At 34.5% G+C, this 119,431-nt stretch overlaps 9 protein-coding genes across 16 annotated transcripts; 6 read left to right on the top strand and 3 right to left on the bottom strand.

The window, feature by feature from the left end:
- Window positions 1-3,325: 3,325 nt before the first annotated feature.
- On the top strand, window positions 3,326-7,280 carry LOC123896890 (pentatricopeptide repeat-containing protein At4g08210). Of its 2 annotated transcripts, XM_045947305.1 has the most exons (3): window positions 3,326-6,256; window positions 6,450-6,594; window positions 6,719-7,280. In XM_045947305.1, exon 1 carries the CDS (start codon window positions 3,467-3,469, stop codon window positions 5,534-5,536), a length of 2,070 nt encoding a protein of 689 aa, XP_045803261.1. In that variant the 5' UTR covers window positions 3,326-3,466; the 3' UTR covers window positions 5,537-6,256; window positions 6,450-6,594; window positions 6,719-7,280. The 2 variants fall into 2 exon arrangements, with proteins under 2 accessions (XP_045803261.1, XP_045803262.1); XM_045947306.1 differs by lacking the exons at window positions 6,450-6,594; window positions 6,719-7,280 and having other exon boundaries at window positions 3,326-5,669; window positions 5,935-6,105.
- A 2,848-nt stretch (window positions 7,281-10,128) lies between these two features.
- Window positions 10,129-12,835, bottom strand: LOC123896891. Its single transcript, XM_045947308.1, has 2 exons — window positions 11,821-12,835; window positions 10,129-11,062 (listed from the first exon to the last, which is right to left on the bottom strand). The coding sequence occupies exons 1-2, from the start codon at window positions 12,548-12,550 to the stop codon at window positions 10,428-10,430; spliced, it is 1,365 nt and encodes a 454-aa protein (XP_045803264.1). The 5' UTR covers window positions 12,551-12,835; the 3' UTR covers window positions 10,129-10,427.
- A 28,049-nt stretch (window positions 12,836-40,884) lies between these two features.
- On the top strand, window positions 40,885-44,904 carry LOC123896892 (serine/threonine-protein kinase MPS1-like). 4 transcript variants are annotated; one of them, XM_045947310.1, is made up of 6 exons: window positions 40,885-41,038; window positions 41,122-41,223; window positions 41,315-42,279; window positions 42,548-42,748; window positions 43,205-43,366; window positions 44,171-44,904. In XM_045947310.1, exons 1-6 carry the CDS (start codon window positions 40,942-40,944, stop codon window positions 44,744-44,746), a joined length of 2,103 nt encoding a protein of 700 aa, XP_045803266.1. In that variant the 5' UTR covers window positions 40,885-40,941; the 3' UTR covers window positions 44,747-44,904. The 4 variants fall into 4 exon arrangements, with proteins under 4 accessions (XP_045803266.1, XP_045803268.1, XP_045803265.1 ...); XM_045947312.1 differs by having other exon boundaries at window positions 41,384-42,279; XM_045947309.1 differs by having other exon boundaries at window positions 40,896-41,038; window positions 41,116-41,223.
- Window positions 44,905-45,808: 904 nt separating this feature from the next.
- Window positions 45,809-51,862, bottom strand: LOC123896893 (histone-lysine N-methyltransferase ASHR1). The gene is made up of 14 exons (XM_045947313.1): window positions 51,727-51,862; window positions 51,512-51,645; window positions 50,871-51,005; window positions 50,417-50,471; window positions 50,180-50,298; window positions 49,976-50,064; window positions 49,798-49,879; window positions 48,865-48,969; window positions 48,687-48,777; window positions 48,035-48,154; window positions 47,752-47,858; window positions 47,297-47,366; window positions 46,453-46,516; window positions 45,809-46,261 (listed from the first exon to the last, which is right to left on the bottom strand). The coding sequence occupies exons 1-14, from the start codon at window positions 51,824-51,826 to the stop codon at window positions 46,099-46,101; spliced, it is 1,434 nt and encodes a 477-aa protein (XP_045803269.1). The 5' UTR covers window positions 51,827-51,862; the 3' UTR covers window positions 45,809-46,098.
- Window positions 51,436-61,716, top strand: LOC123896894 (biotin--protein ligase 2-like). Of its 3 annotated transcripts, none has more exons than XM_045947314.1 (11): window positions 51,436-51,565; window positions 56,272-56,402; window positions 56,918-57,179; window positions 57,392-57,453; window positions 57,716-57,864; window positions 58,093-58,213; window positions 58,382-58,537; window positions 60,481-60,526; window positions 60,843-60,909; window positions 61,166-61,242; window positions 61,513-61,716. In XM_045947314.1, the coding sequence occupies exons 2-11, from the start codon at window positions 56,300-56,302 to the stop codon at window positions 61,553-61,555; spliced, it is 1,086 nt and encodes a 361-aa protein (XP_045803270.1). In that variant the 5' UTR covers window positions 51,436-51,565; window positions 56,272-56,299; the 3' UTR covers window positions 61,556-61,716. The 3 variants fall into 3 exon arrangements, with proteins under 3 accessions (XP_045803270.1, XP_045803271.1, XP_045803272.1); XM_045947315.1 differs by lacking the exon at window positions 51,436-51,565 and adding an exon at window positions 51,917-52,055; XM_045947316.1 differs by lacking the exon at window positions 51,436-51,565 and adding an exon at window positions 52,041-52,276.
- A 1,120-nt stretch (window positions 61,717-62,836) lies between these two features.
- On the bottom strand, window positions 62,837-67,326 carry LOC123896895 (4-hydroxy-tetrahydrodipicolinate synthase, chloroplastic-like). Its single transcript, XM_045947317.1, has 5 exons — window positions 67,041-67,326; window positions 66,805-66,874; window positions 65,411-65,537; window positions 64,364-64,444; window positions 62,837-63,954 (listed from the first exon to the last, which is right to left on the bottom strand). Exons 3-5 carry the CDS (start codon window positions 65,500-65,502, stop codon window positions 63,027-63,029), a joined length of 1,101 nt encoding a protein of 366 aa, XP_045803273.1. The 5' UTR covers window positions 65,503-65,537; window positions 66,805-66,874; window positions 67,041-67,326; the 3' UTR covers window positions 62,837-63,026.
- Window positions 67,327-69,064: 1,738 nt separating this feature from the next.
- LOC123895832 lies at window positions 69,065-70,872 on the top strand. Its single transcript, XM_045946311.1, has 2 exons — window positions 69,065-69,726; window positions 70,821-70,872. Exons 1-2 carry the CDS (start codon window positions 69,065-69,067, stop codon window positions 70,870-70,872), a joined length of 714 nt encoding a protein of 237 aa, XP_045802267.1.
- Window positions 70,873-86,205: 15,333 nt separating this feature from the next.
- On the top strand, window positions 86,206-92,653 carry LOC123896896 (oxysterol-binding protein-related protein 1C-like). Of its 2 annotated transcripts, none has more exons than XM_045947318.1 (10): window positions 86,206-87,280; window positions 87,593-87,949; window positions 88,788-88,887; window positions 89,253-89,692; window positions 89,882-90,037; window positions 90,523-90,690; window positions 90,770-90,910; window positions 91,201-91,431; window positions 91,776-91,889; window positions 92,303-92,653. In XM_045947318.1, exons 1-10 carry the CDS (start codon window positions 86,804-86,806, stop codon window positions 92,486-92,488), a joined length of 2,370 nt encoding a protein of 789 aa, XP_045803274.1. In that variant the 5' UTR covers window positions 86,206-86,803; the 3' UTR covers window positions 92,489-92,653. The 2 variants fall into 2 exon arrangements, with proteins under 2 accessions (XP_045803274.1, XP_045803275.1); XM_045947319.1 differs by having other exon boundaries at window positions 86,254-87,280; window positions 89,256-89,692.
- A 15,183-nt stretch (window positions 92,654-107,836) lies between these two features.
- On the top strand, window positions 107,837-112,234 carry LOC123896897 (phosphatidylinositol 4-phosphate 5-kinase 2-like). Its single transcript, XM_045947320.1, has 8 exons — window positions 107,837-109,213; window positions 109,308-109,472; window positions 109,725-109,890; window positions 110,011-110,121; window positions 110,208-110,401; window positions 110,506-110,636; window positions 110,733-110,826; window positions 111,451-112,234. The coding sequence occupies exons 1-8, from the start codon at window positions 108,222-108,224 to the stop codon at window positions 111,758-111,760; spliced, it is 2,163 nt and encodes a 720-aa protein (XP_045803276.1). The 5' UTR covers window positions 107,837-108,221; the 3' UTR covers window positions 111,761-112,234.
- The last annotated feature ends 7,197 nt before the right edge of the window (window positions 112,235-119,431 follow it).

The raw sequence follows: 119,431 nt of genomic DNA on the forward strand, positions 1-119,431 counted from the left end.
TTCTTATGTTTGGTTTGGATTTGTTCGTTTAATTTGTAACAAGCTTAAAGCTTAGTAAGCTTTAGCTTGAAGGGTAGTGTTTGAAGTTTATAGTATTTAGTATGTTTTTCGTATTTTATTTGAGAAACTCACAATGCTTCTTGTTGATGCATCGTAAGTTTGAGAGTATGTGTTAGATAATAAAATAATAGTCTATGTTATTGGGCCTGTTAGTTTAGAGTCCATTAGGTTTTATTATATATTCTCTAGTAACCTTTTTGTAATGTTAAGCTATTAGTATTCTATAAACTCTAGCCGTCTTTCTCTTTTCCTATTTGTGTTGTGATTCTAACAAACTTGACATGGAGAGTGTTGACATAGGTCTCTATGCTTAATAATTAAAATATGGAAAATGTTAAATAGTGCACCAGGTGCACTAGTTAAACACATAAATAAGAAAATTTTGTCTTGAAACTCGTGCATTCAATGCATCAAAAGTGTAAAAAGTTGTTTTTATCAACATTAACTTTATGTTTTATTTCTATTTTTGATATGTTTAACAAGTACAACTAGTACACTGTTTAACCTAACCCTTAAAATATTAATAAGTGAAGAGTGGTGACAGTCAAATGAGTCGAGAGATTATTGATAGTCCTAAGTATTTACTTTTATTAAATAGTGTTATAATTATACTCACACACAATGTAAATATGGAGAATCACGTATTTAAACTCTGATCTTTGCAATCTAGCGTTGTACTTACATGACAATACCTCTAGCTGCTTTAATTAATTATAAAAGAAATAAACAATGATTCATTTATATTGTATTTGTAACGATAATTACCATAAAACAATTGCAATACTATTTTTTTCTAAGTTTATGAAAGAAATCATCAAAGATTTGATGGTCACTTTATAGTGAAACTTGATTTTGATGGCGATGGCATTGATGATAGCATAATCTTTACTTTAAACAGAGGAAATATTTAGGTTCTTAATTCTTACCCTACCTTGCATATGGATGCATTACTTGCCTTCTTTGCTTTTATTTATGACTCGGATTACATCTATTTTGGGCCAATACAGAACCAAAAGATTATCATTAAAAAAGCTAGGAAAATACCCCACTTTGACTTTGGTGCTTGGAATACACATATCAACTTTTCTTCCATTAAAATGGATGTTATTGTTCTTCAATCCTAAATCAAGTTATTTTCACTTGAATGGATGCGGACTAAATGCCGTGTCAGCCCATGAGGCACTTGGTCAGTAGTGGTCACAAGATAGCTATATAGTATATATGAAGGGCTTTTTCTAACATCAACGAGTGGTTCATGTGGTGCATCATGCACAAGTCTCGAATTACATTATAACAAATACGAATTTTACAAAATCGACCGTTGGATTGAAAGATTATATCATATAGATCATCCATAGAAATTTTTAGAAAAATTGAAAATTATTTGATATGTTATTGAGATCCATCAAAATTAACGGTTTATGAGTTTCATTAAATACCGTTAATTTTGATAGGTCTCAATAACATATCAAATAATTTTCAATTTTTCAAAAAAATTTTACGGATGATCTATATGATATTTTGTAAATACGGTTTATGAGTTTCATTAAATACCGTTAATTGAAATTTTTTTGTAAAATTCGTATTCGTTATAATGTTATCCGAGACTTGTGCATGGTGCACCACATGAACCACTTGTTCATGTTAGACTTGGCCTATATGAAGATAGTAATAACGTTAGAGTGTTTGGATAAATCATTTTAACGAGGGAAAGTAATTTTTTGGGGTAATTAAATTTCACCCAAAATAAGAAAATTTTGATAATTCTTCGTTATTCTTCACACACTCTCTCACACGAAAACTTTATCGCTCTCTCTCTCAATCTCAACAACTCTATCGCTTTATCTCTCTAAATTCCATGGATCTCTCTAACTCCGAATCAATATCTCTCTTTGAAGATTGTTTTCTCTCTCTGTGAAGATCACTCATAAAATTAGTGTCAAAATATCAAAATGCAAGCATAAGGTACTTGCAAAAATTCTAACCCTTAATATGAGAACGTGAAACAAAGGTTTTTCAAATATATAAAAGTTGCATATCTCGAGGTGTTGGTAGGATCGATCCAATACTAAATGATGTCTACAGTGAATTTAAAACTGAACGTCAAAAATAGTTGTTTAATTTTTTTTTAAGAGTTGTAAAATTGTCTCATTCTTATAATTTATTTACTCAGAGACCTTTATGATTTTCTTTGAGGCATTTTCCTACCATAAACTAATGAATTTATTTACTTATAAAAGACTTTTTTTTAGTATTTTTTTTCCGAGAGGCCTAAAGTGCTTGTTTGGGTTGTCTTACCCTTGGGACGATCCTGAGTGTGGGAAGTAAATGCTTTATATAGATGGATGATATGGAGCCCTTGGACATCATTAAGGTTTGGCCGTTATGGACGATGCCTTCAATGTTGTGCTTCAAAGGCTCTCCGAGTCCGCCGTGGAGGCCTCACGGTTTCCCAAAATCCGAGACTATCTGTTTGCGGCTTTTGATGTAAAAATGTCTAAGAAGCCTTGTATATTCTTATAAGAATAAGGCGAACATGAATTTTAGTCAAGTCCAAAACAATAAATAACTACATGGAATAATTTAATGCTATGCTAAACGAGTATGAGCATTGAGATTTCAAAACGATAAACACGACATGATGGATTTTCAAGATTAACTATCAAGATCAAAGTACTCGTTAGGCGTTCTTTAAGACATGTACATCAATGCTTTGAGCTACGGATCCAATTAAACAACACTCGTTGCCTTTTTTGAAATTTGGAAATTAGAAAACCATTAGGTTTAGTCTAGTGGTGAAGGGTTCAAATAGTACGCTATAGGTTCTGGGTTCGATTCTGTCCAAAAGAAAACATGAACGGTGCATAGTGTTGATGCACCGGTAGATGTTGAAGAAAACTTGGAAAATCACTTTTAAACTGCGCAAAAATCATGATTGAAAACTTTATTCAACTATCAAATGTCTATAGGGTAACCTCGAAAAATATGCTATTGATAAAGTACCTATTTGAACCTAGGACCCCAAATTTACGGATTTGGATTTGGTGCTGTTGAAAAAGCACGCAGTTTCACGCTGTTATGTATTTCAGCCGTTCATTTTTTATTGGACGTCTCAGATTAAATACAAATAAAGTAATCGACAAATGATCTCATTCATCAATACTTGATCGGACAGCTGAGATGCTCAACAACGTGAAACTGTGTGCTTTTTCAACAGCACTAAATCCAAATCCCAAATTTACTTATGTCACGGTAAACTTGTTAACTAAAATTATTTCTGGTAAGTGGTAAATTTTACCGTCAACAATATTAATTTGGTTGAACTTGTTCTGATTAATCTTCTTTTTCTTCCTCAGTCTTAGCATTGCTCTCATAGTTTGCTAATCCAACTCATAATGAATCAACAATGGATTTTAACCAAATCCAATTAGCTTTGCGTTGTTGCATTCGCTTTCGATCAATTAAAAATGCCAAATCACTCCATTCTTACATAATTAAATCCGGTCATTTTAATCAAGTTTTTCTCTTAAACAACATGATCTCTGTTTATGCAAAGTGTTACAGTTTCAATGATGCACGTAACCTATTCGACGAAATGCCTCATAGGAACATAGTTTCTTGGACAACAATGGTCTCTGCATTCACCAATTCCGGCATGCCCCATGAAGCTCTTAAGCTCTACAACGAGATGCTGGAATCCAAAACTGAACAACCTAATCAGTTTTTGTATTCTGCGGTTCTCAAAGCGTGTGGTCTCGCGGGAAATGTTGAATTGGGCAAGTTGGTTCATGACCATATATGTCAATCTAAGTTAGATGTTGATATTGTTTTGATGAATGCCCTTTTGGATATGTACGTCAAATGTGGGAGCTTGATGGATGCTCAACGACTTTTCTACGAAATCCCGTTTAAAAATGCTACTTCATGGAACACCCTCATTTTGGGTCATGCTAAACAAGGCTTGATTGGTGATGCGATGAAACTGTTTGATAAAATGGCAGAACCGGATATTATATCTTGGAATAGCATCATTGCTGGCCTTGTAGATCATGCTAGTGCCCATGCGTTGCAATTTGTTTCTATGATGCATGTGAAGGGTCTTAAGTTGGATGAATTCACATTCCCGAATGCCCTCAAAGCTTGCGGTCTTGGTGATGAGTTAATGTTAGGGAGAGAGATTCATTGTTATATTATTAAGTCGGGTTTTGAGTCTAGCTGTTATTGTATATCAGCATTGATTGATATGTATTCGAATTGCAAGCTATTGGGTGAAGCAATTAAGATTTTTGATCAATTCTTCAGGAACTCTCCTGTTTCTGAAAGCTTGGCGCTTTGGAATTCTATGCTTTCTGGGTATCTTGCTAGTGGAGATTATGTTGAGGCTCTCAGTTTGATTGCTCATATGCATCATGCTGGTGTACATTTTGATTTTTATACCTTTAGTACTGTTTTAAAGATCTGCATCTACTTCCAAAACTCGTGTTTGGCATCTCAAGTGCACGGTTTGGTTATCACTAGTGGCTATGAGTTAGATTGTGTTATTGGGAGCATTCTTATTGATTTATATGCAAAACAGGGCAATATTAACAATGCATTAAGATTGTTTGAGAGGTTACCAGATAAAGATGTTGTGGCTTGGTCTAGTTTGATTGCTGGTTGTGCTAGATTCGGTTCAGATAAGTTAGCCTTTTCTCTTTTCATGGATATGATTCATTTGGGTCTTCAGATTGACCATTTTGTTATTTCAATTGTTCTAAAAGCTTGTTCAAGTTTGGCATCTCATCAACGTGGCAAGCAAGTTCATGCTTTGTGTCTTAAGAAGGGGTATGAAGCAGAGAGAGTAATTACAACTGCTCTAATTGATATGTATGCAAAGTGTGGTGACATCGACGATGCCTTAGCTTTGTTTGGTTGTCTTTCAGAAATTGATACCATGAGTTGGACAAGTATTATTGTGGGATGTGCACACAATGGAAGAGCAGATGAGGCCATTAGTCTTCTGCATAAGATGATAGAATCTGATACAAAGCCAAACAAAATCACCATTCTAGGTGTTCTTACTGCTTGTAGGCATGCTGGCCTAGTTGAAGAGGCATGGGCTGTGTTTAATTCTATTGAAACAAAACATGGATTGATACCATGCCCAGAACACTACAATTGTATGGTTGATATACTTGGTCAAGCAGGGCGTTTTGAAGAAGCAGGAAAATTGATTAGTGAAATGCCATTTAAGCCGGACAGAACTATATGGTCTTCATTGCTTGGTGCCTGTGGAACTTACAAGAACCGACATCTGGCAAATATTGTTGCTGAGCATCTCCTTGCTGCCTCGCCAGAAGATGTTTCTGTATACACAATGCTGTCAAATGTTTATGCAGCTCTTGGAATGTGGGACAGTTTAAGCAAAGTCAGAGAAGCTGTCAAAAAAGTAGGCAAAAAAGAAGCTGGAAAAAGCTGGATTGAGATCTCAAGTTGAGAATGCTGGTTTGGGGCATAATTAATCCTTATACATAAGATATTTCCAGATGGGTCGCTGATTATTCTAGCTTATAAGGAATGGCATATGATAATGATTGAACCCTGAGTTCTGAAGGGCAGAAGTATTTACGGTAAAAGTTCAATTACAAGTTTAAAGCACAGAAGTATCGAATTTAAACAACTTTTAGATGGAAGATACTACACTGAAGAACATACGATTAAGATTAATGTGCAATGAATGACTGCTATTGCCATGAGGTTTCACATATACGTTGATTGAAGCTGTTCTGACTTCTGATGAGTACTTTTCTAGTAGACATATACATCAAATGAGTTTTCAGTTTTCTATGATACTGTGTAAAGGTTCTGATATGAGAATGGTCTCGTCTGTATCAGGTTCTACTTCATGGAATACCTTCATTCTGGGACATGCTAAACAAGGCTTGAATGGTAGTGTGCTGAAACTGATTTATCAAATACTGGAACCAGATTTTGTATCTCGGAACAGCATGGTTGCTGGTCTTGCGGATAATGCTAGTCCACATGAATTACAATTTGTTTCATGATGCACATGAAAGGGCCTAAAACTTGCCTGATGAGCTTGTTCAATCTCAATGCAGCAGTTCAATCCGAAAAGCATGTGATACATACATGCTATTGCCATGAGGTTTCAATTTCACATATCAAATTTTTGCATCATCCTACAAAAGTTAAAGAGGTAAATTCAAGTGTACTTTCAATACTATTTATACCACTTATGATTTTAACCACTTCTCGTTTTAATTTGAACAGTTTCAGTTTCATACCAACCACATCACGATTACCCATATACCACATACTTGTTCGATTAACATCTTTTTGTGATACGCTTTTATTGAAAGTGGTTAAGACTAAGAACCTCTTTTTTGCAGCCACAAATTGTTAAGCGCACGTCAAGTCTGAAGCCACAATTTGTAGCTTCGAAGGAACCATGCAAAAAAGACACCGGGATGCAAGAATTTTGGCAGTCGATGCAATTCCAATCGCACGTGAACTCGAATTTGGTCAAAATCAGAGGTACCTTTACCACTTAATTGCAAAAGCACGTTAGAACTTGTATTTTCTTTTTGCTCACTAGTATTGCAACTAAACAAACGTACTCTTTCTGATATTTTGATATTGTACTCATTGCTGTTTGCAGAAATCATCAGGTCTCAGCTCATCTTTTAGCTTGGTTGAGCAGCTTGACATTCTCAGTGTTTCTTTGAAAAGTTTCATTCTGATGAGCATGTGGTGAGCAGCTTATTGTATTGATTGTCTCGCATTCTCACCTTTTGTTGATGAATTCTCTTAACAAATATATTTATAAAAGTGTTTCGAAATATGATTAAAGGACTCATCTACTATCTTTGTCACTCCTTATTTGTTTTATTCATATGAAAATAAGAGAGCATTTGTATACATGTTTACTCACAAGTGGAAAATTTCAAAAAAAGTTTGTAGTAGATCGGAAGACTGTAATCGGATAACTGGGATGTACTCGTTTTGGACAGATCCTCTGCAGCTCTCTCTACTACTCACTCTCTATCTCTCTCTTGGTTCTCTTCTGTCTCTTTCTCTTTTCCTCATTTTATTGGCCTCTGCACATGCAACAACCGCAGGGAATCCTTGTCCCATTTTATCTCAATTTTTGTTAGCTACCCTTAACCTTTTGCTTTAGTTGGTTAATCTGTTACCCGTTCTGCCTTTGCAAAAAAAAAAACCTGTTACCCATTCTGTTAGGCTATGTTTGGATTGATGGTATATAATGGAATGGAGCGGAATGGAACATAATGGAATGGAATGGAGCGGGACGGAATGGAACACAAAGTCCATTCCATTGTTTGGATATTCAACGATGGAATGAAACAAACTTACCACTCCATCGTTTGGGAAGTGAACGGAATGGAATAAATTATAACATTTTTATTCCATTTTTACCCTTATTTAACAAACATTATTTTATTTAAATAAATAAAAAAACACTATTATTATATAAATATATTACTCCATTGCTACTTTTATCTCATATATATATATATATATATATATATATATATATATATATATGATAATATACGAGGACTTCTTGCAAAATAAATATAGCAAAAAACAAACATTCATATACATAATATGAAAATATATAAAAACGATGATATGGTATCAATTAGAATAAGTTCTAACAAGTACAACAATATTGCACAGATTAAATAGAAGCATATATAATTAAATAATAACAAACAGAAAGTTAGTCTTATAAAACTATAGTTAAATAACAAAAAGAAAGATAATCTTATAAAACTATAGTCATATAGCAACAACAATACTGAGTATTATATTGAATTTGAAGAAAATATCAGAATCAACTCTGGATCAACGAAAGAAAAAAAATTGACGGGGAGGATGCCAAGAAAAAAACTGACGGGGAAGATGCCAAGCTGGTGCAAATTGGGTAAAATGGTAATATTTAAATTATGAAGTTCCATTCCATTGGATACACCCCAAATTGGGGGGAATGAAAAATTGAAGGATTGAGTGGTATTGGATGGAATTGATTCCATTGTGTTCCATTCCATTCCATTCATTTTTTATAAACCCAAACAATGGAATCATATTATATACCACTTCATTCCATTCCATCCCACCACATTCCATCAATCCAAACATAGCCTTAGTTTGTTAGGTTTAGTTAATCTGTAATAACCTACCATCGACTAACATTATCACCTTTTGTTCTTGTTTTTTCTGGTTCCATTCTAAAGGTTAATAACAGGTTGAGCCTCCACTAGGCAGCACATAATCATGGTGGGTCACAAATTCCTCCAGCTATGTCTACCACTTTTAATTTATATTATTATTATTATTATTTTATTTTTTTTATAAGAAAGGAAATTTGATTACACCTCAGATGAAAGCAGTGATAAAACACCGCTCCTCCTTTAGTATGCAACAATTTTTCAAAACCACAGATCTTTTGTTATGCTATCATCATTGTGTTTCTGTACTTGACAACCACTACATTTGTACTAAAAGTTAAAAAAGGGATCACTTTTGCAGGGATTTTGACGTTATGTATTAGGCTTGGCCTTGAATGGAACTAACTAACTGTATCAGTGTATTGGTCTTTCCAAGCTATGCTGTAGGCAACAAGTTAAATGACTACCTTATTATTTTAAAGTATGGTTGGGGGCACCTAAATTAGGAAGAACAAGCTAAGTGAGTCACTTACTGTCATAATATAGGAAACCAAACACACACCTAGTGTATATTTGGAATCTCATTCAATTTTACGAAAGAATAATGCGAAAAACATATTCTCTAACACGGTTGACGGTAGTATATCTTAACACTATTATTTTATTGGTTGAAATTCATGAGTTTCAACAAAATATGTGCGTCCCATATAAATTTGATGGAAATTTCAACCAACAAAAAAGAATGTGTTGGAATGTGTATGTTAAAAAATGTTTCTAATACTCATCTTTTACAAAAAATACCTGATATTGTGATTTTACTAAAGCTCTAAAATGTACTAGTTTTGATGTACATTGTGGTGACACATCATAATTCTACCCAAGGATTAGGTAAAGTAAGTGGTCCTAAGAATAAACTTCGTGCCCAAAAATCCAAACCATATCATGAAGGCTAGGCAAATATTAGGACATTGATAGGTCCCACTACCAGGAAGATTAACAGTGAACCCCACATTTACATTATCATCACTATTAGCTGCATGCCTGCATCATAAAGCCAAGTAGTCATTGTTCTGCAATGTCACCATCTCATTCGTGCTAGTAGTGCTAGTGAGTAGTGACACTTTCTTTCTTCCATTCCATAGAATTTTCACTCCATTTCTCATGCTTGGTTCGTCCATACTATATCCGTTTTAATCATTGCACCCACACTACCTTGCACTACGACTCATTCTTTATTCTGACTTCCTACTATAGTAGCTTTTCTTTTTGTTTCCATCTTCACAACCATGGCATGTTAACATGTGATTCCTTCACGCTTTCCAAAAATTTGCCGCGTAATTCCCACGCCAAAATAACTTTTTGGCGCCTTATTTAGTTATCTATGATGATTGATGAAGAGCTAAATAAATTTTGGTAACATTATACTAAAGTGGCTTCTTATTGATGCCAAAACATTTGTTTGTGTGTAAAAGAAAACAGTTATTAATGCTTTGTTTTCTTTTGTTAGTACTACTACTACTTTAGTATTATATGTGTGAAAACTCGTGTTTTGATATTATTCACCACAATTTTCTTGTTAAACTCATGCTTAGTTGCTCTCAACTTTGGGTTACAGTCTTACAGATATACAATGAGTACAAAACAAGAGTCAACTAGAGGTATGACTTGTTCCGGATTTGATGGAAATACACCACACAAATCTAGATCACATGCGATACCATGAGGTAGCTATAGCCTCCATGCACATAATACATCCGCTGTGTCATTTTATATTTATTAGTTAGTTGAACTGTTAGTTTTATTGAAACACTTCAAATTGAGTTCGTTGACTTATCTGTTATAAATTCAACCGCTATTAGGCAGTTTGTCGTTTATATGCTACTCTTACCAAAGGTTTCCATTATGTTTGATATTAGATCAAATAGTTCAATGTACTACACCATTTATCATCTATATATCCATAATATACAATCCTAGATTAAGTCTTTCCATTGAATGGAGAGGAATACCCAGCAATGCATACGAAAATGTAGTACTACTTCCCCCTAAAAACGCCAACCATCTAAGTTTTTGCCAGACGACACTACAAATTAAGAAAGAAAATAAAAAACACCAAAGAAGTGACATTGCAAAGAAAGTTCTTCCCTAAATCCAACAAAAAGCCTACATGCATCATCAAAAGCCTCTATAGATTACAACAAAGCAAGGCAAAATAGCTCTTGGATTGTACACATATAACTCATCCAAATTAGAATAAGCCCCAGCATCACCAGCACTAACCGAATCACACTCTTCCACACCACTACTACCACCTTCCATGTTCTTCTTCACTCTTCCTGCTATCACCCTACAAACCAACATTGCCCTCCTCTCATCACTCTCACAACCCGAAACCTCCAAAACACTACTAGCTTTGTCATGTGCTTTCCCGCTCGTTGCAGTCGTTAATATCCCATCTCCGCCACTTAATTTGAACCCATGCTTTATTATGCTGCACACATTGCATTGTGAGGTTGAGTTGCAGAGGTTTGAGGAACCGTTTAGTCCTAACGAACAAACAAAAGTGGTGCAATGAAACCTTAGTAGCTCGTTTCCATCTGCTATGCAGCGGGGGTGTTTTTTCGATAGATTTGTCGCTTTTGCTTTGATGGAGTCTCTGTACTCTTCAAATTTGGTGATGGTTTTCTGGGTGTTGTGAACTTTAAGGATCCGATCGATTTTGCAGACCGGAGATTGCTTCTTTAGCCAGCTTGAATGGAATATTATCTCAACTATGTTCTTGCTTGTATCTTCTGGACCCAGCTCAGAAACTAAAATGCACAAGGAAAAAATAATCATTCAATTATCTTGCATTCATATTATTGAAACTATAGACCAACATAATATAATACAAGTGACAGATAATCTGTCTAAGGATGTACAGAAGAACATCTGTTGAGAGAGAACCATATCAATATCTCAAGAAATTTACCATGTCGTGACTGAGTCTAGACTCTCAGTCGAGTAGATAATAAATCTCACTGTCTTCAGAGGTTTATTATCTCTCCAACTGAGAGTTAGGACGTAACTAATCTTTTAAGATATTATTGATATCAAGATATCACTATCTTAAGAAATTAGTTACCTTTTAGAGAGATAATGAATCTCGATATCTCGAGGAATTAGTCTCAACTCTGGGTCAGATACCTTGGCTAAGCCAATGTGAGAAATAATATAAAACCATTGATGTGGCTCTATCCTAACAGCTTAAGCTTTTGGGATAATCGGTTATTTGACATGGTATCAGAGCATATATGATTAAGTGGTCTAGAGTTCAATCCCCATTCCCCTCACTTTCTAATTAAAAAAGTGGAATTTAAGCATATGGTAGGTGGGCATATGCATTATCCACGCTTCAAGCCCAAGTGGCCTCTTGCGTGAGGGGGCGTGTGAGAAATAATATAAAACCATTGATGTGGCTCTATCCTAACAGCTTAAGCTTTTGGGATAATCGGTTATTTGACGGCCAAATTAAAATTATTGAAACTATAGCTTTTAAAATGACACAATAATAACAACAAATAGATACCTGCATGTTTGACAGCTTGGTGATGTTCAAGATTTTCAGATTTCATGATCTCACCACAATCAGGACAAGAACAAATGGAGCTTCTTAGAGAAGAGTCTCTGGTGAAACCAAGAACAGGGTCAACCACCATTCGACACTCGTAACAACCGGAGAGTCTCCTAAATGGCATTCCCTTAAAAGAACCAGCACCGGAAGAGTTAGAAGATGCTGCTGAAAGCGAAGAAGAAGACAAGGCTGACACGGTTCTTCCATTGAGTTCATTCAGAGGAGCTTTCAGGGATCTACTAGAACTAGAAGCCAAGTTGTTTTTACATCCACCAAGTGACACCTTTTTCTTGTGAATATCAGTAGTTGTTCTTGTTGCTGCTGCTGCGGCTGTTGTTATTGTTGTTTCTGGCTTTGCCATCATTCCAGTGTTGTTGCAGAGAGAACCTGAACATTTCATCTTCTTGCTTTTTTTGTTGTTATCTTCTGAGACTCTTTCTTCTTTCAGCTTCCTCTGTTGCTGTTTTTTCTTTGGTTGTTTTGCTTCTGGTACAGGTTGAGGTTGTGGTTGTTGCTTTGCTTCCCTCTGCTGTTGTTGTTGGATTTCAACATTCCTACAAGCTAAAAAGCCTCTTACCACTGACCAAGAGGGTTGTTTCTCAGTTTTCTGTGGCCTTTGGTTTTCTTTTTGGGTTATTATATGATTAGTGATTGTAGGCATTCTTTGAGTTTTGGATTTGCTCATTGTGAAGAAGAAAAAATTATGGAACTTGATTCACCCTTGCAAATGGTGTTTCTATGACATGGAGAGCATGTGCAGGGTGATTCTAGTTTTGCATTTTTTGGGAGTTGGGAATGTGAGTGGAGAGTCTTTATGGTTGTTACTTCCTAGCTCTTTGATTATTAATACTACAAGTAATATTTTAAGCTTTGAGAAACTTTTTTTTCTCTAGGGAAGATATAAGACTTTATGAGTAGTATCACCGTTAATATTTCTCTAGATTGAAGAGTTTGTATTGTTTTTTTCTTTTTGTAATTTTAGTGAGAAAAGTAAAGAGACATGACCTAAGGTCCCCCTCGTCTTTTTATGTTGTGTCCCCTTCTGTAATCTGTATTATTATAATAAAAAATATACATTTTTTGTGAATATTATACTGAGTACTGACAAACTCTATTAGCCCCCATGAGTTTCCTAATTCTCACACGATGTGTAAAAGTATACTTGAAATTGATGGTTAGTGAAAGTTTAATCTTTTGATGCATTTTTTTTTGTTTGCTAATTTGACTTTTTTTGTTTTGGAGGGAGTGGTATAGGCTTTGTCAAATTGAGTTTCAGGTTCTAAATGTTGCTTATGATTTTAGCTTGAGTGCAAAGAGGATGAAGCAAAAACCCTAAGGTATCGGACACTCTAACATGTGTGTTTGGAAAGTACTTTGTTTGCTGGTTTAGGTGTCTAACAATGGAAACTAACTAGAACTTTGACCCATGCGGTGCATGGGTCTAATTAGGTGTAATATGTAACAATAAAAAATAAAATACAAAAATTCTAAGAGCATTTTCAATAAGAGTAGTATAAGGAATTTCATGGACTAATTATTCTATATTTGTTTATGTGTTTATTTTATATTTTATATATTTTTTAAATAATTTTGGAACTCCATCGTTTTGTTTACTTATTAAAAAAAAATTGCTGATAACTAAAGGTTAAAAAATTGATGATAATTAAAGGTTAAAAAAAAACTAAAGACATAATCAATAACATAAACTTAAGTAGACATCCATAAATAAATAAAAATTGTGATTAATTCCGCCGTTCAAATTTATTGAAGACAGGGTTAACATATTAGGATTCCTAAATTCTTTCATAATTGAAGCACATGTTTTAGCGGTTGAAAGGTTTTATTGTAAGTAAGGGATGCAGGTTCGATGACAAATCTGTATTTTTTTAATATAAAGCTGCAATAAAAAGAAAGAGAAAATGAGAGGGGAAAAAATTTAGTTTAGGGTTAGCTTATGTTAGCAAGCTTATAATATAAGAGATTACCGGTTTTTAATTGTTTAAATTGTGCAATGAAAATTGATGGTGCTTAATTATCGTATGAAATCTTTCCTATGAAAGTTGATGGAGCTTAACACTTTGTGGACATAATTTAAATCACAATTGGTCTGCTAGTGCATATTGTATCAATTGATCATCGGTTAATATTAAATATGCAATGTTAAAATCAAAATAATGAATGTGATTAATGACATAACTATAGTTGTGTTTGGTTGTATTGCAAAAAAAAAATATTGATTTAGCAGAATTGAGTTTGATAATAACTTTCCAAATTACACGTGATAATAACTTTCCAAATTACACGTGATAATAACTTTCCAAATTTCACATAATAATTATTCTCTAAATTTATTACACGTGATAATAACTTTCCAAATTTCACATAATAATTATTCTCTAAATTTATGATCCGGTAGAAAAAAAATCATTGATCAGGAAAGACATACAAATATTTCGTGATGAATAATATAGTCAACAATAATTTTGATATGATATACTTTTAAAATTGATGGTGCTTATCAATTATTGCACATAATTTTAATCACCATTGATATACTTGCCATAGTGGTTGGAAATATTGTCTTGCATCGAAGGGTTGTGAGTTCGAATCATAGTCAAGACAAAATTGTATTATTTTTTAATAAAAATTGCAAGATAAAATGGAGGGAAAACAGGGAAAACAAATTAGGGTTTAGAGTTTGCTCGTGTATACAAGCTTATAATATAAAAGATAAGTGCTGCCAATGGAAACAAATTATTGTGTGAGAATGAGCATTGCGATAATATCATATGATTTTCGAACGACGTGGCACTAACTCGTGCATTTTATTTTTGTTTCTTATCTCTCATATTTCTCTCTCTTAAATCTGTCATTTAAATTATCTGTGTCATCTCATCCGATACCACTTTATCCTTCATGTCAGTTAGTTAGTGTTGTCGTTTCCGACTTCAGTATCCAAGTTGTTTTCTACAAAAAAAAAAAAAAGCTAGAGCGCTTGACTAAATGAAAATAGAGTTGCCTGTCTTTGTGCAAGAATTGTGTGGCCATTGGTCTCATTTGAAACAGTGTCTTAGCAAGAGATACCAACCTTTCTGGAAACAAGTGGTTAATATGTTAGGTTTTGATCCAATAGTACGGTAAACATCAATCACCATCGTATCACTTATTATTTTTTAGATAAGTTAAGAGTATATATACATCAAGTACATCAAGAAGACACGAGACATACCAACTAAGTTGACACCTCTAGACGTCTCCATCCTATGTCTATATTTCATAAACATATAAAAGAAGAAAAAGAACTTCTACTTTTTATTAGAAAAATTACATTATAATTTAGATTTATTTAAACCTCTCAATTTAATGATTAATTTTGTGAAATATATATCAAGTAAAACATTACTCCTTTCGTGACATATTATAAACAAATTTCACGTTTTTAAGATGAAATTTTCGTGTTACAGAAGGAGTAATGAGCAATCTAACAAACACTTTAACTTTAAGTGCTACAACAATTTATATGTATTTCATTTTCCAAATACTATATACTATATTCAAAACCCATACTTATTTGTTAGACTAAAGACAAATTCATTTTCTATATCTTTATGTATTCCCTAGGAAGTGGGTCTAAATGGCTTCCCATAAATCTTTACGAGACAAAAAACATTGACTAAATCAATAGGCCATGCATAAGGCTGGCGCCCCATATTACTAAGTGTCTTGTTAACTTCTGTGTAAACTTTAAAAAAAAATATTACAGTATACTAAGTTGTTTATTAGTATGTATTTTTAAGACACTCTCATGTATTTTTAGGGCACATATGTTACTCTTAGGACACTATCATGTGTTCTTACCAGACACATCCTAAAATTGGTCTATTACTAATACGTAATTGATTTAGTCCATACGGATTAGTTGCTTTTAATACGCCTCATAATTATATACGGAGAATAAAAAATCTTACTAAAGTATATCAATTAACTTTTCTCTATAAACTATAGCCTTAAATTTTATTTTTTTTTTCTTGTCAAATAGTAGTTTACTGGCTAAAAATTTCATCTTTTAAAGGTAATCAATAAGTGGAAGTAGCAGAGTTCGAACCCCCGTCCCTGCAATAATTTGCAATGTTCTTGTCAATTGAACTATATTCACTATATGACGGGTAATTTTCTTAATACTAAGATAAAAACTTGGTGTATCTTATTAAGATATATAAAAATTAAATTATATAAAATCGAAGAGAGTGATCTTCCACCATGCAAAAAAGTTTAATTTTAATCATTAAATCAATAACTTTAATTTCATCAAATACTCCTATAATAATAAAAATTTATTATTTCAATGATAAAAAATACTTCATCCGGTTATTATTATAAGTAAATTTAATTTTTTTGATATACTATTGAAAAAAAGTAATGTATGTGATCCATATTATGAACCAAATAGGACATCACTTTGTCTATGTAAAAAGATAGTAATCAAATTTACTTATAGTACTCCCTCCGTATCACAATATATGTCCCTTTGAGAAAATTTTTTGTACCACAATATATGTCGTTTTACAATACCAATAAAGCATTGAATGCTATTTTTTCTATTATACCCTTAATTATATATTACTCTATATTCTTTCAATTCTTTAATTTATCTTTCTCATACAATTAATGAAGGACAATTTTGTAAATTAACTCATAATTTCTTTTTGTCATACAACATTAATTACATTTCTTAATATGTGTAAAAGTGTCAAAGTGACATATATTATGGTATGGAGGAATATGAAATAGTGATCGAAAGAATAAAAATGTGCATGGTACAAGACATATTTTGTAGAAATGGTCAGTAAAAGAATCTTAATGTACTATAGGTGGGAGGAAGTGATTAATTTGATATCCTTGACCCTAACCCAGCATACACTTATGGGGAGATAGAGTTGTATACATTAATTAGGGTTGTCGTTATTCTAAGTTCAATGTAGACTTTTTGGGGCAAAACGCATATTGCACCATTTGCAAGGTAATCCATAATAATTACCCCATAATGGTGCCTCGTTCTTCCGGGAAAAAAGCTGATTTCTTGATTCCATTTTCCTCAAAATCATGCGACACCCGCATTGAAATAAATCCGTGCACTTTTAATTTACTCCAATTAACGTAAAAACAAAGATTCCCCCAAAGTTTTGAAAAATTTTGTTTTAAACTCGTTAAGCCATGCTATGCTACTATGCTTTTGTAACAAAAATGCCTTGTCTTGAATATTTGTATCGTAAAAGCATTGGCATAAAATATATCCGTTGCGGTAAAGTTTTTGTGAGATCTCGATCACATTGCATGCCATTGGAAGATGTGTAAAGGTTAATCCAATTAAGAACACTCAATTTTTTTAATGTAAAGACTTTTAGGTGTGATTATTACTCACTAAGTAAAAATGGTCCATCATATCGTATATATGGTGTCTTTGTTATCGAAAAAAATTGTCTGATGCCACTTTTGATTGCAATTGCAATCTTTACCGTTGATAAACTTTAAAGCGTCAAGATCAATTTGACAAATATATAATGTGTATCGTCCGATTTAGTATGAGCAATGTAAACTGTAAGAATTTTTTGAATGTAGACAATTCAAATCCGTTGTTAAAGGGTACATATATAGTTGCTTCACAATAGGATAATAATTTTTTATGGAAATGTGGCTGAGTGTGATAAATTTATTAGCTCAAATTAAAGTATCTTGACGTTGGTTAATGCTTAAGAAAGGAAGTAATTGTACTACACAATTTTTCGATTAATTGGTTCCCTAATCTATTGGGATGTTTATCACTGTTGTTGTAATGGATTTTGTGTACCTGTTGTACTCTTGTACAAGTACAATTTTGCTTAAAAAAACAAACTAAGTTTGTGATATGAGTATGGTCACGTTAAACTGTGTTTGCAAATGTTAACTGCAGAAACGAATACTGATAATAAAGTTCAACACAAGTTAATTAGTACTAGTATTTGTTGGGTTACGAGGAGTTTCGAGGATTATCACATTGAATTTTGAGCAACTACATAATTGAGTTGATAATGTATCTTAACCTAAAACTTTTAAGAGACATTAGTTTTATGAATACATCTTTAAAGTATATTTGAAATGAGTTAAAATTTATAGACTATAATTCATAGTGTTGATGTTCATTATATCTACCTAGAGTAAAGTTAAGATTAGTAGTCTATTTTGGTATGCCTTGTGCTAAACGAGATTACTTTGTTGGTGTTAATATATTTCATTTTTACTTATTAAAAAAAAGATTATTTATGATAATATGCTTGAAAACTTTTTTTCTATCATTTTAAAACGGATGAAGTAGTAATATGGATTCCTGTTACATGGAAGAAAAAAAAATGGATAAAGCGTAGATAGGTAAAATCAATGATATCTTGTCTTTTAAAGGTTCAATTTTTATTCATGTCTTGTATTTTGGTCATTGAAAAGAGTTGTACAATGTACATAACCCTCCTTCCGGAAATTCTCTAAAATCATCTGTATTTGATCTTAACTGTTGATCAGAACAGGTAGAAGGCCAGCTGGAAGTCCGTTGAGCAGGTGGTAGGCAGCAGGTCCGAGCAGATGGTCCACGGAGGGGGGGGTTGTACCTGCAGGTGCTCCGATGCCAAAGTCAGACAAGGAATATAGAGGGCAAAGAGGTACTTAGAGAGAAGTTAGAGAGAGAGAGTAATTGCAATAATGAATAGTGTCTACCTTGCTCTCCCATGAGGGAGAGTATTTATAGCCCCCAGCTCTGGGCCAAAGGTCCTCTTAGTGGGCTGGATTAGCCAAGGCCCATTAAGAGGGACTGCCAAGATATTACCCTTAGATAGTGGGTAGAGTAGTAATTTTACCCTATCTTGGTTGAGAGGTTGTGTCATGCTGACATGGAGGTGGTTGGGCAAGCCATGTGGACTTTGTGAGGGTCTAGGTGGACTAGCATTAGTCTAGTCCAGAACAGGAGCCCCCCAAGTCGTTGCTCCTAGGCATAGGAGTGATGACTTTAGATGTGTGCCCAAGTGCAGAAGGAAATCTCCTTGCAACCTCTCTTGAACAAATGTGGACGAGGAAGGTGCTCGTCAAAGCCTTGTTCGTAGCAAGCACTTTGCAATGTTTTGCTCCAATGTGTTGCTCGTATCTCCTGCGAGGAGATACTGCACAAGATGGAATAGTTGCTCGTATTTCCTGCGAGGAGATACTGCACAAGATGGAATAATTGCTCGTATCTCCTGCGAGGAGATACTACACAAAATGGAATAATTGCTCGTTGCCATGGCGAAGAGATAACAATGAGGAGTATGCCTGCTCGCGACTATGATGAGGAGATAATATCAATTGTTGCTCGTTGCTGCACCTAAGAAGTTAGCAACGAGGAGGTAAATATAGCCCTTTTGCTTGGGGGCTTGCTCGAGTGAAATTCAGGGAGCTTTACTCGTTGGGAATGTGAAAGGGTGTATTTACTGCTTTGATTTTTACGAAGGAGTGTAAGGACCATTGGATCAAAGCGTCTCTTCACTTTCCTGGCTTGATCTATAAATAGAGGGGAGAGTGAATTTCATTTTTACTTTTCACTCTCTCTCCTCAATTGAAGTTCTGGATACTCTCTCTGAAGTTTCAACTTACTAGTCAAATCGTTCTTCAGATTTTCTTCATATTCAAGGTAATTCTTTCAAATTTTGTTCTCTAGATCCATTTTTTGTCATTTCTGCCCAGTTTTGGGCGTTTTTTCATGAAGAATGTATGAATTTATGAACATTAGGATGAATATGCCGGGCACCATATGAACTTGGTACCGGGGAGATTTCCTCCCCTTTGAAACTCTAGGTTAGATAACTAGTGACGGGGAACCTATCTCCCCGTTTCAAACTTTAGATAGTTTATTTAAGAGCCGGGGAGCCTATCTCCCCGTTTGAAACTTTTAGATAGTTTGTTTAGGTGACGGGGAGCCTATCTCCCCGTTTGAAACTTTAGATAGTTTGTATTGCTGGGGAGCATGTTCTCCCTTTTTAACTTAGGAATTTTTTCATGAAATTCGTTGTTTGAAATTCAAACTGGGAGGCTTATCTCCCCGTCTTTCACCTGGGCTACCCTCCTCGGTTTGATTTTAATTGCCATTTGAAAAGGGCTTTGGTCGGGGACAGCGTCCTCGTCCTATCCTGCGCCCTTTCACTTGAATTGCGGTGAAAGGGTGAATTTGATCATCGAATTCACTTTGTTTTTGCTGCATTTCAGGTTGTAAAATGTCAGAAACCGAGGAGGTTGTGGAAACGCAGGGTGCGGAGAAGTATACATTGGTCGACTGCATAACCGATCCTGCGCTGGATTGGGTTGCTCCAGAACCCCGGGGAATAGCCTCGTCGCTTACTTCCCAGGATCCAAGATTATATATGACCGTCGAGCAGCAGAGAGCAGACGGGCTTCAAAATTGGTCGACCCGTATACCCGGGGAGGGTGAACGGGTGTGCTCGTCTTTTGACGGGCATGATTTCGCTATGTACGAATTTGTATTTAAGGAGATGGGGCTCAGGCTGCCGTTCAGCCCTTTTGCGGCCAGCGTGCTTAAAGCCTTGCAGGTGGCTCCGTCGCAGCTGCATCCAAACTCGTGGTCTTTTATTATGGGGTTCGAGCACCTCTGTACGTATAAAGGCGTTCTTCCCACTCTTCCCCTTTTCTTTAGAATCTTCAAGATTCAGCGTAAACCGACGAGGGAGGTTGGGCGAGCACCTCGTCAGAATTGGGTTTCATTAAAGCATCACGAGGATGTTAAATTATTCAAAATGTTTGTGGATTCCGTTAAGGATTTCAAAGAGAGGTATTATGTTGTCCGGCCAGAGTCTTCATCTGCCCGGGAGAGTTTAATGGAGCTGGAGGAAGATAGGGACGAGCAAGGTGTTGCCCGTAAGGATGCCAGCGGGCAAGTTATAGTTCGGGCAGTCCCTAAGTTCCCGTTAAGCTGGTCGTACACCCATTTCCTGAAGGAGCCTAAGGAATATACAACCGGGGACGCAGACTTGTCTCCCGAGGACATGGCTGCCTTCGAAAGTCTGAAGACCTTTGTGGCCGGTTTTACTCCCGGGGTCTGGACGACTCGTAAGGGAGTTACCATAAGAGATGAACACGGGGTGCCTAAGGCCTCTCCTCGTCTTATTAATACTAGGACCCTCCTCAAGTGCAGAAATGTCGGGGAGGTCAAACTGTGCTTGGGTATTGCTTCCTTTCTTTTTAACTTAGAAAAATTTATGTTATTGTTGTGTGTATTCCTCGTCTTTTACTAACTTGCTCGTCATTTGTTTGCAGACGAAATGGAAACTATTGCCGAGCGCATGCTGAAGGCCAAGCAGGATGAGAAGGCGAGCAGGTCTGGCCGAGGAAAAAAGAAGGTTGTTGCCAGAGCTTCCCAGGAAGTGAGACCGGGGACCCCCTCCGTGCAGGTCATTGGGACCTCGGCGGGCACCCCCTCCTCAGCTTCCCGGCCTCCTCCAGCAAAGAGGATAAGAGAAGAAGATTCCCCGGTTGAGGAGGCGGGCATGGGTGCATGCAGCAAGTTTCCAGTTCCTCGGTGCTTTACCGTGGACAAATTTTTTGAGAAGTATCCTCCGGAGGTCTTTGAATCTGAAAGGGCTGCCATTCTCAACCAAGAGCCTGAGGTCCGTAAGCAGCAGCATGCTCGTGATATGGCTGCTATGGTGCGGATGGTTTCGAGCTCCCTTGTCCTTGGTGACGAGCGAGAATCCTTAGTCGAGCAGCTGAACACCGCCCAGGCCAGGCACGAGCGGGCCAAAGGTCGGATCAACCAGCTCAAAATTGTTGTGGATGACCTCAAGGAGAAGCAACAACACTGGGGTGACCAGCTGGATGAGCACCGTAAAAGGGGAGAGGAGTTGGAAGCTGCTCGGGTGGAGATTGAAAGGCTTAATGCTGCCATGGCTCCGGGTGAGAATGAGCACAAGGCTGCTGAGGGGTTGACCACCCGAGCAGACTTGGTCAAGGTGATTGCTCAACTGTCCCATGATTTTGTAGAGGGCACTGAGTACGCCTTTGAGAATGCCGTGCAGCAAATTAAGTGTCTTAATCCTGACGTGGAGCTGGTGACCCGGGGAATGCATGTGAACGGGCAGGTTAAGGATGGCCAGATTGTTATCCCGGCTGGCCTGGCCGACTCTGATGAAGAGGAGGAAGATGTTGAGGTGGCGTTCGAGGAGGGTCATGAAGACGAGCATGGTGACGGGCACGAGCAGGAAGATAGGTGCGAGGAGTAGGTGTCCCCGGCCTTTCTATTGTAATTTCCTTTCTATTGTAATTTCCTTTCTATTGTAATTTATTTTGTCTCTTTGAATTTTTGGGGCCTATGAGCCATGGTTTGTAATTTTGGAACAAGTGGGCTTTTGTCCCCGTTTGATTTTTATGACAATTCCGGGCAGGTGCCCGTTTTATTTATCTGTGCTTGTTTATAACTGCTCGTCTATACCTGCTCGCATGTATGTTTACATTTTCTGCTCGCGTGTATGTTTCCTCCTTTTTTTAACTTAGAAAATTTTACCAAATTTTGTTGTCTAAAATTTCAACTGGGGAGCCTCCCCGTCTACTACTTGGAGAATTTTGTTGAAAATTTGTTGTTTAAAATTTCAACCGGGGAGCCTCCCCGTCTAATAACTTAGAAATTTTTTTTGATGAAATTTTGTTTAAAATTTCAACTGGGGAGCCTCCCCGTCTAATGACTTAGAAAATTTTTGATGAAATTTGTTGTTTAAAATTTCAACCGGGGAGGTCTGGTCCCTACTTTTAGTTTAGCCAAATTTTATGCTAATTTCTTGCTCAAAATCTGAGCCGGGGAGCTTGTCCCCATTTTTAACTTAACGAAATTTGTTGTTTAAACTTCGTGCCGGGGAGCTTACCTCCCTATTATTGAGGTGCTCGTTTGGGCATGCTGGTATGCTTATTCGAGCAAGTTGGTGTGCTAAGTTTTGCCTGTTTATTTTTATGCCTGTTTTGTATACTTATCATATTTTTGCATGTATGAATGCTGCGCTCGTTGTTATTTTTGCCGGGGAGGTTTCCCCTGCTTGATACTGAGCATGTTTTAATGAGGGTAGTCTCCTCTGTTTTGACTTAAACAGTTTAGGGAACTGTATAAGCACTTAGAGTTGTTTCTAAGTTACGCGAATACAAGCACGCTAGTGTACCCTTCTTCGCAACCTGAACCTCCCATCGCGAGCTGGGTGCTAGGTCGTGGCACGGGGACGATGGGCTCGTTTCGAGAGTTATCCTCGTCTAGCAGGAGTTCCATTTCCCTTATGGTGAATTAGTTCCCCTGCTATGGTTTTAGATGAGCACGTGTGCCATGGTGCCCTCCGTTGTTTAAGGTGCTCGATTCGTTGTGTTCTGAAGTGCGAGCAGCCTTTTAGTGTGGCAATAACTTAGCTATAATATTGTTTCAATTTCTGGGCATTCCAAGGTCGAGGAAGTTTCTTTCCTCGAAGGTCCTCGAGATAGTATGCACCATTTTCTGTTTTGTCAATGACGCGGTATGGTCCTTCCCAATTGGGTGCAAGTTTGCCGTCCTGGGAGTCTGCATTGCGTCTTAGGACGAGGCTGCCCACCTCGAACTCTCTTTTGATGACTTTGGTGTCATGACGGGCAGCTATTTTCTGCTTCAGGGTGGCCTCCTTTAAAGAAGCTCCTGTTCGAATTTCTTCGACGAGGTCAAGCTCCTCTCGAAGTGCTTCGTCATTTTGCTCCTCGTCAAGAGGCTGCTCAGTCCGACGAGATGGTTCCCCAATCTCTACGGGGATAACTGCCTCCGTTCCATATACCATTCGGAAGGGGGTCTCTCCGGTTGTGGAGTGTGGGGTTGTTCGATAGGCCCAGAGTACATTGTCAAGCTCTTCGACCCATTTCTTTTTGTTTTGGTCGAGTCTTCTTCGTAACCCTCTCAGGATTACTCTGTTGGCTGCTTCAGCTTGCCCGTTGGTTTGGGGGTGCTCGACCGATGTGAAGTGCTGCTTGGTGCCCAGGGCAACAAGGAATGCTTGAAATTCTTTGTCTGTAAACTGTGTTCCGTTGTCTGTGACTACCACCTGTGGTATTCCGAATCTAGCTAGCACATTTCTTTTGAAGAAGCGCAGGATTCTGAGCGACGTTATGTCGGAGAGGGGTTCGGCTTCCACCCACTTTGTGAAGTAGTCCACTGCTACTATTAAGTAACGATTTTGATAAAGTCCTTTGGTAAAAGGACCAAGTAAGTCCATGCCCCACCAGGCGAAGGGCCAGGGGGAAGACAAAGATTTTAGTTCTCGAGGGGGAGCTAAGTGCATATCCCCATGCCTTTGGCATTTGTCACATTTTTTTACGTGGTCTTTGGCGTCCTGTTGCATAGTAGGCCAATAGTACCCTGCTCGTAGAGCTTTCCTGGCAAGTGACCTTCCTCCCAGGTGTTGGGCGTTAATGCCCTCATGGACTTCGCGCAGGATGTAATCTGCTGTGTCCTCGTCCACACATTTTAGGAGAGGAATGGAAAATCCTCTCCTGTATAATTTTCCATCAAGGATGACATAGGAGCAGGCTCTTCGTCTGACTACAGTTGCTTGTTTCTGGTCGTCAGGGAGAGTTCCGTGCTCGAGGAAGTTGTATACTGGAGTCATCCAGCAGTCTTTGTCGCCAATGACGTTTATGTCCACAACCTTGCTTGGTTTTTCTATGCTTGGACGAGGGAGTATCTCTTGGATGACAGATTTGTTTCCGCCCTTCCTTTTTGTGCTTGCCAGCTTGGACAGGATATCTGCCCTTTTGTTATGCTCGCGGGGAACATGTAATATTTCAACAGAGTTGAACTTGGTGATCTTTTCCTTTACTAGCACTAGGTATTCAGAGAGGTTATCATTCTTGGTCTGATACTCTCCTAGCACCTGTGAGGCGACCAGTTGCGAATCTGTGTAGATTTTTATCTCCTTGGCTTGCAAGTCCTCGGCCAAACGTAGTCCAGCGAGGAATGCTTCATACTCTGCTTGGTTGTTTGAAGTTGGGAAGGATAGTGCTAGGGAGACCTCGATTAGTAAGCCATTCTCATTTTCAAGAATGATGCCTGCACCTGCTCCTGTAGCGCTTGATGCTCCGTCCACAAAGATTGTCCACTTATCTGCTCCGTCCACTGTAGGGGAGGAGCTCGTCATCTCTGCGACGAAGTCAGCTAGGACTTGGGCTTTTAGAGCTTTTCTGCTCTCGTAACGAATGTCGAATTCTGAGAGTTCGAGGGACCATTTGAGCATCCTGCCCGCCATATCTGGTCGACCAAGCAAAGACTTGATTGGTTGGTCTGTTCGGACCACAATTGTATGGGCCAAGAAATAATGTCTTAGTCTCCTCGCAGCATAAACTAGTGCAAGGGCTATTTTTTCAATTTGTTGGTACCTTAGTTCAGGACCCTGCAAGGCTTTACTCGTAAAGTATACTGGTTTCTGCCCTTCGTTTGTCTCACGAATAAGAGCTGCACTTACAGCCTCTGAGGCGACGGAAAGGTACAGGTATAATACCTCCTCGTCACTTGGTCGTGAGAGGACAGGTGGCTCTGATAAGGTCTTTTTCAGATGTTGGAGAGCTTGCTCGCATTCATCTGTCCATTCGAAGACTGCTTCTTTCTTTAGTAGTTTGAAAAAGGGGAGTGCATGTTGTGCTGATTTGGATACAAATCTGGAAAGCGATGTTAGCATTCCATTAAGAGTTTGTATGGACTTCTTATCACTCGGAGTGGGGAGCTCGGCAAAAGCTCTGCACTTGTCAGGGTTGGCTTCAATTCCTCGCTCGGTTAGGTAAAATGCCAGGAATTTACCTGCTCGGACCCCGAAGGTGCACTTCTCTGGGTTGAATCTCATGTTGTATTTCCTGGCCTGCTCGAACACCTTTCGAAGGTGCACGACATGGTCGAGTTCCTCGGGGGATTTTACGATCATGTCGTCCATGTATACCTCGAGCATGTCTCCTATTTGTCCTCGGAAGACTTTGTTCATCATTCGCTGGTATGTAGCTCCTGCATTTTTGAGACCGAAGGGCATTACGTTGTAGTAATAGTTGCCCGACTCGGTCATGAAAGCTGTTTTTTCTCTATCTGCTACTGCCATCGGAATTTGGTTATAACCTGAATAAGCATCCATAAAAGACAATAATTTAAAGCCAGAAGAATTATCAACAAGTCTATCAATGCAAGGTAAGGGATAAGAGTCTTTAGGGCAAGCCCTGTTAAGATCGGTATAGTCGCAACACATCCTCCACTTTCCATTAGATTTTTTGACGAGTACAACGTTGGACAGCCAGGTTGTATACCTGGCCTCCGAAATAAAATTTGCCTCTAGGAGGTCTTTTACACATTTTTCTGCAGCCTCCGATTTCTCAGGAGACTGCCTACGCCTACGTTGTACAATGGGAAGTGCAGTGAGATCAATGGTCAGCTGGTGACATGCTATGTTGGGGTCCAAGCCGGGCATCTCGGAAGCGTGCCAGGCAAACAGATCAGCATTTTCCTTCAAGCAGGCTTCAAGTTGCTTCCTAGCAAGTTCGGGGAGCCCGGTCCCAATCTTCACTGCCCTGCTCGGGTCTTCTCCGAAGGGCATCAGCTCGAACTCGCCGTCTGGAACTGGACGACGGTGCTCTTGTCTTGCCTCGTCGTCTTCCTTCTTCTCCTTGCGGAGCTTCTTCTCATCTTTGTTTTCCTGTTTGGAAAAGCGGCTGTCGAGGTCAATGGAGCTGATTTCTGGCAAGGGCAGGGAAGTTGTTGCCTTGGACTTCTTGGTCTCGGGGAGCTGCCCGATATATTCATTTCCTTTGGAGGATGCATTGAAGACTCTCCTTGCAGCTTCAATGTCTCCATGCAGTGTCGCAACTTGGCCTTTATGAGTATAATATTTCATCTTGAGGTGGGCGGTTGAAGGGACAGCCATTAAGTCAGCTATAGCTGTTCGGCCCAGGATGCACTGGTAGAGAGAGGGGCAGTCTACTACCAGGAATTTCACTTTGATAGTTTTTGCAGTTTCTTCAGAGCCGATGGTGACTAGCAGGTCTACATAGCCCCATGGCTTAGTTGTTGCTCCATTAAATCCGGAGAGATCAGATCCAAAATAAGGAGTGAGGTAGGTTTCATCTAGTTGCAGAGTCTTGAAAAGTTGGGAATACATGATATCACAGGAGCTTCCTTGGTCGACCAGTACCCTGCGGACATCCATATTTGCCATGTCCACTCTGATGAGCAGGGGTATCTGGGAGTTTGCAGTTCCACCGGGCAGCTCTTCCATATAGAAGGCTAAGGGCTTTGATTGCCCTTTCGGTTTATCCAAAGTTGCACTCAGGTTGGAAGAGCCATCTATCAATTCTTCAAATTTTCTCTTGATGGATCCCACAGTCTGTTTGTCAAAACCTCCACCAGAGATAACCATAGCTTGGGCAAGTGCGTCCCATTTGTTCAGTGTAGGAGCAACGTAGGTGTCGTCCAAGTAGTCAGGGACGAAGAAATCTTCAGGTCTGGAGATGGCAAGGGCAACTGGCTTGTGCCCGGATTTTTCTGGTGCAGCTTCTTCAGTGTTGCTGGTCTCAGCAGCTTCTGCCCGGGGAGCATTGCCCCTCTTCACGTATTGTTTGATTTGCCCATTTCTAATCAGAATTTCAATGGCGTCTTTTAATTGGATGCAGTCGTCAGTCAGATGGCCGTAACCTTTGTGGTACTTGCAGTACCTGCTCTTGTCTTGGCCAGGCTTTGTGGGTTGTTGTCTTGGAAATTTAATTCCTGCTCTAGTGAACTCAGCTGAGTTGCACTCTTTCCAAATTTCTTCCTGGGTTTTACTAAGGGGAGTATAGTTGTTGAACGTGCTAGGAGGTCCACGGGGTTCCCTAGGCCTTTCGCCTCTTCGTCTTCCTCCTCCTCGGCTGGACTGTTCAGCATTTGAACGAGGAGCAGGTTGACTGTTTCCTGCTCGCCCATAACGGGCAGCATCTGCAGCTTGTTGCTCTTCATATTGGATGTAGGGTTGAGATTTGAGGAGGAGGTCGCTAAAGGTGCGCGGTTTTTCGATTCCAACGGCTTTTGCAAAGTCAGAATTTGGCCTAAGGCCCCTTTGGAGCAGGTATTTCTTCATATCATCAGTTGTTTCTACCTGGACGGCTTCTTTGTTGAACCTCTCTATGAAACTGCGGAGAGATTCATTATCAGCTTGGAAGATGGCATCCAGGACTGCCTCGGTTTTTGGTTGCTTGCGGGAAGCAGTGAAGTGCCTGCGGAATTGGTCGGACAGATCCATCCATGAGGTTATGGAGCGAGGAGCTAGGCTGTGGTACCAAGCCATAGCTCCCTTTCTCAGAGTAGTTGGGAATATTCTGCATCTAATTGCTCCGCTGACCCTTAAGAAGTTCAGGGTAGCATTGACTGATGCAATGTGTTCATCTGGGTCGGTAAGTCCATCATAAGCTGGGAGAGGAGGTGGTCGCTCACATCCCTTTGGAACGGGTGCTTGAAGTATGTCGTGAGATAAAGGGCAGCGGGGATCATCCTCGTCACTCTCTTGTGAGTTTAGGGGAGGTGAGCCCTCACGATCAGGAGTTGGGCTCCTGGAGAATTGGTCAGTGTGATGGCTGCGGCTTGCTGGCTGCCCTTGTTTGGTCATCAAGCTGAGTCCCTGGGGAGAATGACGACGAGGAGGTGTTCGGTCCACAATTTTTCCTTTTTTCACATTTGGAGAAGATATACCCTCGCGGGGAGGGGAGACATGGTCTCTTTTCCTGCCAGGTTGCTCAATCCTCTCAAGGGCAGGTCGTCGTTGTCTGACAGTTTCCTGACGAGGAGGGGATTGAGAAGTAGGAGTTCTCCTCGGGGGAGAGTTGTTCCTTGAGAGTCGCTGATTCCTTTCCAAGCGATCGAGTCTCAGATTTTGCTCGTCCATTCGGCGATTCTGGCCTTGGAGAGCCTCGGTGGTTTGTTTCAGGGCAGCTATGAGTGCTGCTAGTTCAACATTGGTAACTGAAGCAGCGGACAAGTCGGTCTCTGCTGATTTGCCCTGCTCGGACTGAGGGCGCTTCCCTGCCTGCTTCTCAGTCAAGACGACCAAGTCGCCATCCTCAGAAGTCCAGGAAGTTTCCTGCCCGTCTCTAGGGTCTGACTCGGGGAGGGCCTGGAGGTCAGTGATGAGAGCAGGAGACAGACGGGGAGAAGATGGAGGAGCAGCGTCCTCAACGTCATTGTTGAAATGAGATGAACTGGCCATGATGAAGAAGTGATTGATTGGTTTTGTTCTTTGGTTTTCTTGCTCGAAACAAAGAAGGGGAGAACTCAGATCCCCACAGTCGGCGCCACTGATCTTAACTGTTGATCAGAACAGGTAGAAGGTCAGCTGGAAGTCCGTTGAGCAGGTGGTAGGCAGCAGGTCCGAGCAGATGGTCCACGGAGGGGGGGGTTGTACCTGCAGGTGCTCCGATGCCAAAGTCAGACAAGGAATATAGAGGGCAAAGAGGTACTTAGAGAGAAGTTAGAGAGAGAGAGTAATTGCAATAATGAATAGTGTCTACCTTGCTCTCCCATGAGGGAGAGTATTTATAGCCCCTAGCTCTGGGCCAAAGGTCCTCTTAGTGGGCTGGATTAGCCAAGGCCCATTAAGAGGGACTGCCAAGATATTACCCTTAGATAGTGGGTAGAGTAGTAATTTTACCCTATCTTGGTTGAGAGGTTGTGTCATGCTGACATGGAGGTGGTTGGGCAAGCCATGTGGACTTTGTGAGGGTCTAGGTGGACTAGCATTAGTCTAGTCCAGAACAGTATTCAGTATTATTTTACTTGATTATAAATTAAATTAGGCCAAATGAGAATGAACTTTTTCTCTACAATGTGAAAGATCCCATATTAAAGCATTAAATATTCTATTTTTATTTTATTGTTTTATATATAGCATAGTGACCTAATAGGATACAAATTCGACCCTTTTAATAATGTCTCTGATAATGACTAATTGAACTACACTTTCAAAACTGTATCATTATATATATAAATGGTTTGAATTTTCATTCCTCATTTCCTCCTATGGTTATAGATAGTCGGCTATAGTATTACTTCTTGAAATAATATTTTCATTATTGATATTAAAGTTACTAGATAAAATCCAATTGTAAAAAGGTCAAAAACCACTTATTAAAAGAAAATATACAATGTTTTTATTTATCTTTGATATCAATTTTTGTTGTTTAAATTTAAATGTACAGACGATGGTGATAATGGTGTTTATCAGGGAGCGAGTCATCTTTGAGATTTTCGGTGTCCTATGCAAATTATAATTTTGGTGTCTTTTTTGTTTTATAAGTCATATAAAAATATATAATGTGAAAGAAAAGTTAAAGATTATACTTTCAATTGTTAAAATTTCTCTGTTAACTTTTAATTCTTCAAATAGATTTCACTATCAAGATCATAAGACTCTAAGTTTATTTTAAAATTTATTTTAATAATTATGTAATTTATTTATTTTAACACACGGACGTACGCACACACGATTGAACGCACACACATAAACACACACTAAGTGGAAAAAATTGGTGCCCCTAATATTGTGGGGCCCTGTGCGGTCACTCTTCTCGAACACCTTTCGGAACCCTCTTGGTGTTTATTATCACAGTCCTGTGTTCGGTAGTGCAGAGTGATCATGCATAGCCGATTCAGTACTCATTTTTCAACACTACCTACAGCCCCCTCCTCCTCTTGCTTACCACACTTCTCAACCTCCAGCTACTTCGACGGGTGGGAAGAAAGGTTTACCGGACACCCCGACCAAAGTAATAGTTTTAATATTTACTGCAATTTGATTTCTTATTTTTATTTACATCAGCTGACAACCACAAATGTAGAGGTCAAAGGTAGCGCCGGGTATACGGACCAAGGTCCGCGGGCCGACCCGTTTAAACCGTAGCCCGCACGGACTTAAGACCAAATTTTTTTGGCCCGTTTACATTTTTGCCCGTGTGGGTTGGACCGTTAAAACCGCGAGTTATGCGGGTTAAATCCGCGGGTTCGCGGGTTAGCCCGTGGCCCGCCTTCTTTTTTTTATATAATTAATTACAAAATTTATCAGATATAAATAATTTGGTTCATGTCTAAATTCAACTTTTTTAACCACAAAAAAAAAAAAAAAAACTTAGTCTAAATCCTAATTATAAAAAGCAACAACACACTCCTATTTTATTCAAGTAGACAACAACACAAAATATCAGGATTAAGGCATGTTCTTCTACTTATAATATTTTGTTCTTTTTCACTATCTTTTACTTTGTCTTAACTGTATATACATTTGCTAGTATTTAAAAGATACATGTCCAAATGGGTAGTTATTTTTCTTGGGGGTATTTTCCGCTATTATGTTTTGAATAATTTGGTTACCTTGATGTGATTTAGTTAAGTTGAATCTGTTAATCTTTTTATTCTTTTTTGGGTACATGTAGAAAGTTTTTCTCACTAAAATGGACGGTACAAAAATGACGATAAGAATCAGTTGAATTATTTTAGTTGCATTACTTACAAAGAGAATATAGATAAACTCAATGATATCACAAACTTTATTTATTTTTATTTGTTAGTTACAATTTATATGTTATAACATAAAATTATTAATAATATATTTTTTTAAGCTTTCGTTATATCAATATTTTACTAATTTAATTTAGTTTTTGAAAAAAGTGATTTTTTTTTTGTAATAGTCTGCGGGTTAACCGTTTAACCCGTGGGTTTATGCGGACCGGACTCGGGCTTAATATTATAACTCGTTTATATTTATCGACGGGCTTGTTCGCCCCGTTTAATATGCGGTTTTATGCGGGGCGGGTTAAACGGGGCGGGCTAGCCCGCATACCCAGCTCTAGTCAAAGGTGATGGGATAGATATTTTATGTATATTGTACAAAAAAAAAAAAAAAAGAAAGAAAGATATTACTCGTATAAATTTTAACACAAATTTAATAAATGTTATGTTACTTGTATATTACTAGCGGTCCATGTGATCCACATTTTTTGTTCTGCTGACTTATAGATATTGAAAATTATTCTAATTTTTCGTACATCTATTTTTTTTTTTAATTATAAATAGTTGACCAACAAATTATGTTACATATGATGCATATGTGAATTCCTTTGGGTCCGTTTGATCTGCAAAATATAAATACTGGACAGAACAGTACATGACAGTACAAGACAGAACAACACAAGACAAACGTTTAAGGTATTGAACAAACTTTGTGTTGTACCATGTTTGATGGATAAAAGGTTATTTTGGTATTTTAGACAACTTGTGCTGAGGACAAAAAGTTGTCCTGTGGTTCTGTGGGGAACAAGAATTTCAAGTTTTGTCCTGTCCCTTGGCTCCCAGTTTGTCCAGTACCAGGAACAGTTTTAAAATCAAACACAGTATAGCAGAAGTTGTCCTGTCCAGTCCCTTATTTTTTAGCAGATCAAACGCAACCTTAGTTTGTACACTGTTGTTGAAGTCAACAAAGAACTCAACTTGTCCCTGTAAGTTGTAACACAATAACAAAAAAATCACTATGCTTGTAATTGTGATGATACTCTTTTGATTTCATGTCTATCAGCAATATGAAATAAAATTCATTTCAAGCAAAGTTAACAACCCATTAAATAAAAAAGATTGATACACTGTGGCTATGATTTTTGAAGGGGTCTGTCTTCCTCTTGTGTTTCATTTCCTTTACTTCATGTTTGTTCTTGTTTTTGTACTTTAGTGCACTTTGTCCTCCTTTTCATTTCCTCGTGTTTCATTTCCTTCATAAGTTAACATGATTATTGTTGCAATTGGACACAATATACATATGTACTTTTAGTCTAGAATTAAAATATTACAAGATTTGTGACGTAAAAATGATTGAAACAAAAATAATAGCAATTACACCTTAAAGAGCAAGAACAATTAATTATAAGAGTATCATCACAAGAGTTTTAAAGAGGAATGCTAATATAGACATAATTGCTAATCAGATTACTTATTAAAAATGTGAGTGTATATGCAACCCCAAACAATATATGCAGTCATAATTTACTAATATGAATCATAGAAAAATAGTGAATGTGAAGATGGCAAAGTCCTTTATATATAGCCAAAAGATGAACAAAATATATAATAGATAAAACCCAAGAAAAAAAGTTAGTATTAGAGAGAGAGTAGACTATTGTTACTTACATCAGTCCTAATGTTTTAGTGATCTCCATGCTTTTGAAAGTGAGTTGTGAGAGTTGTGAAACCATTTATAGACTATTGTTACTTACATCAGTCATAATGTTTTAGTGATATCCAAATCACTAAAAGCGGAGTCAGAATCTCCTTAATTGTAAAATTCACCGAAGGGGATGAGTATGCATATGGACCATTAAAAGAACATCCTTTTTTTTTTTTTTTTAAATTTCAAAATAAAGGGTCCAAATTTCACCGGAGAAAATGTACATGAGAGAAGATTCCTAAAAGTGTACTATGTCACATCATTTAAATGTATTTAAAAAATTTGTACGAAGTCGAGCTCTTGTTACAGTTGTAAATGTAAAGCAAAACTAATAGTGCATCATGCGGCATGGGGAAAATTTACATGATTCATGCCCTTTTTAACTTGCATTATGTAACTTTTGAATATACTCATATTAGTACACGGTTTTCATCAAGGTTGTCAGAATTGGAATGGTCATCGAACCAGTGAGCTTACCGGTTCAAGGTTCAATTGGTCGGACCGAGGTTCAACCAGGTCGGACCGTTTTTAATTGAATATATATTTTAATTAATATATAAATAATTTTGTCAACAAAATATTATTATAGTGTAAAAAAAATGTTGAAAATTTACTTTTTTAAGAGCTTTGGGTTTCTCTTATGAGATATAACTAGCAGCCTTACTAAAAAAGCTCGATCCATAATAAACCCTAATTATAGTATTTATAGAAATTTTCTCATCTCACCCACCCATTTTCTCGCGCACCCCCCAAACTTTCTAATTTGCCCCTGCTATGTTGACTTCGGAAACTACGAACCGAACTTTTAAGAGTTTGGAAAACGTTTTTCGCTCGCTACTTTTTCGGAAAATGTTTTCCGAATTACTGCGATATATGCCAGAACGCAACTCTTCATGTCAGTTTCAATTTTCTGCGAAGAATACAAAGGATTAGGGTTGCAAAGGAAGAAAAACGATAAGGAAACGCTAGGCTTGCATCTACATCAACAAATATCATCAACCTTTGATTCAATTAGTAAGTTATTGTTATTATTCATTGTTATTAATTGTCCTTCATCCAATTTTCATTTGCATCCGAAAATTCATTGTTATCCATTACTAGGGGTAAACCCGTGCGTTGCACGGGTTCGATTAAATATATAATTAAAATATTTTTATAAATGAAAAATAATAATTGTTATAAATATAATAATATCATATAGTTAAATGATAGATATTAAAATAGCTTATTTAACTCATCTTCAATGTATTATTGATCAAAAAAGAATAAGAAAATATGAGACATAAGAGCAATTTAAAGTTCACTTATAGAGATGTCGTAAAATAAATTATAACCTTTAACTTCTAAACTTTTGCCTATAGGTCATATATATTCAAATTATTTCTAATGTAGTTGAGACATACATTTTTATTTTTTTTACAAAACATACCAAATCCATAGTTTAAATAGAAGGAAAACTTCCGATCAAATTGACGTGCTCCACAATCATCACACTGCAATGACCACATTTATTCCATAAAACAATCTTTAAACTTCAGTCCTTAAAAATGTGAAAATGGATATTGAAAATAGAATAACATTCATATATATATATATATATATATATATATATATATATATATATATATATATATATATATATATATAAAGATAAAGATATATAGTGGCTGACTTACTTGTTGAGAATATATATAAACATAATTTGCTAAAATATCTATACATAGAAAACATACAAAAAATGAGAAAGCATGACTAAACAAAAAGTATGTGATACAGGTGAATAGATATTAGTTATATAAGGATCATGGTTACATTGAGAAGCATTCCAACAGTCATAAGATTTAATTCTAATGATTGTTTAGTTATCATTGCATTATATTTTTACAAATTAACTATGCAAAGGTTAATTTATAGCATAAGAAATTAGAACTCTTTATGCAAAAACCACAATAACACATGGAGTTTTATTCTTTTCATTTTAGTGTGCCGTTTCTTTTGCATATAATCAAAAGTCACACTATTAATTGGTGTTTCCAATTATTTGCAATTAAGCATAAAATAAATCTCATAACCGATTTCAATTATTTTTTCTTCTATGGACTAATAATAGACATGTTATTGTTCTCGTATTTATCAATTCTCTTTTCTAAAAAGTCCGATATCAAATATAAAATTATATTCATAGTTATACAATAACTTTAGTAAAATTACATATTATTAATTTTTTTTCTAAGGAAGATTTTTTTTTTGTTTATCAGAGAATTTTTTAGTAAAGTTGGACGCAAAAATGTCAATATGGCACAATTCAATTTTTTCTCAATTACATTATATACTATCATTTATCATTATAAGTCCAAATTTAGTAGAAAGCTGAGACAAATAATATAAGAATACATAATTGTTTGTTGATATATCTTCTTGTGAGAATTTCATTTTAGAATTTCAACAATCATGAGAATTTAATAGTCATAGTATCAGTTATGTCTCTCTCTAAACCATAACCGAGATATAAGTTTGTAGGTCTTACAATATTAGTTGGTCACTTTTAATTAAATTTTTCATTTTTCATTATTGATATATTCTTTTGTAAGAAATTCTCTTAGAGGTGTCATATCATCACAAAGAAGGCCTAAGAGCAATTCAAGCTTCCTTTTAATAGTAAAATATGTTATATCAATTTTCAAGATATAATTTGGCCGATCAATATAATAGATATCTAATCATAAAAATTATGGATTAACATATATGAAGAATATGAAATACAAAATGGATAAATAATAAAATGGTGAAACTGAATATACAATAGATGATAAGATATTCTTATATGAGTGACCATTTGTTTTACAAATTTCTCGTAAGGATGCATGAAAATCAATAGATACTTTAGTCAATATTCTGTCATAGAAATCAATAAATTAGTGAAGGCATACATGAAAAGTAAGAAAAAAACATAAGACATTATTAAAAATTGAAGAATACGTACCCAAGAGTTATATTTGAGAACGGAAATGATGACTCAAACAAAAAATCTATAAATTAGTAAATACATTTTTCTTCCTCTGGTTCTATCACATGGATCTGGAGTAAGTAGATTAAAATAATATAACGTTTCTATGTTCTCGATAACAAATGAACAACCAATATCAATAAATAAATGAGAAAAATAAGATTGTATACCTACAATCATTGTTATGATAAAAAAATATTTTAAAGATAACTTTTAAATGAACAATATAATTTGATAAGAGTAATTGAGAATATCGGCCTTTTCATCCATTAACATTCTATTTGTAGTGAAAAATTATTTCTTTCAACCTACAAATGAAGAACAAAAACTAAACATTAGTACAAATGAATATTGAGTGAAAATGTCAAATATTAAGATTTAGAAATGAGTAGAAAAAGAATGTGGGGTGGTGGTTATAAAAAGTGAGAGTGAACCTATTAGTCACTAAACTTTCTCATTTTATAAGTTATATTTGGAGGAATGTAAAAGGATGCATACAATTATGATGATCTTTTTGGTTACTCATACAATTATGATGATGCTAATTTAATTTTTTTTAGATTTAATTTAATAAATTAAAAGAGATAATATTAAGATTTTAACAAAGATTGAAAACATTTTCTTAGAGTGCCACATCATCACAATGAAGGCCTATGAGCAATTCAACCTTCCTTTTACTAGTAAAAGATTCATCCGAAAATTCATTGTTATTAAGTGTTTAAATTGTTGATCATTGGTTTTAAGACAAGTGTTTGGGTTGTAGCATATTACCTAGCATATGTTGTAGATTTGCATTTCTAAATTTGTACTCTATGTGTTTGAAAAAATGTCTCAATGAAGTTTGATAATGCATATGCTTGAAATTGTGTGCAATATAATTCATGAAAACTGCGTTCTAGCATATATTGCAGTAATTCGGAAAACGTTTTCCGAAAAAGTAGCGAGCGGAAAACGTTTTCCGAAAAAGTAGCGAGCGGAAAACGTTTTCCGAACTCTTAAAAGTTCGGTTCATAGTTTTCGAAATCAACATAGCAGGGGCAAATTAGGAAGTTTGGGGGGTGCACGAGAAAATGTGTGGGTGGGATGAGAAAATTTCGTATTTATAACTCTCAAATCTTGATGAGGCATAACCAGCAGCCTCGACAAAATTCTTCTTGTCTCATTGTCTGATTCCACTCTTCATCTTCTCCAACCTTTTTATCTCTTCTTTTTTACATATCTCTATTGTTAAAGGAACAATAGATCCTTGTTATTTTATCAATCTCCTCTTAGCACTCATATTCCACTCCCACAACATCATTACAACCTGTTTTCAATTTCAACAAAGTTGGAATTTTTAATCTATGTTGTTGTTGGTTTCCTGCGTTGGTATTGAAAATAAATGAAGAGGCTAACACTTTAAGTATTTATTAAATAAGTTGCAAAACAAAAAAATCATGAAAAGTTTTTGCAGTGTTTAAACTGACTTTAAAAAATGGCCATTAGAGGAGGAAGAGACGGGGTTAGTTTTTGTTTCTTTTCCTTAAAATAGAGTTAGCGTGTTTGTTCATTTTCCTTGATCTTTTTCATTAAAATTTTTATAAAAAAACTGAAACGTTATATAAAAAAAAACTATAATGAAAAGAAAAAAAAAAGCAGACCGCCGAACCGCCCAGATCGGCCAGCCGGTTCACCGGTTTTTTCTGGTTCGACACCGGTTGATACGTTTTTTTCCTGTTTGCTCAGCGGTTTTATGTGTTAATCGGACCGGATAAAGGTCTGGTTCTCGGTTCCAGGGGCGGAGTCAGGTTAAGGTGAGGGGGTGCAGCTGCACACCCTGAGATTTTCAAAATTACACGTATAATACTATGATTTTTGCATCTTGAACCCCCTGAAATTTTGTTTTTGCACACCCTGAATTCAACATATCCAAGAGAAGAACAAACATAGAAGAAAATAGAAGATGAAAATGCACTAAAATAGAAAAGAAGAAGTAATGTGCAGAATAAATGAACAAGCAAATGGAACAAGAAACGGCGGCCTCGGTAGAAACTAGAGAGTTCAAAGTGATGCCGTGTAGTACTTATTACTAATATTTAGGTTTCCTAACTCATTTGGGCCTTTAACTTCATGAACTTAATAGCCCAAGTATTAACTTCATGACCTTATTAGTCTTCTCTTTTTTGTTTTAATATAAAAATATGTAAATTCTTAAGTACTCAACTTATATTTAACAATATAAGTTTTTTTTTTCGTCAAAATAGAAACTTTTTTTTTTGAACCAAACCGTCAAAAAAGAAACCTATATTGTTAAATATGTGTATTTTTTAGGTAAAACTTATTTAAAATATAAATTTTTTAAATATAAATTAATACAAAAATATGACATAACATTAAATTTTGCTGCAATAACCAATAATGTAAATTGGATACTGAAATATTCACCATAAAATTAGACGACCTTCTAAATCTCAACAAAAAATGAAAGAAAACAACGTTAGCGAAGTTATAAAAAAATTTGTAAACCTTATATAATATATTATTATTTATGTTAAATTTGTAAAGATAATATATACATTGATTTATGCATTGCAACTAGTAAGTCATTCATTCGATTAGTAACTCAATGCTATGCAATATCAGAGAAAATTGACAATAATTTGCTTATCGAAATAATTCGATTGTGAGATGAGAATTTATTTTGTATATTAGGTTCAATATTTTTGTCCCAAAATGGGGGTAAAAAAGTTTGCACCCCCTGATCCAGGGTCCTGGCTCCGCCACTGCTCGGTTCGACCGATCGGTCCGGTCTTGTTTTGACAACCTTGGTTTTCATAGAAGAAAATTAATTATTTTTTTTGGAAAATTACTTCATTTTATTAGTAATTAATAGTTAAATAGTCGAATGCTATTTCATGCTGTTAGTCATATTCATGTAATTAATGGGGACATGGAATTGTTCCATGTCGGTATTTTGTTTTAGTCCCACAATTTACCTCACTCCATCTTATCAACTCACAATTGCGTAGCATCTGTGAATGGTTAGCCTCTCTTAAACTCATATATGCACTAGTCACTAGAAAACACCCTCTCCAAAATCCACAAACACTCGTCACCGACGAGCACTCTCGATTGCAACATAGTCTCATTTGATTTTTTTAGTGTTCTTGTTGACCGGATGAGCAACTCACCATTTGGAAGACATCACTTAACTTTGATCACGCTCCACTCTATCAAACAATTGACGAAGGGGTTGAGAGAAATAGATCCAAGAGAAAATGGGACATGTACCGATAGCTAGCGTAAAATTATTTTGCACTGTCATTAAATATCAACCATATATTCCGCCAAACCATCTCATTACACCCCACTCTAATGATATGCTGTGGAGGAATGACTGATTACTATTAAACGTTCGTGTAAAAATATTTTACACTTATATAACATGTCCCTTAAACTCATAGATTCAAATATTCTCTCTTGCCCCATTAAGGGGATGATATTTGTTCGTGGACAAGTTGATGAGCTTGTTTCCTTTTTTAAATTAGGCCTTCTTGGCTAAAGTGTGGTATAAATATAAATGAGATCTTCTTTGTCCTACATGTTTCTCGCGTGCCCTACACGTTTCCATTTTTACTCTTCTGTTACCTAAGTAACGAACGTTATAAAAATGAGAAATTTTTAAAAAATGTCGTCTTCCGTTTAAATAGCGAACGCTATAAAAACTAATATGGTAGAGTGTTTTTGGGGTGTATCCGCTACCTAAGTAGTAGACAATGATATTTTTATAAATTTGTAGGGCGCGCAAGAAAATGAGTAGAATGAAAAAAGAAAATCTCAATATAAATTTGTGTAATAAATAAATGAGATCTTCTTTTGCCACCCTACCCATTATGGGGCATGCACTATGAATTTACCAAAATATCCACGTCCGTTACTTAAGTAGCGGACACCCGCAAAACACCCTACCTTTATAACGTCCGCTACTTGACGACATGTTTTAGAAATTCTCATTTTTATTGTTCAGTCTTGAGGGGTTCCGGGAGATCATCACATCGGGCCTTGAACAACTTCACAAGTGAGTTGGACACCACACTTTAACCCAAAATCTTAAGGTATTAGGTTTATGAGTCCTCTCACTGATAAACCATTCAACATTCATTGTTTCATCCGATGTGAGACTCAACTCACACTTGAAATATTAACATCTCCACCTCAAGTGTGAGTCCATCCATTATTTTATGGGTATGCTCTCCCTCAAATGAAAGCTTTTTCATCCACTTGTACCGCTGTTGTGTGCCATCAACAGGACACGCCGCCTGGACACGCTGTCAGGAAGACTTTCGACACAAGGAGCCGGATCAACAACCATCGGCTCTGATACCACTGTTGGGTCTTGAGGGGGTCCGGGGGATCATCACATCGGGCCTTGAACTATTTCACAAGTGAGTTGGACACCACACTTTAACCCAAAACCTCAAGGTGTTAGGCTTATGGGTCCTCTCACTTATAAACCATTCAACATTCACTATTTTATCCGATGTGAGACTCAACTCACACTTGAAATACCAACATGTATAACGTCCGCTACTTAAGTAGCGGACCACTAAAAGGGAAAGGCGTAGGGCGTGCGAGTAGTCGGTAGGGTGGCAAAAGTAAATCCCTAAATAAATTAGTAAACAAGCCCATAAGAGGCCCAAAAGAAAGAAAGCCCGTGAGAAAGAATGCAAGGGAGCGCGAAAAGAGAAATTGAATTTTGATTTTGACTTTGACGATGATGATGGTGGTAAAGTGAAATTGAAATGCGGTGGAGATTGTTCCATGGATGGGAAGTCTAACCTTCCGATCAAGCCAGATTCTTCTTCCCCGGACTTCCTCCGCCACGTTCAAGCCGCCTTAAAGCGTCACCGTCCTCTCGGTACTATTCATTCCCTTCTTTCTTCTTCAATTTTTCAATTTCGTTTTAGGGTTAGGGTTTCTAATCTAACTTATTAGCTTCAGGTCAATCCAATATCATTAGACCAAGACGCACCATTATTCCTCAACCTCAAACTTCCACCACTGTTGTTAACCCTTCTCAACATGCAAACAAACTTCAACAGGGTAAGTTTTTTTTTTTTTTTTTTTTTTTTTTTTTTTTTTTTGTTTGTTTGTTTGTGTTGTACATATTGGAAATATGTTTTTAACAATGCAGGGGCCAATGATGAAAAGGCCATTGATTTGGAGAATTTGTCTTCTTATATGGGTTCACTTGGATTCACAGAAATGGAGTATGTTGAAGGCAATGAACCTGAAGATTCAATTGGAATCAATGATGATAATTCAAAGCAACCCAAAATTCAGCAGGTTGAGGCTGATTTTAGTTTGAGATCCGACGGAGGAATGCAGCAGTTTAGAAACTTTCTAAGTCAGCCAGCGACGCAATCTTCGGTGGTGGGACCTTCGTGTGCTACAACTACTTCGGTTCATTCAACTTCAGCTCCTATGATGAATTCAACTACCCGTTTGCATCGAGAAAGTGGCTTGCGCGTGGATGCTGGTGTTTATCCTATAGCTGAAAGAGTTATGGAATCAGAAAATAAAGATACTTCTGTGGAAAAAGATGATAAAATGTTAGTTGATAAGGCTGTAACTTCGATGCAAGCTTCTGATTCTTGTATCGATGCCGAGTTGGCATCTAGACAGAGTTATCCATCTAAGGAGCAACAGGAATGCATGTTAAAAGAAACCTGCAATTCAAAACATGCTTCTTGTGATGGTGACAAGATGACTGAAGTGAAAGAGCCTGCAGATGTTGCCAATGTACACCGTCTGGTGCCCAAAACATCATCTTTGGATGTGAAATCTGAATCTTCTAAATTAGAAAAACGAGAGAAGGCTGCGAGTAGTAAAGGTTCGTCAATCGCTAAGAAAAGGTCCTATGACCCTGACTTGTTTTTTAAGGTTAATGGCAAGCTTTATCAACGTCTTGGCAAGATAGGTAGCGGTGGAAGCAGTGAGGTGCACAAGGTTATTTCATCAGATTGTAGGATATATGCACTTAAGAAGATCAAACTCAGGGGTCGTGATTATGCTACTGCATACGGGTTTTGTCAAGAGATTGAGTATCTAAATAGACTGAGAGGAAAGGATAATATTATACAGCTTATAGATTATGAGGTACTGTACCCAAAAACTGCTCAATGTCATGATATACTTAGCAGTTCATGCTTTTAGTTATTTATGCTTCACATCTCTCTTCAGACATTTGATAAGACTAGAATATATAATCACTTATTGCTTACTCATGGTCAATTTTTTGGGGCTTTTGTTATTACCATTTTCATCAACAATTTTTTTTTTTTGGGTTGATCTTCACGGTTGTGTTTGTATTGTTACCCTTTTATATGTTTTAGTGAATTTTATTTGTGCTTAATCCTGTATTTAGGTGACTGACAAGGCTTTGCTTGAACAAGTTATGAAAGGCTCTCTTAGTAATAAGGATGGCCGAGTCAAAGATGATGGATATATATACATGGTTCTTGAATACGGTGAAATTGATTTAGCTCACATGTTGTCCCAGAAGTGGAAGGAGCTGGATGGATCCAAAGAGACAATAGACGAGAACTGGCTTCGATTTTATTGGCAGGTTTCAAAATCTACATACAATGTAGCCATGAAAATATTTTGTGTTCTCTCTAAACCTTCATGCTGTATAACTATGTCTTCCCTTCTTTGTTTGATCATTGAAAGCTCTAGTGTTTGACTTGTCCAAAATAATGCAAATAACACTTCCATGCCTGTATCCATGTCTACTTTTATGTGTTCATGATGTTTGTTCAATACATCATATTTCAAATAGCATTTGAATTGTAGTTTTGTTTTAATTATTTTTAATTTTACTTTTTACTAAAGTCTCATTCATCAAATTTGACATGGTATTATTTCACACATGTTGCCATTTTTCTTCTTTATATGATTATGAAATGCTGTATTTTCCTTGTGTTTCCCCCCCCTTCATCGAATGGAGCAGAACCTTGTCTTTTCCCCCCCGAGCTCTGCCAGTTCAAATTAGCTTAGACTGTTTTGTTGACACCTTTTGCAGCAAATTCTTCAAGCTGTCAATACAATTCACGAGGAACGTATTGTGCACTCTGACTTGAAGCCTGCTAACTTCCTCCTCGTCAAGGGTTCCCTAAAACTGATTGACTTTGGTATCGCCAAAGCAATAATGAGTGATACAACTAATATCCAACGGGAATCACAGGTGTTGTTTATTTTCTACCTCTCCTCTCCTTCTGACTCACTTGTTAATATGCCCCATTTAATATTTTTGTTTCCCTTGTGGTTGTGTACTGCTTTTTACCTGTGGTTACTTCATTATTTCTTATTTTTATCTTTATTCATAATATGGATATGGATTACAGCAATGCCTGACTAAAGTTTTTCTTACATTGTTAAATGTGGTGCATAATTGCATATTAGTGAATCATAGTGATGTATTAAATGCTTCTGGTGAGGATAAGTTTTATTTCAGCAGGCCTTCCTTTGAATATATGGTTAAATTTTATTCGAGTCCAAAGAACACCATTTTTTTAGCAAATTTTAGGCAATATAATGTATTATTTAAAAGCATTTTTGGTGTCAATTCTTTAATCATCACTGTTCTATATTGAATAGGACACAGTAGAACACAAGTCTTTTCTGTTTACCAAATAGGGTGATTTGACTGCTAGAACTTAAGTAGCACTTTCTCTCCATCTGGATTAATACTTGCCCAGATCAATAATATGCTCCTAAACTGATGTCCTAAATGTTTGAAGATTATGGAGTCCTGAACAATTAGATAGGTCAAACGATGCATTTAGTAACACTCTATTATGATAATTTCATTAGTTTACTTGCATGTTTATTTTATGAATGAGATTTGATTTCTTATTTCTGTGTAAACGTTTGGAAAACCCAAACCCCATCTTTGACCTTTTCATCCCAAAACCCAATTTTAGGAACTATCAAACTGACTTTTAACTCTTTAGATTAAATTTTCACCAAGTTGTTTTTCAAAGTGTAGGTGGGTACTCTGAGTTACATGTCTCCGGAAGCATTTATGTGCAATGAGACTGATGCAAACGGAAACATCATCAAGTGCGGTCGGCCATCAGATATCTGGTCTTTGGGATGCATCCTATATCAAATGGTATATGGGAGAACCCCTTTTTCAGAATTCAAGACATTCTGGGCCAAATTTAAAGTTATAACAGATCCAAATCACGAAATTACGTATGAACCACTTTCAAATCCGTGGCTAGTGGATCTTATGAAGAGGTGTCTAGCATGGGATCGCAATCAAAGGTGGAGAATTCCTCAGTTACTCAAACATCCTTTTCTTGCACCTCACGTACTACCTCACCCATCTTTGTCCCAAGATCATAGCTGTAAATTTGTACAACTAATTGCTGAAACTTGTACATATGACCCCGAAGCATCACAACTTTGTCATCAGCTCCAACGTCTACTTGTTGATCCACTTGAGTTGACGAATCACTCGCTAAATTCACGAGATCAACAAAGAACACTGTTGTCCAAAATGTCTGAACTCTGTATTCAGCTGCAGGAACGTTTGATGTATACTGATGATACCAAGTAATTGGTGGCTGGCTATTCATTTTTTTGGGGGTTTTTTTGTTCAAATATGTTTTCCCATATTATGTAGAGTAGGTTGGTTAGTGTGTAGCTAGTGAATAGATATAGTACATGTCTTGTAAATGTTAAGGTAATGAAAATGATTGTGTTTGAAATTGCAAATTTCGCATCTTGATGTTGTATCTCTTTAATTTTAAATAAAAAGCATTACATATCTTGATCTGATGCTACAAGGGAGAATTTAAATAAGGAAAAAATTGCTGTAATTATCAAACTCTGGAAACTAAAATAACCAACTCATTTTGCTTAACCAAAAAACTAATTTAGCTGGACAACAAATATATACTCACAAATCTTGTCATTGATTCATTATAAACTTTCCGTTATGTCATGGACAAGAAAAGGCTATTAAAAAAACAGACAAAAGAGCTTTTAACCACTCATAGGAACAAAGTCCCTTTTCTTTGTAACTCTACTTTGATGAGTTACCCAATATTTGATTATATTATACTTTCTATAAAAAATTGCAATATTTTTCTGTATGAGTTTTTGAAAAGCTTATATTTTTAGAAATTATTACACCCTTATGCAATTTTCATGATTGCTATAGTTCAAAATTATTACACCCTTATGCAATTTTCATATTTGCTATAGTTCTTCTGAGATTAAAGCAACCTGTGAGGAATTATAACTAATAATTAAAAAAAGAACACTTTTCAAAAATTTTATAGCTTCATACATATATTATTATACTTTAGTATTCTCTAAAGTGCACTCTTTCACTTTAGGAGTCAATTTTAGTGTAGTTTTTTTTATCGAGACTGGATTCCCTTCCACTGCAGGAGGTCCAGTGTAAAATCTAACTACTCATTTTCTAAGTAAAAAAAAATATTAAAATTGCAATGTTAATTAAATGTAGGGATGGGATTTGACTGGATACAAAATGTACCGGAGAGGATCCATGCTCGTTTTTATCACATACTAGAGGAATTTGAAAGCATAATTTTCCCTTTCAAGAAGGTTGCTTTAATTTTGCTGTCAATAAATAAAAATGTAAAAAGAACCATTCTCAAACAAGGAGCACCTTTTCCTTTTACTGGAAAAGTTCAAATTGCTATTAAGAAAGAAAAAAGAACAGTAGCAAATTATATATAAATTTCAGTCAGACAGATGAAGGGTATATTAAAGTACATATAAGGACCCTGCAAAGAAGGCATAAACCAAACCGGGACTCTTCAACGACTACTCCATTGCATAATTTACCATATTGAACTTCTTGTGACTGACAGCAAATTTCCGGAGTGAACAAGTGCAATCGTTAATGATACCACCAGCAGCTGCAATGTTAGTGTCATTCTACTCCTCATTGGAGGACAATTTGTATAACGCTTCTGCACGGGCTTCCTCCAACACCATCAAGAGTTCCTTCACAAAAGGAGTATTTGTGCCATGAGTAATCCTTAGTATATCCACAGCTTTGGTCAATGACTTAACAGCTTCCTCTGTGTCTCCAAGATACCTATACAGAGACCATTGAACTCAAATAACGAAAAAAATATAATTATTCTTTTTCTACTAGGTGAAATCGATTACAGACTTAAAAATATACTGTGTCAGGGAGAGATGCATGATGCATATGTTTCATTTCATTAGTAGAAGAATTTAACATTCACACTAAATATATACGAGCTTCAGTTGTGAGATGCTAACCATTCAAGTTTTCCACAAGTATAATATTGCAATCCAAGCAGAGGGTGAACAGCTGGATACACTCCTGCATTGAAGTAAAATATCCAGCACTGGATGTCAACATCATTTGTGAATCTTTTTCCCAAATATATTTATGGTAAGTTTCGGTACACAAAGTACCATGATTCAGAGGCAGCAATTTATTAATAGTACAAGATGACTAAGATGGATTTAACTTTAGCGCCATTCTTTTTGACAACATAGTTTTTTGTCCATCTATTAAACAAAATGTAAGACAACATAATCATGACGCTGTGTTAAGCATAACATTCCATGATTTTTTGTAGACATGACTAACAAGGTAGTAAAAATTCAAAACTTAAAGCCAATTTTGTTTGGTTAACCCCAAAAGATTCAAGTTTCTGTTTAAATTATTGAAGGAAACTGGCTACATTTTCAGAACACTCAATCTCCAGAGAAATGCGTGACAAATGTAGGATGGTAGGAAGGTGTCTATGTTCTAAGATTTCCTTGTACATCATTCCTCTCAAATGATCCACTCTGTTTACTGTTTTTCCCCTCTATGAACATTCTTCTATGTGACATTATATCAAAATATTGTGCAACCTTAACCTCTTCATTGTGGATCTAACGTTCTTTACCTCCAAATATCTTACATCATTATGTTAACATTAGGAATTTTCATTTTCTAATTTGACCAGGAAAAAGCAAAAATAGAGAATAGTTAAAGAGCAATACTGACAACTTTGAAATGCAAGCAGCAACTGAAACTACGAACAGAATCAATGCTAAGGAAGCTTCTTATTGTGTTATTTATTGAGGATACAAGTTTCAGTATGCATACTTTGATAGATTGGTATGGTCAGTTTGCAATATGCTAAAGCTTCCCTCCAATGTTCCAGCTTCATTAGTGACTGCAGAGGACAACCGTCATGTCTTTAGATTCATTAATTCACAGTTGAAAAATCAATTATTGCAAAAATAGACTATGTACACTTCATTGTTTCTATGTGCCTTTGATGCAAATAAAGAAATAAGCAGGATCATACAAAATAGAATTTAAACCAATCCATATTTATTCATTTGTATATAAAATATCAAACGTGCCACTAAACAGCAAACGGTTTGGTTTCTATCCAAAAGGAACAAAAAAATAAATAAACGTAACTAAACAAATCTCCACAGGAGTAGTGCTAAGTAAAACGTGTATAGAAAGGTTGTAGTTTACATCATCAAGCATTATATAGTAATAATTGAATAATAACAATAGTAAATAGAGAACTACAAGGATGAGCTTACCTTCAAAATTGTCTCTCGTGTTTGCATCAAATTGATTGAGAAAGGATGATATAGTTTTGTTTGCAGTTTCTCGATCATTTTATATATGGAAATAGCATCTTGATAATCTAAATGTAGTCAAGGATTTGACTTCATTTAGACATAAACTAAAAATCAATTGCCTTTGTACATGGATTAAGGCTTCCATAAAGGGTAAGAAAGAAAGATTGGAATGCCAAACAAAATAGTTCGGGGGTGATAGTAATTGCAGTTGCAAGTTCTAGACATAAATGTTACAGGATACTGTCACTGGAAGAAGGCTTAGAAGCTTCTTCTGATAGCAATTTTATTTCAGTTGCAATTTGCTTTATCTCTTCCTTGTCTCTAACTAACCCACATTCTTGGCATTGAAATGCTTTTCCATCTGTAATTTAACAGAACCACAAAAAAATAAAAAATCAAAGGTCAGTAACACTTTGTGGGCCGTTTATTTTTTGGCTTAATTGCATATTCGGTCTCTTACGTTTATTTTAGGCTTCGAGTTAGTCCTCTATGTTTAAAAAGTTTCAAGTTGGTCCCTTACGTTACTGATATCAACATAAGTTCGTCCTTTCCGTCCAATTTTGAGTTAATTTAGTCTAAAACAGAAATTTGTCCATGTATGCAACTTCGTTAGCCACGTGGACGATATTTAAACAGAAATTTGAGTAAAAGGACTAACTTATTATAACATTAGTAACATAAAGGACCAACTTGAAACTTTTTAAACGCAAGAGACCAAATTGAAACAAAAAAAAAACACAAGGGACCAAACATACAATTAAGCCTTTATTTTCTTTATCTCAGTTTTAAATTCATATGGAGAGGATGCCATCAGACTAGAAAATCAATAGCAAGTAAAGGATTATAATGTTCCTTTTCAGCTACTAGACATTTACTGAATCCATAGGTCATACCAGTTGTGCGGAGCAAGAAACCATCACATGTTTCAGTTTTGCATCTGTATCCTTCTAGAATTGCATTTTCTCGAACATCTTCATACTGACCCTTCAAAACTAACTTAACTGAATTAGCCAATGACAGCATGCCAATTTTACTGAAATAGCAAGTGCTACGATGTGATATGGTAAGTACCAGTTTAGAACAGCGGGGACAAACACAAGTGAATAGGTACTGCTCTTTGAGAGCCTTTTGTCGAATCACCGTGCTTCCAGCTGTCTCTATATAACTTATCAATACCTTAAAAAAATACAGAAAATAGCAAGTATTAAACTTGATGTTTAAAAAAAATAAAAATAAAGATGTAATGTAACTCAGCATCCTCTGAATAGTTTTAAAATGATAAGTGACAACTATCGTCACCTATTGGATATGAGATGTGCCCTAACTGAAACTTTTACAGAACGAAAGTTGCAACTGCCATGTTTTGGTCTAATTTGTCATAGAAAAGCTATATATACTAGTTTTCCACAAATTTGTAGAGGCAGAATTGCACCTATAGTAGTTCGACTTCCATTTATATTTTATATCCTCTAAGGGCTTTGTCTAATATGCACAAGTGAGACAAGTCTTTCACCACACACAAGTTTGTTTTCACCATTGGATCAATATGTCACATCACATCTCATTTGTTCGAATGGTGAAAACAAGTTTGTGCATGGTGAAAGACTTGTCTCACTTGTGCACCATAGACATGGCCTCTTCTAAGAGGTCATTATAGCAGTTCCCCAAAAGGTTCCAGTTAAAAGTGGACATATTTTAGTATAAAACGAGATTGAGTTTACACGAAATATATGAAGCTAATCATGCGAACCTATGCTTGCAGAGATATAGCACAAGCTACACCAGGAGACATAACTTTTAAATTCAGAGAAACCATGGAATTAACAATGGGAAATCCTAGAATTATGAAACAAGATGGTTAAATCCTAACTCTATGCTCAGGTTTTGCTGAGTTTGCATAAATAACCTTTAAATGACATCTCTTGCCTTTTTGTTTTGTAAACAAGTGAACTGAATATTGCAAACGGTAATTTCTACTTAGTCAAGAAGAAAACAAATAGATACCTCAGTCCCTTTCGGTACATGTTGCAAAGCACGTACTGATGCTACCCTTCCTTCAAAAACCAACACTGAATTGGGCAAGCAGCTATGTGGTAAAATCACGATTAGAAGAATAACATGAAACAGTATAGTAAGAGTAAGACATATTATTTTCGGAACGAAGAATAAGTTAAGTGGTTACCTGTGATTGATAATGGAAACAACAGGATACAATCCTGTTCCCAAAGGTCTCAACTCACTGTCACAAATGGTATGCGCATTACATGCAAACTGCAGGAACAGAAAGATCGTCAAAACCTTGAGAGTGCTGGGTGTGATTTCTCATGAGTCATGAGAACAATTGATGACAATTATATCAACTAATTTATGTTTCGAAGCATAAAACCTTGGAAAAAATTTCTGCAATCTCTTTTATATTGATTTCAGGCCATTGTAGTATTAGGTGTACAAGATTAGCCATCTGTGCATACAACACCAGCTGCTCCTCTTTGATGTCAGACATGTCTTCATGGAATCGAGTGTTAAAAAGAACAATCATCACGGACATGTTGCAAAACAGACAAAAATCTACGTTCATTGCACTAAAGCTTATGAGTTAAGACCAAACTAGTGAAAAGGATACGAGCCACTAATGCCTCCACTAACTTGTAGTTGTCCATGGCATTGCTTGGAATGATCTGGAAATAAAATTCATTCATAATGGTTCAATGTTCATATTAATCATCAATGGTGGTAAAAAGCTTTCTAACTACAAGAAGAAAATTTTTGAAGCCACAAAAAGAAATTTTAAGGATCATAAGCCCTTAAACACAACTTTATGAAGTCAAACAAATGCACATATTGATTTCCAGTGTTTACATTGATGATTCCTTCGCACTTCCAAATATTGATGAAATTTGTTAATTGACTGGAAAAATGACAAGATCTGCATTTTTGTAGCATTTTACATTGATAGATGTATGCATTTACAAACATATACGTACTACGAGAAAATGAAGTAAAATGACAGCGTGAAAAAACTGTTCTAACTTAAATAGCACCATTCCATTACTCAATTAAACTTTCTTCACATGTACCTTCTCATCTTGCAATTTCCTTCGAATATAAAGTTTAAGCATCAGCCGTATCGATGGTGTGACAGATTTTCTCTTAAGGTTGTCTATCCTTGAGAGTGCTTCACATTCAAGACGATGCAACTTCCACTCTGATTTCTGAATTTCATCAAAAGAAACACAGCAACACATCATTTCAATAATATTACTCTTATATTATCAAGGTTTAAGGGCCCGTTTGGATTCAGCTTATTTTTTAGCTTATGAAAATAACTTATACAAATAAATAAACTTTTATGTTAATTTTTAAGTTTTCACTAACAAAAGTTGTATCTTTATATGTTGTTTTCTCATAAACTACGTTGAAAAGCTTATAATAATACATAAAAGCTTACTTAATTGCATAAGATGTTTTGCTTAAGTTCAAAAATAAGCTAATCCAGACAGGCCCTAAATATGATATTAGTCTCTACTGCTATAGCAATTTTTGGTTTTAGTTCCTAAAGTCACCTTATTGGGCCACGTTGCGCCACAAGTCATTATTATATTTGCATAGACTAAAATCATATTTAAACCTATTATCATCAATACATAGTTGCCTTTGAAACATAAAATGAAAAAACAAGTCTATAAAAAGAACACATTGTTTAGGTTGTGATGAAGACCTGGCATGGTGTTCCACAATACCAAACAACTTGACAACGTGAACACTTGCTAAGGTTAGTTGTTGCTAAACATCCATCACACCTTTTGTGAGTTGGAACACAAACATATGGCTCTTGGCTAATAATCACTTCCCCTGCAATGCAACATTCATCATTCATTCTCTTAACATTAGAGAGAGAGAGAGAGAGAGAGATAGAGAGAGAGAGAGAGAAACCTGGGTAGAAATCCCTAGTAGTAAAAAGAGAACGCCCCTTTCCTTGGACACTGGAAACTGCTAAACTGCGATTCTCCAGAGCTCTATGCAATTTCTCCATTATTTTCCACCTTCACCCGTTTCGGTTAGGTTCATATACATACACTTTATTACTTGAATTCGGGCCCGATGATTTCGGGTCGGGTTTAATCAAACCCGTACATGAACCTGCCTCGGGTTATCCGCCCCGATATATTACTTACGTTTTTCCTGTGATTTTCTTCTTCTTCTGCTTCTTCTTCTTCACTTCATTCTGTACTGTGATCAGGTTCTTCAATTCACAACCTAAGGTACCTATTATAATATTCGGTTCTAATTATTCACAACACTTTCTTTTTTGTTTAATGTTTGAAACAAAACTATATACTATGTGATTGCGATTTCTATGGTTTTGAGGTTAACTGCGTTTTACTATCACATCACTGACAACTAGTATAGTCTGCAAATGTTGATTTTATTTCTATGTGGAGTCCTTGCTGAGGAGGAGGAGGAGGAGAAGTAAATTTCAATGGTACTGTTTTCTAGTAGGATTGGTTTAGTAGGAGGATTCACTTAATAATCCGTCCATAAGTTGTTTTCAGCTTATTCTCATTTGTTACAGTTTTGATACTCAATAGTGAGAATTATAAACAATTTATAATCTGTTGTCCATAAGTGATTTTGTTTTCAGCTTATTATAAGCTTGTCAGGTAGTTTATGAAAAAATAGTTTAGGAAGATACAATTTTCATTAGTGAGAATTTATGAATTAACATAAAAGCTTATTTATTTGCATAAGATATTTAGGTGGCTCAAAAATAAGCCAATCAGAATGGGGCGAGAAATTTGATAATGACCAATATTTAGGTGGCTCTGCTAGGGTTAGCATGGTTGAAACGTTGCTGATTTGTGCTTGGCCATGCATGACGGCGATTACCACGCCGGCTACCGCAACCAAGCATAAATCCTTCGCTCAAGCTCTGCTCAAGCTCTCTGTACCACGGATGAGGATATCATTGTAAGCCAACTCCCTACACCTACTGTGAAGGGGGATTCAGTCAGTATCAAAATAACACAGGTTGAATATCACAAAGCTGTCGATAATTGTCGTAATCATCTTCATGGTCGACTGGTTTTGGGGAAAGGTAATAAGCCACTTACTGCCAGGGAAATATCACAGAAACTTGGAGGAATATGGACAAACATGGCGCCATGGAAGATGATCCCTCTCGGGAAAGGATTCTTTTAATTTCGCCTCACCTCATCAGAAGATAAGCGCAAGGTTTGCTCCTTGGGAACTTACAATCTCAAACCAGGTCTTTTGAGACTGCCTCAATGGGAACCGGATTTTAATCCTCATACCCAACGGCAAACTCACGTACAGTCATGGGTGCGTATTTACGATCTACCGCAAGAATATTGGAGGCCTAATCTGATATTTGAAATTGCCGGAGGGGTTGGCACTCCTCTCATGTTAGATGAAACGACCAATAATTTGGTCACTATGCAAGAGTTTTAGTGGACATCGATCTTTCTAAACGCTTGTTTGATGAGATTTTAGTAGAACGGGATGGTTATGTGTTTGTTTATGAAAAGCTACCGAGTTTTGCAGCCACTGTAAGTCAATTGGGCATTCAGTGAATGTTTGCAAGAAATTACATCCTAAGGAAACACGAGCTGGAGAGGAACGCATGAAGGTTCCATCTGCTGTACCCAAGCCAACAGTAACAAAACATTATGTTGAAAAAACCACAAAAGCCATTCCTATTCCGGTGGTAAATGTGGAAGATGAGAGTATGAGACTGATGATAGAGAAGCAGTGATTGCTGAGAATGATAATAACATTAGCAGTCAAGCAATTTCCAATCATACAAGCTGCTGATAGAGATGCAGAAATTACTGCAAACGAAAATAACAGTCAGACAGTCCCATTCATTCAAGCTGCACCTGCAGAAAATCAAGTGCATAATTTTGCCCCTATTCTCGAAAAAATTCTTGAACATGAATTGATTGAGCAGCCAGTTGTTGAGGATAACAGTGATGAGGATTTTGATGATGATCACACAGTGGTAATACATGAACAAGAATCTGACCTGCTTGATGAGAGAATTGATAACATACAAGTGGTTGACAACGGAAAGTTAATGAAGATAGCACTGTTCCTCAGTTCCTGAAATGCAGACAGAATCACAACATAGTATTTGTGATACTCAAAATAAAGAGTTTCCTTTGAAGGTTCAAAATGATATCAAAATTATTAGACAAGCTTGGGCAGATATGGTGGAACAAGAGCAGCCATTTACTCCTTACATCTCAAAACAACAGAAAAAGCGTGATAAAAAGAAAGCTAGCAGTGCCGGAAAGCCTTACCACACCCGTTCTAAGGGTGCACCGTCCACTCATTCTTTATGAAGTTCCTAAAACATCCGGGGAATTGGCAACCTGGAATTAAAAGCTGCCTTGAAGAACTATTATCTAACACATAAACCGGATTTTATGTTGGTAGCGGAACCAATGATTGCAATTAGTCAAGTGTGAAAGTGTGGACTTCGCCTCCAGACTGTTCTCACGTGGTGAAGGAAATTTGGATGAAACCAGTGCTTGGTAATCCTACGACCTGTCTTCAACTGAAGTTAACGCGCCTTAAACTTGCTTTTCGTGAGTGGAATAAAGCGCTTTTTGGCAATATCGACACGACCGTCAAGCTAGCAACTGAAGAGGTAATTCGCATTCAACATTTAATTGACGCATCAGGTGTTAATGATGAGTTGCAGCAGCTTGATTACATAGTACATCTTATTCTTACTCAAGCTTTATTAAACCAAGACCAATTTTGGAGAGAAAAAGCGCGAGTTCAACAGTTCCTTCAAGGTGATAGTAATATGTCGTATTATCACCGTGTTGCCAAGATTAAAGCGGTCACAAAACATATACACTTGATTAATAGTGATCAGGGAGGTCTCCTAACAAATACTTCAGATATTGTACAACATATTGTGCATTATTTTCAGCAGATTTTTTGTCGAGCCAACAACTGTTTGTCCACATCCATTGTGAATGATAATATACCAACTTCGGTTACCTCTGAGGATAATATTCTGCTGACTGCAATTCCCACACCAGATCTAATAAATACCACAGTTTTTTTTAGATGAATGGCGACAAAGCGCTGTGGAAATGGTTGGGATCTCTACTTCAGTTCACGATAGATAGATCCACTACTGATACGATATTTGACAACTGTCCCTTGTGGTGGAGCGCACTTATGCATAGCTTGGCCATGGCAGCGTTTAGCCATGTCTTTCACACGATATGGATGGCTAGGAATGGCATTCGTTTTAACAACGCTTTGATCACTTCACGCCGCAAAGATGAAGGTACTCACAGCTCTATCCACTAGTGCTCCGCTGTTATATGGCTACACAGCAAGTTCAGATGTGGAAAATAGAATTCTGCAACATTTCCATATTAGTCCCAGGCTTCATAACACGCCCAAAATCACTTTGGTTCTTTGTAAAGTTCCTTTTATTCGATGGATTAAGGTTAACACGGATGGCTCGGTCACTAACACGCCGATATCAGCTTCTTGAGGGGTATATTTCGTAACCATTTGGCAGATTTCATGGGCTGTTTCGCTAAAAATTTAGACAACGTTATTGTTCTTCATGCAGAGGTTATGCGTTTGAATGCTGCTCGTCCCCATATTTACCGCAAAGGCACCCGTTGTGCGGATACATTAGCTAATCATGGGCGCTTGGTTAAGGACTCTACATGACAAGCTTGGCATGCCTTGTTATCGTTTTGATGATTAGTATTGCGTTGCACTTTCTCTATTTTTTTTCTTCATAGAGGCAAGCCTATAGCCCCCCTTGTACATATCTTTTTTTTCTTTATATATATATTATGAGCTATAGGTAAAGGATGGGGATGTTTAGGGTTGCCAATATAGTTGGGATGTCTACTCATTCCTTGATATGACGCTCTTAATTTAGCAAAAAACAAAAATCTGAATGGGTCCTAAATGCTCATGTTTTAAGTGTTTAATTAAGCTGTTATCTGAACAGAGTTTAAATCAACTATAAATGACTAATTAAGGGTATCAAATTAAAACATTAGTAAGTATTGTGATGGTGATATATGTGTCTATAAGTGTATTTTTCTGTTTTTTGAATAAAAAATGGTAAAGTGCAGAGAGAAGGAACGTAAAAGAGAGAATATTTCTGCAAAGTTATTTTATGAGAAAAATAAAATTAATAATAACTGAATGAAAAATAGTGCTCCATAATTGTACCAACCACTATTGACTAAGTGAAAACAAATAGGAAACTAACTTGTAACCAGAAAAATAGGAAACTAAAAAACTACTAACATCAAAATGATAGATATTTTGCTTTGACTTATTCAAACTGAAATTACTTTGCCAGTATCCAAATACACGTTTCAACAATAAGTATTGTTACACACCTTGTCCACTTAGACTCTGATGAAGTTTTTAGATTCTAAAATATGTATATTATAATAATTATAGGTTGGAAAATTACAACACTGGAAGGTTGATGTTGTTACAGAACCCTGTGTCAACAGCATCATTGTTATTAGCCGCCTCAAGGAGGGTTTACAACTACCATCTTTCTACATATACACTCATGGCATCCTCAGGTTAGATCACATTCTGTTAATTTCAATGTTATCTTTCTTCTGATATACTCCCTCTGTCCCAAATTATAAGAGAAAAAACAAAAATCACACTTATTAAGAAAAAGTAAAACATGATTATTTGAAATATGTTTTTGTCGGTTTTCCTTGAAATAAGTTGCATGGAAAGATGTAAAAACAATTTTTATTGGTTGTTGTTTATTGAGAAAAGGGTAGAGAGAGAAAATGAAATACAATTTGCATTTAATTTTATGAGATTAAGGAAAAAAAACATTCTTGAAAATGAATTTTCCCTTATAATTTGGGGGAAAAAATTGGGATTTTTTCGCTTATAATTTGGGACGGAGGGAGTACCATAGATTGGTAGCTGAACATGAACAATTGGGTAGACCAGTTCAAGTTTAAAGCACTGATATTAGTTAATTAATTGTAGACCAAATTAAATCCGTAGTTATTGAACAGTTGAAGTAAAGTTTGAATTTTGAAAATGAAGTATTTGTTCCTCCATTTTTTATCAGCTGTGGACTGCAGTTTGCTGGTTCTATGTGGCAAATCACTCACAGAGAATGAAACTGCTAAAGCTATTAAGGCCAATAACACCCTCAAGCTCTCTGACAAGGAAGAATTGTCCATTATTTTGCATTCAGAAATCAATAAAAATGTTTTGCAACAACAGTCCTTCCAATTTAGTTCCTTCATGAGTTCTCTTTCCACCAATCAATTTGGCAGGCTTCTCATATGGTCTCCACAGTTATCTTCTACTCATGATGTCATATCAAAGTATGTCTCGCACTTGTTTCCTTTTATGTGCTTTGCGTTTTAGACTATGCTTTGGTTGGACCCAGAATCAGCTGCTGAAAATGACCATGTATACAAACTTTATTGTGCTTAAGATGATGTCTTACCAACTTTTCTTCTTACTGTTTACTTACCTGCTTCTATTCCCAGTATGTTTAAGCTCTTATTGTTCCAAATATCATGTTTTTATGCAGGAACTTTTGTGAACTTCCGGTTGGTACAGTATGTGTTGCGGATATTCAGAACAAAGGACGAGGTTTGACAGAACATTTAGTATTACCATATTGCATTTAACTTATGGGTCTTGCTAACACGTGCCCTAACGGAGGTTGTTAACGAGTTAAAAAATACTAGAAGTTTTGTGTTGGAAACAATCTTTTAAAGAATTGAATACACTTCTTCCAAGATAATAATTCTATATTTGGTTTCTTATCATGTGCCCTTGGGCACGTGTTAGCATTTTCCTTAACTTACATCTTAGTTTATTTCAAAGTTTCTCTGAGCGTTTAAACTCTCAGGTCGGTCAAAGAATGTTTGGGAGTCTCCATTAGGTTGCCTCATGTTTTCTTTTACATTGCAAATGGAGGATGGACGAGTCGTTCCTTTAGTTCAGTATGTTGTTTCCTTGGCTATCACAGAGGCAATCAAGGATATCTGTGACAAAAATGTAAGCACTTGGTTCTGACAAATGGCTGCAAAATTTTTGAAAGGAAGAAAAAGACAACTCCCATCATTGTGGAATTTCAAGACCTAAATGGATTTTGTTTTGTTAAATAACGAATGTTTAATTTGTGTTTGGTCAATTTTCTGAACCAACTTCCATGATTTGTCACAATATTTTATTTTTTGGATGTTTTAGCTCATGTACATTTTATTTTAAAACTTTCCATTCCAGGGATTACCATGCATTGATGTTAAAATCAAGTGGCCAAATGATCTATACTTAAATGGATTTAAAGTTGGAGGCATTTTGTGCACCTCGACATATAAATCAAAGAAGTTCAATATCAGTGCAGGTAATAAGATATTCTTGGGTAGCAAATGTTATTCAATAATGATGAATTGCATTTCCATCCCATGTACTATATTAGCTAATTTTGCATATTGAATCTTGTTCACTGCAGAGAATTTACTTTAGTGTCATAAATTTTGGCGAGGTCATAACAAATGCCATGATTTTGCAGGAATAGGATTGAATGTCAATAATGAGAAGCCAACAACATCCTTGAATACAGTTCTAAGAGAATTGTCTGTGGGAGCCTACCAATTTCAACGAGAAGATGTTCTGGCAGCCTTTTTTAACAAGTTTGAGAAGTTTTTTGATCTATTTCAGAATCAAGGTACTGTGCTAATTTCTCATGAGATTGATCCCAATGTATGTTGTGTGGAAAGGGAAAAAGGAATTTATCATAGGGAACAGGATACACCAGTGCAGTATATAATTGAAAATTGCTTGCTTATTTACCAGGGACAAAAGTTCATAATCCTTTATTTCCCCTTTGCCAGGTTGAATTATTTTCTTTCTTTTTTATGGTTGTGCTATTTCTTGTAATGGCCTTTACTATTGACTTAGAGGGTGAGACATAGAGCAATGGTAAGATCGCTACCTTCTGATCTCACAGACAAGGTTCTGCTCACTGGGTAAAGTATTGTGCATCTGATCCTCTCTATACCGTAGTTGTTAGGACAGAGGAGGATGCAAAAGTAGTTCAGAAATTGGAGAGTTTGGAATTATCGAATTTTCAATAATTGCATGTAGTCAGCTGCTGAAATTGTGGATAGAATCAAAGTGTTGGTCTGACGTTGGTATCTTGGGATGTTGGAAAAGAACCCTTGCCTTTTCTATGAATGATCTTGGAATTGAATGGGTTGTATGGCTAGCTTATGTGGGTATTTTTTCCAATCCATAGGACTTTTCTGCCGTGTTTATTTAGTTCAGAGCGAAGTAATTCTGGTCTGTTATTTTGTGGCATGTGATGCGGCTGCTGTGTTAGTTTATTCTGTGGGGCTGCTATAGCTACTGTTTTATGGCTGGTCTGTTATTTCTTTGCTTATTTTGTCCTGTAAGGTGGGGTGTGCTGTATGCTTGCTTTATTTCTTTCCTTGTCAGCCGCAGGTCTGTGTTGTGTGTGTGTGTGTGTGATTGGGTTCAGGTGCTGGTTGTTTTTGTGTCGTGGGGAGCAGCTATGATTTTTATTTGTTTTGAGGTGTCTTGGACTGCTTCTTGCTTTTTGGTGTTCTGTTTTTTACCCTGCTAATGCAGCGGATTGTATCTTTTACTCCTTCCCAAATTTGTCTCATCCTTGGGTTTGAGCCATATTAATAAATTTAGCCTTTTCAGAAAAATGTCAATTGTTGCCATAAAATATTTAAGGTGGTTCTTGAAGTGACATAATCCCTAGAACAACAAAGCTAATGAGATGGATTCCCTCATGTTAGAGTTTCATATGATCTTGTCTTTGGTTTTGAAATTTTGTTTCTGTTATGGAAGTTAAATAAGTTCGATCCTCTAAAAATTTCTGAATGTCTGTACAGAAATATATAAACATTAAAGTTTTACATGATAGAATTTCTTCCCAATATTATTTGCTTTTGGTTATCATGAAAGCACCATAGCAAAGTTTTTTTTTTTTGGCTCGATCAGCCCATAGTAAAGTTTTTGATATAGGGACGAGGATAACCATTGTAATGATATATGATAGTTCCCATAAAATCAAGGTAATGAAATTGTACTTTATTTATGGTAAAGGTTGAGCACAAGGCCCCACGATGGTGAAGAACAGGAAAATGAAAGATAAACCAGAGTTAACAACACCTAACCAGAGCAATATGCTCCTCCCAGAGAGAGACTCTCCTAACAAACTCTCTGATAGTATTTTTCTGATTCCTTCTATCAGCTCTACCCTCTATCAATTATAACTGATTTATTACCATGAAATCAGGAGAATATGTAACAAACTGTCCCTCCCTTTCTAGTTGCTTCTAGAAGATGTCCTTGTATGAATTGGGCGCAATGATTGGGCCATCACACGTATAGGAACTCAGTGTCCTATCAATATATGCATCTTTCGAAGACCAAAATTGACATTTACTTAAAAATAAACCAATGTGATGTGTTTTAGTTAAAATTCTATGTTAAGTTGTTCTTAAACTTCCATATTTTACTAAGCTTACTATATTTTGTGCTTATTAGTTGTCAAGCTCAAGGATACACAATGTACTCAACCTTACGGTATCCAACATTTAAGGAAATTTGGAGTTTAACCTATTATGTTGAATGCAGGATTTCAAACCCTAGAGGAATTATATTACAAGACATGGTTGCACAGGTGACTTGAATTTTTTAAGTATTGTCACTGTTTATCCTCTTTATCATGTGCTTTTATTCTTGTACTTTCATTTCAACCGTTAACGAGATGATTCTGATATACCAAACATATTTTCACAATATTAATTACTGAACTCAAATTCAATCGTTTCAGCTAGCAGTTGAACTGAAGTTTTAACATAATGTTGTATTCACCATTCTAGTTATGGACTTATGGTTTTATTTCGAAAAAACAAAAACGAAGTCTGTTGTTGCATTCTGGTGTACATGGAGTGGTTTATCTGTTCTTTCATTTATACATTCAAAACTTCATGCAGTGGACAAAGAGTTATTGTACAGGAAAAGATCGAGGACAAAGTGGTTGAACATGTGGTAACTGTTCAGGTATTGTCGATGGAAACTGTCTCATGATTTGAAATTTGTAGTCTGAACAAGCAAGCAATTTTTGCTGTTGATTATTGATACGAAGTTTGAAATTTTCAAAAATGAAACTGTTATATCAAGTGAAAGAATGTAATGTATGTAACTAATCTGCCAGCCACATTCAATGTTTATATCGATAGTTTAAATTTGATTGTTAACCTGTCATCATACCGGAAATAAATCATATTTATTATATCGATAATTCCTTTATTTGTAGGGTTTGACATCTTCGGGATATTTGTTGGCTGTCGGTGATGACAATCAAATGTGTGAACTCCACCCTGATGGTAATAGGTAATGAACAAGATATACCTTTTTCTTCTAACTACTTGATTAAGTTGTTGAAAAATATTTCTAGAACAAGACATTGCATAGTAGTTATCAGAAACAGTGATCTGTATTCTGTCTCATCTAGCTACATTTATAAATGAGCTGAAATATTCAAATTATGATCTAGCTACATTTATAAATAATGAGCTGAAATATTCAAATTATGGTATGCATGACTTGATTATGATATCAAACAAAATTCAATATTAGCATAATATTCTGCTATGGTTACAGCTTTGACTTTTTCAAAGGATTGGTCAGAAGGAAACTTGACTGAAGAAGATTCCATTTGCTCATGTCACAACAAGGGGAAACATATTATGTACTTAATAAATTATTACTAAGGTTTAGCATTATAGTTAAATTTTTTTTTAATAAATCACATGTTTCAAATATTTTTGTCATTAGAATTATAGAGCTTTTGAATTCCATTTTGAATTTCCGTCAAAGTTGTCATGCTCTTTCCTTGTCTGGGTCAGACAACATATTATAAATTATGCAGTTGCAACTAAAATAAATTACTATTATTTTCTCTTAATAGGACCAAGCTCATGATTGCTTTAGTTTAATCATTTGTCAGGAGTAATGATGGTCCTTCTCCAGCTATAAAATGATTTGAAAATTAAAATAATACTATGATTTATTTTTTTGTGCTCAATAATGGTCTTTGGTTTCAAATAAAGTGTTAATTAGATGCTTAATTAGGTCACATTGTTGAATGTCTGTCATCCATCTACCACACCATCATGACCACGATTTCATACACAGATCTCCTGTGCACAGTCAACTACATCTGAACCAACTGATCTTAATCGAACAAATCAAATATGGTTGATTTCATGCAGTCATATCGCATACAATCCAAATGTGTCATATATAGTACTGTATTATGTAAACTCAAGATTAATTGGACAATCTCCCCATAATTACAAACTTGATTTTGTTCTAAACAACATGCACTCCATTTTCTACATTTGGCTTTAAAGTTTAAATAATATACTAATAGTTAGTACACTTTTTGTATTGGCTTAATGGTCCTCACGTATCAAGTTAAGGTACTAGATCTATAACAGTATGTACTATTGTGCCAAGTTATTAACATAGCATTTCTTTATTTTGGAAAACTTGTTCTCAATGTCATCATTTATAAAGAGAATGAAAGACACCATTCTTCACCACAGCTGTGTTTGTCATATTCCACAAATTTATCACATCATAACACTATTTCTTAAGACATATTTACACCAAGATAGACAAATATAATTAAACTAATAAAATTTGTTCACATTATATAATTAGGACCTCCCCATTTTTATTCTATTTTTTCATGTTCTAATTTCTAATCCATCACAAATAAACAACCTTATTTTTCAACAAAAAAACAGCTATGTGATGTAATGGATACAAGAATTAAGACCATTCTATGTGGCATCCTATTCCTATGTCTACATCATAATGACGGAGGTTGAGACATTATTCTCAAAGAGTAATAGTAAAATAGTTGGATTTTAAGTAGTAAAAGAGTGAAAGTATGTTACGTGCCAATTGCTTGCAGATGTAGCCAAAAATAAAAAGCAATTTGCTTGCAGATTAGGAGGTAACATTACCTATTTTTTATAGTAGTCGAGTTTACCAAATCATGGACTACAAACTCCATAATCTTGTCTTTTTAAGTTTGACAGAAAACCCCATAAGGGATACAATAAGTCTACAAGGTGACCTAAGTAAATAACAACTAACCACCTAAATTAATAACGACTAACCAAGAAAAAGTCGTCGTCATCAAGAACCTGGACGTCTTCAGTTCCAACAAAATGCTCTCGACCAATTTGCTTCACCAAATTGACAAATTCTATCCTTTTCTCCAAAGGAAGAGGTACAAATGGCAGCCTGAAAACTGGTCTGACAACTCCAAGTTGAGCTAGAGCCGTGTTCAAACCAATGGGATTTGGCATGTGGAAAAGCCAGTCAATTAAAGGCAAGAGCTTAGAATTCAATGCAGGATTTTTTCCTACAAACATGAGTTGTTGCATTAAACCAGGAATGAGGTTACTTGCAACAGATATCACTCCAGTAGCCCCATAACCCCATCTAGCATCATGGCATTGATCATCGTTCCCACTCCACACAACAATTCTATTATCAGTATACTCTTTGATCCGGTCATTTCCAACACATTCCTTGACACCAGCCAAGCAATTACTTTGAGCTAAGTTTTGAATCACATGTGGAGGAATGTCTTGACCAGTCCGTGAAGGCACATTATATATGATCGTGGGGCCCATGGAAAGCACACTTTGAAAGTGAGCAACCATACCATCCAAGGAGGTTTTTCCATAGTAAGGGTTTATATGAAGGGCGGCATGCATTCCAACCGCAAAACCCTGCTCTGTGGCATGGATTGCTTCCCTGGTCGAGTTGCTTCCAGTATTTCCAATAACCTTAATATTCCCACCAAAACAGTTAACTGTGTGCGCAATAAGCATTATGTGCTCTTCCCAGCTCATTAGTTGGCCTTCACCAGTTGTGCCACCAACAATAACACCTTCAACTCCATTCTCAATTTGCATATTTACCAAGGCATCGTATGCTTCAAGATCAAATCGACCATCAGGTAGGTATGGAGTTTTTATGGCAGTTATCAATCTCAGACTTTTTATGTCCTCAGTACAAGTCCTGTAAATACAATATATAGCTTTATTTGTAAAGATTTTGTGAAAAGCAACAAAAACACAAACAGGTAGCCATGACACCAGAAACACGTGAAAACCTTTTAAATATACTCCTTAAAACATGCAGCAGTACAATTGCAATTTAGGGAGAAGATATAAATCAATACATAAGAATTTTGCAGATCAAGATATATATCACAAATCAGAAAGTAAAATCTTTTGTTTTTGTCTCTTCCAGATATCCTGTCCAAAGCATATATTCTATAGTTCCGTCCAATCTACACAATACAGAGATAACACATAACCACATGTAATATACAAAACATCAACCAGAAAAATGAAAAGATGAAAGCAAATAGAAAATACAGAATTTAGTATGAAAACTAATGAATTTGGAACACTAAATTCATTACCTATTTTTCATCTCAAAACTGCGCATTGGGAGGTGGAAAGTGGTATTCACAGCTGCTTGTGTAGGCTTCCAGCAAGAATATCTGGATAATACAGAGAAACGTTCAACACTAAACAAGCAAAAAGTTGGATTGATGTCACGTCATTGATATTTTTTGGCAGCGCAATCAGAATAAATCTCAGGCCACGTACATGCAAAGAGACGCACTCTCTCAAATGTAATTCTTGGTCATAAGAAACCGATGAATGTTCATATGTATCAACCATAACTAAATTATGTAACCTTACAGCAGAATAAGAAGACAACAGACAAAAAAATGGCACATCGTCTCCTTCACTCTAGTAGACCACTTACTACTTTTAGTTATGCTTTACTACCTTTCGCAAATAGTAAAGCACTACTGTATGTATAAGTTAGTTTTATAGCAAAAGATAAATTGTTTTTATATATGCAACGAGCTATTTTCATAGGCTATATTGGAGAACTCGTGAAAAATAAGCTTAAACAAACTTATGAAAATTTTCATATGCTGTTTCAATAAGTTCTCCCAAACAGTCTCACAAAACTTATGCCAGTAGATAAGCTCAAATTAGTTAATCCAAACAAACCTTGAAGTCTTAACAAATTCACACATATACCTCCAGGCTCCAACACTCCAATTATTTTCATTGAATTCATTACTTGCACATATGGCTAGACTGAAAACAACACTGATGCTATCGCCAAAAGGTTACAAATACGCAAGAATCAAAATAATGGCAACATTTTATTAAACAAACAAACGGTTGAATAAGGTCACTGAAAAAACTAACAAACTAATAATTAATCAGTGAAATAGAGTAACAAAACTACAAAATCATCATTCATGCATAACTAAACAACCTCACAAAACACAGATTTGGTCACAATCCAAATGCATGTACGCAAACAAACAAAAAATGTCCAAAAATAAATCCAACAAACATACATAAATACACTGCAATCATTAAGATTTCAAAAAACAGCATATCAAGAACCAAATTGAGAACAAAACAATAATAATTTGGACCTGGTATTTTTGTTAGTGGTAACATTGGAAGGAGAAACCGGAAAAGCGGATCCTCTGAAGCAGACACCAGTATAGCTCTTGAATGTGGCCATAATAAATCAAATCAACTTCAAAGCTTAAATCAAATCTGCACAGAAACATGACTAAGTGATTCATAGACAAGGAAATACAAAAATCATACTAGATTTATCTCAATAGCAAATCTGAACAAAAAGAATGTATACAAAATAGAGACGAACAAAAACAAATAAAAAAAACTATAAGCAAATAAAAATCCCCTAATAGACATACAAATAAAAATCCCCTAATAGACATACAAATATCATAAAAATATATATAAAAAAAAATGGTAAATTACAAAAAAAAAAAAAAAAAAAAAAAACCTGAATCTATCTATTGCTGACAAGTGTCTAAGATGAATAGTAAATTGTCAACAAAGTCATGGTTGCTGTTTTGAATTCGAATTTTGGCTCTCAAATAATCTCATTCAAAACCATGTTAGAGTAACTTTATCTCTATTATCCAAGGGATGAAGAAATCTAAACTTTATTCCCTCTTATTTCAAATTCAAATTTCAAAATTTTTCCCTCTTAAAAGAATAAAATTTCATTATATAGTCACATTTAATCCACTTTCCCTCTTCATCTTCTTAATCTCATCTTATTATACATTTCTATTTGTATTCTCTCTCATTCTCATCTTCAACTATATTTTTTCTAATCACGCAGAAAACTTGAAAGACATTCTTTTGTAACTAACAACAAGAACATGCAGAGCACGCACTCCATTCCAATATTGTCATTCAAAATACAAGTCACATAGTGGATAATATAACATAAATGAATTTTCATAATCCGACAACAGAAGTAGAATGAACTGAATTAGCATAACACATTAAAATGCCATCACACTTGCTGCCACACTCAGCAAATTAAATAGGAACGGGACTTTATTGACTCTCAAAAGAAGAAGAAATCGTCAATTTAGTCCCTCAACTATCACTCTCTCAAAATTGGTCTCTAAATTAAAGAAACCTACTACTCTCCAAACTTATAAATCAGATTATAAGAACAATAGTTTATCTTATAAATCATTCTATTACTTTAACCAATCCCTAAACTACTCTCCAATCCATTTATTTAGTCCCTCTGTCATTTTGAGCAGTTCGTGCGGCGTTAACTGCCCCACTAACACTATGTCTATATCTTAGGAACCAATGCTGAGAAAGAGCAATAGTTCATCGATTAAATTGACTGTATATTCAGATTATAAGCTACTAGATAATCCGGATATCAACAAATATCATTATCACAATTATTACAGAATCAATTAAAGCAAGTTACTAAGACAAAATATTGAATTAAAGTATAAGAATTGAGAAAGAAATAGGTTACCTGAATACTAGAAGGTTGTTGAGGATTATTTGCCGTCTAATCCAATCTGAAACAATTTCACAAACAATTCCTGAAATGAACAACAAGATGAATCAGTTAGTATGGAATAGCGGTGCGAAAGCAATTATCTTTCGCAGAAGTGATTATTGCGATTTGCGTACTAGCGCGCTACAGGAGAGGAGAAGGACAATTTGAAAAAAATTGAAATGAAATGAAATGGTGGAGGAGTTTCTCACTGTGTGTGGCGGAGGACGCTTCGTTTTCCGGCGAGATTTTGATTGATACGGTGAGTTTTGAGTTGAATTGAAGGTAGAAGACTTAAGAATTAAACTTCAGTGATTATAAATAAAATAGATTTGTAGAGGAGAATGAGAGGATAAGATTGGTGGTTTTATTTATGGTATGATGAAGTGGTTCAAAATTTAGAGAAAGATGAAAATGCAGAATGAGTTGGGGCGGCTAGGTTAGAGCAAGGTAGTGTAAGTGAGTTGGTACTAAGGTTTGACTTTTACTTTTCCTGGCCCCGAAAATTCTCAAGCGCCATCTGAAATTATCAAAATAATTCATTGTATCCTACGATGCGAATAATTGCATTCTAGAATGCGAGTGTGAAAAAAATGTGACTGTTTGGTCACCCTAAAAAATGCAGTCACCATCCATGAGAATTTTGTAAGAAAATAAAAAAACGGTTGCGATGTGCATTGCGAACACAGTTCGTATCCTAGATAGGGAATGATGCCTATATATATACACCTTAAGACATAAAGAGTACACACAGTCACAAAAATAAAAATAAAAATCCTCTCCAAACCCTTCAAAAACCGGCCATTTTAGGCGAAATTGTGTTTTCAAGTCACAATTCACACGAGATCCACATACATCACATTGAGTTGAAGGCAAAGGTAATATTACTCTAAAACCTTCCTCATTTGTTTTCCTAAAACATTTCGTTTCACTCACATCAAACACCTAAAACTAGTACAATTCGCACTCTATAGTGCGAACTAGCATGAAGTGTTCACGTCCTAGTTGGCGAACTACTCTAGGACTGAAAAATGTTAATTTTTTTTTTCGAATTTTAGGAATTATTATTATTAATTCAAATCCAAGCATAAGGCATGATATTAATTAAGAAAGGCAAACAACCTAAGGACGAAGAACAAGATATTGTTGATGCAAAGACAGTCGAAGAAACCACTTAAGGTTGTGGCTTGTAAGGTTGATGTGGTGGCTCCTAAGGTTGATTTCTGCATCGAATTCACAATGGAAAGGAAGTTTGATCATAGCAAGCATATGCTTTCATGGGTTCATGATTTAGCATTCAAGTTAGGATATGTTGATATGATTACAAAGTTTGGTAATTGGGGGAATGGTACAAAGGAATTTGTTATACTTGGATGTTAAAGAGACAATGAATATAAAGATTACGTCCATGATGAAAGTGAAGAGATGACAACGTTGAAGTGTGGTTGTCGGTTTAAAGTGAAGAGTTATGTGTTGAGCAGTGGATAGTGGAGTTTAAATGATGTCAACGGGGAACACAATCACCATATGACTCAAGGTTTCCAAGGTCATATATATGTTGATCGGCTTCGACCGAACGAGGAGGACCTAGTCCGTGAACTGATAGAAAATATGGTGCTCCCGAGGAATATCATGTTAACACTGAAGAAGCGGCGACAACTGATGGCTAAAACCATCAAACATATTTACAATGCACATTACAGATTGAATTAGTCTATTCAAGGTCCAAGAACATAGATGCAATATCTCATGAAGTGTTTGCTTGAAGACAAGTACTTGCATACACGCAAAAACATTGAATGATATTTTATGGGCTCATCCTGACTCGGTTAAACTCTTTAATACGTTTCTCACTATGCTTATTATAGATTCGACTTACAAGACAAACAAATACCGACTCCCGCTGCTTGAATTTGTTGGTTCGATTTGTACTGGAAAGACTTACGCCGTAGCATTTGCCTTTCTAACGTCAAAGAAGGAAGACAACTTTGTTTGGGTCACAGAGCGTCCACAATTTATTGCAATATCAAGAGGATCTGAAGGTCATTGTCACCGACAAGGACCAAGCTCTTATGAAAGTTGTTGACTCTGTTTTCCTCAAATGCATTGTTTGACTCTAGGTGTTCGCATTCTAAGACGCAAACGTATCAGGGAGTTCGCTTTCTATTTGGTAAACCTGTCTATTGCAGAATAAAAGAAAAAACAGGAAAGTCATTCCACTAAAATTTCAAAGACGATGTTTTCGCGTGGGTGGGAGATTGGAGGGGAGGCGCGGGAGTGGCGACGTCAGCTGAGGGCGTGGGAGGAGGAGTTGTTGGGGGAGTGTCAGGCTTTTCTACTTACCATCTCTTTGCAGGATCATGTTTCAGACAGGTGGCAGTGGCGAACTGACCTTGATGACGGTTACACGGTTCGTGGTGCTTATCAGCTCTTGACGAGTCAGGATGACGTTACTCTGGATGCTGCGTCAGGTCTTATCTGGCACCGTCAGGTTCCTTTGAAGGTTTCCATTTGTGCTTGGCGACTCTTGCGGGACAGGTTACCTACAAAAGCAAACCTGGTCACTCGAGGGATTTTATCTACGGAGGCGCATCTTTGTGTTTTTGGTTGCAGGGAGGTTGAGTCGGCTCAGCACTTGTTCCTCTATTGCAGCTCTCTTGGTTCTCTTTGGTCACTGGTCAGCTCATGGATTGGTTCTTCTTCAGTGACTGCTCAGACTCTTCCAGAACACTTTGTTCAGTTTACGGATTCAGCAGGTGGTTCTAGAGATCGACGTTCTTTCATGCAGCTCGTTTGGCTTGTTTGTGTTTGGGTTGTGTGGACCGAAAGAAATCATCGATTGTTTACAGGCTCAGCAAATTCAGTGCATCATATGGTGGATAAGATCAAGACGTTCTCGTATAGGTGGTTGAAAGCGACGAGTATCACTTTAGCTTTGAACTGCCATAGTTGGTGGTCTAATCTTTTGCTTTGCTTGGGCCTTGTATAGTTTCTTTTGGTTCTTGTACTTTTGACTCTATTTGTAACCTTGTTTTAGTCTTCTTGGCACGTCTTGTGCTAAAAGACTATTATATATATATGTATCTCATTTTGGCTTGTTCAAAAAAAAAAATTTCAAAGACGATAGTTTTATTGATTTTCATTGCAACCACAAACAAAATTTACGTTAGACAAAAAAAAACATCAATAAACCCCATTTGGGGAAAAAGTAAAATTGGGCTTAGACATGAAAAATACATTAGTAAGCCTCAATTTGAGACAACAACCAAACACTTTTGCAGGATAGACTACCACCAAAATCTTCATTGTGGGACGATATGGGTCATCGTGACACAATGCAAGCCGTAGATTTTCTTCAAATATTGTTTCTCATAATGGCACGATGGCTTCAGGACTAATTTTCTTCAATTTTTTCCCCTTTCGTGTAATTTGTTCTGACTCTTGCTTGGCATCATGTACTTAATAAATTATTACTAAGGTTTAGCATTATATAGCTTTTGTCATTAGAATTATAGAGCTTTTTTATTCCATTTTTGAATTTCACTACTCAGGATATCATAAATTATGCAGTTGCAATAGATACATGCAGATATTATTTTATCTTAATAGGACCAAGCTTATGATTACTTTAGTTTAATCATTTGTAAGGAGTATGATGGTCCTTCTCCAGCTATAAAATGATCTGAAAATTAAAATATTTCTATGATTCATATTTTGTGCTCAATAATGGTGTTTGGTTTCAAATAAAGTGTTAATTAGATGCTTAATTAGGTCACATTGTTGAATGTCTGTCATCCATCTATCACACCATCATGACCAAGATGTCATACACAAATCTACTATATACACAGTACATTACATCTGAACCAACTGATTTTAATCGGACAATTCAAATCCGTCGTATAGATTCAAAACATTAATTGGACTAATCTCCCCCATAATTACAAGGAAAATTCTATGGTGCAATCCTGATTTGAACTTCTTTGGTGCAGTCATAATCTGGCCAATGAGAAAGCAGTGTTGACTCAGTCAACAACACTTTGAATTATATGGTACTTACCATGTATCTTTATATGAGATTTCATTGCAACTAAGTCCCTACTATATTAAAAATAACAAAATTAACCCAATATTAATACTGTTTTATTAATTTTAATTGTTATTAATGTGAAAATCAATTAAAACAACATCACAAACATCATTGTTCTGTTCAAAGTTCAAATAAATAGCTTCTTTCATTCCTATTCAAAAAAATAATAATCGCTTTTTATTGTTATTCTTACTATTTTTCTTCTTTGTGGGAAAACATCTGCTTTGACAATGAATGTGGCTGGTGTTGTTAAAAATTGGCTTTTGATTGCGTTTTCTTGGAGTGTGATTGAGGATACTGTTACGCCGATTAATTTGTATGAATATGGGCTTGCTTTCTTGGGTGTGGCTTATTTTTTTGTTTGAACGATGGCTTATTATAATCATTCAAAGTTGCAGACACTTAAGGCTAAGGAAGCACAGAACGATCAGATCTGATTTATTAAAGGAAGATCATGGTGTAGACCTAATATTTTAGGGATCGCGGGTCTGAAACCGGGTCGGAGCTCGACTGGAGGTTGAAAATGAGATCTTGCCACCGTCGCATATGCCACAACTGACAATGACTAATTTCACCATATCCACAATTAATGTTACTCGATTTGTTTGAAATCTTATGAGTTTAATAAAATTTTCCAGAAGCAACGGATCTTTAAGAACAATGGATCTTGAGTTTGAAATGTTCTCCGTCGTTTTTATTTTCTATTAAAATTATATTCCATATACATTTAGTTCTAAGTTTTTAATTTGTAAATTATTTGGATCACCAATTTGTAAATTGTTATTAACTAAATAAGGGACTGATGTACAATAAATTAAAGTTTGATAAAGCTCACCGTGAACTTGTGTTAATGTGAAATTAATTAGTTTACTATTGGTCAATTAAAGGACCGCACCAAAAAAAATGCAAAACAGAACTACACGTCCCTAATTACAAACTTGATTGCTCTAAACATGCACTCCATTTTCCACATTTGGCTTTGAAGTTTAAATAATATAACTAATAGTTAGTACAGTACTTTTGTATTGGCTTAATGGTTCTCACGTATCAAGTTAAGCTGGTAGTACGATATGTATACGATTTTTTGTGGCTTAATTAGTAAAGGGTCATGCTAACCGGTGTCCCCGGGGCACTGGTTAAGGAAACTAAAAACAGAAAATGGTCCCTTAAAGATATTTTTGGTTTCAGATTGGTCCCTTAAAGAAAAAAAGGTTCAAATAGGTCCCTTAAAGAAAAAAATGTCCGAATAGGTCCCTTAAAGACATCTTCGTTAATCAGTTTGGTCCTATTCGGACCTTTTTTTAGGGACCAAACTGATTAACGAATATGTCTTTAAGGGACCTATTCAGACATTTTTTTCTTTAAGAAACCTATTTGAACCTTCTTTTCTTTAAGGGACCAATCTTAAACCAAAAATATCTTTAAGGGATCATTTTACTAATTAAACCATTTTTTATTTTGTTCAACAAACAATATATGTACTGTTAGATAATAATATTATTAGGGCTTTAAGTATTGGGCTTTATGTGTTAGTAGTCTAGTAGTCCATTAGGAATTATTATAATTTGTATTGTAATCCTTATTTTGTTAAGCAATGCAATTCTAAATATTATTGAAACTCTAGTCGTCTTTTTATATTTGTATCTCAACTTTAACATCGTAATCGAAATCGTAATCGTAATCTGAAATCTGAAGAACTTGAATTTGAAGCTATTAGTTAATTTAGTTTATTTTCGGGTTGATTTGTAACAAGCTCAAAGCTTAGTAAGCTTTAGCTTGAGGGGTAGTATTAGAAATAAAATATTTAGTTAGAGTAGTTTGATTTTCGTTTTTTGTTTGACAAACTCTCGATGATTATCTGATAATGCATCGTGAGTTTGAGGGGAAGTGTTAGATAATAATATTATTAGGGCTTTAAGTATTGGGCTTTATGTGTTAGTAGTCTAGTAGTCCATTAGGAATTATTATAAATTGTATTGTAATCCTTATTTTGTTAAGCAATGCAATTCTAAATATTATTGAAACCCTAGTCGTCTTTTTATATTTGTATCTGAACTTTAACATGTACTACATGTGCCAAGTTATTAACAATAACACTTGGCATTTCTTTATTTTTTGGACAAATATAATTAAACGAATAATACACTAACAAGATAGACAAATATAATTAAACGATAAAATTTGTTTACATTATCTATTTTGTCATGTTCTAATTTCTAATCCATCACAAATAAACAACCTTATTTTCAACAAAAAAACACCTATATGATGTAATGGATACAAGAATTAAAGGCCGGATACCAAGTTTTCAAAAAAAAAAAAAAAAATTAAGACCATTCTATGTGGCATCCTATTCCTATGTCTCCATCATAATGATGGAGGTTGAGTCATTATTCTCAAAGGTAATAGTAGAAGGGAAGATAAGCTTTCATCTCATGATCATTGGTGAAACTAAAAGGATAGTGAATGAGAGTGGTTTTGTAGGCTTTTTCTTTGTTCTTCTTTTGAGAACTGAATCTACCAGCACACACCTATAAATTATAATATGCTACACTATACTCTTCCGCAAAATTTGGTTAATTTTAACCTTTAGGTTAATTTATGAGACGTTGGTCCGTCTCTATAGGAGACAGTGAATACCCTTGTGACTTTTAAGCAGCTATTACTTGTCACCACTTCTCGAGCCCAATGGAAAGAGTAGTGTTTCTTTTAGCACTGGTTTTATGGAATTTAGTTGGTAATTTGGTATAAGTCACAATCACACATTGTCATTTTCTAACAGGAATACTAATCAAGTTTATAATAACAATAAGAAAAAATGCTAAAGAATGCTCCCAGGACACTAGTTAACTTATTAATAAGAAAATTTTATTTTGAAACTTGTGTATTCAAAATCTTAAAAATGTAAAAAAATTATCTTATCAATATTAATTTATTTTTTTTAGTATATTTAACAAATATCCCTCCCCGGAAGTATTACGCTAACAATAATAATAATGTTGAGGTCGTGATTAATATAGCTGTCTATAGAGTATTTAAGATGTAACACTATTCCACTAGTTTGGAATTTAATTTGAACTTCACAATAATTGTGACACTACTAGAAGTAGGCTTCAGGAAAACGAAGGTGTAGAATAGATGTGTATATAGTAAATATTTAGTTCAATGTATGGAGAAAGATATATGTATAACTTTTGTACTTCAAAATAGTGAAGACTTGTGGTTTCCAGCTTGGTGTTGTTGTCAAATAAGTACTCTATAAACACACCTATACTACAGCTGTTGATCCATGATGCCTTCCACAATCATTAAGTGAATGAAAAGGGTTGAAATATTATGGGATTTGGAGAGGATCCTATAAAGTCAAATTTACCATGCAGTGAAATATGAATCATATATTCAAAAAAAAAAAAAAAAATACAGTATTAAGGGTGTAGATGTCCACTGCTCCCTCTATTGACATCAACAATAAAGGGAATATTTTCTTCAGGAATTTGTGTGTTTGTTGACGTCAACCACATGATCGATGGTTAAGATTTCAAACTTGATATTTTAATGTTCTATAAAAGTAATCAAAGTTTGCATTTAGATTTGTTTGTATTGAAATTTAGACTTAATTGAACGATCTAGATATATGGTGCTCGCCGTGTGCATTCACATTGCACACAATTCAAATCTGCAATCATGAAGTGGAAATTACACTATTGAGAATAAACTACCTAACTACATGTTGTACATTGTGAGATAACCTAACTATGTACAATTGCGTTATGGTGCAATCGGCCGTAAATCATTATATTAAAATAGATAGATAAATTTTAGACCATAATTCTTCATAGACTAATCTATTCGATTAAACTCACAACTATTGTTTGTCAAAAAAAAAATTAAACTCAATACTATTATTACTTGTATTGATCTCTTCTTCATGGCTTTCCATTGTAATAGATTATAGATGTATATATCTACTAAAAAATGTTAAAAATATTTACAACACTTGTTAAGAAAATAAATATAAAAATTTTGAGTTGAAAAGTGGTGAAAAATTAGGCTTACCAAATTTGAAAACAATTTTCTCACGAGCATGTGGAAATAATCATCAATGAAGCACAGCACATATATTTTTCGGATTTGATATGTCCCAGTGTCAAACACGTATCGATGTCGGACACCAACACGATACCGACACTTATAATTATATTGAATTGTATCATTTTCTTAAATGATTATCGATATCGATATATATATGTCGGTATTCGTGTTACATGAAATAACAAATCTTTAACCTTATAAATTAAGCATGAATCCCATACGGTACGACAATATTGCATGCATGATGATTATAGAAGTGGCGACAAAAGAATGGATGGAAAAAAATAAAGTTGAGGCTTAAGAAGAATATGAATGAATCCAAGACAAACAAACAAAAGGTACTATGAGATAATGTTTGCAGTAAGTATGTAAGTAAATTTGTGCTTCATCATAACGACATATGATTAATTGAAAAAGAAGCTAAAAAAAGATTAGTCAAAGATCCTTTCGATGATCACATGGGGAAGCAGGCTTTGGTGGGACAAACTACTTATGAGTCACTCCAGCCATTAAAAAGTTTTGATGTATTTTTGGAGTTCGAATAAGACACCACCACTCATCTCTTTTTTTTTTTTTGGACATGACACCACTCATCCCTAACCTAACTTTATAACACAAATAAGTTATTTCAGTTCTATATATTTCATAATCCGTTTTAAAATAACAGTCATTTAAAATTCTTTCACATATATTAAGATTTTAAGAAAAGCATCCATTTTTTATTAAAAGAAAAAAGAAAAAAAAGAAAGGTATCCATTAAATAGTTAAATATAACAATTTTATAAAATTGTTCAGATTAACCGTGACTAACAATCGTCGTAAAGGTATAGTTGGTGTTCTGGTAGAAAACAAGGGGGTTTGTATTATTGATCAAATGGTGTGATTACACTCAGTTCAAAGGAATGATTTGGCGTTATAATGAATCGCCTTGCTTTGGTTGTGTATAAGCTTTTTCTGGCGGTGTTGATAATCTCGCCTTTCTTCGCTGTATCTTTTTCTGACGCTCCCTACGGGTAACGCCAAGGCATTTCGACCTTGTTTTATTTTCTTTTTCTGACGCCCCCAACTCGTAAGACTTACAGGTAACGCCAAGGCCTTTCAACCTTGTTTTATTTTCTTTTTCTGACGTACCCAACTCGTAAGACTTACAGGTAACGCCAAGGCCTTTCAACCTTGTTTTATTTTCTTTTTCTGACGTACCCAACTCGTAAGACTTACAGGTAACGCCAAGGCCTTTCAACCTTGTTTTATTTTCTTTTTCTGACGTACCCAACTCGTAAGACTTACAGGTAACGCCAAGGCCTTTCAACCTTGTTTTATTTTCTTTTTCTGACGTACCCAACTCGTAAGACTTACAGGTAACGCCAAGGCCTTTCAACCTTGTTTTATTTTCTTTTTCTGACGTACCCAACTCGTAAGACTTACAGGTAACGCCAAGGCCTTTCAACCTTGTTTTATTTTGCTTTTTCTGACGTACCCAACTCGTAAGACTTACAGGTAACGCCAAGGCCTTTCAACCTTGTTTTATTTTCTTTTTCTGACGTACCCAACTCGTAAGACTTACAGGTAACGCCAAGGCCTTTCAACCTTACATTTGGTTCAGAGCTTTCATATGAGTTGATCTTGAATAATTTTTTGTTCAGAGTCCGCAGCTTAATCATGATTACTGCAAATAAGCTTTGATACGTTAGAGGTTCAACGATAATAATATATGAAAAATAAAATAAACGAAAATGATACCGCCATGGGCGGTTTGTCGCGGCGCTCCTCGCCTAGTAAGAAAAGCAATTATGTTTTGACGTGGCGAGACTGAGCTCCATTGCGGTAGTTATCGCGGAATATGCTTCAACCTGAAATATTAGTTGACGGCTTCTTTCTCGCCGAGTGGCAACAATGACCAACTGCTTGTGTTTTAAGATCGCCGCTTGAAAGGGTGTTGATGTTTATTTTGACCATATAAGAAAAGTACAGACAATGCTGATGCTTAACTTGGTTGTATGTGTGTGTAAGGCTTGATTGCGCAGATTTGTGGTGAAATTTATATCTCATCAAATACAAAATGCAGCACCTGAGCATGAAACTTATTTTGGGACATTTTGAAAGAGTGAGAACACTCAATAGACATTAATAATAATAACAGTAAGCACATTATTATACAAATAATAAATAGATGAATATTAATCTAAAGTAATGGATCATCATATGTTCAATAGCAAAGGGTATTCTAAGTTATCATCATTCCTTTGATAAAAATACTAAAATGAGATAAAACAAATCCAAATATCCGTCAAAATAGTTGTAAGTTGTCGAAAACAGAAAGTAAAGGATTGAAGGCACCTGGATTATGGTCGTTCAAGCCGGCAGATGATCTGTATATGTTCGCTTTATAACTTGAATCGTTTACCATTGTACTTGTCCTCCTCACGTCTCTTTACCTCTCACGTTGTGGTCTACATTGCGTCGTATTCATCCTTAAATCGCCGTAGTTCCAAAATTTGCTCCAGTTTCTACAAAACAGTTACATGATTTTGACGGCGACGATGTCCACGTTTGAAACAACCGATAAGCGAAGTTGCGCCATCAGGCAATTGGTAGCAGGATGGCGATATTGGACGACGACAACAATTTGGCGAGACGGCGAGTTTAGATTCATGAAACCAAACATAAAAGAAACAAAGTAAAATAGAAACAATAGATGATGAACCAAATTAAAGTGAGTTAGTCATCAACGAACAAGTACGCCAGTACACAAACATTATAGCGACAAAACAAAGGGCAGTTACATGTTGATAGTTTATTTTGAAGCAACAAGACACAGTGCTATGCTCCGTTGTAGCCAATTAGCACAAATCAAATCAATAAAATATACCATGACGGAAAATTGTTAAAGGCTTCATAATTGTGTTAGTCTGTTAGATTTAAGTTATACTCATCGATTTCCACTCATGAATTATACTCATGAATTATACTAAGGTCATCAATTGACAATATATAAATCAAATCAAATTAAATTAAATTAAATAGAATATAAGCACAGGCGATTACCGTGGCAAAGGGGTTATATTATATTAACAGGTACCGAAAATTATTGAGAGGATTCCATGAAATCAAGAGTACACAGTTGAGAAAACTTAGCTTTTAACAGAAAAACGAGTCAATCGATTACCGCTGTGGGCGTCTTTCTTTATCTCTATGATGGCTTCCAGAGAACAGCATGAGGACAAGAATTTGTTGAATCAACTATGACTTCCCAAACGAACCAACGACGGCGGTGACATCGTCAGAACTCAAATGGAAAGGTTGGTATGACGGCAAAGCAATATCACCGTGTTTATTCAAAAAGAGAGTGGTAGGCTGGGAAACAATAATTTTACCGCAGCCCCACGGTGGGCGCCAAATTGTTCTGGTAGAAAACAAGGGGGTTTGTATTATTGATCAAATGGTGTGATTACACTCAGTTCAATCCCAACAACCCTGGGAGTTTTATATATCAGAATTCGATCAGAACATAGGGGTTTGTATTATTCAAGATTGATAACTGATACAAGTATGTCGGAGAAGAAATTGAATCTCTTTACAAGAATGAAAATATGGTGGTTTCTCATGATGAGAGTGAGTCTATGTAGAATCAGTGAAAAATCCCCCTTGTTCTCTTGAAGAAGATCCTATTTATAGGCAAAACATCTCCCTCTTGTTGCTTGATAACCGCCTTGCTTGGAGAGGAATTCATGGGTAGTGGGCGGTTACTTTCCTTCTTCTCCAAGCTTCTTCCTTCTTCTCCAAGCTTCTTCCTTCTTCTCCAAGTTTCTTCCTTCCTTTCCAAGTCATGGTGGATCACGCTTATCATGTGTTTTTCATGGTTGTTTTCACACTTCTCCTTTAGATGCTCCCATTGGGCTTTTTCGTATTGGGCCTTAACAAATCACACCCTGGTCCATGGCCCGGTACAGTTGGAAATTTGTTAGAAAAAAAAAAACCATTCTTTAAGAAAGAAGATACCTTTTAAAGGGGAAGAGTGAGTTGAGAGGCCAAAATCTGAGGAGGTTCCAACCTTAACAAAGAAATTTGCACATTGATTTTTATCTAAGTGTGTGACAGAGAAAAACATTATTTCAACAAGAGGCTCTTATAGATATATAGCATACAATTCAACAAGCGAATGTCATATGACCATTAAATGAAGTCTGAAAAGTCTACAAGATAATGACCGGAGATATTTCTAATGATTCCTCCAAATTTAGATCAAACGGGAGAATCGAACTGATTAAGCTAGCTGAACTAAGGGTTAAGGAGCAAGACGTCCAGGGTTCAAGTCCTGGCAAAGGTGAAAAAATTTAAGAGTATACAATGTTGTGTTAAATAATTTAAGAGTAAATTTGGAATAAGTTAATTAATGTTGTATCAAAAAATTAAAATGATATTTTTTTGTGGTAACCATATCATATGTATGGAGTATACAATGTTGTTTAACCTTCTCCGTCAAAAAATTAAATAAACATAAAAGATGGAATTTTATTTTTGGGCAAAATGTGTTTTTCGTTCCTTTAAATGGGCGAATGTGGGTTTTCGTCCCCTGAAAAAAAAATTCCGTTATGCATGTCACTCAAAAATGCTAATGTGGTCAGAATTTGTAGACTAGACTATTGCCACGCATGTAAGGAACATTGACTTGGCATTTTTTTGTTTGAGCGAAAAAATTAAAAATAGTGTGAAAAGACGTAAATATCCATTGAATAATTTTAAAGCATATAAATCTAAAAAATCTTTCTTTATCTTCAATAGAGAAAGAAATCAAAGAAAAAACATTGAAAGTTCAAATCTAACAATTTGCATATCTTCATTCCAAACCAAATTAATACTTCAGTTTCAACACATAATTAACCCTTCAACCGAAAAATCATTAAAGAAAACAAAACAATTTCACAAGAATGGATATGTCTACGCTGTTCAAGAAAATTCACCTCAGGCGACACCAAAAAACCCAGCAAAATCACAAAACCCAGTAAATCCAATGTCATGTAATTTTTTTTTTTGAGTGGTTATGGTGCATAAGCTTTTTCCTTATGCACCATGCATAAATAATGAAAATTTCTTAACGCGCCCCTCAAATTGCTTAGCGCGCCCCCATATTTTCTCGCGTGCCCCCCATTTTTTTCGTCCCCATTAATTGTGTTGGATGATTATATAGCCATATTTTAATTTAAAATTACATACTAAAATATGTATTGTAATTATGCTTTAATTTATCACAATTAACATAAAAACTATTAAGTACATCTAATGGTTTTGGAGTACAACCCTCTGAAACCATTCCACGGAAAAATAGTTTTGGCATGATTAAATACATCTAATGGTTTTGGAGTACATATCTCTGAAACCATTTCACAACAAAATGGTTTTGGAGTACAGATCTCTGAAACCATTTTACAGCAAAATGGTTTTGGCATGATTTTAGTTTAAAACTAACTACTAAAACATTTAACCATACATAATACTCTGAAAATTATCTCTAATCAATAAACTAAAATTCAATTAATCAAAATTAATCAATTTTTTTTTTAAAAAGTAAAAAATCTGGGGGCGCGTAAAGCAATCTAGGGGCGCTAGAAATCTGCTGGGCGCACTAAGAAATATGGGGCGCGCGCTAAGCAATCTGAGGTATTTATGCATGTTTATACACCATAACTTTGCCTTTTAAAAGTGGAAAAATAAAACTTTAACTGTGTTCCGGTAACACTTTTAAAAGTGTTCCGGTAACAATTCAAATTTTTTCTAAACCAGAATACTTTGAAAAAGTGAAGTGTTCCGGTAAAACTAACATACCGAAAAAAAAATGTACCGGAAAAATAAACAAACAAACAAATGAAACTGGAAATATAAACTGGAAAAATAAAACTTTAACTGTGTTCCGGTAACACTTTTAAAAGTGTTCCGGTAACAATTCAAATTTTTTCTAAACCGGAATACTTTGAAAAAGTGAAGTGTTCCGGTAAAACTAACATACCGAAAAAAAATGTACCAGAACAGTGTTTCGAGAATGTGACTAGTCTACCAGAAAAGTTATAAAACAAAATGTAAGAATAATAAAATATACTGAATTTTTTTTATAGACAAAATATACTGAAATTTAATAAGGGTAGAATGGGGATATTGAAAAACATGTTGAGGGTAAAGGGATAATTGTTGGGGTAGAAAAAAAAATTTCTTTTTTGTATGATATGTCAAAATGAGGCCCTAAATTTTACTAAGGCAAATTGTAAGGATTTGTTTTTTTATATAAACGAAAATTCAAATTCACTTATATTACAGAGACAAAAACACATTATACCATTACTTTTCGAACAAATTTTCTCTAACGCAGAAATCAATTATCGAATTCATCATTATCAATTTTTTTTTTTTATAAGCAATGTTAGTTGGTAGTGTTAGTATTACAATATTAATTTTTTTTCTTTTGTTAGGACTTAAACCTTGGATCTCTGCTCCTTAACCCTAAGCTCAACTAATTTAACCGATTGAGCTACCCATTATCAAATGATCAAACCCATCTTATTTTGAAACGATTCTTTCCTTAAGTGACACTGACACTTATTTTTTCTATTGAATATATCACGCTTTTGCTTTATTAAGATCTTAAGCATGATGCGTAAGGAAAAATAATCATAAGCGTGGTTTACTTATTGTTTTTAACAAATATATTCTACATCATGTACGATTAAAGCCAATGATAATCTTGCCATTATCGAAGTTGATATACTTATTGATATGAGTAACTGGATCATTAAAGTAAAGTTATCGCAAGGGAGTGTTTAGAAACCATAGTCAAAAGAACAGTTGCTAATTGCTTATTTAATGTTTATTAAATAAAGATATTAAAAGTTTGAATTCTATTGCTGATGTGAGAATAGTGGTAGATAATGTGCAAGTGCATATCTAAGTTTGGATGCTTTTCTCGACTCTAGTGAGCTTCAAAATCCAACTCTCTTTTAGTCAAAAAAAAAATTAAAATCCAACTCTCTTAAATATTTTTCTTATAAGAAAAACTAAATATTTTTATAAGCATTAAATTAAAGAGTAATGTAGTTAATACATTAATTTTCATATGCTGTAAACTGTTTTTTTTTTAATAATAATTGTTACCTGTTTTACAAAACTATTTTAGAGAATTTATTGAGATAAACTAGAAACATTTTTATAATATATAATTAACAAGATATTACAGAACAAAAAAGAAGTGTATTGATTAGTAAGATGTTGTTAAAATTCAAAGAAAATCTTTTAAAATAAGGGTGATGCTAAACAGTGTCGTCCTCAAGGGCACTTGTTAAGCATGCCAAAAAGGGAAATAAAAGAGAAAGTCAATACTTGTTAACTTTTTACACTTTCAAAGCATTGAATACACACATTTCAAGATAAATTTTGCTTTTTAATATGCTTAACTAGTGTCAAGGGCACTGTTTAACATTTTCCTTAAAATGGATCATGCTAAAGAAATTTTTTAAGAGTCATATATTTAAGGACAAAAATAATACGATAATCATGGCCGACGACAAGCAAGTACAAGCTTCCTTACGGCGTCGGGCCTCCAATTTATGGAGGCCTCAAAATTTAAATATAGGCTATTAGGTATACTAAATTTTAATTACGAGTCCATTTTCAATATTCGAGTAGAGTTCTAAATAGGGTTTCTAAATAGTCAGGACCAATCCTAACAATAATATTATATATAAGTTTCTTTTTTGACTCATACATAAGTTATCCATAGATAAGTCTTAAAGAAATTATTCATAAATGAATCTAAACGCGGTCTACATTTATTTTCTAGGCTTTTGAAATGTGGAGATGGCTATTTTGTCAACCACTTTGAATACTTTATATCTTCTTTTTTTTTTGGTACATTACTTTATACCTTCTTTAACATTAGACATGCTCCCAAGCATTAGCAAGCAACAAGAGTGGAAGATTGATTGTCAAAAATTGGCCGGTTTGGTATAATAGAATTTGAAGATTGGTTAATATGATACTACTATGTGATTATTATTATTAGCATCATTGTCACTAAGCTACTAGATGTAGGTCCATATTATTATTATTTGTTAAAAGAATTCAAATATTGTTTGGTGACAGCCTTTTTGCCCTTGCACCATTTTTTGGACCATTTCGTCACATGATGAAATTACTATGTATGTTTATGGGGTACTAGCGGGGGCTACTTGTGACGCATATTAATTGGAAGAAGACAGAAATCCACACCATATATAGGGATTTCTTTTACACACCTGCAGTGACCTACATTATACTTATAATGGTAACAAAACAAGTATGTCATGTATTATATGGTTTATTTAAATTAAACTATTTTAGAAAAATGGCTTCTCCGAATTAAAGAATTATTTTAAAAAATGTAAATAGTATAAGATTTTGAATTTTGAATTGTTATAAAACTTATAAGAGTATATTGCACAATAAAGACAAAACACACAACTTTTGTTTGTCAATTTGACATTGTGAGAAAATATAAAATTTAGCGGTAAATTTTTAATTATGTTTATAATTAAAAAATAAATCCTAGTGATAAATTCTCTACTATGTACATACATATTGTTTTTTTATTGGTTGAAATTTATATCTGTATGTAGTTTGTAAAATTTATCTTTAAGATCGTGTAATATTTCAACTAATAGAAGGAACCTATTTAACATCTACCAAAAACAAAAGTAACTACTATTTGAGAAGATTGTTAAGAAAATGGGTTGGAGCTAATTAACGAGTTAGTCCGGAAGGAAAGGGCTAAACCGACCCCAAAAGAGACCGATGATGGTGCAAAGAAACGAGTAAGATGTATTGTTTTCTCTACATCATTGCGTCTACATCACGACAGTTGTAATAAGGGTTCTCTCCTATAGAAGTCGTGGGAGATAGAGGAAGGAACGAGTAAGATATATTGTTTTTTCTAATTTAATAATTTAAGAAAATTCAATTTTTTTGTTTAAGTTGAATAATTGGCAAGCTTCAGAATGCATACATGGATTAAATCTAATTATGTAGTAGAACGACTTATAAACTTTTGCATTGTGTAGTAAAATATGCATTTTTATGTACAAAATGACTTATCAACTTTTGTAAAAAATGACTTGTCAACTCATTATGCAACATGATACATCAATAAAACAAGCGAAATTTTCAATAATAGAGAACGATTCTAAAATTTGGTGGAGTAAAAATTGAGGGACTATTTTTTAATTTAGAAATGGAAAGACTAAAGTCATGTATTCAAAATAGGAGAACAAAACATGTATTTTTTGACAATGAGAACAAAACATGTCAAGCCTTTAAATAATGTAAATATCATACCATCATTTTAAACATTCAGAAAAAGAATATTAAAAAATTAGCGCCATTAAATAGATCAAAATATATTTACGAACAATTTTCTTTTCTTTTTGCTAAATAGCAGTAACTCATTGAAAATTCATATATATATATATATATATATATATATACACACAAAATGGAGGGACCGAAATTCGAACTCCAATTATAATGTTCAAACTAGTAATTTCGACATTTCTACGCTAGTATTTATGGACTATTAACATTTTTTTTTTTTGTAGATATGCGACGAAATGACAAACCATTAGAAAGACACACAAAATGGAAGATCGGGATTCGAACACCAGTCATGATGTCCGACCTAACAATTTCGACATTTTTGTCAGTTGAGCTAGAATTTGTGGACTATTTATGAACAATTCTAAAACATATCATTTACTATTTTTGACCATTTTTAAAAATATATTATTTTTTTAAACAACAAATATACTATTATTAATAAAAATCAGGTCTCTGCACAAAATGAACAGAGACCAGTAAAAGAGTGACTACAAAACAAAGGATCCATATATAAGCGGAACACCAACCAAAATGTCAAAATAGACACCACCTAATAAATGTCCACTTCAAATCTCATTCTTAGAGAGACACTCCTCAGCTTCTAGACCACTAGAGAAGACATCAACCCGACCCATAAAGATACCACTTGCACTAACTCCAAATTTCGAATCAAAAGTGATAGGCCAATCGAAATCCAAAAAAGTTGATGGATCAACAGTAGAATGAGAACCAAGGCAGATACGTCTCAGCTCGAAAACCGCCTCCAAAACAGTCAACACTGATGCGGTAGAGGTCAACCATATAACAAGAAACATTTTAGAGGAGTGTCTCTCGAAGAATGAGATTAGAAGTGTCAAAATAGACACCACCTAATAAAGGCGCCAACGGTGTGTAGTTGATGCCGTGTTTATTTGGTTTTTCCATGATTCTTGATTCTCTGAGTGTCATGGGCGGACCTGTTCAAGGCTTAGTGTGAGCCACACTAGAAAGTTAGGGCTATGATTTGACAGATAATCAATAAATTATAGTCATTTTTTTTCGAATAGAAATTTGGTGGTGTTTTAGATATAGTTTCATGTATTGTTTGTTGTTTAATTGATTTATTTTTTTAGCCACACTAGAAAGTTAGGGCTAGGTCCGCCCCTAGTCTCTGGTGGTGTCCAAATCTATCGAGAAATTCTTTTTGCCATGTCTTTTCTTTTTGAGATTGGCTAGAGGCATGTCTTTTGTTTTTTTATCAGAAACTTTTTTTATTAACAAATTCACCCTAACATAAGACATGTTTCTTTTTTACATAAATTTTCATAATAGACACGTGTCCTGATAGCTATAATATAATTTTGCCTATAATTTTTACCTATAATATAATTTTGCCTATAATGTCCATACGAATTACGTATCAATTAAGTATAACATATGTGTCCATACGAATTACACATATGTTATCATAAAATAACATATTATTGTGATGGAAATTATTTTTTATTGTGTTTAAATAACATTTTTTTCTTCCTTTAAACATTGTACAAGGAGTACTATACTTTTTTTTTTTTTGTTACAGGAGTACTATCCGTTCAATTTTGTGCTCCTATTTTAATCCGAATATTGGATTAGATTCCCTCTAAAACGTGGTAGTCATGGACTCATGGTGAACGTAACGCTAAATTTCAGTCAAAGTGTCAACACATTTAACTCTGATCAAACACAGCAGCCTCCACATGTCACCCTTCAATCCCTGCACGCGTCATGTTTTCATTCAGCCGGCGGCATAAATCCCCTGTACCCTCATCACAGAGAATCATACCCCCCACTCAATCCGCATAAAGTAAGCCAAGTCAATCATCATAATCATAATCATAAGTTATTATTTATTCTCTCAACCAACCTCTCCTTATTTAAAAACTTTACGCGTTCCATTCCTAATTAACTCCCACCGCCGTAACGTTATTCATCTCACCGGAATAACTATCTCCGATCACTTTTCAGTTTTCTCTCCCACAACACTCCATCTCAAATCTCAAATTTATTTCATTCTCACCATTCATTTCATTTAATTAATATATTTTTTTGACGTAGACTTTGTCTTTATCGTTTATCCCTTCCAATACATTTCATAAGTTTATTTTATCTAAGATATTTATTTATTACTCGTAAAATAAAATCTGCGACTAGTACCGTACTACCTAGACGTAACCGTTTTTATTTTATTTTTTCTTATAAACTCGAGACGACTCACGCGAATTCCGCTTCCCGCCTCCGTTCCGTTTTTTTCTTCTTCTTTTTTTCCGACAGTGATCGCCTTTAGGGCCCATAGCATGAATCTTCTTCTCTCAATCACCGCCGCAATACGACGCCGCCACGTCACCTTATTCCAATTCACACTCTAATTATTCCTTCCACATGCATCCTTTCTGCTGCGTCTCCGCTATTTCCGACCAAGCTTCACCGGTCAAACCCTCGCAGTCTCTTTTCCCTGATTTCTCTATGCCTCCTCCACCACCACCTCCTGCTGTCGCTGTTAGATCCGATTCGGCTACGATTCATAGTCACAGCTACAGTACCGGTAGTCAGCGGGAGTCGCCGTTGCCGGCGGTGGTTGTCGATGTGAAGATCAATGACCTCGTCGGAAATGGAATCTCTGGTATACTTTATAAATGGGTGAATTACGGTAAAGGATGGAGACCTCGATGGTTTGTTCTTCAAGATGGTGTTCTCTCTTACTACAAGATTCATGGACCTGATAAAATCATCGTTAACCATGAAACTGAAAAAGGTTCTAAAGTAATCGGTGATGAATCTATTCGAAGGATCAATCGCAATCGTAAATCTTATCCCAATCAACACCATCGAAAGCCTTTTGGTGAAATCCATCTCAAGGTTAGTTTAATTAATCAATTAATTTGTTATTCTATTTGAATTCAATTTTGCTTGAATCAGTCTTCGTAATGATTTTAATTTTGATTTTTAATATTAGGAGAATGTTAACTTGTGCCCTTAAGGCACATGTTAAGGAAGCAAAAATAGAAATTATTAAATGCTAATTTGTGCATTTTGACTTTTGAAGCATTAAATTTCTTGTATCATTAAATGTTGAATTTCTATTTTGGTATATCTTAACATGTGCCCTAAGGGCACATGTTAACAAGACCCTTAATTTTAATAATATGTGATTTTTTGATGTGTTATTAGGTTTCAACGATTCGGGAGAGTAAATCAGATGATAAGCGATTTTCAGTGTTCACCGGAATGAAGAGACTTCACTTGAGAGCAGAATCGCGTGAAGATCGTGTGGCGTGGGTGGAAGCTTTGCAAGCAGTGAAAGATATGTTCCCTAGAATTTCCAACAGTGAATTGATGGCTCCGGTGGACAACGTAACAATTTCAACTGATAAACTGCGAAATCGGCTTCTGGAAGAAGGAGTGGGTGAATTAGCTATTCAAGATAGTGAACAAATTATGAAAACTGAGTTTGCTGCATTACAGAATCAACTAGTTTTGCTTAAGCAAAAACACTCCATTCTAATTGACACATTACGCCACTTAGAGGTACATAATCTAATTCAAAGTAGTTGAAAACTTCAACTGAGTGTTTACTTTAACTGTCAAAAGTTGAAATATATTTGACTCTTTCGGTTTCTAGACTTCAATTGAGACAAGCTTAACTGTAAAGCGTAAGCAATCGTAGATGGTTCAGTTACTAGTTTCGTAGTAACTGGTATCATAGTGTCACCAAATATAATCGGTAAAAGTCTTGAATTGCTATCAATGAGTTATTACTCCGAAGTTTATAGCTCCTTTATTTACTCTTTAGTCTTTACTGTAATTTCTAATGCCCATGTTATTATCAGAATCCTGGAACAAATTTTATATTTAACGTATTATGTGTCTGTTCAACCCATGTATCTCATTTACCTTCTCTATAGACACTCATATGGGGACCTATACATTTAGTTTAACTTAAGAACTTAAAAAAAAATCCAATTAATGACTATTCAGCTGATCAACTAATTCTAAATATTATACCTAATTTTGCAACTGTCTTCCTAAGGGAAAAACTGTTCTTAGCCTGGCAGACAATATTGCACAGACCTGTAATCATCTTGATTCTTGACTTAACAGGTCAAGAGCTGCGTGTGTTCTACATAGGATGACTATTTTAATTTGATATTTTTTTAATCAGATATCTATTAGATCCTCCATTAATGATAAACTTGTGGCATTACTTTAAATCCTCTGAATTACCCAATATTGTCGTGGTTTGCAACTTGTTTAACAAAATCGTTTCACTTGCCTATTGATTCCTCTCATGTGTTTAATGTATTAAAAATAAACATTTTATCGTTGAGTATGTTAATAAACTTTTATGCATATTACATTATTGTAGACAGACAAGGTTGATCTCGAGAATACAGTAGTTGATGAGAGCCAAAGACAGTGGAATGATCAAGAAGATTGCTATGGATTAACGCAAGAAAAATTTAGTGGTATGTCTTTGTTTAATGGCTTGTAAAAGTCTGGTCTTCGTCTAGTTTTTAATGCCTCCCCTTATGTTGAAAAATGGTCAAGACTTCAGACATATCTGCATTGCCAGCAAGGTTAATGTAGATTTGTCATTGGTCTGGACTCTGGCGATTCATTTTCGTGTAACTTTAAGTATTTGTGTGCCACTGTCTCTGATACACTGGTTCCCACTTCCCCCTAACTTCCCCTGCTTTTTTCTGAAATATTTCCACCTTTTTATTCAAATAGATGTACTCTGTAATGCTTACTACTCTTACCTGCTAACCAATGGTTATAACTTAGCCGTGCTCTTAACACTTATTTGTTTCATTTTCTATTTTTAATTCAGAAGGAAGTGCAAGTGAATCTGAGGATGATAATGAGAGAAATGATGCTGCAGAAGAAGAAACAGATGACGATGACAATGTCTTTTTTGATACCCGTGATATTCTATCATCAAGTTCTTTTAAAAGTAATGGGTCTGATTATAGAGTATCATCTTTTTCTTCTGATAATGATGCATTTGAATCAGAGGAAGATATAGATCCTTCAAATGGATATATTGGAACCAACCACCCTTTTGTTAAGCGGCGAAAGAAATTGCCAGACCCTGTAGAGAAAGAGAAAGGTGTCAGTCTTTGGTCAATGATCAAGGATAATATAGGGAAAGATCTAACAAAAGTTTGCCTTCCTGTTTACTTTAATGAGCCACTCTCTTCCCTGCAAAAGTGTTTTGAAGAAATGGAGTATTCACGTCTGCTGGACCAAGCATATGAATGGGGAAAAAGGGTAAGTCTGGATTCAGCTGACAGATTTATATTCCTCCGTAATATTAATGAAAATATGAGTGCTTCAATATGATATAAGAAAAATATTTCAGAAAATGTTGCTTGATGTTGATCTTTTCTACCTGTTAGCTCTTTCAATGCAGTATTGGTGCACTCTTCCCTTTTTTAACCAATTGGAGTTGCCATGCAGGGTGATAGCCTCATGAGGATTCTCTATGTCGCTGCTTTTGCTGTATCTGCCTATGCTTCAACCGAAGGAAGAATTTGCAAACCATTTAATCCATTACTTGGGGAAACATATGAAGCTAATTATCCAGATAAAGGCCTTCGTTTTTTTTCGGAGAAGGTATTTATCCCACATATATTATGAATGTATTACCTTTTTACAAAGTCTACAATCAGACGATTATTCAACCTCTAATTTTCTTTCTGATTTGACGTGGTCGGGTTACTGGTTTCTTCCATAGATCCACTATTGACTATTGTGTGAACTTGTGCTTTTTCTTTTGTTATTTGAGGTCAAAAGGAGAGTTACTTGAATACTTGATGAAAATTGTATGTGCACTCACATCTTTTTTTTTTAAACGAGTCACATATCTGGATTCCTTACAACTACTTTCCTTCTGTTTGAGAAGAACAATGTTCCAAGTATGGAGGGCAAGAATTTTAGAAACTACAGTATTTATTTTATGAATAAAAGGTTTTATTGAGTCCATCAGTTCTATACAACCTTATGAACATAATGCATTTTTTAAAATTTCGATATGCAATTTTGCTTTTCTCAATCTATGTTCTCTATATGAAGTTATTAATATTTCTGCTTCCTCTCAGGTCAGCCATCACCCTATGATAGTTGCATGTCACTGTGAGGGTACAGGTTGGAAATTTTCGGGGGATAGCAACTTAAAAAGCAAATTTTGGGGCCGATCAATTCAGCTTGACCCTGTTGGTACTTTGACTTTGGAATTTGATGATGGGGAGATTTTCCAATGGAGCAAGGTATGTTTTAACTACTTTATGGCTGTCATGCCCTGGTTTGGTTTTAAACAAGTAAACCGAAATGGACTTTTCGTTTCAGGTTACAACATCAATATACAATCTCATATTGGGAAAACTTTACTGTGATCACTATGGTACAATGCGTATAGAGGGAAATCAAGAGTACTCTTGTAAGCTGAAATTCAAGGAACAATCTATAATTGATCGAAATCCTCATCAGGTGCGTTATATCTGTTGCATTGATTTTAATTTTTTAGTTTGAATGTCCTTTATATATGATATTAAATTGACCTTCCGCTTTGGTTTGTATAATGCTTAGTTTCTTTTATTAAAGACTTCATATGCACACACTTTGTACTTATGCTTGGATTATAGCTTCAGGGAAAAAAGAAAATAGGCCATCTTATACCTTTACAAATATCATCTTACTATAGTACATGACTTATATAATATAATTATATTTAATGAAGAGGATTGTCCCTTACTATTGTGGTATGCTTGCAATTTTAGGTTCATGGTATAGTCCAAGATAGGAACGGAAAAACAGTATCAACCTTGTTTGGAAAATGGGATGAAAGCATGCACTATGTCAATGGAGACTACACTGTGAAGGGGAAAGGTCACGAGTCTTTGTCAGAGGCCCATCTACTCTGGAAGCGAAGCAAGCCTCCCATCTTTCCCACTAGATATAACTTCACTCGCTTTGCCATCACGTTAAATGAACTTACCCCTGGATTGAAGGTTTGTTTTGTTAACTACTCTCTCCATCCCTATTTATAAGACCCTTTGACACTTTTTATGCATTTAAGAAAAAACATTTCAAAGAAAAAAAGTTTCCTATGCAATTTGTGTTTTACATATTCATGCACACTTTTATTGGAGTTCACTTGATTCTTTATTCTTCGATGACAAATCCTTTTATGTAACAAAGGTGAAGTATGAATAGTTTGAATATAACAATAAAATATAAAAGAAGAAACAAAATAGTTCCGTCATCTTCATTTTGTATATTGTTGTGTGTGTTTGTTTGCTGTGTTTTTAGTATTTTAGTGGATACTAATTGTAATTTATTTGTGATTACATAGGAGAAATTGCCGCCTACAGATTCCAGGTTAAGACCAGACCAACGATATTTAGAAAATGGGGAGTATGAGATGGCAAACTCAGAAAAGTTACGGCTAGAGCAGCGGCAACGACAGGTGCATATTACATTTTGTAATCTCTTATCTTTGTTTTTATTGTTTCATTTGCAACCTCGTACTTTGAGAGATCTCAAACTTCTTGGTGCTTCATGACGCCTTTTGTCTATGGAAATATGGAATTGTTAGAGTAGATAGATTGTGTTAAGTTGACAAATCTATATTTTCAAAAGCTATATAGAGCAATTTTATTTTTGTTCAAGTCGTCGTTTTTTTTTTTTTTTTTTTTTCCTATTTAGAAAAGGACTCCTCATGAGAAATATATAAAGACTAAGGAAATCTTTGTAAAATGCCTTTGACGGATGATTTTGGAATAATTAAAACTAAACTGGACCTCATGTTATATCCTTATTTGTCGCAAGTTTTATAGTTTCCATAGTGATTGATTTTATATTTGTTTGCATGGTTTTTAGGCCCGGAAGATGCAAGAGAGCGGCTGGAAACCGCGATGGTTTGCTAAGGATAAAGCAAGCGGGACATACCGCTTTATGGGGGGCTACTGGGAGGCTCGAGAAAAACGAAAATGGGATTCATGTCCTGACATCTTTGGCCAAATTCCTCCGGATCATCTATCTGAGGAAATCCAGATTACATCTTAATTTTTCTGTTTATTCTTCCCCCACATTTTTTACGGATGGGTGTCTACGACTGTCTCGTGGCAATTGTAGTACACCCATAAAATTGATGTAATGCAATCAGCTGAAAATATGAGCAGCAATAATGTAATTCTTTCTCTTATTATTTTACTGTGCATTTCAAGTCTACTGGTTGAATCCAATTCTTACTACTATTTGGTAGTTAACATAATAATCGGAAATGGGTCAAAAAATTAATACAATCACCAATTGAAAATGTTCGTAACAGAACTCAAGTTTTATCAAGAGAGATAGAGAACTCACATTGATGGATCAGTGGAAGGATGCTCCGAGTTGGAGGTTCGAATCCAAGCATTCGAGACGTCCGACAACACCGAAGAGGGGGTACCTGCAGAAAACGCTCCGACGCCCAAGTCAGTATAAGCTTGAGGTGGAGGTCGAGGTTAGAGCAATGCATACCTTGTGAGGTTTGTGAAGGTCGTATATATAGGCCAATGGATGTGGCATTGGGCCAATGGATTTGACATTGGGCTTGGTTCAGCCCAAAAGTCTTGTCCAGAACAGGAGCCCCCCAGTCGATTGCTTATGGTGACATGACGAGTCGACTTATAAGTGTAATCGTTTTAGTGTTCGCTTACATTTTATCTTTTCATCGATGTTTATTCAGACTTAGATTTTATGTGTGTGATGTTTTAATTTCCTCTGAATGTCGAATCGAACGTTTTGCATGCTCGACATTTTTAGGTTCGTGCTTCGATTATCTTTTCGTTGTGACGACCTGTATGCTTGATGCTTTTTGTTTGTGCTCGACCAAGCTTGAGGTTTTTAACTTAGTGAAGTTTAAACGTTCTATACGCTGGATTAATATCTTTGCGCTAGTGCACCATTTAAATTATTGGTCATCGTTTGACAGCTGGTGTCGTATAGATGCCTAGCTTGGGAGGTGTGGGGAACCTTTCCAAGTGTTCGGAGATGTTATCCGAACTCAAAACGAGGAGAGGGGCTGTTGTTAAGCTTTCCTCCTCGAGGTGTGAACATCCCATCGCGAGCTGGGGTTCCACCGGACATGTACTAGGCAATGGCGTTCCGTGGTCTAGAACTATCCTCGCCTGACATGGTTCGAGTCCTAGTGTCTTGAACTGGTCTTTTATTTTAAGATTCGTGCCCGTACCTAAGCACTCCTCCGTTGTAAAGGCGTGCTTCTCTTTGTCGAAGACATAACCTGCGTTATGTTATAAAAATGACAATATAATGAATATTTAATCATTGTATATAACTTAACTATAATATAACTTGAGCTTTTTAGCGTTCAAAGTTTAAGGGATTGTTTCCCCATAGAGTGTGTTTCGAGGTGGTATGATACATTTTCAGTTTTTGACCGGACTTTGTATAGTCCCTCCCAAATTAGGAGCTAGTTTGCCTTGAGCAGGGTCTTTCTGATTTTGTCTTAGTAAAAGATTGCCTACCTCAAACTCTTTCTTGATTACCCCTTTTCATGTCGGGCATCAATTTTTTCTTTTTGAAGAAGCGTAAACCATATCCGCTGTCGGATGAAGGTTTTACCTATGTATTTGTTGACAAGCATCCTCTCAACCAAGCGTATGAGCTTAGAGGGAGAATATGTTTGTTGAATTCACATCAATTGTGGAATTGTTTTGATTTGTCGATTTAAGTCGTAATTGACTCTAGTAATTTTGACTATGTCGGATAGTTGATAAAAACCATCGAGCACATGGCTTCTCTGTCTTTACATGGAGGTCTTGAGGAGTGATTGTATTCACGACCCCCTTCACCGAGAATAAAAATAAAAACTTGAAGTAGAAGTTATTATTATAAAGTGGTGTTGATTTGGCATGGTCTAGCACGTTCGAAGTCATCTGCATGAGATGTCGAGGTCTTTGCCGTTTTGCCGAGGTTTATATGCCTCTAATTTGTTCTGCAAAATTTCTTTTTAACTCCAACTCTTCATTTGGAACGAGTTATACTCATGAAAGTGGAGTGTGATTTTTGCCTTTTAGTTCCTTACATCAGCAAGATGTTGGATGATGGCGCATGGCCAATTCGTCTTGTCAGCAAGATGTTGTATCCCCTCGGCTGTTTTCACTTTGATTTCAGCCTGTATTCAATTACCATTGGAAAGAACAAATATGATATATCACACATGTAAAAAGACCTAAAGGTACTTGTTTTCATGTTATATATGTCGCAATCGATATGAGTGCATTTGTCTGGCGTAGCTTTTCGTTACAGCAGCCTAGTATGTCAAGTTTAATTGTTCAGCCTATAAAGTCCTTCACTAGAAAGCATTATTCTCAACTAATATGATTGAAATCAAATGCTAAAAAAAAATAATAAGAACTTGAACCGACAATGTCGGTGACGTTGAGGTAATGTCGTCGTCTCATTGGCAACGTTTGGTTCTAATTTTAGAGTGTTGCTCTGAACCGACGCTTGGTCCGTGTGATGGAGCACTTGTTGGAATTGTGAACCGAATTGGATTTTGATATCCTTTGGATCGATAATGAGTTTACGAGCTGAAGTCGATTCCAAAGTGAATGGGCACCTTTGGTTCGTGATCAACTCTTGCCCTCATGACACGTGAAGTTTGCTTTGTTGAGTTTATTCTCGACATAACTCTTGTTGTCATGTTAAGGTGAAGTCTTGTAATTCACCATTTTGAAGGCGGTTATGAAGCAAAACTTGCTAAGTATAGCATAACCATGTACAAAATAAGTGAAGCTTGTAGCCTCGTGCTTTTTTTGACTGGCAGCCTATGAGTTTTATCACTTCGTCGGAGTGAATATAGCTTTTCCTGCCTTATGTACCGACGTTGATGTCAGTATCGTCAAGTTGGTGCATTAAAGCACTTGACGACGATGTCGGCGATGCTTTAGAAACACGGTGTGTTGGGTGCAAGACCAATAGACTTTTGCATTTGCTTTAGTCAATGGAAGTTTAAACTCATAACCAAGTTTGCAAGATTTGTTCATGCTAATTCGTTCCATTTCAGCTGAACCGACAATGATGTCGACAACACTTTGCTAGATAGAGAACCCGTTAAGAGCATGAGACGAATTTATGTCATCAGATCGAGGACGAACAGAACCGACGATAATGTCGAAGAATCTTGGTCATTGTGTCGAAGCACTAGTTGATCTTGTGTCACTATGTTGTGTTTTGAACAATGATGCAAGCTTGTTCAAGCTCCTGGGGTTAATCCTTCAGGCTTGTTCTTGAAGAATAAGTTAGTAACTCTCTCTTTTCAAGAACCACCTTTAAGTGGGTTTAATAAACAATTGTACATATTGTCTATTGTCCCTATTGAATTTTCCTTGGCCATAACCATCATCTAACTCAGCTATGGCAAACCGTATGATTAATAATATGGGGAGTATATGCCCATTATTATGTAACGGTTGAGCATAATTTGTCATTGATGTTAAACAGTTGTATTGGAACCAATGAATTTTAGTATTATTGGCTACTCAATATGTAACCATTTTGTGGTATAATAATTGAATTAATGAGCTGAACCGACAATGATGCCGACGGAGACGTTTGGTTGGTATGACGGAATATTTTTCAACAGCGTGTGTCGATTCCGACGATGAATAGAACCGACGCTGATCTTAGGGGCGCTTGGCCAGAACATTCACTCGTGATCAAGAGTCAAAGTGGACTTTGATATTCTTGTGATATAGCAAGAGTAGACATTCGAGGAAATACAAAAGAAACATATAGGCACTAACTGTTTTCAATTAGCTAAATTTCAATGTGTATTGTAGTACTGAATGTACCCTGCGAGTGTTGGCACACATGAACTTTTCTCATCTGTTTTGACTTTTCAAAATCATTTAGTTGTTTTTGATTCTCGTGCACAGATTGAGAAGTTATTAGTATGTGATATAGCCTTGCATTCCAATAATTGAAATATCACCTCCTTTGTTCGGTAACAACTTTGGAGTCGGTGGTAGAAGGCAATGTCACCATTAGATATGCAACATAAGAAATAAAAGGTAAAGCTTGACCTGTTTGTAGGTGCTAGCATGCAGCCCCCATTTGATGAATTCACGATGGAATTCATGGGCCATTGATGAATATCGGATCGGTTTAATTCTTCCAAGATCCATCGTGAGTGTGAGATTGGATTCGAGAACGAAATAATTATCATTCCCACAGACGGCACCACTATTCGTAACAGAACTCAAGTTTTATCGGTAGAGATAAAAGAGAGATAGAGAACTCACATTGATGGATCAGTGGAAGGATGCTCCGAGCTGGAGGTTCGAATCCAAGCATTCGAGACGACCGACAACACCGAAGAGGGGGTACCTACAGAAAACGCTCCGACGCCCAAGTCAGTATAAGCTTGAGGTGGAGGTCGAGGTTAGAGCAATGCATACCTTGTGAGGTTTGTGAAGGTCGTATATATAGGCCAATGGATGTGGCATTGGGCCAATGGATTTGACATTAGGCTTGGTTCAAGCGAAAAGTCTTGTCCAGAACAGAAAAATATATGATTGGGATTCTCAAATTTAACAATGTGAGTTGTCTAATATTTTATCTATTGATTTAAATTTCCTAGCGCCATAATTCATTTACACCTGTGAGCAGTGGGGGGTAGGAATTTTTCTTGAGGGGACATAATCAAATCTCAAAATTTCTAAACATCTGCATTCTAACAATCTTTCAAAGGCTCAATATTAAGGGTTGACTGTTTCGGCTTTAAAAAAATAGTTTTTTTTTTAAATAGATTTTTTAAAACTGTTTTTTAAAATATTACAAATTTTTTTATATTAGTTTTTTAAAATTTAAACACTAATTTTGATATCATATAACATAAACATATATTATTAAAGAATATAATATAGTCAAAATCATAAACTTTCAAAAAGTTGAATTTCAAAAATGATTTTTATGAAAATCTATTTGAAATAGCTTTAAAATTAAGTGATTTTTCGAAATTTTGATATCAAAAAAAAGTTTCAATAAAACGATGAAATACCTAAAATAACATTTTAAGAATAAATATTCAAAGCAAATTTTCATTTGAAACTTTTATAAAAAGTTTTTTTTAAAATATTTTTACACAAAATTATATTTACACTATAAAAATCTATTTTATAAAAAACTGAAACAAACATGTCCTTATATTTTTTAGACAGTCTCAAGATTAAGTATGTTGATTCCTATGTCTGTGGTTTATTGCTTTTCAATAGTCAGCAATCATGCACGCCACGTATTTACGGATAGACATGGACCAGGACCTGGTGTCTTGTGAAACCTTCAACTTAGAATTTTATTGACGGTATATTTGTTGGACAGTTTTCCATGAGATTAATTAGATACCTATGCTGAAATTTGTTAGTTTGTAATTCAAGTCTGAAGTTCTCATATTCTTATCGTCTTCAGCCTCTGGCCCTCTTGGTTCTGAAGTTGTTTCTGACTCTCTTAGAAGCTGTTGTAGCAAGTTTGAGTTTTGAACTTAGGTTCTGAACTAGCATAGCCTGAACCTCTGGTTCAGTTATGTTTTTCCGTTTTCTTAATTAGAAGTTAACGCTTAGTTAGTTGTTACAGTGGACATAGTTTGTTAATTAGTTGCTTTTGTACACATATCTAACAAGTTATCCAAAAGTATATATGACTAACTCTATTTCGGATTTTCAAACTTTATAGGCTTTTCGTGTTGATGGTAATTTTGGTTGTGCTCCTAAAATCATTGAAGTCTTGTGTATAGCTTATTTTGATGTCATGAGAAGTGATTTTAGTTCTTACGTATTCAAGCTTATTTGATCTAGTCTATCAAGTTATATTTCTCCATCTCTATTATTCAATAAATTTCATGAGTGGTCCTGTTAAAACTGGTTTACTGACTTTACAAAAACAGAACGCGAAGTCCCCAGGATAACCGATGAACTACTGCGCGCGATATTCGACATTGTGTGCGGTATCCCTTTCTTACAAACAAAAGTGGGTACCCCAAGGGCACACCTTTGATTGCCACTTTGTGGTATATAAACACTACCAACAAGTGTGATCTTAGCAATGTGGGACTTAAAGAGTCTTTTTTTTTTTCAATTCACATTATACATGGTTCTAACACTATGTGTTTACTTCAATACCAATTTTTCTCCAATTCTCATCATGTTCCAAGAGGTCCTATAAATATTATTTACATTGAACTATTTGAATTGCCAATATAATTAGAATTTCAGATCATTACATAAAATTTATTTGCATCTTTCCGGCCTTTAATGAAAAAGTAAATTATGCTTACATAACCTAGCCCATATATGATTCCATGATTGGTAGTAACTCAGTAGCTGCCGGATTTTGAAATGAAACAAAGGAAAATACTAAGGGGTATATTGGATTGGGATTTCATGAGACAATTTTGGCAAAAAAAGTCTTGATGATTTTATGAGATTTTGTTGGACTATATTGATTTTGTGAGATTTTAAAGACTTTTTTACAGAGACTTTTTTACAATCAAGATTTTTAACACATGATTTGAATGGATTTTGAGAGATTTTTTTCAAAAAACTTTTTACAATCAAGATTTCATAATACTTTATATATTAAGAAACTTTTGTATATTAGGCAAATTTTAAAAGAATCAATAAATTTTAATAAAAGAAATTATATTTTTTTGGGAATCCAAATTTTTAAACAAAAAAAAAGCCTTACATTTTTTTCACGTATATGTTTCTAATCACAAATAAAAACCATTATCACCATTGATGGGAAAAGAAGCAGATGAAGGTAACGAAAAAAAATTTGCCGTAAAAAGTTGTATTGAATCAAAAGTTTGTAAAAAAGATGTAGAATTTATTAAAATATTTTTTTGCAAAAAAACATATTTGATAGAAGAAGAAGAAGAAGAAGAAGAAGAAGAAGAAGAAGAAGAAGAAGAAGATGAAGAAGAAGAAGAAGAAGAAGAACTGATATAATGATGATGAAAGTAAAAAATCTTGGAGAGTTTGAAAAAGTCTCAAGTCTTTTGGTGAGATTCTTGAACAAGTGAACAAAGAAAAGAAGAAGGAGTGCAGTGATGATGAACTATGCAAAAATAAAGAAAAAAAATTTGATACAGTGATGATGAAAATAAAAAGTCTTGGAGATTTCAAAAAAGTCTCAAGGCTTTTGGTGAGATTGTTGAAAAAGTCTATCAAGTGTATTTTCAACTAAAAAGTCTCTCAAAATTCATTCCATAGAAGAATCCATCAAAATCGGTAGACTTTTGAATACCAGTAGACATTTTAAAAGTAGTACCAAATCTCAATTGAATACCAACGGATTTTATTGCCCTGAAAAAAAAATCATGTTTGTCTTAATTGAATATCACAAGATTTATTTAACTTTTGTAAAAGTCTTGATTGAATACCTCAAGATTTTTTTGTCATAAAAAAGTCTTTTAAAATCCCATGAAATCTCAATCCAATACACCCTCCTAAATAGTGTCCCCGGGGCATTGGTTAAGCATGTTAAAATGGAAATTTTGTCTCGAAATGTGTGCATTCAATGCCTCAAAAGTACAAAAAGTTATCTTTTTAAAATAAATTTTATTTTTTATTTCCTTTTTAAGTATGCTTAACAAGTGCCCCGGGGCACCGTTTAGCATGACCCTATTATAAATTAGTAGCAAATTGTTGATTAAAAAAAAAATAGTAGCAAATTGTGAAGATTTCTAAGGTGATATGTGTAAACACAATAATTATGACATGTGTTCTATGTGTAAGCAAAACAACATTACTGAAAGATTTACCGTATCTGAATTGTGCATAGCGATGTCAATTTGCATCCGAAAGCAGGGATTTTTTTTCCCTTGGGAACGAGGACGGAGGTAAAAACTCTCCTGCGGACACATCGGGGCGAGGATTAGGGAAGACACATTCGTCCTCGCGGATTCCCCGAATCCGTCTATATATACTTAACTATATTATTATTATTATTAAAAATAATAATAAAGTAACTGAGGAGTTTCTCCATTATTTTCTCTAACAGTTTTGAGATACTTTGCTATACATTATTGAATATTTTGGCTATTAGGTTTTGTATGATTATTAGTAGTCAAATGATTTTGCAATGTCTTTTTGTTTATGAATGCATTATGTGTTGTTTTTATTTTTTAAAAAAGAAAGATGCAAAATTTGTTTTATTAAATAAAACAGAAAAAATAACGTCACGACCGAAAAATATAAATTTTTTGTTAATATAGAAAAATGCTGTGAGGATCTGTGGGGATGAGAATGAGAATGGAAGCAAAAACTTTCTGCAGGCACTTCGAGGCGGGAAACGGGGAAGCTTCCTCGCACATTGTCCGCTCCGTTGACATCTCTACTTATGCATTGTTGGGAAAACTTTTTTTTATTTTTTGACAAAGTTGAAAAAGAAAAAGTGACGCATTTTGTGTTGACAAGGACAAAATAAATTCATATTGAGCGCACATGGAATTAGATACCGAATGTGGAGCAATTTCCGGAGCTTTCCGCGTCAGACAAGGAATTATAGATAGCTGGTGAATTTTGTTGCCCCTAGTGCAACGTATGAACTGTATTTTATCTTGTATTATCTCATATCTTCATGTGTTGTTGTTTTCAGATTCTTCAATGAGATTGCTTGCTTGATATATTTGACTTGTGTTCACTACCGGCCACTGCTGGTGATTGCAACACGTAACGAGATTTCAACTATAAATGGAAATGCCAACACTTCTTTCTCATATATCTCTTCCACCTGTTGATGCGTTTACTCCTTTCAAGTACATGTCCTTGTTTCTGCTTTCTGCATAATATCAAAACGGCATGTTATTTCTGGTGGTGAGGGGTTTAAATAATACGTTATAGGTTCGTGGTTCGATCTCCAGCCATTATAAACAAAAAAAATAATAAGATCTTATATGTATCTTGGGTGGGGTCAGAGTCAGACCAATGCATTAGTTAGTGGTGCAATGAGGTCTTAAACAATCATTCTTTAAAAATTAATGAGGTTTTTGGTGGACCACCTACAATGTTATCCACCATAGGTATTTGGGGTTAAAAAGTGTTGAGCACAACTAATAACAAAAGGAAATAATAACGAAAGTAAACGATGGTGAACATAATAGAAGTTTGATAACGGAGTTTCCCGTAGATATGTCTCCGACTGTAGAATTCGCTACAACTCGTTTTTATTGGATGACCGGATGAATTATAGTTTCAATGTTACAAGCAGTATTTATAATAATAATTTTTATTGGCCTAACCATGTGGGCACTGGGCAGGGAGCGGCCAAAGCTTCGCTACGCCAGCTCAGCTCCGCGGCCGCCCACAGTACATATAAGCTATATACTCAACAAAAAATAATGGAAGAAACCAAAATGAAACAAAAATTAAGGGACCAAAGAGCAATTTAGTATTTATTTTAAATAAATTGATTATGTAAAGCTAAAATTTAGTTAAATTATACTACTATGATTTTATATTCATATAAAAGTGTGTGCAACGACAAAATAGAGGCTAAAAATAAGTTGTAAAAAAGAAGCAAAAGCTCAAATTCTAAATTTAGGTAAGAATCAATTCTATAAACAAAACCAATTTTTATTTGAACACATCCAAAGTTTTAAAATGAAAATTCTACATATTTTAAAATAAATTTTGCCTCATCTAAAAGTCCAATCAAACATGCATGCACATGCACTAATTCAAAAACCTTTATCTCAATTTTGCACATTAATTTCATGCAACCTAAATTGTTCATTAGTGAAATACTTCATATGTTTATCCACAATTATTTACTAGTACTTTTTATGCAAGTATAGCACTGAAGTGTACAGCTAGTGATGAACTGACTAAAAACTTGTTCTCGAGATCTGAACAACTGATGCCTTATGAATGGTCTAATCTTTGTTGTTTTTGAGTTTTGAGCTCTCTCTTTGAGGATCATAACTTCTAAATATGTAGTACATACATTGTACATTTGCATGCATGCTGTGATTAATTGCTTCTTTGACCATATATATCTAAAACTAAAACAAAAACTAAAACCAAAACCTCTTTCTGAGTTAATGATATCTCTAATCTATTGATATAACAAATATACAATCCCACAAGCCATAGACCATAGTGCAATGTTACATAGCAGTAACCAATTTTATTCTCCATCATCCTTCAATCATTCCAAGTACTTTTCTCATTGCAAAAATATGCAGTAGTCTTGTTTGCTGCACCAATTTTGAAGCTGCATATATAGCTATAATACTGCAAGTCTGCAACTATTGCTGTTTGATTGGATTGGATTGGACACTAGCTAGCAGAAACCTGTTTTTCTTTTCTGTTTTGACTGATAGATATATGTTTATTTTGGAGAAACTTTGCATATATTATTGGTAATCTGCTTTATTTGGCTAGCAACTACCAATATGTTGTGTGAAACGGATTTGGATTCCCCGCAATCAAAAAGTGACTGCAGGTGAATCATAGCTATCAGATCAGATCAATATATTTTGTAATTTCAATCAAATGGTATATGAGAAAATGACTGCATGAATGCATGTTTTTCTGACTGCATGGAATCTGCATCCGTGAAAATCATCTAGCTTCCTTTGAAATTATAGGAGTCAAGCATTTAGGTTTTAGTAAAATTTATAAATAAGATAAAAATTTCATAATTTTGAACTAAGTTAGCAGTTTGGGTCTGTGTTAACTTGTGATGACTAATTTGACAATAGAGACTAATTTATTAGTAAGTGATATAGTTTAAGGACTAATATGCTTATTAGTAGATTATTACCATTTCATCCAAGACAAAAAAAAAATTGATACTTGGCCAAATTCAAAATCAAGATCATTTTAACCTATGCGTAAATTTATAGGACGTAAATGTCTAATACATATTTCATTTTTTCATAAAATAGGAAATCCTCTCTACCAAAATAAAATAAAATAGGATATGCCAAAATTTCCCCTCAAATGTTGTAACATATGTTGTTGCATTCGTATTGTTGAAATCGAATTCCAAACTACTTAAAAGAATTTCAAACCATTTTATTCGAACAATTATTTGACTTAAAAAACATATGTCCAATCCTATGAAGAATATATTCTAGCATAGTGCAGAATTAGAATACATTTGATGATTGATATGAAATATAACGGTCTGCGTTTGTTTATTGAGAAAAATAAATTAACTATGAATGCCACTTTATTCTTTTTTCTTTTTTTAACACCGTATTTGATTTACTAGATCAACTAATTTAATTCGGAGATCAGTTCTAGCATCAAGTGGTTCTAGTTATCTCCCGATTGCAGTTGAGCGAGATAAAACTGTAATCTTTCCTACTAAATTTAACGCTAATCATTAGCGAACCAACTAACGATTAATATTTTATTATTTATTTTAGTTTGCTTAGTTACTTTTATATACAAATTAATTGCGAGACTTTGAGCATGCACGCTAATTTATTCCATTCTACACAGAATGCAGATAATAGTTAACACTGAACAGAGTGACCGAAAGAGAAAAAGTAAATGCTAAACTATTTATTTTTCTGACCATATTTTGGAAGGTCGAATCTGATACATGATAAGAAAATCCATGGACCAACCTACAATGTATGTATAAATTGATAAATTAGGACCACTTGTTGAATTGAATTAATCAAAGCAATGTTACTTTGTTTCGTACCAGTATAGTTATTATACTCCATTTAATTATGGATTATAGTGAATGAAATTAACTGAAGTTAGGTGAAGTACCAAAGAATATTCACCTTCCACGTTATGAACCACACTTACAAGCTGGCAAGTTACTACGGGGTGGCAAAACGGGCTCGGTCCGACATGGATAAAATCTGTCGTAAACTATGTTTGTGGAAAAGTCGTCACTTGTCTATGAGTGGGAGATTTCTATTTATCAAATATGTTTTGTTCTCAATTTTGGTCTATTTTTTTTTTCCTTCTTCAAGGCTCCGACGTGTATCATTTCTTTAATTAAATCTATTTTTAAAGGTTTTTTGTGGCGTGGGAATGAACAATCTAGGAAAATTAACTAGGTTAAATGGGATAAAGTTTGTCTTGCCAAGAAGAATGGAGGTTTAGGGGTGTGTCGGGTGAGTGTTTAATTTATCGAGTGGCGGAGCCGGTAATAATATTAGGCCCAAGTATAATTTTAATCTCAAATGCATAAATGTTTATTGGTTTAATGTTTTATAAAGCGGGAAATTGAAAGTTGAATTTATGCCCTCTACATGCTCAACCAAAAGCGAGACCACTGCGTCAATGCGCACTTAATGATATAAAAACAACATAACTATTATATGTATTAAAAGAACCTTTTGGTACACTGTTATCGTCTTCAACCTCATGCTCACCAAAACCTCAAATTTTTTCATTCTTGCACCAAAAAGGACATGTAAATATATAATTTTGCTTAGAATTTCATAAGGATTATGAATATACACTTAACTTTTATTAATTCTTACTCAAACATTCAAATTTTTAGATTAAAGTAAGAACCCTAAAAAAAAATTGGACTGGGCTGAGCCGGGGCATGTGCCCGGGCATGCTGGGCGGCAGATTCGCCCTTGAATTTATCTTTACTAGTTGAAGGCTTTTTGTAGGAATCTGAGGGTCTTTGGTTTAAAGTGTTGGCGGTAAAATATGGTATAAAAGATGGTCAGGTGGATGGTGGGGGTAGTTAGGGGGGTAAGAGGATAAAAAAAAATTAAATCGACAAACCAAATCAAACTGAACCAAAAATTAATTGATCTAGTTTGGTGCAGTAAAGAAAACAAAAACAAAACTAAATAATATGAATTAAGGGACAATCAAGTAAATACCGCTGAACATATTTTTGTCTATGATTAATAGTAGATACTAATTTACACGGTAATTTTTTTTCCCTAGTACGGCTCTCTCACATGCAGGGCCGGTTCTGAGATTTTGGAGGCCCCGGGACAAATAATAAAAATGGACAACTAATAAAAATACAATTTTTTTTAAAAAGAAATATTGATATAGTGTTTTTAATAAAAATTACAACTTAAATTTAGAAATTAATTCTTTATTAATATAATTTTCTTGAAAAAAATAAATAAAGTAGTCAAATTATTTATAAGTTATAGAGTTTTTTTTTTTTTAGAGTTATAGAGTGTTTTTATTTATAAAATAAACAATAATAGTTGTGTAAATTCATTATAGAAGTCTTAAATAAAAAAAAAAAACAAAACTGCCCCAAGGGGGAGTTGAACACAGAACCCTGAAGTCTTAAATAACAAGCAAGCGCGCGCGCCAACAAGCTAAGGAGTCTTTTGTGAAATTAGATGTCCGAACAAATACTTAACCTATATTTTAAATGATGGGTTTGAAGAAAAAAATTGAGGCCCAAACTTTTTTGAGGCCCTGGGCCGGAGGCCTGGTTGTCTTGACCCAAAACCCGACCTGCTCACATGATAACTCTAATATAATAAATCTTCACTTATATAAGTGAGACATGATTAAGTAACAAACTTAAATCTTTCTCCACATAGGAAAAGTGTCCAAATTCAACAAACTCAATCAGCAGGAATGTTGGAATATCCATAAATTAAAGTTGAACTCATAATTTTTTACATATTTATAGTAAGAGATAAAATTTTAATCACTAAATTACTTGACTACCCTAAATTTTCTACTATCACTTTTTTTTTTATTCAAGTAATTTCGTGTTACATATTTCTTTTTAAGATTTTTTTTAAGATCTCTTACATTGAATATATAAAAATTATGAGTTCAATTCAACTTTAAAACTCATTGATCCAATGACAATGAAAACAAACTATTTGTGTATGAAGATACAAATATTATTTTATGGTGTAAACATTGCACATGTTTATTTACTCAAAAAAAAATAAAAAAATCTTGTTAGCATGTGACAAGGAACTAAAAAGTTAAAAAAAAAAAAAAATTAAAATTGAATGCATAAATTTATATGTGATCTACTATTCCTTTTTCATGTGCTATAAGAAAAAAAATATTATTTTTTCATGTCCCAAATTATAAGAAAAATAATTAAAAATTTATCATTTTCAAGATATTAATTTTACTTATTATCATAAAATTAAACGTAAATTGTATTTAATTTATTCTATCTTCTTTTTTGCATAATCAATAATCAATAAAAATTCTTTTAACATATTTTCATCAAACTTATTTCAAAAAAAATATAAAAAATCATACTTCAAATTATTACATTTTATTTTTTTTTAATAAATATGAATATATGTTTTTTGTTTATAATATGGAACAGATAGAATAGTTTTTTTTTTTTTGATAAGCAAAGATTTGTATTAATAAGGAGTACAAGGGGTACTCAAACCCTTACAAATACAAATATAGATAACTTCTCATATACTATGAAGACAATAGAGAGGATAGAGTAGTATTTGATAAGAAAATTACTCAAACAAAAAATAAATTGAACATGTTATAAAAAATGAAAATGTTGCTAAAAAAATGAAATGAAAAAAGAATGATGATGGTGCTCTCTCTGATGATTCCGTTACGTCCCGATGAAATCAAGTGAAAAACAGATTTGCTGTCATTGGGAACAGACAAAGAATTTTACAGGGAAAAAAAAAGAACAAGGGTTTATTGGTCCTTTTTTTTTTGGTACGTGGGTTTATTGGTCCTTTGCCATAAAAAAAAAGGGGTTTATTGGTCCTATCCTATTGAAAATTGAAAAAATTAACGGGATCTTCATTACCACTACTAACCATCCCTTAACAAAAACGTTCCCTTGCCAAAACCGTCGAATTAATTATACCCTTCTTTAGTGCAATTAATTATTAATAATTAAAATCCGAGTATTCCCCCTCCCTTTTGCTTTTAATAATAAATTTAATTTAAGATTATGATTAGTATATATATTCGTTGTTCTTGTTAAAATTGCAAAATACATGCATCGAATTAAAAATCATTTAAATTCCACAAAACTTAAAAGAATTAGGGTTCGTTTAAATTTACTTATTTTTAAGCTTATGCGAAACAACTAATGCAAATAAATAAATTTTTATATATTATTATAAGATTTTTAAAGTAATTTATGATAAAATAACTTAAAAATAAAATACAATTTTTTGTCAATAAAATCTTATGAATTAACACAAAAATTTATTTATTTATATAAGCTATTTACATAAACTCAAAAAATAAGTTGAATTCAAACGAGGTCTTAGCTCTGTTTGATAAAAAGTTATAAACTTAAACGATACTTAAAATAGCATCTGAAAAAAAAAAAACTAAAAATTAATAAAAAAAAACCTTGTTACCAAATACTTTTAATTATATAAAACAAGCTTATAAACTAACCATAAGCTAACTTATTTGTAATATCAAACGTAACTTAATTGCGAGCTTTAGTTGTTAGCTTATGATGATATTCAATTTACATCCACAAACACATATAGTACTAATACCAGCACTAGTCACTATTACATTCACTTTCTTTCTCTCTCTATCCTTTTAGCTTCTCTTCATAACTTGATATTGCTCCATCCATTCTTTTCTCCAAAGTAGAAACAAAGTACTAACAACAACAATTTCCAACAACAATCATATCATCTCAAATGTACTACTACTTGTGACTCCACAGTCACTCATTTCTTTTACCAACACTTTCCTTTTACCACAAAATGCATTGATTATTATTATTACACAACACAATCTTCTTCTTCTTCTTCTTTTTATTTTTCCTTTTTCGTTTTCCTTACAACCCTAAAATGCGCCAATCACATCTCTCTAACCACATCAACAACTCCGACAAGCCACAACCGTCACCCACCGGCCGTAGTAGCCGTAGAGTTTCACCAATCGAAACTAAAAAAACCGTCAAAAATCTCTTACCAAACGGTGATTGTTACATGGGAAGTTTCTCCGGCAACGTACCGAACGGATCAGGGAAATATGCTTGGAAAGATGGATGTATCTACGAAGGAGAATGGAAAAGAGGAAAAGCTTCCGGTAGAGGAAATTTCTCATGGCCTTCTGGAGCTATCTATATAGGCGAGTTTAAATCGGGTCGAATGGAAGGTTCTGGAACTTTTACAGGATCTGACGGAGATGTTTACAGTGGTTCATGGTGTTCCGATAGAAAAAACGGTTACGGAAAAAAGCGTTACGTTAACGGTGATTATTATGAAGGTTGGTGGAAAAACAATATTCAAAATGGACATGGGAGATATGTTTGGAAGAACGGGAATGAGTATATTGGTGAATGGAAAAACGGCGTTATTAACGGAAGAGGAACGCTTATTTGGTCGAATGGGAATCGATATGAAGGTGAATGGGAAAATGGTGTAACGAAAGGGCAAGGTGTGTTTACTTGGCCTGATGGAAGTTGTTATGTTGGGAATTGGAATAATAGTGATGTGAAGATGAATTTATTGAATGGAACTTTTTATCCTGGTGATGATTTTGCTATAACAATGAGGAAAAAATCTTCTCTTGAAGTTGAAGGTGAAAACAATTTTAGGAAGATTTGTATTTGGGAATCTGATGGTGAAGCTGGTGATATAACTTGTGATATAGTTGATAATGTGTCGGTTTTGAGTAAGATTGGTAGTGAAACTGTTTCAGATTCACAAGAGATTAAGCAGCTTCAGTTTAATCGGAATCCTTGTTGTTTTGCTTCCGAGGTTAAGAGACCCGGTGAGACTATATCGAAAGGGCATAAGAATTATGATCTTATGCTTAATTTGCAATTGGGTATAAGGTAAAATTTAATTTTGCAACTTATGATTATGTTGTTTGTGATTTTGTACTAGTTCTTGATTCAAGGGGTTTTTTGTTTGTGTTTTTTTTTGTAGGCACTCTGTTGGAAAGGAAGCTTCTATATCGCGAGAGCTAAAAACGAGTGATTTTGATCCGAAGGAGAAGTTTTGGACTAGGTTTCCTTCTGAAGGGTCTAAGGTTACGCCGCCACATCAATCGATGGAGTTCCGTTGGAAGGATTACTGCCCTATGGTTTTTAGGTATAGCCTTTTTGTTTTTCACCTAGTTGTTGTTAGTTAATTTTAATTTCTTTTAGCACTCACCAATGTAACACTTAATCATAGGTTGTCGCAGAATCTATACCAATTGGGCTAGTTGTAGTTTCATACTTAGCATTTTTGGTTAGCCTAATGAGTAATCACATAATAAGGAGAATACTGTTTTTGTTTATTGCAAATTTATCAGCCATTTTTTGTGTTCAATTGTTGACTTGATTCGGTTTTAAATTTCAGACAATTGAGGAAACTATTTCAGGTGGATCCTGCCGAATACATGTTAGCTATATGCGGGAACTCTGCCCTCAGGGAGCTTTCATCCCCTGGCAAAAGTGGAAGTTTCTTCTACTTGACCCAAGATGACAGATTTATGATAAAGACAGTGAAAAAATCTGAAGTCAAGGTTTGTTTTTCACTCTTAAATTTGAAAACTTTTATCCTTGCTGGGTCAACCTAGAGTGCTACACATTTGTATTGCTGTTGGACATCTGTATTAACAGATGACTTTCTGACTTACTTTTAGGTACTTCTTCGGATGCTTCGAAGTTATTACCAACATGTTTCTCAGTACGAGAATTCGCTTGTGACAAAATTCTATGGGGTACATTGTGTCAAACCAATTGGAGGCCAGAAGGTATGCCTTTGAAGATACATTATGTTTGTTTCAAGTGATTGTCTCTAGGTTGCAGAAACTGAAAATTTGTTGTTATTGAAAATCAGACTCGGTTCATCGTGATGGGCAATCTTTTCTGCTCAGAATATCCAATCCATAGACGATTTGACTTGAAGGGATCCTCACATGGCCGCGCAACAGATAAAACTGAACAGGAGATTGATGAAACTACCACCCTCAAGGACTTGGATCTCAATTTTGTATTTCGCCTGCAAAGCAATTCGTACAAGGATCTCATCAAGTAAGTTGTTATTTGTGTTTTAGTTAGAATTTTCTGTGCCGCAACTTAGCAATGAAACATCGGGCATATCTGTTATATTAAACATGTCCTGATATTTTGTCCAGGCAAATTGAGCGGGATTGCGAGTTTTTGGAAGCTGAGGGGATTATGGATTATAGTCTTTTGGTCGGCATGCATTTTCGTGATGATAATACAGTTGACAAAATGGGACTGTCGCCGTTTCTTTTGCGCACTGGTATTGATTAATATTTCATTTTTGTTTATATTGTAGATGAGTTTAATGTAATAGTAACAGAACAAAGACTTAATATTATATTGTTTAATCTATTAGGCAAGCAGGACTCTTATCAGAGTGAAAAGTTTATGCGTGGTTGTCGCTTCCTTGAAGCAGAGCTACAGGACAGGGATCGAGTCAAATCTGGCCGGTATGTTATAATGTTTCTGGTTCTCTGAATTTAAATCCATGGAATAATTGGGGGTTTTTAACAATTGACACGACATACATAGTTTGAGTGCTTGTATTTAGTTCACATTTCTACCTAGTGAAAAAATTGACATGTATCATTGTCCGATGAAGTTATGAGATGCTGTAGACATGTTATGATTAAGTTATAGTTCTTTCATGTTATTTTAAATGCATAATCATTCATATTTTTATGTTGATGATTTATGTTGATGACATTCATCGAAATAATTGCAATTAGTTTGAATTATATTAGCAAGTAGGTGGGAATAATGTAGAGCATGAAACAATTGTTTGTGGGGCGGGGGCATTCACAGGTTGTGGTCCTAGTTTTTTTTCTAAGAATTTGACATTTTTTATTTATTTTTGTCTAGGTAGTCCCATAATTTCCTTGAGCTAATATTGTTTGCTTTACCTGGAAGATTTTTTCAAACCATCTCTTTTTATTGACAATCTGAATTTATCCTATACTCCAGCATTTATAAGTTAGTTGTGGTTGTTGGTTTTAAATGTGAATGCATAAATGTTAATCATATTTGTTAAATATAAATTTTGATGCATTAAGTGGGATTTTTTTCTTCTTCAGGAAATCCTTGATTAGATTAGGAGCTAATATGCCAGCAAGAGCAGAGCGCATGGCTCGGAGGAGTGATTTTGACCAGTACAGTAGTGGTGGAATCAGCCATTTTACTCCTTATGGCATTGGGGAGACCTATGATGTTGTTCTATATTTTGGTATTATAGACATTTTACAAGATTACGACATCAGCAAGAAGCTAGAGCATGCATACAAGTCCTTGCAGGTTGACCCTTCATCAATCTCAGCTGTTGATCCAAAGCTGTACTCCAAGAGGTTTCGCGATTTTGTGGGGAGAATATTCAGTGAAGACCGGTAGCAATGATTAGCAAGCAAAGGTGAAAATGTTATCATGATGGTTGAAGATGCTTGGATTGACTGAACGATATCCAGGGAATAAAAACCGGAAATTTATTCGGTTGTCGGAATCAGTGGGCATGCAATTGACTGTTCCATTAACAGGCTACGACACTGATAATCTAGCCCTCATGCTGGGTTTTTTTTGTGGCCAAATTTTGAAGGTTTTACCATATTGATGATTCATCGAAGGCTGGGTGATCTTTGTATATGGAAGATGGTGGAAATGATCTCTGCCTTATTTTTTTTCTTTCTTTCTTGTTTCTCCCATTGTTGGGTGTGCAGATTCTTTGGTGGCCACAAAGTAGGATTAAGATATTATTTACTAATGTAAAAAATGATAGTTAGGGGTGAAATGAAAATGCTTTCAGAGACCGGAATCCAAATGCTTGGATACTTTACTTGGTAATAAAGAAAGTGTACAGTTCTTATAAAAGCAATTGATAGCCAAAGTGTTTTTTTCCAAACAAACAAAAACTCTAGTTAATCTTATTTGTTGTTTGCTTGAATTAAACGCTTAATTGAGATACAAGTTTGGAGACATGATTTTTGGAATAGAGGGTTGTTGGTCTTTGGGATCATTTGTTGCTTAAATTAAATATGCTTAATTGAGATGCTCTTTGGAATGAAGGGTTGATGATGCTCTTTGGGATCTTCATGTGTCCAAATTTCCAAACAAATTACTAAAATAAGTGGCTCCATTATGCGTTGAATTTTAACATTAATTTTTAATATTAGTGGTAAAGCAACATCAATAATTTAAGGGGAGAGGGGGCCATTGCATTTGGTTTGGGTTAGCTTTTGCAGTGAAAGTGAGGGAGGGCATTGGTCTGTGATGTGTGTTATGAAAAGCAGAGAAAGCACGAGAAAGATTCGCTGTGGTGTTTCTTTGATTTTCTTATCAGTTTGTTTGTTTACTTTCTCTTGCTTTTAACTGTTTATATACTTGTACTTGTACTACACTTCAATTCATTTAACTTAAGCTCTGTAAATACTCACTTTTTTTATAACTTAAAAATCATTCTTGGGTAATCTTCCACCTGGTAAGATCTAATTAAAAAATTGACAGTATGATCACGCCGTTAATTTTGTTGTTAATGATTTAATTTAAGGGGATTTGAGAAACAGACATACTAGATGTCCTGTCATGTCATGAGCATTGGGAGTCTGGCTGGATGCGTCTCATTGTCAGTTTGTGGTCAAAGTCAGTGGCAGAGACAAAAAGATTATGCTTATTCATCTAGATCAGCATTTTAGTCTTCAAAGTCAATTTTCAAAATTGAAATCCTACCCTTTGCTGGAATTAATCTTTATCAAAAATCATTCTTTGGTAAAAATAACATAATATCTTATTCTTTGGTAAAAATCATTCTTTGGAGTAATTTTTTTTTTTTAGCAAATTGATGCAGTTAATTTACCAGCATCCATTCTTTGAGTAATAATTTATAGTTTATGATGGATGACGTACACTTATACTTTCTTCGGTCTGATTGTAAGAAAAATTCAATTTTTTAGATATATTGAAAGTTTGATGTATCTAATTTATGATTTTTAGCAATTTTTTTTTTGTTACAAAAAAAGAGCAGAGTCCAGATACATCAAATTTTAAATGTATCTGAAAAATGAATTTTTTCTTATACTCTCTCCGGTTCAATGTATCTAAAAAGTGGAAGTTTTCATATATTAAAGACCGGAGGGAGTACTTAGGGCCGAAGGGTGTACCGTAAGTAGAGCTGGGTATGCGGGCTAGCCCGCCCCGTTTAACCCGCCCCGCATAAGCCCGCATATTAAACGGGGCGAACAAGCCCGTCATCAAATATAAACGAGTTTTAAAATTAAGTCCGAGTTCGGTTCGCGTAAGCCCGCGGGTTAAACGGTTAACCCGCGGACTATTACAAAAAAAAAACTTTTTTCAAAAAGATAAACAAAATTAGTAAAATATTGATATAATAAAAGCTAAAAAAAAACTATATTATTAATAATTTTATGTTATAACTTGAACTAACAAATAAAAATAAATAAAGTTTGTGATATATCATTGAGTTTATCTATCTTCTCTTTAAAAATAATGCAACTAAAATTAAATTCAACTCGTTTTTATCGTAATTATTTCTCCACACATACTTCAAATCCATAAAATAAACTCAGATGATATTGAATAAGAACTTTAACTTGTTCAAAATATAAAAAAGAAATTTAATAATCCAAACCAATATTAAAAGTACAACCAAAAATCTAATACCACCAACCGATTCAAAAACAAAACAATAATGTATATAATTAACTAATTGAAAACTGAAGGAAAATAGTCACTCCCGCTTGATGCCTCCATTGTAACACTTGAAATCCCTACATTAAAGGTTTTTTTTTTTTGTTAAAAGTGTTGGATTTGGATATGGACCAAATTATTTATAAATGGTAAATTTTGTAATTAATTATATATATAAAAAAAGAATGCGGGCCACGGGCTAACCCGCGAACCCGCGGATTTAACCCGCGGTTTTAACGGTCCAACCCACACGGGCAAAAATATAAACGGGCCAAAAAAAAATGGTCTTAAGACCGCGCGGGCTGCGGGTTAAACGGGTTGGCCCGCGGACCTTGGTCCGTATACCCAGCTCTAACCGTAAGTGATATGCTAGCAGAAGTGTTTGGTAAAATTAACGGTTTAATTAATTGATAAATATAAAATGACATTTAAAAAAATTAATTGATAATAAAATTTATGTTATTCTTTATAAAATAGTTTGGCGGCAAAAATTCCAACTTTTTAAGACGAGTTAATTGAGTGATCGGAGATCGAAATCCAACAACTACATATACATATATATATATATATATATATATATATATATATATATATATATATATATATATATATATATATATATATATGTATAATTAATCAATGTAATGTCTCTATCACTTGATCTAACTAACAGCAACAATTTATATATTTAAGACGAGCCATAGTTTACACTATTTTTTTGTGAGCCATTTTAGATCTGAATTCACTCGAACTCGCCCAATGCTCTATTATACTAAAATACTAGTATAACTTACCCGTGCAAATGCACGGGTTAATGTTCAATGAAAAATATAGATATTTTTTTGACACATGAAAAATATGGATTATTAAATTTTCAATATTTTGTGGTTTTTTTAATTATTTGTAAAATTAATTTTATATTTAATGTAATAATTTATTTAAATATGATAAATGATCCAAATTTTGGAGATTTTAAGGAGAAATGGTAAAACGAAGAGTGATACTCCACTCCCCGTTCCCAACCCATATGTTCGTATATTTGTTCTTTTATTTTCATAAAAAAGGTCATTAAGCAAAAACTAATCTAACGGTTAATATATATTAGTTCTTAATCGTCATCTCTCTCCTTTAGACATTTGTTTTCTTCTTGAGTATTTTAGCTCATGTCCCAGTGTGAAAAAATTTCATATTTGTGTAATGAACAGTATAATTATTTGTCATTTGCTTGACACAAAAAAAATTTATATCATTTTTTTTATGCATATCTCATTTGTTTATCTTACAGTGATGTTTGGAAAATAAAAACAAAGTAATACATGATATTATTACTTTTAATTCTTTCTTTTTTTATATATAAAATCATTGTTACTTTCCTTACTTTCAATTAATATTTATTGTATTTTTTATATAATAAAATCTACAAATGTATGTCCCACCCCGTGTAAGTTATTTTTTGCTTAATACCTCCATCATGTAGATTATTTTTTTATCAATACCCCCTATTGTAATATTATGTTTGGTATAAATCACTATGTAACTTTTTTTTATTAATAAAATTAATAAAATAAAATAGAAAAATAATCTATGAAGTCAATTACTTCATTCCTTTTATATTTCAGACAATCACACCATTTTCTCTGTTCGATAAGTATGAAGTTTAAGAATAACTTTTTTTGTGAACAATTAAATTACTATTTTTATTTTTTTTTATATTCCTTTTAAGGTGAGTATTTTTGTTCAGAGATTCTTAAGCCTTCAATTTTGTTTTGAAACATATTAAGCCTTCAATTTCTCAGTTCCACATTTGGCCAATTCGTTCTATATAATTTTTTTTGATAATCAATTCGTTCTATAGTATAGTCCTTCGAGGAGTTTCTATTATTTTATCAGTATATTTGTTAAATATCACATGAAAAATTAGACAAACAAAAAAATAATGAGTAAAAAAAAAGAGTACAACATTTATTAATGATAGTAAAAAAAAACATTTATAAGCATGATTTACACCAATAAAAAATAATATGAACAAAAAGTGTTTTTTAATAAGTAAACATGATTAAAAAAAATGACAATAAAATATAAAAAAATATAAATAAATACTTAAAACTCTAACATCAGTTGATAATACCTAATCCTAATTTGAATAACGAACAATATGTTCTTCCGTATGGACCTGCTAATAAAAAATTATAGCTCAAAATTAGTATAATTATGATTAATCATAAACATCATTTAAATACAAAGCTTATATATATATATATATATATATATATATATATATATATATAATGCATATAACATCTTCGAAAATAAGAAAATAGAACAACGAAAAAGTTGAAGATTATCTCCTTGTAAGCACAAAAAAGACGGGCACCTGCTATAAAATAAGAAAAGAAGATTATCTCCTTGTAGGCACAAAAAAGGATAGCATCAAAATACAAAAATATACTATATAATATTAAACTTGAAAAAAAAAAACATTGAAAGAAGAAAATAGAACAACGAAAAAGTTGAAGGAAATACGAGTGAAATCACCCAAAAAAAGAATAGAGATAAAAGATTGCAAAAAGTATAATTTTGAATTGCAATAGTGTGTGAAATCGGTTGCAAATCACAGCTATTTATATTAATAGAATGAAGATCGAAATTATAAATGTCATTTAATAGCAATTATCTAATTGACAAATTATGGGACAAAATGACTTTGTTTTTAAAATATAATATAATAATAATAATGTAATAATAATAATAATAATAATAATAATAATAATAATAATGAATAAAATATCAAATAATCAAATTAGAAGTAAAAATTGACATTATTTAAAAAAATTGAAATGTATTCAATTGTTTCCTTTTGAATGATTATTTTTGAATTAGCATTAAATTTTGATTGAGAAGGACACCAAAAAAAAGTAAAAATTAACATTGTCATTAAAAAAATTGAAATGTATTCAATTGTTTCCTTTTGAATGATTATTTTTGAATTAGCATTAAATTTTGATTGAGAAGGACACAAAAAAAAAAAAAAATCCTTATCTTAATCTTAATCTTAATACTATACATTTGAGGCTTATTTTTTAAGCCTCATTTATTGCTATTTTTCAAATGCTTTCCTCACATTCATCCTCACATATTTGTATTTATTGTTCAATTTCAAATGCTTTGTTCACAATGATCCTCCAATATTTGTATTGAATGCATATATTTTAAAAAGGAAATATTTCAACTAATTTTTGTTTGAGAAAAAATTGAAATAATCAAACATGTAATATATAAAAAGGAAATTGAGATTTATGTTCTATTCAAATAACCAAAAAGAATTCAAACAACCAATGAATATTATATTGATAGGCATAATATATAGTTTTTTTTTCCTGCAAATTGTTATTAATTATTTATATAACTTTTTTTTACACAAAAATTCAAATAACAAAAAAAAAAATTGTAAATTTATTTACGTTCAAGACAAATTAATATTGATAGACATAATATATATATATATATATATATATATATATATATATATATATATATATATATATATATATATATATATATATATTTCCGGCAAATTGTTATTAATTATTTATATTTATTATTTATTTAAAATTTAAAATTAAAATCACGACATCTTATACACCATAGAAAACAAAGCAAATTATATGAAATATTATTATATATTAAATTAAATTTCGTGTATAATTAATATATTAATATTAATACACAAAGCAAATTTTATATGTTTTTTAACAATTGTTTACTTCAATACGATGAAAAATTTACTTCAAAAAATAGCATATGAACAATTCATGAACATGAAAGTTCATACGATGGATGCCAAATGAGAATAAAGAATATGCTTAACTATTATAGGAATATATTAGATGCTAAAAAAATATAAATGAAGTGAATTTTAATATTCATACAATTGATATCAATTACATTTAATTCGAATAAAATACTTCCTTTTATATATTCATTCATGCTTATGTTTATGAGATAGTATGATTTAATTTCCTATATATACTATGCATCATAACACTATTATTTTATTCATTGTTTCATATTTTTATGGCTTCACTCCTCCTCTAGGAAATTATTTGTTTTTTTCTTTTTATGGTTTCCCTCTTCCTCTACGAAATTATTAATTATTTTTTTTACCATTAATCATCTTCTTCTTTGTTTTTGCCCATGAATTAGAGTTAAAGTTTTTATTATTCAAATTGTTATTTAACTTCTTTTTGTTTTTTTTGTATGGTTGAAAGTCTTTATTTTGTGAAATGTTCGAACACTAATTTTGAGTTAGAATGTTTTTATTTTGCAGGTTTGCATAGATCGTTGCTATTTCACACAAATATCTACCAAGAAATATTGTCCGATGATATAATTCTACCGGATTCTTTGGTTCAGACAATATTAATTTTACTTTCATAGAGAATTTATTCACTATTTTAATTCGATTATTATTTTGTTATTTCAAAAAATGTAGAGTCTTTATTACCAAAAAAAAATGTAGAGTCTTTTTCTCTTTATGTTCATCTTTTTACTATTCTCTTGCTATTTTGTTTATAGCTTTTGAATTTATTTAATTTGAGAGAATTTATAATCGCCTTTTCAGTATCAAAAATCACTTTGAGGCATGTTTGGTATAGTTTAACAAAGTCGACAATGACTCATATATATATAGTGATGATTTTGTAATGGGGGTTGAATATTTTTTATTTAGATATGATTGCAAGAAGATGAATCCCTTTGACTTTTTTTTTATATTATATTGGACAGTTTAAATTAATCAACATTATTTATCGTTCATAATTAATAATATTATTTATTTAATTTGTACAATATAAATTCTATAGAGCAGATGGATGTAGAAAAAATTGAAAGCCTAATTGGATACCAATTAGGACAAACACTTTTTAAAGTTGATGAAACATTATTTTATATATATGATCATATAGCAATTAATATAACATTATTTTATAGCTTTCCGTAAATAAATAAAAAAAAATAAACGGAACATTATTTTATCTCACATGCATATTATTTTATTGCAAAACATTATTTTTCTTTTTTTTAGGTAGAACTACGTGCAGATGGTAAATCTATCTAACGCCCAGAATAAATTAAAATAAAAGATAATATAAAAAGTTGGGGAGACGAAAACCTGACCCTACACAAAAGTGTAGTAACAACCCAGACGAAAATAAAAAAACATTACAATCCAACTACATTGGTGGTTAAAAATAACCTTAACAGGTATAAAACAAGAACAAATGCAAATTCACCCACCATAGACACTACCTAGCGAATTCGGGCACGAACTCAAAACCAGAATAGCAAAACATTATTTCTCGATAT

The sequence above is a fragment of the Trifolium pratense genome, linkage group LG7 (genome assembly GCF_020283565.1).
Source record: "Trifolium pratense cultivar HEN17-A07 linkage group LG7, ARS_RC_1.1, whole genome shotgun sequence".
Lineage (NCBI taxonomy): Eukaryota > Viridiplantae > Streptophyta > Magnoliopsida > Fabales > Fabaceae > Trifolium > Trifolium pratense.

Excerpts from the sequence above, each read along its gene's own strand:
- LOC123896890 (XM_045947305.1), top strand. The coding sequence starts at position 3,467 with ATGGATTTTAACCAAATCCAATTAGCTTTGCGTTGTTGCATTCGCTTT.
- LOC123896891 (XM_045947308.1), bottom strand. The coding sequence starts at position 12,550 with ATGAGCAAATCCAAAACTCAAAGAATGCCTACAATCACTAATCATATA. Across the intron at positions 11,063-11,820 it reads CCAAGCTGTCAAACATGCAG|TTTCTGAGCTGGGTCCAGAA; the intron begins GTATCTATTTGT and ends TGTGCATTTTAG.
- LOC123896892 (XM_045947309.1), top strand. The coding sequence starts at position 40,942 with ATGGATGGGAAGTCTAACCTTCCGATCAAGCCAGATTCTTCTTCCCCG. Across the intron at positions 42,280-42,547 it reads TACAGCTTATAGATTATGAG|GTGACTGACAAGGCTTTGCT; the intron begins GTACTGTACCCA and ends TCCTGTATTTAG. Across the intron at positions 43,367-44,170 it reads ATATCCAACGGGAATCACAG|GTGGGTACTCTGAGTTACAT; the intron begins GTGTTGTTTATT and ends TTCAAAGTGTAG.
- LOC123896893 (XM_045947313.1), bottom strand. The coding sequence starts at position 51,826 with ATGGAGAAATTGCATAGAGCTCTGGAGAATCGCAGTTTAGCAGTTTCC. Across the intron at positions 51,646-51,726 it reads TACTAGGGATTTCTACCCAG|GGGAAGTGATTATTAGCCAA; the intron begins GTTTCTCTCTCT and ends GTTGCATTGCAG. Across the intron at positions 48,155-48,686 it reads TTTCTTGCTCCGCACAACTG|ATGGAAAAGCATTTCAATGC; the intron begins GTATGACCTATG and ends GTTAAATTACAG.
- LOC123896894 (XM_045947314.1), top strand. The coding sequence starts at position 56,300 with ATGTTGTTACAGAACCCTGTGTCAACAGCATCATTGTTATTAGCCGCC. Across the intron at positions 57,454-57,715 it reads TATTCAGAACAAAGGACGAG|GTCGGTCAAAGAATGTTTGG; the intron begins GTTTGACAGAAC and ends TTAAACTCTCAG. Across the intron at positions 58,214-58,381 it reads GAAGTTCAATATCAGTGCAG|GAATAGGATTGAATGTCAAT; the intron begins GTAATAAGATAT and ends ATGATTTTGCAG.
- LOC123896895 (XM_045947317.1), bottom strand. The coding sequence starts at position 65,502 with ATGGCCACATTCAAGAGCTATACTGGTGTCTGCTTCAGAGGATCCGCT. Across the intron at positions 64,445-65,410 it reads ACCACTAACAAAAATACCAG|ATATTCTTGCTGGAAGCCTA; the intron begins GTCCAAATTATT and ends TGTATTATCCAG. Across the intron at positions 63,955-64,363 it reads AGTTTTGAGATGAAAAATAG|GACTTGTACTGAGGACATAA; the intron begins GTAATGAATTTA and ends TTGTATTTACAG.
- LOC123895832 (XM_045946311.1), top strand. The coding sequence starts at position 69,065 with ATGTTTTCGCGTGGGTGGGAGATTGGAGGGGAGGCGCGGGAGTGGCGA. Across the intron at positions 69,727-70,820 it reads GATAAGATCAAGACGTTCTC|TCATAATCTGGCCAATGAGA; the intron begins GTATAGGTGGTT and ends TCTTTGGTGCAG.
- LOC123896896 (XM_045947318.1), top strand. The coding sequence starts at position 86,804 with ATGCATCCTTTCTGCTGCGTCTCCGCTATTTCCGACCAAGCTTCACCG. Across the intron at positions 89,693-89,881 it reads CATATGAATGGGGAAAAAGG|GGTGATAGCCTCATGAGGAT; the intron begins GTAAGTCTGGAT and ends GTTGCCATGCAG. Across the intron at positions 90,691-90,769 it reads AGATTTTCCAATGGAGCAAG|GTTACAACATCAATATACAA; the intron begins GTATGTTTTAAC and ends TTTTCGTTTCAG.
- LOC123896897 (XM_045947320.1), top strand. The coding sequence starts at position 108,222 with ATGCGCCAATCACATCTCTCTAACCACATCAACAACTCCGACAAGCCA. Across the intron at positions 109,473-109,724 it reads TACTGCCCTATGGTTTTTAG|ACAATTGAGGAAACTATTTC; the intron begins GTATAGCCTTTT and ends TTTAAATTTCAG. Across the intron at positions 110,637-110,732 it reads GCCGTTTCTTTTGCGCACTG|GCAAGCAGGACTCTTATCAG; the intron begins GTATTGATTAAT and ends TTAATCTATTAG.